A 144179-nucleotide genomic window follows, 5' to 3' on the forward strand; every position below is an offset into this window, starting at 1 on the left:
CCTCACATAAGGATATATTTATATCCTTTATTATAACCAATTTTGGTTACACAAACTAAACATCATATAGAAAGCAATTTTAAAATCTTAATCTTTTTGATCGGAGCTGACCTTTTCCAAAGGAGCGTTGTCATGTCAAAGGCCTATAACCGAATGTCCCGTCCGTTTGAACCCATATTCAAAACCATAACAGCGTAACCCTTATTCGTTACGTCACAGCGACTTTCGATTAGAATAAATAGTTGGGACCTTTGATTCAATCTACAAACATATAAGAGTTTCAATTTTATTTAAAGGCGGTTCTGTAGTTATTTCTATTATATACTAGTATATTATATTAAAATTGTAATAACAGTTAGATTATAATCTATCTCGTGAGATTGTGAACTATTGAAAGATGGTTTCATATATCTCATCTAGTCTATTTAAAATTAAAGCAAAATTGTTGAAATAAGCAAGGAAAAATTGTCGTTATATTTTATTTTACTTGTATATTTTAGTACAAATTAATTTGAAGTTTTATGTTTGTTAATAAATGGGGACTCGTTTGTAATGCTTTATAGAAATAATTAATTAAGCAATTTGTAGTTTTTTTTTTCAAAGTATATTATTAAAGAAAGCCAGACAGACAAATGGTAGTTGATCACAAATAGGCAACTAGGCTTTCCAACTAATATGTCATGCGTTATGCATGCATCTAAACTGTTCATACTTCTAACCGACCCACAATCACGCCGCTCATTGTTATCTAACGGTAGAACATATGACAATTAGATGGTACCTTCTCTATACTACAAAATCTTATTTGAAAATCTGTCACAAATATGTTTTTAAATTTACCTTGGTATATTGTGGCAATATCAATATTATACAGCCTGATAAACATTACTACCAAAACACAGCACTAGTTTCAAGCTAATGTACTTAAATATTATCTTATTCTGTTATATATATATATATATATATATATATATATATATATATATATATTATATATATATATATATAACTGCGATCTATATATATATATATATATATATATATATAGATCGCAGTTTTATGAACACGCATCGCGATAGGCGCGGCTGCGTGCCCTGATCTGATGCTATAATTATATAAGTAGTTTCTCTTCGCGGTTTCAGCTGAATCAATAAACTTAAATCGATAACCCCTATTGATGACTATTAATTCGAATTGAATCACGATACTCAATATGTATTAGACAACCGTCTAATCGAATATACGGTTGTCTAATACATATTGAGTATCAGAGAATTAGAAAACGTCAAAATAAGTAAGATTGCATCAATACTAACTCTCCCTTAATACCACTTCTTTATTGTTATATGGTAACGCCCAGACATACATTAAAACTATTCTTAATTAAGTTTAATTATTCTTAGTTTAGTTTTTTTTTTCCTAACATTTGAAGCCACATTTCAGCCTGTTATTTTTATTAAAATTTGACAAAGTATATAATTTTATGATATGTTTACATTAGCCGTATTTCATTTGATTGATTCGATGTCAATATTTTTACCATTTTTATGGCATAATTAATGAATGTGCAAATAGCTATCTGAAGGTAAGTGGTTACCACTGCCTACAGACATTAGTGACGAGATGGAAAATAATCATTCTTGGTGGCGATGCGCCAATATAATGATACCAGTGTCTTACCAACGAATAAATCGACAGTGTATTTATGCTGTAGTAAAAGTAAACAGATACACTTATTCTTATTACGATTACAATTATCCTGAATTTCCTTGAACTAATAAACTTTGATACAATAATGAAATATAATAAGATTTATGCCGCTAATAAAATCGACGACTGAACTCCAAAAACAATGATTCAGTCGATAGAGAACGCTTACAAATTTCTGATCAGGGCGCTATAAAAGGTAAGTTTTATGAATCACATTTGGGAAAACGACCTCCATAAAGGATAATAAAGAAAGGAAACACTTCACAAAAGCTTTGTATGTTATGAAAGAAATAGAAAATAGGTTATTATTTAATAGGAAAATTGTAACATTTCGAAGAAAAAAATATATTACAAGCGCATGTCCGTTAAAATGTAATATGTGGAATTCCTCGAAAAGATCAAAGGGCTGAAGTGCTTGCCCTTCAAATCTCCATAACTATGTAGGCCTGGCTTTTACGTCGCACCCTATAGTAAGGCGTGGGGTACAAGTTTCTGATTCTTTGATAAAGAATGAGTTCATTAGTGGGTACAGCTAGAATGACGTGTGCAATACTTTTGTTTCCTCTATCAGAACAAATAGTTCAGAACTACTAAAAAATGCTTGTAAAAGCCTCGTGGTCAAGTAAATTTTGATTTCGTATGATTTATGTTACTTCAACTTTTTTAGGATTTTGAATTCAAACACAGTTTCATTGCAAAATCGCAATGGAGTTTCAATGCAATTTCAATTTTCATTTTCAGACCATACTAGGCTAACGACAGATCTAATCTAGATGAGATAACGAGAGTGAAAGAATGGGGAGTAGAGTCAATGAGTTTACTCACACGGTAATAATTTCTCCTTACAGAGTTTTAGAGAAACGTCTTCACCGGAGAATTTTATCAGCTTTTTTCTTTAGAATTTGGGATTGTCAGCTTAGTTTATCTAGTGGCTAGAGAGATTCTGAGTACAAAATCCAGATAGTGCCGATAAAGTGTAATTCAGTTTTTCAGTCAAAATATTCTCAGTAGTAGGCTCAAAAATCTTTCCTGTAATACTGGATATGCCGTAACATTGGATTATGACAATAAAAAAACAGAGTTCTCCTGTGCTTGGGTACATTCTTGTCCATTTTAATATGACTTTCATAATTTACTGGTCTAATTTGAGATTGGCTGCTGATGAAATTAGTATTATTAATGATAGGCAGATGAGCTATTGAGCCAGCTGATTGTACTTAGTCATCCCCGCCCACAGACGATTGAAACTGTTATAAATTTCCAATACGCATTTAGTCTTGGAATCAATGATGTTTTGTCCCTGGTGCCTGTGCTCAAGGTCATCCATATAAGGCGGAACACAACAAAATAGTTTGGTAGAATATCTGATAATTGGTTGGCTTGTAGAAATTCACCCAGCAAGTAAATCCCTCCTATATTTTAACCCATTAATTAATTAAGCAGTAAAGGCATAAAGTCTGTTCAGAATGCACCGCAGCGCCGCCATTGAACGTTAATTGTAAAGTTTCATTAGCCGTAGCTTAATTATTACAACCGACTAATTAGCATAATACGAAGTCATCCATGTGACTTCCAACCGTTAACAATGAAACGGTTACAACTCGGCCAAATATTTTCAATTCGGCAGAATGTAGCAATTCATTACCGGGCCAATTTGTTTCGAGTATCTTTGTTTTATCCAACACAAATATTTAAATTAAGATATATGAATATTATGAAACGAATATGGTGGTTGTGGATGAGAGCCGAAATGGCCCAGTGGTTAGCATGCGTGAATATTAACGAGGAGTGGGGGTTCAAAACCAGGCAAGCACTGAATATTCATCTGCTTAATTTTTGTTTGTAATTTATCTTGTGCTAGGAAAACATCGTGAGGAAAGCTGTATGTGTCTAATTTCATAGAAATTCTGAACATGTGTATTCCACCGAACCGCATTGGAACAGAGTGGTCGAATATGTATGAGGCCTTAGCCCAGGAGGGGATTAATAGGCTGTTGTTGTTGAATATACATATATTTGTAACACTGTCCGCTGAAGTGTAGCACGTGTAAAAATTGAATTTATTATTAATGTTGCTGTTACTAAATAAACGATTTCATCATTTAAGGCGATTTTGAAGAAGAGAACTTCTCTGTGGACAAATCCAGAAGCGTAATTTTCTGACGAACGAGTATTTAGGCGAATAGTTTATGAACAATCGACAGTGAAACTTCTCTAATTTGGTGACTCACCCTCTCAAATTCTAATGCACTTCTAGAAGACACACAAACTTCAAACTTCGATTGCAGCTAATTCATTCATTTAAGCGTAATAGTAATGAACAATTTGAACAGTTTCGAAAAAGATTAAAAGATTAAAAAAATAAATACGTTTTCTTGCCTTTTGAAAATTCGCTAATAACAAAAGCCTCTTACAAAACACATATAATGCAGGTACAAAAGACACGCAATAAAAATAATAATAAGAAAAACCTACCGTGTACAAAATAAACAACTAAAACGGGAGAAAACGCATAAAATATTATACAAACAAAAGATAAAAAACACTGCGGTAAATTTTTATACTGTAACCAAACAAACAGAAAAATCAAAATATACTTTATTCGATTGGGCTTTTACAAACACTTTTGAAACGTCATTTTTCAGAATTATATTGCGTAAAGCTACCACCGTTTTGGGCTGTACTGAGAAGAATTGGCACGAAACTCAGTAATTACTCTTATCCAACATGGAGATATATTAGAATAGGTAAATACAATTACATATATCATATCCTACCTGACACTCATATAAACATATAATTAAATTGGAGTGTCTGTTTTTTATTAAATGTATATACGGTGAGAGTCGAGATGGCCCAGTGGTTAGAACGCGTGCATCTTAACCGATGATTGCGGGTTCAAACCCAGGCAAGCACCGCTGATTCATGTGCTTAATTTGTCTTTATAATTCATCTCGTGCTCAGCAGTGAAGGAAAACATCGTGAGGAAACCTGCATGTGACAAATTTCATAGAAATTCTGCCACATGTACATTCCACCAACCCGCATTGGAACAGCGTTGTGGAATATGTTCCAAACCTTCTCCTCAAAGGGAGAGGAGGCCTTTAGCCCAGCAGTGGGAATTTACAGGCTGCTGTTGTTATTGTTGTTTGTTGTATATACGGTACATATGCCAAAATAACCTAATAATAAAGTATTTTTTTTTGTAATTGATTACCTACTGACATACGAGAAGTTAATAAAACATACGAGAATTAAATAAAAAGAGAAAAAAACCAACTACTTATAAAAAGACACGACATTCAAAATAAATATATAAAAATTCAAGTCCTTCTAATGAGTAAACTTGTGAGTTCTCATGTAAAACCAAGTCTTATTTATTTAGTATCTATATAAAAGCAGTTTCAACGACTTTGATATTAATTAATTATCATAATTAGTTACCAAGATATTTTATATTGAGCTTATTTATTATAGAAATATTTATATCTTTAATATTAATGACTTGATAATCGCATATCCAGTTATTATTATTATTTTTAATTTGGTAGTGTACGTAATGATGACGTTCCTGATGGCAGTGGTCACCATCATCAATAGAATCCTTATTTCATCAATGCGCTGTCAACCTAAACCCCAAATTAAAAACAAAAGTTTTAAGTATATCTATTTGCAGGTTATAAATATGACAGGGCGTCACGGTAGCATGCGTAGGCTATCCCGTGGCGTCCGCCGAAAGACGGAGAGGGTACCGCTGGTTTTTTAGTGTATTTTTAATTTTATATTAAAATTTAATTTTATATTATTAATTTTTTTTTAGTTTTTTAGCTCGGCGTCCAGGGTTCCGGGAGTCCCACACACCCCCCACTTTTCCATCACGTGGGGGAAGCGCGTAATGCGTTTTTCCGGCGAGAAAAAAAACGGTTATAAATATGACGCTTAGGAGGGACAGGTTTGCAGATTTAATAATGTGATATAATTAATTCTGACATCGTATGACGTAACATAGTAATAGAGGCTACGATTACTCACTAAAACTATATAAAATCTTAATTTATTTAGATTGCTTTCATTGAAACAAGTTAGTAGTACAGTAATAGTTTTAGTTGGGAGTTATCAGTTATCATAATGTATTATATAATAAGATTATCAGCGTAATTTGTATGTTATGCACATGATCTGTCTTTGTATTCGTGTTTCAATCAATCAATATCTAATAATCCTATTACTGAATATCACATAATTTAAACGTGTGCAATTCGATATGTCCTATTCGCTGTGAAGGATTACGATGATCACCATGATTTTCCATTTCCAAGGATATAAATAGATATTATATTTCCTATGTATAGCAGGATGTCTTGCGAATATAAACATCATCATATTTATTATATAAACTATAAAACGAAGACGTTTTTCTTAATTAATAGATGCACATGATCATGATTCACAATGTTTAACTTAGTTTAGATAATAACAAAATGAATAAACTTCTGTGGTTGGTTTTATAAAGTAAATCTGACACTTCCTTATTTATGTAAAGAATTCTCGTTTTTTTTTCCAAACAATAAAACAATTTTACAATTTATAATTATTCCTCCAACTTATGGTAATGAAACAAATTAATACTTGTTTACATCGTCAATGATAACGACCATTTTTTATCACCAATACGGTCTACGAAAACTAGAGATGAACACTCTAGTCTAGTCTAATTCTTAACAAGAACTTTTAAATTTCCATATATTCAATTTTTGTTTTTATTTAATTATTATTCAGTGGTAAATAATAAAAGACAATCAAGAACTGTGTTTTGTGTTGTGCTTTGTTTCACATCTGTTTTGATTCACCTCATTGTAGTGCTAGTTCTCAAGTAATACTGCATGTTTTGGATGAAAACCTACTACTACATGTGTCAACTTCAGCTTCAAACATATTCTCAAAAGGAGAGAAAGTTTTAACGTATCAGTTACTTTATAATACTCATACATTACGCCGTTTATTTACTTTTAAAATAGGATTATCCGCGATGTTACAAAATCATAGCTACTCCATTCGTTCATCCCTTTGCTGAGCACAGTTATGAACATACGGATGATTATAGAATGGCTTAAATACTTCGTTATTCGACATCGAAGTGCTTAGTTATTTATATCAATATCATGTTTATTTACCCTCTCATATTAATATTGGGAGATAATTCAGATTCCTAATTATACCCAAAATAAATACTTGAGAATTTACTATTAAGTATTTTATCTTTTCATTTTGTAATCGAGTTAAAATAAATCGTCCGTTCGATTAAGTTCTTAACACTAATTGGCTTCGCTTATTGGCTTATTTTAAAAGGAGACCTGAAATTATGTGCCAATATAAAAACTGTTGCCAATTTAAGTTTAATATTATCTTTATTCTCTTTATCTTTACTTGGTGGTAGGGCTTTGTGCAAGCCCGTCTGGGTAGGTACCATCCACTCATGAGTTATTCTACAACCAAACAACAGTACTTAGTATTGTTGTGTTCCAGTTTGAAGGGTGTGTGAACCAGTGTAACTACAGGCAACCGGGAGAAAACATCCTCGTTCCCAAGGTTGGTGATATTTCTCATAGCGTCATTTTCTATGTGTGACGGTGACCACTTACCATCAGATGGCCCGTATACTCGTCAGCCAATCTATACCATAAAAAAAATCTTTAATTAATAGCTCTGTACTTTTGGTCTTTACTAGCAGAATTAATGGGATATTTACCAAATTTAAGGGTGGTAAACCCGAGGCGCAATTAGCGAAGCGCGTGATGAACTTCTGTTCAAAGAGGTTTGAACTTTTGTAAGGGCTCTCGGTAACTTTTGTATCCATCGATATTCCAGCCACGAGCTGTAAAGGAATTCTGTTTGCGTGTGAGACATCTTGGCTAACCTTTTACTTCACTGTACAACTTTGAGTGGGAAGTTGGAAATCCTCAAGATACTTAGAAAATTCTACATTAATTATTATGGCACAATTAAAAATTTATTGTTTTTCAAAATCAAAATATACGTTATTTATATATGCTTTTGAATCTTCATTTAACAACTGTATTTAGAGAAGTTTTCTTTCTTTTCCGATTCGGAAAGAAGCTTCTACCAAGTAGCAGCCAAGCCAAGAAAACCAGTAGGTACTCTTTTTTACATTTGAAAATACAATCATGTTAGTTTAATACAATTCTATGCATATGTATGTAATATAACCTGCCTGGATGTCAACAAGTATTACTTCCATGGTCTTTTTTTTGTCTGTATAATCTATTACTGAATAATATTTGTTTATTTATATTTTATTCGAAAAGTGAACATTATATTATCAGAGTATGTTTAGAAGTACTCATTATATAGGTTTGCTCATCCGGGTCACAGGTTTAATTTTACCGAACAATTTCTCCAAACATAAATAATAATTTGTCCCGTAGAATTCCGCTTTGAAAACCGAGCTAGCCAGTAGCTAGCAAATACAGGCACACCTAACATTTATTTATGTTTAGTCCAAATTAATGCATATGTTTCAAACTGATGAATCTTCAAGAGTAGATATATCACCCGGTAGATTATTAGGTACTTTGTCTTAAAAGAACCACAGTAAGTCTTTTTAATATATTGCTGTTCTTTGTCGAGCAAAGTTTAAATTTGGAATGGCAATGATAATAGGGATCAAGAATGAACTAATGACCTTGATCTTGAATTTCTTTTATTAATCTTGATTATCACATTGGGACTATTGCACAGCCTATCTCTCGAATTCTGCTGTTCTGAGTTCAAACTGGACGAATAAAGAGATCGAATTAAATCACCAACGATATATAGACTTTGTATGTTTGAGTGCCTGTCGTGAGAAAATTTGAACAAAATTTATTTGCGCAAACTATTACATGCAAAGAAAAAATAATTTGCAATAATCCGCGAAAGGAAATGGTGATCACGTGGCAGATTATTGGAAGTATTTTTATAGGACAAGTGTACACCACGGCTTTTGTAACGATAAATCTTTTGAGTACACTTTATTTGTATTCCACTCACATTAGAGGAGAATATTTTTTGTTACGAAAACATCAGATTATTTGTTTTGATCTTACTTTGTAATAACACATTATGTATATTTATCCGTTATACATTACACAATTTACCGTAAATACAATGCTGGATACAACGTTTCTTTATGACGTTGTTTTATGATGGTAAGTGGCTACCACTGGCATTGACACCGTTTGAAATTTTAACCACTAACATTAACCGTGAGAGTTAAGATGATACTATGTATGTTTCCCGTGTTTGGTATACATAGATAAATATAGTAGTTACAGTAACACTTCCTGTAATACAAAATATATAGATTCAGTTATAACAACGATCTGCGTGGTCGAGTAGTATGTTCGTCTGTTTTCATGGGTACGCCACACCGAGGTCCCGGGTTCGATTCTTGGTAGAAAAAGTGCATTAGTTGTCTTTGTTGGCTTGAGTCTGAGTGTTTGTGGTACCGTTGTTACTACAGATTTCCATAACACAAGTGCTTTAACTACTTACATTGGAATCAGAGTGATGTATGTAATGTTGTGCAAAATTAAAAATAATTATAATAATAACGATGTAAGTAAGCAAAAGATATATTTTAACATTATCATATATAAATAATTTGTACATTGTTAAGCGTTAAATGTAGTAAAAATATAAATCATTGACATTTAAGGTTTGAATATAATATCTCATATAACTTTATCTGTCGTTAGCATCGCATGACAAGCTCGTTGTTGGTAACGAGGTCTGAAGCTTAGCGCATTCACTATCACACTAATTGCGGAGCTTTTAATGACTTTCAAATGTTATATTTTTAATGTTTTTCGTTTGCAAATTATGACCATGCGAATTTAACAAATAATTTTTGTGGAAGCTTAAGTTACTTCTAATTACATCAGCCAGTGAAAGTCCTACTTAAATACCAATTTGTTGTGGACCGCCGCAACACAGGTGCACTCAATATGTGTGATGATTTTAATTGTGTTATTCTGATTTAGAGATGGTAACACTGTTGCGTCATGGCTGGCTGGTAAAGAAAGCCGACTTTGATCGGCTGACCAATTGGATGACTGGACAGATTGACAGGAAAAATAAAAGAAGAAAAACAGAAGAGAGCGGTCGGTGGTCAGAATCGGGGTTTTTGAACGGGGTGATCATGAAAATTAAGGGTGATTGATTGTACAACTTGGAATTATGTCGATTGAACCGATTATGTTAAATAAATATATCTAATCGAGCTGAGTTTGGATTTATAAAATATGTATCACGGTAGCATGCGTAAGCGATCCCGTGGCGTCCGCCGAAAGACGGAAAGGCTACCGCTGGTTTTTTAGTGGGTAAACCCGGCGTACCTGGGCGCACTCGTCGTCCAGGGCTCCAGGGAGTCGCACAACCAAAGATTGCTTTAAGATTTAATACAAATTAAAAGAGAGTTAACAGGTTACACTCGTTGGAGCGGAGGATTCGCTATATTATGTCTTCAAATAATAGACAGTAAAAAGACAGAAAATTAGGAATAGGAACATATATGGAACTTACAATCTTTCCTAAGTTAAAGTGTACCAAACATTAATTAAACATGATCATCTCAATACGAATTTGTTTTCGGGAAAATCGTGGACAATCGTAAATAAATATACACATAAAATACAGTACATGTACTTGGAAGTCTAAGAAGGATGTCGTACCAAAAAAAAAAGGAGTATAAAGTGCACAAAGTACTTTATACTCCTATATTCTTTAACGAGGAACATGATTGATATATATATTCAGTTTTTATTTTGCAGTATAAAAAACATTATGAAAAGGTCCACGCGATTCTATTATATTAATATGATAAACCGTAATTGGATAATATGTGAGTATCTTTGCCAAAATTACGCTTTCAGAAAAATTGTGGTCTTAACCGATCTATACTTATTATTAAGCGCATGTAGTTCACTGTCGAAAGCCTCTTTGAATAATTTCCGACGTCCATTAGCGATCTCGTTATATCCATTTAATTTTAATTTAACTTAGCGAGTTTGATCAATTATTTGTCAATTCTGGCTTCACGTCTATTTAATTTTAAACTTTAATTACTGGCTTTATCATTTCCTTGTAATTATCGCATTAAGTTGGTTGCTATATAATGTAACGCAGTTTTTATTGCGCCAACGTGAATTCCCTTCGTTTATGCTATTTTCTGTTGGGATTCCATAACCAGACGGGTGATTTATGCCAGGTAATGATAAAATTAGTGCCTTACACAGAAGAGTCCCTATGTCGGCTATCTTATGCTAATATCCACGGCTTGAGATACGATAATAATCTCTCTATTTTATGCCCCAATTACCATACGACCTACCTAATTATGTACTAAGAATTTTGTATTAAAATTAATATTCATTTATAAAATCTTACGTAATTGATTTTTTTTTATAACACTACATATTCTCTCGTACGTGATGTTTTACTAAATTTAATGTTATAACATTTATCAATAACAATATTATTCTTTTTTATTTATCCATCCGAGAATTTCGTAATAGGATCATTTAAAAAACTGTAAGAAAAAGTAAAAAAGTAACAGCCTGTAAATTTCCCACTGCTCTGATAAGGCCTCCTCTTCCATTAAGGAGAGGGTTTGGAACATATTCCACCACGCTGTTCCAATGCGGGTTGGTGGAATGCACATGTGGCAGAATTTCGATGAAATTAGACACATGCAGGTTTCCTCACTATGTTTTCCTTCACCGCCGAGCCCGAGATGAATTATAAACACAATTAAGCACATATATATATATATATATATATATAGTGGTGCTTGCCTGAGTTTGAACCCGCAATCATCGGTTAAGATGCGCGCGTTCTAACCACGGGGCCATCTCGGCTCTCTACTTAAAACTGTACTTTAGCTCTAGTATTATTTATTATTAAAACCTTTACTGACTTACCTTGCGATATATAAAACGCAGCTGATTGATCAAGACCGGAAAATGCAAAGAGAAGAACAGTAAATAAAAAAGAAAGAACGAAAGGCATGTGACATTAGGCTGATAACACATTCAAGGAACTGTCAAATCTTCTAAGGTATATCTATTTTTAAATTATATGTATCCAATTGATATCAAGCGAGCTGTTAAGGGAATATATTATATTGGTTAAAGAGTTTCTTCTTAAAAAATATTAAAGTCTTGTGTTTGTGAATGATCCGAGAAAAATTAAAATTTGACATACATCAGAAGATAAGCAGGTCCTTGCGTGTGTGCGACAATTGAAAGCTGATTTCAGAACTGAAATGATTTCGACAGTATTGGCCAAGCATGTCAAATTTGCTGAGATGGCCTTGTATTTAGAACGCGTGCATCTTAACCGATGATTGCGGGTTCAAACCCAGGCAACCACCACTATGTATATATCTACTTAATTTGTGATTATAATTAATCTCGTGCTCGGCGGTGAAGGAAAACATCGTGAGGAAACCTACATGTGTCTAATTTCATCAAAATTGTGCTACATGTGCATTCCACCAACCAGCATTGGAACAGCGTGGTGGAATGTTCCAAATCCTCTCCATAATGGAAGAGGAGGCCTTATCTCAGCAGTGGGAAATTTACAGGCTTGTTACTTTACTTTTACTTATGTCAAAATTCTTAATAATTATTATTGAAACATTAATGCTACTTTACTAATAAAAATATTGTAACGCAAAAAATGTAATTGTTTTAATATATTCTAAGCGCTCTGGTGATAATATGGCGTATTATTGACAGATTGGGACTACCAATCTTATTAAGTGTTTTCCAAGAAAAACTGTAGTCGATTAGAATTTTAGACAAAATTACTTTCAAAAACTTTAAAGAAATTACATTTCATCCTCACCCCTGATAGGATGGAATTGTTGACGGGATTGTGAAGAGTTTCGGTGCAAAACACACTTCCAACTTCTAGACTCCGTGCTTCAGTGAGAAATTCTTTAAAAGAAAACAAAATTACTTTTTATCGACCAGTCCTGGAATTTGAACTCAGAACCTTAGCTGGCTTAAATTAACCACTATAACAACGAAGTGGTGCATCGTATGTATAATATAGGTATACTAAATCATTGAAAAAATATTCGCCATTTTTCAAAGCATATGAAGTCAAATTTGTTATATAATACAACAAGTATTAAGAGAAGCATGAAATGGTGATGAATGAAAGTTGTCTCAAAATCGTAAATCTCATAATATCATTATTGTTATTTAACTAATCGTAAGCATACATTTTGTCAAGAGCGCGTTGGGCTATTGAAGAAGGGGTCACCTGGCGATGCAGAAAGACGTAAGATCGATCCAACCCCTTGAGTCACTTTCGCTCTCATTTCTAAACCAACCTTTCATGTTAAAAAAAATAACTTCACAATTTATGTAATTTTGTAAAAGTTGAAAGATGAAACACATCGATATAAATCGTATTAATTTTTCGACCAATGTTATGTTATGATGTCGGAGAACGGGTGACAAAATAAATAGTAGAACCAATTTATAAGTAAACAATGTATATTTAAAACAATAACAATAAATTATACTTATTCTTAAACACTAATTACAATTAATTCGATGTACAGAATATTTAAGGATTAATTATTACAGAATAAATACAAAAATGCGCTCACCTGGGTTAATCACCAAATAAACAGTTCAGAGCACTGATTGTGCCGTGTTCAACACTGAACCACTTCTGATCTGTTGACATCTGTCGAGCCTTTTTTATAGCAACTTGTCATTTTGAGTCAATAGCACAACCGTATTATAAAATCGGAATTTGATTAAAAATTATTATCTCCCACACGGCCATTCTGACGAGCAGCCAGTATGGCTCGCGAACTAAAAGAACACATACCTCGCAAAATGCTATACAGAAATATTTGTTACAATATCATTTACATCATATAAACATAATAACATGTGCCAAATCACATGGCCCAAGACATCTACATAACAACTCTCAATGTAAATTGCCAAATCACATGGCCTTAAACACATACCAACTCACATGGTAAATTGTCAAATCACATGACAAACACACTGGCCAAATCACATGGCCTTAAACGCATACCAACTCACATGGTAAATTGTCAAATCACATGACAAACACACTAGCCAAATCACAGTGGCAAAGTGTAGCCAAATCACATGGCTTTCAACACCCGATATCTGCCAACTCACATGGTATAATTGTCAAATCACATGACAATCAGATATCTGCCAAGTCACATGGCAAGCTGCCAAATCACAGTGGCAACCGGGTTCACAATACAAACACATTAAAACAAAATTACATATATTCTAAATTGTCAAATCACATGACAAACACACACTTGCCAAATCACAGTGGCAAAGTGTAGCCAAATCACATGGCTTTCAACACCCGATATCTGCCAACTCACATGGTAAAATTGTCAAATCACATGACAATCAGATATCTGCCAAGTCACATGGCAAGCTGCCAAATCACAGTGGCAACCGGGTTCACAATACAAACACATTAAAACAAAATTACATATATTCTAAATCAATAAAAACATTTGTGAAAGCAGTGGTCGTTGGCCAGGCGACCACTCCCCGCACAAAATGTTTACAATTACTACGTACTACAACTTATAATCACATCATACATATTGTCATATATTTCATATAAATCAGTCATTCAAAGTATTTGATAACTCGCGTCCCATATCTGGGCTTAAAAATACGTAAATCATCATGTGACACGTACAATTCATTACCAGTCTCATAGACTTTTACTGTATATCTGTTATTATCATTAACTTATGTAATAACGCATGGACCCTAATATTTGTCGATTTGTTAATATTACGAGAATTTTGCTTTACGAGCACAACGTCACCTAAAGGGCACAATTTTAGCTTTTGTATTATCAAAGTCAATTTTCTGAATATTAGCCCGCTCGTCCATCCTTTGTTTCGATTCTTGACGCCAAATATCGAGGTCAAAACGTTCAATATTATCTGTCAAGGCTGGTAAAGCGGGAGGAGACTGATTACAGCCCATGAGAAGCTGGAATGATGCGTGACCAGTGCTTTTGCTGAAAGTACTGTTAATTGCTAACTGTACTTCACCTACGACATCCTTCCAACCTCTCCTGGCAGATGTATTTTCAGAAATGGTAAAACAGTTTGTCAATACTTTCATCATTCGCTCGACTTGCCCATTAGCACGACTAACGCCACTAGCGATAAAATGTATTTCTATTGACCAACTGTCTCAAAAACTTCTAAATTCTTTGCCTGTATATGAAGTAGCCTGATCACAAACTATTCTTTTAGGGGTCCCAAAGGTATAAATTAATTCTTTAAGACAATTAACGGTGGTTAAGGCAGTAAGGTTATTGACGGGTTTCATAAAACATTATTTTGTAAAAGCGTCTATGAATACAATGATGTACCTTTTTTATAGGTGTTTCATTGCCACTTAATTTGCCAGTCGTATCCATATGAACTGTGTGAAAAGGAACAGGAGGCTCATCAATAGGGTGAAGGGAAATTTGTCGAGAACCAGATTGACTGTTATTGACTTTGCAAGTAAGACAATTATCAATAAACTTGCGAGTACATATAGACATATTCGGGAACCAAAACTTTTCTCTGAAAACGTGATTTTAGACATGAAATAGATATGAAAACGTGATTTTAAGTTTGCTAAAAAGATTTTGACCTTGCAATATTTGTATAAAACTATCTGAAACTAAAATAAAATCTAACTCGATACTAAGACCATCAACAAAAAGCAAACACTTCTTTTTTTTTGTTTTGAACTAAATGAATTGTCTTTAATAGAATCGGGAAACACTCAGCCCTACTCTATATTAAACATAAGTAGTTACTGTTACCTATTTGAATAATTATTGAATTTTATTATTTACTGTAAGAGAATTTTATAGTAGCGGATTTATCAACATTAGGTTTTTTTTTATTTATAAGTTGAAAACAGTTTTCAATGTTATGGCCTTTTTTATTACAATGAGCACAAATTGGAACGACAGAGTTTTGGAATATTTTTTTTTAGATTCATAAGATAATAGGGGCATATTTTGAGCATTTATATTATTATTAATGACGCTGCAATTTTTTTACGTGGCCTAGCTTGTGACATTTGTGGCAACGTTCTGATTTAAAATCTGGCATTAAGTTAGGCTCAAATCGTTTTGGTAAAATAGTGTGATCAGGCTCTTTACCAAGTCGTTTGCGTTTATACGAGTTTAAGCTTTGGATTAACTGTGGCAAATTTTTTGGCGTCAGTCGTAACAAATCAGAACGAATACGAACATCCATCATACCTGAAATAACTGCCTCTACCAAGCGCTTCAGTCACCTCCACAGCAATCACCCTTTTTGCCAGCTCCCATTTTCGTGTAGCATATTCAGAAAGACTTCCAGCTTGCTCACTAGTGTACTCAATGAAGAGCGTTAAGTCATCATAGTATCGCGTTTCATCTGCAAACGTTTCAATAAGACCAGTTTTGAGCTCACTCCAGGTTAAAAGATTTGTATAATTACGACGTGCCCACTCGGCTGCACGCCCACGTAAATTTTTTCTGGATAAATTAAGAACTTCCCTATTACTAAGATCATATTCTTTTATGAGATCATCGATATTTCTACACCAAACTTGTACGGTATCAGTTCTATCATCGGGGTCAAAAGTAGGTACGTAAATGTGTTCAAGATTTCGCATTCTTGGGGTAGGTTTCTCAATGGGTGGGTTAAAAGCTTTGGCAGTTGTTTGAATTAATTGTGTCATCATTTCCTGCATCATGCCTTGCATCAAATTAAAAGGAACAAAATCTACTGTCCTGCTTTCACGGCTGTCGCTTGCTGCTGTTGAATTTGCTGGGACCGCGTGACTGCTACTCGCCGGAGTAGCCCTTGGTGATGGTGTCTGGACTTTTCGTGCGGAGTCGTTATTGCCACTGCCAGAGGCCACGCAACCTGTCATGTTTAGTCCCAGGATCGGAGATGAAGGACCAGCATCCTGCGGTGCTTCGTGATTCGAACCATCGGATTCACCAATGTCCATTTTGCTGCACCTGGAATCATAACAATTTCTCGCCGTAGTTGGGGTAACGTAATCCCGCTTCTGATGTCGGAGAACGGGTGACAAAATAAATAGTAGAACCAATTTATAAGTAAACAATGTATATTTAAAACAATAACAATAAATTATACTTATTCTTAAACACTAATTACAATTAATTCGATGTACAGAATATTTAAGGATTAATTATTACAGAATAAATACAAAAATGCGCTCACCTGGGTTAATCACCAAATAAACAGTTCAGAGCACTGATTGTGCCGTGTTCAACACTGAACCACTTCTGATCTGTTGACATCTGTCGAGCCTTTTTTATAGCAACTTGTCATTTTGAGTCAATAGCACAACCGTATTATAAAATCGGAATTTGATTAAAAATTATTATCTCCCACAATGATACGTTTCTATATGATAGACGAATGTTTTAATAAAATTAAAATACGAATTTACTTGGTGGTAGGGCTATGTGCAAGCCCGCCTGACTAGGTACCACCCACTCATCAGATATTCTACCGCTAAACAACAGTACGCAGTATTGTTGTGTTCCGGTTTGAAGGGTGAGTGAGCCAGTATAACTACAGGCATAAGGGACATAGCATCTTAGTTCTCAAGTTTATTGGCGCATTGACGATGTAAGGAATAGTTAATATTTCTTACAGCGTCATTGTCTATGGGTGATGGTGTATACTTACCAGGTGGCCCATATGCAAGTCCGCCAACCTATTCCATAAAAAAAACGAATCTTTCTGTTTGCGTTTTATAATTCTCAAATTCGGTAACATTAATATTTTATTTTATTTAACACTCAGTTCAGTTGGAAACCACATACAGTAGCAGTTTCAAACAAACTCAAATCGGACGGGATTTCAGAAGTTTCGGAGCGCGCTCCGAATAAATTTTGTTTCCAATAAGCCTGTCTCGTTTAACGCACTAACGATTTATGGTAAACGTGATCATGTCTGTGTTTTGTATACTTATGTGTGTGATAATAGTTCAGTAGGAGGGTGTGCTGTGCCGTTTGGGTTGGTACAATCCATTCATACTAGAGTATGACGACCTCCGTGGTCGAGTGGTTTGTAAACCGGTTTTCATGGGTACGCCACTCTGAGGTCCCGGGTTCCATATCCGGCCGAGTCGATGTAGATTAGTTTACTATGTTGTCTTGGGTCTGGGTGTTTGTGGTACCGTCGTTACTTCTGATTTCCATAACACAAGAGCTTCACCTACTTACATTGTGATCAGAGTAATGTATGTGATGTTGTCTCATATTTATACTATAATGGTAATTTTATAATTAATTAATTAACAAGGGATATATCAGATCAGAAGATAATTTGCTTAACAACTTTTCTAATATGAAAAAAGCTTAATATACAAGCAATCAAAAGTTTTACATGATGGATGATATCAACTTATCGTATCCAACACGAAAAAAATACACAGTTGTTTAGAAATGGTGAAACAAGGGTTGATTAATAATATCAAGAAATACCTTAAAATTGACCAAAGATTTACAGTAGCATTATTCAGGCTTATCAGATGTAAGAAAAGAAAAATATAGTAAATTTTCTTAAAAAATCTGAGCTATGTCTCGTTCACGGACTATCTCTACTTTTTATAGAAGATTTCGAGCTAATTCGCTCTACTATTTCAATTTTGGATAGATAGGTACATGACTTAATTTCATCCAATCAAAAATTTATGCTAACTTAACCGACTAGTTTTTGAACACCGCGAGTTGAATTGTAAAGACAAATGAATCCCTAAAACACTCAGAAGTTATCTGATCATGAACCCGTTATAGTCTTTGTCTACATTTTTTATATGATACTAGTTTAGCCCACGACTTTGGGTGAATTTAATAAACATTAAAACCTTTTGAGCCTAAGTTATTCCTTATTTCATTAGCTATCTGTCCGTGTGAGTTCCGTCAAAATCGATCCAATCGTGATAAAGATATAGCTGATACAAACACAAAGACGTATTATTTATGTATTCGTATATGAACCGTTTTTAACAACAAAAGCATTAAGTATAGCGCTTATTTTAATATTACAAACAGAAACTCCATCTTTAGTATATCTATAGATATGTATAGGAGGACTGGCATGACATTGAGGCTATTAGGAATATGAATTAACCTTTTTTTAAGTTGCCATTTTCCACAAACCTTGGGAACTAAGATGGTAGGTACCTTGTACCTGTACATAAGCTCACTCATCCTTCATAGTGGAACACAATAATACTAAGTATTGGTGATGGAATTTCTGAGTGGATACCTAACTATAAGGGCTTTCGAAATACAATGTACATGTTTTTTATCCTTTATCATACATATACTATAATTAGATAACACTAACTCGGCTGAGTACGGGCGGAAAATTCGCCTCGTCGGGTACGATTTGTATGTATATGGAATTTTATGCCGAGATTATTGTCTGACCTTTATAACCTTTTTCAGATGAACGTGATATGAGATTACTGTATCACCCTACTTAGTCTTAACGATTATTATAATGTTTGTGGTAACAACTCGGTTCAACGCCTCGATGTGCTATACAATTAACAGCCATAACATTTATATTTACGATCGCTTTCAGTAACCCTCATCAAACGGGCGATCATTCGATACTGCTGTCAAAAGCTTTTAACTATCAAGTTTGATCGGGTTGTTGAAATATCATATTTTTTGTTTCTTATAAATATGTATGTGGTTGTATACGGTCATCGCAAGTCATAGACATTCGAATCAAATAAAATAAACTTATTCAAGCAGGCTTTCAAGCACTTATTGAGTGGTATCGCGTAAAGCTACTATCGTTTCGGAATTCAGTAGAATTTTTACTGAGAAATACCAGGCAAGAAACTCAGTAGTTACTCTTTTCCAATATTTATTTTAAATGGTTATGTTTAAATACAATTATATATAATACGAGTATAACCTGAATGAAAGTCAACTACTTTTTTGTCTTTTAAATAATCTTTTGTTGAATAATATGCTTTATTTATTAATATTTTTTTAACAAATAATTTGAATTTAGGAATCGGTAAAGTTAAAAATGTCAACAGAATTTTACTATAAAAATGTTTGCCCCAGGAAAGATTTATTGTCTTCACGGAGTCGGAAACTTGGCGTTAGAAGATTATCCTTACGTCTAGTGCACATACAATGATTATTACTGATTTTATCTCAGTGATCGATGTTACTGTGAATATACAAAACATTATCGTAAATATATTATAACTTCAATATCGGTAGCGTTACCCTAAAGTAATATGTCTTATGACATGATATTACGAAAATGAAAAAACTATACTAAAACTAATATCAATATTAGTTAGTTGTCTAACTTTTCTAACCACGTATGCTATGGAGCTGAGGATTCCTTTTTTTATGGAATAAATAGGCGGACGAGCATATGGGCCACATGATGGTAAGTGATCACCATCACCCATAGACAATGACGCTGAAAGAAATATTAACTATTCCTTACATCGTCAATGTGCTACCAACCTTGGGAACTAAGTTGCTATATATGCCTGTACACTAGCTCACTTACCCTTCAAACCGAAACACAACAATATTGCGTACTGTTGTTAAGCGGTAGAATATCTGATGAGTGGGTGGTACCTACCCAGGCGGGCTTGCACAAAGCGTAAGGCTTTGTGCCCTACGCTTTATATAGGCTACTTTTTCTCTACACATGACAACCAACACGCTAAAACGCGACCGAAGCGGGCGACTACTAGTAAAATATATATCTTGAATTCTTCGTCAGTGTATGACAAATTGTTAGGGTAAATAATATATGTATATCGAATGTTTCAAACTGTATCGTCAAGGCTTTATAACTGCAAGAACAAGGTGATTATTAATTTATGGAGTTACAATTACTTACAGCACCAATATCGAGGAGAATTAGCCACTTAGTGAATAATATTAAGTCTTCAATTCAAAAAGATATAACCATCAAGTCAAATCGACGATTTAAAACTTGGTGTAATCATCGATTTACTTTTCGATAGTCTGCCTTCACCACGTAACATTTCCGGTGTAATAAGCCACCCATTTATCCCTTTCGCCTTAAATTACACTCGGTCACTTATCCCCATTGGACTATTTGGTTTTAGTAAGTCCACTGACACGGACTATAACTTAACCCTGCGATCTGTAAAGATTTCCGAGCTCACCTTGAAATCGGAGATTTTTTCTTTTAACTTGCGACCTGTACCGGATTTGCACAGAATTAGGTATATACAAATAGTATCATGGAATTTTCCAACGGACTGTTTGTGTGGGACAAGGACAACATGTGTATTACTCTCTTTAATTAATTTTATTGATTTACGTTGCGCTGCTATATTAAAGGCGAGATGGCTCAGTGGTTAGAACGCGTGCATCTTAACCGATGATTACGAGTTCAAACCCAGGCAAACAATAAAATAATTCATCTCTTGCTCGGCGGTGAAGAAAAACGTCAGGAAACCTGCATGTGTCTTATTTCATAGAAATTCTGCCACATGTGTATTCTACCAACCCGCATCGGAACAGCATGATGGAATATGTTCCGAACCTTCTCCTCAAAGGGAGAGGAGGCCTAGCCCAGTACTGGAAAATTTACAGGCTGTTGTTGATGTTGCTATATTAACCCTTGCGAACTATGACTTATTCGTAAAGATTAAAATTGATAGCGGTGCTACTCAATTTTACCTTACACCGCGTAATTCCTTATGAGGCCGTCTGTATCACAAAATGCTTGGTAAAATTGGAATACATAATGAATTAAGTTACAATATTGTAAAGTAGAATGTCTATTAATTATAACTTATAAAGACGGGCCTCGTGCAAGCCCGTCCAGCTACCGCTCATTATATATCAAATATTCTAAACTCAAAATGAGTTGCTTAGTTTTTTTAGTATTGCACATCACATACATTAGTCTGATCCCAATGAGAGTAGCTAAAGCAACTGTGTTATGGAAAATCAGAAGTAACGGTACCACAAATACCCCGGGCCCAAGACAACATAGAAAACTAATGAACATTTTCCACACCGACTGGGCCGGGAATCGAATCTTGGACCCCGAAGTGGCGTACCTATGAAAACCGGTGTACACACTACTCGACCAATGACCATTCTGAGCCGAGGTGTGACCTCATAGGAGACATCCTCAGAAAAACGTCAACTCCGAGCCCAAAAGGGCTTAAACTTCAGGGCTGAGTCTAGTACTCGCCCGAAGGCCAACAGCACTATTTCACACAGAAAAAAAATTTCGACCATGGAGGTCGTCAAATTGTGTGTGTATGTGTATAATACAATTTTGGAATTTATATGAAAGGATAAAACAGCTTATTTCATATAACTTTGTTTATAATCTAACTTTAAGCGTTAAAATAAAGTTAAGTAAAGCAATTGAGCAACGTGAGGAAAATGTCATACATGGCACATACTTGACGCCCAAGGGGGAGCAACTGTTCTAAGTTGCGAAATTGAGACAGACGATTCGGCAACGCTTTCCAACTTAATAAGGCGTACGCTCCACTGGTACCAAAGCGCTACTAAGCTTATTCATAGATTTTATTTTTATTTTGTCAAAGTTTAATAAATAAAAATTTTAACAAAAAAAACCGACTTCAAGCAAAACACTGTTTTAAGACAAATAAATATGCACTAAAAAGTAATAAAAATAATTGCGTATTCAACCATATTTTTCAGAGTCCTCCTAAGTACAATGAAGTGAATAACATTAGACTACTTAAAAGTCGATTTACGATTATATAACGTAGTTATAGTTATTATTATATTTGGAGCCGGTGTCACAACCTTTCAAAAAACAAAAGAAATCAAAATCGGTCCACCCAGTGAAAAGTTATGAGGAAACAAATATAAAAGAAAAAAAATACAGACGAATTGATAACCTTTTTGAAGTCGGTTGAAAAGTGTAGGTCGTTATGCAGGTGTTTAACCTACCCAGCTTAGGCTACTACTCATCATATACGATACTGCCAAACAGTAATTTTGTTTGTAAGACTTTTTGTTGTTGTGTTCCAGGCCTTTAGCCCAGCAGGGGGAATTTACAGGCTGGTGTTGTTGTGTTCCAGCTTACAGGGTCAGTGAGTCAGTGTTTAGTCACAAGAGACATCACACCTTTTCCCCGAGGCAACTGTGCCATTGACGAGGTAAGGGATGATTTATATTTTTTTGAACTATTTTTATACACTGTGACAACGAGTTTGCAATCCTTATCGAACTTTAAGTTTAGGTCTAAATTTTGCTGCAGTTCAATACTAGCTTTTTATAGTCAGAATAAAATATTTAAAATCGTAAATAAATTGTCCATGTCGAATAAATAAATTAAAGTTATGTGAGTGCTCAAGTGATTAAAATATTTTTTTCAGTTTTTTTGAGAAATAATTATTTGTAGACAATTTATATGGGCAGTATACTACTTATAGTTTCCTTCCATACATGTTTTTGTTTGATGTTGAATATACAGGAGGTACGTAAAAACAATTGTGATACTTATTGGAGTTTATCGTTATCTTCAAGGTTACCGTTCATGCTTTATCGCTCTATAAAGTCACAATTACAAAACACAGAACAGCTCTACATCGCAAAACATTTACTGGACGCTATACTTAATTCGTGAGACGTGTCATCTGAACCATAAAAACACGCGTTCGCGTTGTTTTTTTTTTTAATAATTTCGTGTACAATTTATAAAGAGGACACGTAACACAGCCTAGAATAATGATGAAACTTTTACGATGAAACGTTACAGCGTCAAACTCGTCATAAGTTTGACGATGTGTCGTTTAACGAGATTTATTTTATATTTTTTAATTTGTTTTACGATTTTGTCATTCCCATTCTATTACTTTCCTATTCCTAGCTGTGCCCGCGACCTTGTACGCGTTTGTATTTAACAAAAAAATATTGAAGGCCTAAGTTACTCCTTATTATATCAGTTATCTGCCAGTGAAAGTCCCGTTATATCGGTCTAGCCATTCCAGAGACTAGCTGGGACAAAAAGACACACAGACAGACAGACAAAAATGGCAAAAAATGTTATTTTGGTATATGTACCATATGCATATGCACTGACAAAAAAGGCCTATTTTAATACTGCAGGTGCGTTGCTGGACTTTTAATAAAAAATTAAATCCTTGTTATTGTCTTAAATGGATCATGAAGATTATATTGACCGATTTCTATCACGTCAGATGTTCAACGGAAACCAGCCAGAGCGTAAAAGATAATTAAAACTAGAACAACATCGTTATGTTTCTGCTGCTGCTTCAAAACAGATTGTTAGATACACAGAATTTCATTGAAATTAGACACATTGAGATTTCCTTGAGATGTTTTTCTTTACGACCGAATAGAAGATGACTCATATATATAAATTTAGTGGTGCTTGTCTCGGTTGGATTACAGTATCGTGGATTGAGATACAGGCATTTTAACTACTGTACCATCTCAGCGGAAATAATTTGTCTCTTTGGTGTCCGTAATAAAATGGGCACATAAGAAAAACATATTTTACTGTTTATTATATAATATAGATTTCAGCTTCTAAAAGATATCGCTATCCAATTGATTTCCCGACCGCTTTTTGATTGATCTCTGTCTTGGGTATTCATTTACAGGAAATTCGTTAATAATAGATATATCGCGTAATAAATATGTGATTTTCACGCGTGTCAGGTTTAATTTATCGTACAAGACCCTATTTAATGTCTTTTGTCTTCTAGAACTAAATAGAACGGAAATTTGATGGTCGATTGTATAAAGTCCAGGGTAAGGTTGGTATTGCTTTTCAACCAACAAAAGAAGGAGGTTATCAAATTGTCTGTATTTTCTTAAATGTTTTTTGGCTCCAAACATAACACTAACTGCAGCTTTAATTTATATAATCGTAAATCGACTTTTAAGTAGTTTGATATTTTTCATTTCATTTTACTTAGGTGAACTTAAAAAAACATTTTGAATATTAATTTGTTTTGAAATAGTGTTTTGTTTGAAGTCGGTTTTTCTATTTATTAACTCAATTTTTTTCTTACATCTACAAACAAACAGTAATTAAGTATATAGTTTATTATAAGTAATGATATTGGAAATTCTACGAACTCCATATTAATAACATATAGGTGTTTAAATTTTGAGTTCTATATTATTATTAATAGAGTTGGTTTTCGCAAAATCGTCATCATCAAATCAGTCAATTCGAGACATCGAGCGAAAAATTCCCTCCCTGGCAATAATGTAAACAAAACATTTACGAAAAAGAATAATAGAAATTTCTCGAAGCCATGAACCAAATCACGTTCCGATAGCCGAATAAATGATTCTATATACATTGAAGACACGCAGCTGCCCTCTTCAGGTGGTCGTTTGCAGCTAAATTGACCTATTTAAGTCCGTTACGTCCACGCGATCACACAATTTCATTGGTATTATCTATACCGTTAGAATTTGTGTATAAGGTAAAATACAAACTAAAGTATATAAATACAATTCTTACTATATTCTGTCTCAGTTAGTATACAGTCAGCATGATTTCAAGTTTACGGCTTAGAATATTCTGTCCAAATATGTCTTGGTCTAAAAGAAAAATACAATTGACAAAATATAATTGAAAATAAATAAATATGAGACAACATCACATCCATTAATCTGATCCCATTGTAAGTAGCTAAAGCACTTGTGTTATGGAAAATCAGAAGTAACAACGGTACTACAAACGCCCAGACCCAAGACAACTAACTAAATGAAAACTAAAGATAATCTACATCGACTCAGCCGAGAATCGAACCCAGGATCTCGGACTGGCGTACCCATGAAAACCGGTGCAAAGAACACTCGACCACGGAGGTCATCATAAATGATTCTGCCGATATTGCCAAATATATTTATATCTTATTTATAGCTTATTAAAGATAGCTTCACTTAATACAGGTTTATGAAATGACGATTCAAAAGCCCTTGTAAAGGTCTACTTGAATAAACTAAATTTAGATTTAATACTAATATTAGAAATGAGAAGTGACTCGTCTGTTCTGATTTCACGGCATTTGAAGATAAATCTTAAGCCCCAAGAGAGGTTTTATTTTTATAACATAAACCTACGACCGACCCAAACACGTGGGCGTATACGCAGCTGAAGATTATAAATGTAAAAAATACTTTGTTTTACACCTACCTGTTGTAACACCTGAACTGGTAAATAGGATTTGGCATACACATTGTCAGGGGTAGAAAAAATGACTTAATATGATATGTACACCCCCCCCCAGTCACGTAGGTCGTATTAAAAATAGGTTATAAGTCCGGTCCATTACTTTACAAGCTTTTAATATTTCGTTTTTCAGAATTTATTTGGTGATTGTCATAAATGGTTACTTTTAAACTTAAATATGGTTGGAATATCTTCTAACGAAATGTAATTTTAAACATTTTCTACCATTCTTGCCATTAATCCATAATTAGCAATGATAAAACTATACTAAAACTGGATAACAGTTATATCAAATACTGCAAAATAACCTTCTGCCTGATAGTAACAACAAGTACATTTCCTTATAGGAAGGTTATTATTTAACCTCTTTCTTGGTATCATTCAGTAAATACAGGCCATGTATACTATGTTTAATAGTATATAGCTTCGCTTAGCACTGAGCTATCGCCTTATATATTATTTAACATAAAAATATTAAATCAAAACAAAATGATATTTGAACGTTACACAGAAATTTGTAGAAAGTTTAGTCTAGACTTAGTTAATAAATAATGTCACGACTTGTGACCTTCAGCTTCATAGCGAACTTTTTTGAGTATCCCCTGAGAGAACTTTGATTTATCTCCGTATAATATTCCATCTGTTAAGTAAAACATCAACGCTTGTTACTAAGTCTTATTAATTGGTGTGATTTTGACTTGAAGAGTTTGAAGAAGTTTTATTCGCATTTAATTTTTAATACATAAAAAAATGAGGATTTAATTAAATTGTGACGACCTCCATGGTCGAGTTGTGTGTGTAAGATTCCCGACCGAGTCGACGTAGAAAAAGTTACTTTTCTGTGTTGTCTTTGGTCTTGGTGTTTGTGGTACCGTCGCTACTTCTGATTTTCCATAACACAATTGCTTTAATGTTGTCTTAAATTTTCGCGATTATTACACATTTAAATAAAACTAATTATAACGGATGAATCGCGTATATTAATTATTTTTAAAACATCCCGACGTTTCGAGCACTTTGCAGTGTTCGTGGTCACGGGTAGACTCCGATTCATCCGTTATAATTAGTTTTATTTACAATTGCTTTAGCAACTAACATTGGTATCAGAGTTATGTATGTGATGTTGTCCAATATTTATTTATTATTTACTTGTTATTTATGTTTTTGAGAAGCATATAATTCCGTACACCGATTTGGTAAATTTATTTTTTTATTTGAAAGAATTTAATTTTAGATTGGTCACGTCACGATTAAACATCAATTCCGATAATAATTGGATTCTTGAGAAATTAGGTGAACCTAAAGTTTTATAGGCATGATAATTGCTAGGCATCTATATAATACGTATAGAGATTTTGGTATTATCGTCGATATGGATGTAAATTCCAGAAAATATCCTTAATCCTAGATGATCTTTTTTACTTTACAATGCCTTTTTAAAGTATTATTTGAAGCTACTTTCCTGGTCACAATTTTTCTATTACAATATTAGGCATTCATTTCTATACAATAATTCCTCGGATATTTTCAACTTTAAATATTTTGTTAAATAAACAACGTATAAAGATTAATGACCACAATATTATACTGACGAAAAAAACCGTAGAGCTTGATACTTGCATAGAGCTTATTATTGTATTTAACTAATATAAAGTATCTCAAATGTTGGAAGTTAGTTACTACTGAGTCAATTGATTTAAAATAAAATACAACCTATTATTTTATTTTTGTGTGATAGACTTATTTCGGTGACTGCATATCAATATATTTGTTTGAATGTTGAATTATTTCTTTGTTTACAGAATGTTTGTCAGCATTGAACGAGGTCAATTGTGTACAGCACATATTTTAAATACCTATTTGTTTGATTAAAAAAACGCGTGAAAAACAACGGTACATTCTCGATTCATTTTAAAACTACATCACATAAAAAGGTAGAAAGTTGGTACTTTCCACCTTTATATAGGCTGATAGCTGTATCAAGAATTCGGTACAAATGCAAAAAAACATTTGAACTCATATAATATTTATAGGATGAGTTTTAACCCTTCTGCATATTTTAAAAACCTTGACGGAAACGCCTTCAGTAATCGGTACTCCGGTAAATGGATCTAGAGGCCTGTTGTGGGATAAGACACACGAAAAGGTCAAAAGGAGAATGATCGGATCGATAAGCTTTACTTGGTGGTAGAGCTGGGTAGGTACTACCCACATATCAGTTATTCTACAGCCAAACAACTGTACTTAGTATTGTTGTGTTCCGGTTTGAGTGAGCCAGTGTTACTACAGGCACAAGGGACATAACATCTTAGTTCCCAAGTTTGATGGCGCATTGACGATGTAAGGAATAATTTATTTTTTTTACTGCGCCATTGTCTATAGGTGATGGAGACCACTTACCATCAGGTGGCTTACCATATGCTCGTCCGCCAACCTATTCCATAAAAAAGCTCTTCGTTGACGATTTATTAAGTGACCTAAAAACTATGGACTTGAAATTCAATTTGAAAGTATTTGTGTCCACACTTAACGACCTCCGTGTAGAATCGAGTGTATATAGCTTTTCATTGGTAATCCACTCCGAGGATTCGATTCCCGATCGAGTCCATGTATGTAAAGTTCATTAGTTTTCTATATTGTCTTGCGTAGTGTGTTATGGAAGATCAGAAGTAATACCGCGTCACTACTTCTGATCTTCCAACACACGAGTGCTTTAGCTACTTACATTGGGAACAGGGTATGTATATGACGTTGTCCAATATTTATTTATTTATATATTCAAACTAACTAAAAAACTAACTAATGATTTTGTATTCCTGGACAAACCTACAATGGTGGATTCGTCGTAAAGAGAAATTCCAGATAATTGTGAATACTGAGAGAAGAATGAATCAATAATCAATATATAGAAAATATATAAACTTACAGATAAATAGAATTGAGTGGTATCAAATATAAATAATAATAATTATCACTACATATTATAAAACAAGACCCGGTCGCGTCTGTCTGTGTATTCGCGATAAACTCTAAAACTACTGAATGGATTTTCATGCGGTTTTCAGTGAAACACAGAGGGATTTATAAGGATGGTTTAGGTATATAGTTTATTAAGGTATTTGTGTAAATATGGAAATAGAATAAAAACTGTTAAACATGTCGGAAAAAAGCTTGAGCGGTTTGAAACATATTCCACCATGCTGTTCCAATGCGGGTTGGTGGAATGCACATGTGACAGAATTTCTATGAAATTTGTCAATTGCAGGTTTCCTCACGATGTTTTCCTTCACTGCTGAGCACGAGATGAATTATAAAGACAAATTAAGCACATGAAACAGCGGTGCCTGCCTGGGTTTCAACCCGTAATCATCGGTTAAGATGCAAGCGTTCTAACCACTGGGCCATCTCGACTCAATTATTGAAATTGATGATTTTAATATAATTTAATTTTAAAACGCTCGCTCATATTTCTCTGCAGCCTTAGCGTTGTTGATGTTTTCAGATTGATGCAAAACTTTGTTATGAAACTTTTACACGATGATAGCTTATGCGTTATAATTGTTAGCATGCAACATATTCCAAATTAAAACTTTGCGCTGTTTGCTGTACCGTGAAGCGTCGAGAGACTGACGATGGGATAAGTGCAAGTATATGTGAACATTTCAAATTTATTATCGTATAAAAATATGTCACTTGTGTATACAAATCTTCTTTAAGCCAAGAGACCAAAGGCAGTATGGGTAGATCAACCTATCTTTATCTGAGGTAAAACAGTAAATACCTGGAATTGTTGTGTTCCGGTTTGAAGAGTGCGCGAGCCAGTGTATCTATAGGCACATGGGACATAACATCTTATCTAACAAGCTTGCGAAAATTGTCCGTTAAAAAAATATTATATATGACAGACCAGACTAAGTAGACTAAATTTAATCCAAAATAAAATTGTTCACGGTAAATAAGTTTCATTTTTTTTTTCGTTTATTGGGTAACGGCTTTAAGTTAAAAATATTATTTCCAATGCGCGTATATCATCTGAAAAATCGGTAGTTTTATTTCAAAAAAAGTATTTTGAGATCCTTTTATGAAAGCATACAGATTTTTTAAACAAACGAAATACGATATGTAGTCGGATATCAAAGAGACTACATGTACGTTTTTATTCAATGACATCGGAAGTCTGCCATTGTGTCACCTGATGACACGTTAGCTTGTTCTATAAAATCAAAATCAAAATATATATTATTCAAGTAGGCTTTTACAGGCACTTTTGAATCGTCATTTAACAACAATATTGAGCGAAGCCATCACCGGTTCGGAAAGTTTTTTACCGAGGAGAACCGGCAAGAAACTCATTAGTTATTCTTTTTCAATATTTAAAAATATAGTCATGTTTGTTAATTACAATTATATGTGGATGTAATATATCCTGCCGAAATCAACGTGTATTAATTTCACGTTTTTTTGTCGTCCTGTATTGAATAATATGCTTTCTTTATCGATTTTTTTTATTTTAATTTATGAGACGGCAAAGTTAAAAATATCAGTGGAATTTCATTACAGTATGTAAATTTAGATAATAAAAGAAATATAAACGAATCCTAACTCCATCATTGCGAAACCAACCATGATATCTGATGTAATCCCTCGTGTCATTAATCACACCGCCTCACTCATCCATCAAACAAAAAAAAATACAATAGACAATTGTGGTTCACCGGTCGAATAATTTATGTGTGAGTGGTTCCCGGTCAACATCAGACTGTAAATTTCCCACAGCTGCGCTGAGGCCTTCTTTCCCGTTTGGGAGAAGTTTTGGAACACATTCCACCAATTCTGTTTCCACAGATTCGCTGTTCTAATGCGGGTTTATGGAATACACGTGTAGCAGAATTTCTATGAAATTAGACAAATGTTTCCTGACGATGTTTTTACCGCCAAGCTAGAGAAGAATTATAAACACAAATTAATTCAATATTCAGTGGTGCTTGGGTGACTGGGTTTGAATCCGCAATCATCGGTTAAGATGCACGCGTTCTAACCACTGGGTCAACATACCCGGTCAAGTTAATAACATCACTGGGTAGAAAGCAACAATTTCTAGAAAAAATATTGTTTGTGTTTTTCTATGAAAGTAATCAAATAAATTTTGGTAAAGGCAGTCTCGGTGTTAAGATAAAGCGAGTGAATTGTGTTCTGTATATACTTCTTTCCACTTCATTAGTTCGGGGACACAAAAATATTATTCGATGATAAAAGTAAACAGAACTAAGGCATGATGTTTGCTTTTATACACAAATCTGTTATCTTTCACGGTTGATTGACTTTGAAGGTTTTTGTACGAGCTCTTCAAAGTGTATCAATTTCACTTCTAACACGTGCCAATAATAAAGTTTCATAAATGGCATTGTGGTACAGTCAGCAAAAATGGCTGTAAACAATTTTCATTTCTTTTATAACACTAGTTGAGTGAACAAACTAATTTTATTATTTCTTTTTAGAATTACCAATTATATTCGTTGAAAATTATGTAACTTCAGGTTCGTATTTATACAGTTTAACATAAGCTGTTTTGTATTTAGTAATTCGATATTTCAATTTGATAGGCAGATATAGTTATGCTTGCCTGGGTTTGATCCCGCAATCATCGGTTAAGATGCACGCGTTCTAACCATTGGGCCATCTTAGCTCTAAAAATAACAAATTCGTACAATTCACTTATCTTAACTTTACTAACAGACAAACCACGTGGAAATCACTGTCAATAAATCGAATCCCTTTCAATCGGAAACGCTTTTAATTTCAACGTGATTGTATGTTTCATTGATCATTAGTCTGCAGATAGATAACGTACGTACTAAAGCGACACAGTCGAGATTTAACAGTAAGTCGAACGAATTAGGTCAACTGGATAAGAGAGCGTGCCTACTTTAATATCTGCGGGATCAACCATTATCTGAAGACGGCTGAGACGTGGTATATATCTACTAAGACAATAGGCACGATGACACTTAAGTTAATAAGAATATACTATTAATACAAGCTATAAGAACAAACTTAAAACCCTTACTTTACAGTTGCGTAGAGTACATAGAACGTTTTTGAGCAATGGTATACGCTTACGAATATATAATAAGATGATTATTTTGACGACCTCCGTGGTAGAGTAGTTTGTACAACGGTTTTTATGGGTACGCCATTCCGAGATACCGGGTTCGATTGCCGGCCGATTGGATGTAGAAAAAGTTCATTAGTTTTCTATGTTGTCTTGGATCAGGGTGTTTGTGGTGCCGTCATTACTTCTGATTTGTGACACAAGTGCTTTAGCTACTTCATTGGGATCAGATGATGTATGTGATGATGTCCGATGTTTATTTGTTTATTGTTATTTTATCCATGTAATTGATTGACGTTTAATTAAAAACTTATTGAATTTGTAAATAATAGTTTGAATTTACGCCATCTTATCATGAACAATTCTGATATCGGCAATTAAATTTAATATCTATAAATTAAAAAAAATATTTTCATTTGACAATAACATTTATAAATAGAACAACGCTATTTTTATTCTGTATAATAATTAACGATTAAAAAGTTTTTATTTGGTATTTTTCAAATAAATTTATATACAAATATTTATTATACATTCATCTCTCTTCAGGGTACATTTCGCTGTACGCCTATTACCCAATGCTAATACATTTTGCGCTCCCACTTTTCCCTGCTTTCTTATCTATACTAATATTATGAAGGCGGAGCGGCTGAACGCGGTAAAATGAGAACTATTTCGATGTCGTTACCGTATTTCGAAAAGCCATTTATTGACGAAGATTAAGAAAAGAGGAAGAGGAGTCGAGATGGTCTAGTGATGATTGCGGGTTCAAACCTAGGGCACTGAATATTCACGCTTAATTTGTGTTTGTAATTCATCTTGTGCTCGGCGGTGAATCGCGAAGACAAATGCATGTGTCTAATATCATAGAAATTCTGCCACATGTGTATTTAACCAACCCACAATGGAACAGTGTGATGAAATATGTATGTTCCAAACATAAAAGGGATAGGGTGGCCTTAGTCCAGCAGTGGGAAATTTACAGGTGGTTGTTGTTGTTGAGGAAGATTATAAAACCATAACATAACTTGGTGGTAGGGCTTTGTGCAAGCCCGTCTGGGTAGGTACCACCCACTCATTATTTATTCTACCGCGAAACAACAATACCTACTCAGTATTGTTGTGTTCCGGTTTGAAGAGTGAGTGAGCCAGTGTAACTACAGGCACAAAGGACATAATATCTTAGTTCCCAAGGTTGGTGGCACATTGACGGTGTAAGGAATAGTTAATATTTCTTACAGCTTCATTGTCTATGGGTGACAGAGACCACTTACCATCAGGTGGCCTATATGCTCGCCCGCCAACCTATACCATAAAAAATCTTGGTATATACGTGCGGTACAATGAGTATTCAATATATTGATGGGTAATCTGGCTGGGGTATGTATTGCACATGGACATCTACAATACAGGAAGGATTGTTCGTTGATTTCGAGTGCGTTGCCGATATATTGAAGATTGTTGAATACGTTGCCGATATATGAAAGATTTTCAAGTTATATCAGTTCGAAAAAACACACAAAAGACCGTCAAGAGAAGATGCTATCTCTAATATACTAAGACCTTTACACAAACCTTTTGAAATTTTATAGTTTAAAATGTTACTTTTAATTTTTAGTTAGCCTATCCAAAAAACTATTCATCTCATTTATTAATATAGATAATGTATCTTAAATTAATAGTATATTTATTTGAAAAAGAAATAATAAAATTTAGATATCTTTCACGATTCTTCTGAGGCCAGAATTATTTTGACACACCTTTATAATATTATTGATACACGAAATTAATAAATATTTATGTATATTTAATGTGACAAATCTTGTAATAGAATATTCGTGTTTTTTTTAAATTAAAAAATAAATACAAAACACTGATATAATTACGAGAAAAACCATCCAGGAATCAAATCGAAGGAGACACTAAAACATCTTTAACATTTAGGCGTTATTAATAAAACTCGTAACATGTTTTGAGTTACAAATAGTACTTTGCGATTACATTTCGTATAGCGTCTCCGCGACGAGCGATGTTTGGCACTTCGTTACATTAAGGCTTTGACAGGTCTTTGTTGAAATGACAATGCGATGTGATGTGTTTGTTCGTCGATGTATGGCTTGAGACACATTTACTAATATTATATAAATACAAACATAACATGTCAGTTACTATTATGTTATTGGTATAAGGTTATATTAATGGATTTCATTTCGATACTTTAATAAGAGTAAATATATAAATATTGGACAACATCATAACAACTCTGATTCTCATTTTAGTAGGTATAGAACTTGTATTATGGAAATTCAGAAGTAACGACTGTACCAACAAACAGCCAGACCGAGACGAGACGGCAAGACGACAAAGTAAACTAATAAACTTTTACTACATTGACTCGGCTGGAAATCGAACCTGGGACCTCGGAGTGGTCATGAAAACCGACGATTACGTGGTCTGCTCGACCACGGAGGTCATCGAGTATTTTTAGTTAGATAGATGAGAAAATAGTAAGTAAGTAGTTGATGCTGGTAAACAAACTTGTAAATATCCTAATACTGGGTCTACCTGTTTGAGATGAAGCTGTGAAGATACATGCTTGTTAACCACTAGGTTATTCCATCTTCTAAAAAGTAAATTAACGCTTTTTCATTACATTGACTTAAAAAAGAAATGTTTATGTGTGAAATGAAGATGTATGTGTGAAAAGTAATTTCAATCGATTTCCATCAAGTGTGATTGAAAAGAGGCTGCTTCGGTCTATATAATATATGAATCATGAATCAAAACAAAAGCATTTATAAACTAAAGCATATATAAAAGAAAGAGACAGAAAAAAGAGAAAAAGAGGAACGGTTGACTAGTGTTGTGTTCCCTATAAAGTTCTTACATTACTCGAGGATTTACATCAGTTCTTTCTACTGTAAGGAAAGTCTAATAACAATCAGTACAGTACCGTGTAAGTGCAGCTGTGCTTATTAAAAGACATTACCTGAAACAAAAAAATATTGATTATTATAAATAAATAGGATAAACTGTCTGAAAAGTTGCTACTAAGCTTCCATTGGAGATTATTACACTGTTAGATAACAGTGTAACAATGCAGGTTTTTTTTAAGATGTTTTCATTTCTAACATTTATAACTTTGCCGTTTAGTAAATTCAAATCGTTTGTAAAAAATACATTGGTAGAAAAAGCAAATATGCTTTTTTATTATTCAATACAAGATTTTATACATGATAAAACAGCGTGGAGCTAATACCTGTTGACTTCCACGCAGGATATATTAATTTAAATAATTGTATTTAACTAACATGACTTTGTATTTTTAAATGTTAAAAATAGTAACTACTGAGCTTCTTGCCGGTTCTTCTCGGTAGAATCTAGTTTCCGAACCGGTGGTAGCTTCACTTAATTGTAAAATGACGATTCAAAAGTGCTTGTAAAAGCCTACTTGAATAAAGTTTATTTTGATTTTGATTTTTGATTTGCACGATATCATACTGGGGAAGATAGCAACCACTTATCATACACTACGTAGCAATATTAACTACTAGTTGTCTTCCGTGGCTTCGCTCGTGATTTAAGAGTTGGTTGTCATGTGTTGGGCAAAAAGTAGCCTATGTCATACATATATTTGAGTTCAAGTTTGCTTCACACTAAATTTCATTAAATTTGGTTTGTTAGTTTGGTCGTGAAAGAACGACAGACAGACAGAGTTACTTTCACATTTATATTATAAATATATTATATTTCATAATACTTTTTAGGATACACTGTCTGGTATTTCGCTGACCCCATCACCCAAAACTCTCACCTTGATACAAATGCAAGAGGATCAAGTGAAGATCCGTCTCCGTGCATGTGTGATCCAGTATCAGGAGGCTCTGAAAGCGGCACAGCAACTCCAGCAAGGCTTTTCGGAACCGACTTTTGGACAATTCGCAGTCTCTCTCGTTATTATATGCGTGATTGCTTTTCAGCTTTCATGTACATATGCATAAAGCTACAGTAAGTGGAGCATTGAATGTATTCGCTTAAGTTTTGGACATTCCTTCGTTCGTTCACCTCTAGGCCATCTCAGCTATATTAATGAAATAATTAAGAAACATATTTTTAAGTCATTATCATTAATCTTCGTTTAAAACAAAGTATTAACTTCTAATTACTCCTTAAAACTTGTCAAGAGATTTTATCAAGAAATTCGTGTCAATTGAATAACATTATGAAATATTAAGGATAGGTCTTTTCTTAATCAGCGTCATATAGCAAGTAAAAGATACAATTTTGTTGTTTTTGATTATGTAACGTCTGAATAAGGAGCACGATTATCACATAAGTAATGAAATTGTCATTAAAGCTCCAGTACACAAAATAAACCTCATTATGATACAGTTAAAGGATATTATACGCAAACATATATATACACACCCACACCCACACAAACATACAACTAACACACACACATTTACATACACACACACACACACACACACGCACAAACACGCACACACGCACACACTCACACACATTCACACTCCTTATCCTATTTTTATTTCTTTATGTTAAATTTGGTAAGAGCACACTGATTCGTTGTGCCAGAGGCTTTTGCTTATCACAAGAACCAGGGAACTCATTTTTATATGTAAATCATTTTTTATGAATAAAGCTTATTATTATTATTATTAAAAATTGAGATTTTATACTTTAGATGTTTTATGTCCATGGAAATCCTGAAAATTACCTAAAATACGATATTGACTGTACAATCATAAGCTCTTTTAGCACCAAATAAAAATACTTAGTGTATTCATCTATTCCGGCTTAAATAGTAAGTTAATTGTTAAATCTCAATATATTATCGTCACGGTAGCATGCGAAAGCGATCCAGTAGCACCCACTGAATAGTTTTAGTGCGTATTCCAGGCCTCAATAGTGCCATCTTTGGCGCCAGTGAGGCCCACTTCACGTGGAGGAAATCTGCTTTTAACAAATCTGGAAAGGTTTAAATTTTCTTAAAGCAGTAATTTTATAGGCAGGGGCGACCACTTGCAATCAAATATTCCATTTGTCAGTCCGTCTAAATATAAAAATAATAAAAAAATGTAAATTTCCAGTCTCTGGGCTACTACTGAATATTTCTTGTCTGAAAATCAGAGTAACTTTTATTGACCTGATATGTGACCCTGGACGTCTGGATATAACCTTAAAGCCTTAGTAGTACCAACAAAGTTTTTGGATGCCATTGGCTTTTTAAATATGAAAACTATTATCAAAACGTTTCATTTTTATTTTTATCCGTATATTGGTTAGTTGTTGCCAAAAAGTTGCAATATTAAAAATATATTAAACACTTTTACGACATTGTTCTAGCTGAAATTTAGTCTTAAGCCAAAAACTCATTTTCTACACTTTCATCATATTCTGTCTAAAAATTTTAAAACGAAATTGCCTTCACATTTTATCTCACATAAAAGTCGCAAAAAACACGACAGCCTCGTCTGAGTATGAAAGGATGTCAAGCCTTTATCACGCTGGCTTTAAAACCGGACCATTCCGCCCCAACGCTCTAATACTTATGTTCCTTAAGAACGGGTACTTAAGAGGATATATTTTCTATGTTTATAATATATGGCAAGGTGTAAGCGTGATGAGCATTTGGGAATTGCGTTTATGAGGATTGATATTGGAGAGAATGGTATGAAGGACCAGAATGGTAACATAGGAGGATAGAAGGAAAATACAACTCGACCCCCAATAGTTGGGATAAGGAGAGGAAAAATAATAATAAGGTTAGGCAGGCTGGTATATGGTCCACAAAAATTAGCAACTAGGAACCTTCAACTGGCTCACTTACCCTTCTTACTGTAAGACAACACGAAGTTCTGTGTAGTGGAAGAATAAGTGATGATGATAAAAGGTACTCAAATGACCTTCCACACTCTAATCATGTAGTCAAAAGTATTTTTTGATGGAACTTGTGTGATCTTGAGTGATCAAACAACAATTGTGGATCTAATACAATATCGTACCGAAATTTCTTGTCGTACGTTACACTCCAGACACGCGGCGAAAGTGTGACCCATAAGTGAATCCGAAAATTGAGACACATTTGTTATATATCTATAATAGTTAAGTCACCTGCGGCATTATTGGAGTTTTAGGGGTTGAGTCGAGGTTAAAACCTTCGGCCAATTCTTAAGGTACTTTATAATAAATTTCATATATTTCGGTTTAATGTTTTACACGACACAACAGATTCACATTTTTTAAATTTTAAAATTGTAACGGCTGGACCGATTTTGTCAGGACTTTCACTGACAGATGGCAGATGTAATAAGGAGTAACTAAAGCTACTTATATTTTAGTATCATTACAATCATAATCATATCATCATCATAATATTAAAAAAGGCCACGGTGTCCAAATACTGTCTAGTATCGCGAGCCTGCCATTATACTTTGCTGTCACGTTGGGTGTCTCCTACCAACGACTTCATATAACAAAAACTCCTCAATTCACAATTAATAAGTTGTAGTACAATCAGCGAAGTAAACAGTAACGTTTTTTGTTTGATTCAAGCGCAAACGTTCTATCGATTGCTTACACGCTTAAAAAATAAACTTTACGTGTAATTTGTATGTGTGCGTAATTTGTTTTATTTTCTGTTTTCACTCGTAGTTATCTCACGCACACTAAAACATCTTGTAAGCACGAGTGCGACTCACTCATGCTAATAAGTGAGGCGCGCCTCTATACGTGAATAGATCTATACAAACGGGTCTATGTATATGTATGTTATTCACCTATTCGTGTTTTACAACAATTAATTATAATAAACATTTTATAATGAGTTTTATAAGTTTAACAAAAATATACATTAATTAAAATTCTACTAACATCGCTTCATTTTAATTCTTTTAAAGGTTTTTTGTTTATTTCAATGTTCCCGTTGTTTAAAACGTTATATATAAAGAAAGGGACTTCATTCCAACCCGATATCCCAGGAGAGTTTCTGGTTAGTATTAGTTATGATATTATCAGTTAATTACATTGTATTTTAACAATACATATCAGTATTTATTTTATTGTCACACTGTTAAACAAAATAATTTGTTATGTGTATTACCACCTTCAGGTACAAACGATTCAAAATAAGGTACAATCTGGCACATACCTAATACAGTCGGTTGGAAGCCATTATTATCACAATTAAAAACAAAGGATACCGATGTTATATCGTCGTTCGTGATGATTGGAACCTTAGCCTTCTCAAATATTATCGAGAATTCCTCTATATACTACAACCAACAACAACAGCCTGTAAATTTCCCACTGCTAGGCTAAGACCTCCTCTTCCTTTGAGGAGAAGGTTTGGAACATACTTTTCCGCGCTGTTGCAATGCGGATTGATGAGATACACATGTGGCAGAATTTCTATAAAATTAGACACATGCAGGTTACCTCACGATGTTTTCCACAAACACAAATTAAGCACTTCAATATTGCCTGGTTTGAACCAGACTAAACAAGAATCTACACAAATAAATAAAAATTTAAAAAATCTGAATATGATTTAAACGTAACTGAATTTATATAAAAAATATATCTTTTTTTAACAAATAAAAAACAAAAAGATAAAAATATCGTAACGATTAAGTGTCACGACTAATTAAAGTGTAAGTTGATACGAATTGTTTTACAAAGCTTTTCGTTTATAGTGAAATTAAACTATTTTTAATTCGATATAAATTAAATCGAAATGAAATAAGTGTGTATGAAACAAAATAAGGCAAGCACCGCTGTTTCATGTGCTTAATTTGTCTTTATAATTCATCTCGTGCTCAGCGGTGAAGGAAAACATCGTGAGGAAACCTGCATGTGACAAATTTCATAGAAATTCTGCCACATGTGCATTCTACCAACCCGCATTGGAACAGCGTGGTGGAATATGTTCCAAGCCTTCTCCTCAAAGGGAGAGGAGGCCTTTAGCCCAGCAGTGGGTATATACAGGCTGCTGTTGTTGTCTGTTGTTGAAATAAGTGTTAAGAAATACTCAGTGGTTCTATATACTATTTCGTATCTTACGACCTTGTTTAAAAAAGTAAGTCAGTCAATCAGAAGTAAATACTACGAGACAATCGCGAGTGATGTTACGTCGTTTTGATACTTGTTTCATTAATGTAATTATAGTATTTTAAAGAGTAATAACAATGTCCCAAATTAATTGGTTATCCTATCTATTAAGCTCAAGGAATCAGTGTCCTGACAGAGACTGTCTGAGAGATCCTGCGACTTTTTACAGGGTTAGGCGACCCGTTAACCATTGCGCTATTTTTAAAGCAATTATTATTGTCAATATTCCATATCATATTCAGATATCAAACTCGTTCTGCGGTGAATTTCAAGTTTCTTTGTACAGAATATATCTACTGAACTTGATAAATAATGGTTCATAACTCAACGGCTTATCAGAACTCCGAAAGCGAACGTTCCATTGCTGAGGTTGATTTCGCTAAGATTTATTGGTGTCAAGATTCAGACAAAAATGTTTTTGTCTAAACATCTATTTGATTTGGGGTTAAGATCGATTCATAATCCGCGACACTCGCTCAAGTCATATTCGTATAGAACGACACAACTTAGATGTAGCATCGGCAAACTCAATGAAATCAATTACTGACGATTTATACAACCAATAGAAACAGTTCCTATTTAACTCGAGAAATCAAGTGAATGTAAGTCAACGTGTCAAATTGACGAATATATTAGGTCATATGATATAGCAAGTTGTTACGTTTGTGTAAAAATCATATTCACATAAGAGATAAATATTGATTATTTGGGAAAGTGTACTTAATTCGATAGAGATTAGGAAAAGCGTCCTCTTGTTTAATTTCTATATGTTTATCTTGATATGATCTCTATTAGTCCAGCTAATCTCCTCGTCTTTCCATCTCTAATACAGAACACTTTTAAGCTTATTGCCAGTGATTTATCTAGATTAATAATTGAGAACAAATTGAAAAAACTACTTAAATGATATTTGACGACCTCCATGGTCGAGTGATGTGTGCACTACACTACACAGAGTGGTGTATAGATCGGTTTTCATGGGTACGCCACTCTGAGGTCCCGGGTTCGATTCCCGGCCAAGTCGATGTAGATTACCAATAGTTTTCTATGTTGACTTGGGTCTGGGTGTTTGTGGTATCGTCGTTACTTATGATTTCCATAACACAAGTGCTTCAGCTACTTACATTGGGATCAGAGTAATGCATGTGATGTTGTCTCATATTTATTTATTAAAAATTAGGCAACATTATAAATACCAACGATTGCAGTGCAGTGCAGTTGTAAGAAGGTTTAAGTATATAATTTAATTGTACAACTATTTATAATTCATTTTATGCTTGGCGCATGTGCATTCCACCAATCCGCATTGGAACAGCGTGGTGGAATATGTTCCAAGCCCTCTCCTTAATAGAAGAGGAGGCCTTAGCAGTAAGAATTTTCAGGTTGTTACTTTACTAATAGTACAACTGCGGTTCAAAGTTTCAATCACTTTAGATTTATTATTGTCGTAACATATATTTTTCATGATCTTGAAATATTTTATCTGCTAATAGAAAATATAAACAATCATCCTCCTGCCCTTATCCCAATTTTATTTGGGGTCGGCGCAGCATGTATTCTTTCATTCTTCTCTGTCGTACGTCATCTCACAAGTAACATTCTTTCTAACCATAGCATCTTCCACAAAATCCATCCATCGTTTATTTGGCCGTCCCCTACCTCTTTATCCATCTACATCCATGCTCAAGACCTTCCTTACAATATGGTCCTCATTCCTCCTCCAGGAAATACATACACATTAATATTAAATACGTGATGGTCCATTATTGCGCTGTCGGAAAAGAATGACGAAAATTTTTTGAAAACAATTAATCCTCTACCTAAATACAAAAAGCAATTCCTTGACATAACGTTCCTCAACGTATGGTGTTTGTCATGCAAATAACATAGAAAACTGAACTCTTTATGAAAAACCGTTTCGCATTTCAACTGAAGAAATATTTGTTTTGGCTCCGTAAGAATATTTGGCAATATATTAAATTTCGTTTCTGTATTTACATCTAACGCTTAAAGAATGTAATTTATTTGAGGATACGTATCTACGAAATTATTTAGGAGAAATTTTTAAAAAGGTATTTAATGTTTATCCTGTTCTGTTTAGTAATATTTTTCATTTGAAGGAAAGAGCTACGCTTTCTTAGCGGTTTCAAAATCTACATTCTCAAGCGGTTCTAGCTTAGAATTCAATTTAGTCGTGTAACACGATATTCAAATGTACGAGGGCCTACTTGAATAAAGAATATTTTCATTTTGAGTGATATAGAGAGTAGGTGAGGTGTGCTCGTCTGATTACTTGGTGGTAGGGCTTTGTGCAAGCCCATCTGGGTAGGTACCACCCACTCATCAGTTATTCTACCGCCAAATAACAGTACTCAGTATTGTTGTGTTCCGGTTTGAAGGGTGAGTGAGCCAGTGTAACTACAGGCACAAGGGATATAACATCTTAGTTCCCAAGGTTGGTGGCACATTGACGATGTAAGGAATAGTTAATATTTCTTACAGCTTCATTGTGTATGGGTGATGGTGACCACTTACCATCTCGTGGCTCATATGCTCGTCCGCCAACCTATACCATAAAAAAAATTCAACACCAACAATTTTGCAATTTTGCTGCTATATGTCAATACATAGTTTGTTGCGGTGAGACTTGTGACTAGAAACAAATATAGTGACATGCATTGTTGGTGTATTGACATATGGTGAACTATAGTTTTTGGAGAGTTTTAATGGGCAAAGTTTGTGCTCGTTTGCCTGTAAAAAATATATCTGAAAGTACTTCGAAAATTTTGTATGAACCACTAGCTTATTACCCGCGGCTTTGCTCGTGCTGAATATGAAAACACTCCTTAACCACGATTTGATATTTTATAAATGTAGATCATCATCCTAAAATATAAGTTTTATGCTTCAAATTGCTAAAATGGCAATACATTCATACAACCTTTCATCGCTCTTTTCAACCCTTTACAACACTTCTTTTCCAGTTAAAAAGTAGCATGTGTCCTTTGTCAGGCTCTAGACTATTTCATTAGCAATTTTCATTTCGGTTGTTTGGGCATGGAAGTGAGACAGATAGACAGGGTTTCGCATTTATAATATTAGTATGGATTGCATGGCTAACAATATTGTATTATTTTTTAATAAGCATCGTTGTGTTGTTCGATAAATCACAAACATTTCTGAATTCCATTATTACACAATAAATTTTGAGGTTTATAGCGCAATAAATCCTCACTCCAGGAGATAATATTTGAGACATCAAAGTTCTACGCACGGTTTTAAAGGGTCGTAAACACATGTTACTTTAGGACGCCGTCCGCAATATGGTCTCATATGAACACGCTTTCTTTATTCATACAAATTTATATTAATATAAGTTGTGTCAAGCTGTGTATTTTTTGTATATCTTCCTTGAACATTGACAAATATATTGTACACTTTTTTATACGAACTAAATTGTTCCGTCATAATGATTTGATTCAGTTGTATTATTGACACATTTTTTAATTTGTCCAGAGATGCTTAAGCCTCTTTTACATTAGCCAATTTTAGTTGAATGCAAATAATTGAAATCTGAATATATCTTGAAATTAAAACAACATTAATACGGAACAAAAAATCAGCGTTTTTAATTTTTTAACAACTTCTTCAAATTAGTGAAATAAAATCGAAAAGTATGAACCAGCTATTGACCGTCTTTTTTAAATTCATCTCGGACTCATAATTATGGAACGTCACTTGGGAAATACATTCTATCGAGAACAAAAAGATTGGTTTCAGAACTTAAGTTCAATTGTCTTTCGTCTTTCGTCACTAATTAACCCAAGCACACGAGAGACTTAATCTTATAATGATTGAATAAAAATACTGTTTCTACAGAAAACGTAACTCTCAAGCCTGAAATACTGAACGCTCATTGGTCGCCTAATTGCTTCGACTTCCATCGACCAATCACAATTTAGATTAAACTTAAATTACTTAATTCGATATTGATTAGAGTTGCAGTATCCGGAGGTGATTTCAAAAGTATTGAAAATTCTGGACTTAAATTTTATATTTCTTTGATTTGTCTTTTCCGTTTTCCGATTTTCAATCAAACAGCATATTTTGATGCACAAAGAAGATAAATACCTTTATCAGACTGATTAAGTACATCAAAAAAGAATAACCGTGAAACAGCAAGTCCTAAAACTTTGATCTTGGCAGATAAAATTATCTAAATCTGAGTACATATATAAGATATGGACACATTTTTATGTATGGGTTGGAACTAAAATATTAATTTTCTTATAAGTAATAAAATAAATAATCATTACAAAATAAACATAATATGTCTCTCCTAAATACTTTCTCACGTCTTATTTTCTGTATTAATACGTGTATTATATATAGAATAGGAATACGTGTTATTTCCAGCTAAATATTAAAATCACGTAAACCCTTTACGAATATGAAATCTAACGCAAATTGCGAAGTTTGCGTTTCAGCACTTTGTTCAATTTATCAAAAGACAAATGATATTTGGGCGCAGAGAGACAACGAAACATGCTACGTGTCTTGGATGCCTTTCAATCTTTGATAAAAAGTTTTTGTAACAAGAATACAGAATACGTAGACACGTTACGCGTTTACTTAGAACTTATATTTCGTATGAATAAAGTTTGTCCTTGTTTATGTTTTTGTTGAATGAAAAGATGTTCTTTCGCGGCTTAGAGTCGAGTGAACTGGCAGACATTGTCACAAAAGACTCACTTAAACTTATATCTTGTTTTTATTCACACGTGACTTTTAGTAAAACAAAATATGTTTGTCATTTAATTGATTTCAAATATAGTTAATTTATTTCATTGTATCTTTTGTTTAATAAATAATAATTTAAAAGTTTGCTCCGACCGGGTTTTCCACGACATCTTTCTTTTTTAAAGCCCGACGCAAAAAAGGTGTGTTGTATGTTTAACGTGTCAGTCTGCCTGTCTGTCTGTGGAATCATAGCTCTCGAACTAATGAACCGATTTGAATTAAGTTTTTTTATGTATTTGTATGGACACTGTTATATCACTAAACGATTTTTTAAATAAACAGAATTTGATCCTTTTCAGCAGGACCCTGCTGAAAAGGGTGCAAATAATACTGCAAAAAAAATTGTGCCGTTTTGTTACATAGTTAAAAAGGTGTGAGATTTTATTGTTTTTATATTAAAGCAGCATCAGCTATAAACAATCATGAGGAACAAACCATAAAATTAAGAGGCATATGCACTATGTAAACTAAGAGCATTCAGAAATTATTCAAAACTACAGTTATATTAAATTTATTTATCCAGTTACAAAGGCATCTGATACCATTAAAAACGGTACAATGCCTTTCGAAATCCTTGTCGAATATATTAAAGATACGATCGTTTAAAAAATTGCTGTACAATCTCAGCGTCTGGATAAATTTGCTATTGTGGATGCTCTTAAAAATCCTTTTATAGGCATCCAGAGAATATATAGTCTTCTCACAATTCTGAGAGTAGAAAGTTTGCCGAGAAACGTTTCTCTCTTGGATATACAATTTTGGATTAATATATTAGAGCAATACTGTTTGAAATTGACCATTCTATTTGAAAACATTATTAATTGGTATATCTTATTCCTGGCAGGAACTGGATGCGAGTAGCCGAAGACCGTTCACAGTGGCGTCCTATTGGAGAGGTGTATGTCCAGCAGTGGACGAAAAGAGGCTGTCAATGATGATGATGATATCTTATTGTGATATACATTTTATTGCTTTCGTAGATATAGTTATTTATTCTCATGTAATTGAATTCTGAAAGAACGATTCATCAATATTATCATAAACTATTGGTCTTAAAAGACGTTTATCCGTGAGTTTATCATCGGTATGTCAGCGAAAACCACCTCTGAACAGTTGTACCGCTTGAAGATTCAACAATACTTGTAAAAGTCTATAGTCCAGGATTCATGGTCTATATTTGCACTTGATTACAATTAAAATAATTTTTCGTGAGCAACTTCATTATTCAACTTAACGTAACTTCATTAAAGCCTTCTTGGGGAAAGATATCCGTTTCTATACTAAAATTCCTCTGACATTTTTAACTTTGCCGTTTCGTAAATTCGAATTGTTTGTAAAAAATACATTGGTAGAAAGAGCATATTATTCGATAAAAGATTTTATACACGATTAAAAATCGTGGTGTTAATACCTGATGACTTTTAAGCAGGATATATTAATGTTTTTGTATTTTGTATGTAATTAATTAATGACTTTGTATTTTTTTAAATATTGAAAAAGAGTAACTACTGAGTTTCTTGCCAGTTCTTCTCGGTGGAATATACTTTCCGAACCGGTGGTAGCTTCACTTAATTGTAAAATAACGATTAGAAAAGTGCTTGTAAAAGCCTACTTGAATAAAGTTTATTTTGATTTTGATTTTTAAAATGACCCAACAATTTCCTGTACGAAAACTCTCAATTGTTGTAGCTAACAGAGGTAAGGATACAAAACCATGGATGGACTATGGATCTTGCACTGCTATTGGAATTAGCTATATATATTATTTTATTGGAATTATAATAGTAATAACAGGGTATACCATGATCGTATAGATGTGTTCCGTGTTTAATCTTACACAACTTCTGTATTAAGAGTAATTGTAACCCCACCAACTTTGATAATTGTGTTCAATTTTCGTGACACAGTTATTCAAATCCTAAAGGCATAGATGTTCGTGTACTATTATTTGTACTTCTGATAAGATTACGTAAAGCCTTTACTTTGAATGTAGCAATCTTACCCAAATACCCGCATAATTCGATCGTGATTGTTCTGAATAAGAAACGACTATCGTTTATTTTTGATGTATAAACATAGAACACAGTTTTATAAGTATTAGCCTGTATATTTATTCTAGTTAGAGAAAGCCCTCCCATTTCTTGAGAAGAATATGAATATGGCGATATGTTGAACAATTGTATCAGGCAGGTTCTTTTAAAATATTTCTTAAAGAGCACAATTTCAATGAATAAACAAATGGTAAATCAATGGTTCTAGTCTAGATTTGTTTCAATTTTCAGTGACACTGAAAATTGAAACAAATAATTTTTAATTTTAACCTCATAATTTAGTTCATAACATCGTAACTCTATTGTGTCGATAAATTGCGAAGCAGGGGCGTAGCTACCGCCGTATCTGCCGTATCAATTATACGGGGCCCCCGGGCCACGGGGCCCCCAACTAGCGTAAGCAAAAATTAATAAAATCTTTCCAACTTTTTTTTTATTTCACAAATGACAAAAGTAAAAAAAAAAAACAATTTCTCTTATTCCTGTGTAATGGCCTCTGCACACTGTGCGCGAGCGACGGGCGACGAGCGATATCTAATGAGAGCTCTGCTTTTAAGAACTGTTCTGGGGGAAGTAAAGTTCTCATTGGACTCATTTTCCATAGAAGCAGAAACTTTAGAAAAACCTAAGTCATCATCAGCTATAAATAAATGGGAACATACACTGCTATGCAGACGAACTGTCGTCATGGGTGTACTGACACCCATGGCCGTCGGCAGAGGTTTTTGGTGGTTCAAGACCCCCCCCACGAATTTTTTTCGCTAAGTCAAGAAAAGTCGCGGTTATCTTATATATAACTCGCCTTTCAGGGACTTTTTCGTGAGGATAATAGTAAGGATAGAATCCAGTATTATTCACTGTAGAACATGCTGTGTGTGCTGTGCTTTGTTATTTAGGCTATTTTACAAAATGTCTTACTTATAACTTAGCTATTGAACTGTTTATGTTTCTAAATTTTATTTTAATATTTAATTTCTATAAATCAATAAGTTAGTATTTTATTTTCATTGGATGTTTTTTTTTAGTTTTTTGTTTTTAAGGTATTTTATGAGTCTTCGTTAAACGAAGTCTCGAACTGGGGCCAGCTAGTCCTTTTCAACCTCATCTCCACGATTTGAGAATACACCGATTGCCGCTATAGAAGGCAAAGCCAAATTGGCTTCAAAAAATCTCGGTGTGCTCAGCAAGGCGAGACAGTATTTTTCATCGGCCCATCGTCTTAAACTTTACAAGGCGCAAATTTGGCCTCACATGGAGTACTGCTCTCACCTCTAGGCGGGTGCTCTCCAGTATCAGTTCCTTCCATTTAACCGTATCCAACGCAGAGCGGCTCGAGTTTTCGACGATCATGCCCTTTCTGATCTCCTTGATTCTTTTGGCTTTGAGCAGAGATGTTGGATCACTCTGTATCTTCTACCGAATTTTTCACTGGGAATGTTCCGAGGAATTGTTCGAATTAATGCTGCTGACTTTTACCTTCGGACACCTCGTCAAAGTTTCATCAAATTTTTATTTGCCAAAAAAAGCAAGGAGAGTGTGTATGTATTTAATTTCAATTGTTTATAAAAATTTTGGAAAAAGTTACAGACAGATAATTATATACAGATGGATAAATATTTCTATTAATTTTATGCATTTTTTTTGTGAGAAATCTTTACCCTTCCTAAGGGCCCCAAACAAAATTTTATACGGGGCCCCGCTAAGGCACGCTACGCCTTTGTTGCGAAGACAATTGTAAACGATTTTTGCTCAAACCTGTTTGGTTTCACTGTTGAAATTTAAAGAAAAATGATCAGATATATTAATAAGAGTGAAAAATAATTAATTAATTGTTTTTTTTTATGAAATAAGTGGCAAACGAGCAGCAGGCTCACCTGGTGGAAAGTGACTACCACCGCCCATGGACATCTGCAACACCAGGGGGCTTGCAGGTGCGTTGCCGGCCTTTAAAATTGATTTGTGACTTTTCCTCTTTTTAATAAAATTATATATAATTAGCTATTTTTAGTTTTATATTTTCCTTATAAATCTACACAAATATAATTTATATGGGTGTAATTCGATGAAATTTGTTATGTAACAAGCTTGAAATCTAGAATGCTTTACTAGTTTCATATAATATGTAAATCGTAATTAAGGTAAGTAGTTTAAGTGTCCAAGAGATTTTAAATCAGATTTAATAATGTTTGTTAAGTTTTGACAGTGTTACATTTAAGAAATATTTATGTTTCTAATAAAGGCGTTGTTCGAACCATTTGGCTACGCTCCCACGCTTGACGCCTGGGGGAAATTTGAACAAACATTTGACTGAGATATATACTGTGTACTTGGCCAAACATTTGGCACTTGTTCTTCAATAGTTCTTAAGGATTATGAACTTTGATACGGAAACATTCAAAGCGTTTTTTTAAAGAATTAAAGTCAAATAAATAAGTAATAAATTTTGTTAATTAAACTAATAGATTTTATATCATATACTTGACATGACAGAAGAGATAGAGAGCGCAAAAGAGCGCCCTGCTGTTTTTGGTTTTACCCCCTGAAGGCGTACTTTTTATTTGTTTATGTAATAGCTGACTAACGAGCAAGACTCTCTTCTGATGGCAAGTGACTACTACCGCCCGTGGGCACCAGCACCAGGGGGCTTGCAGGTGCATTACTGGCCTACAACCGCCGGCGAAAGGTTCCACAAAGTGGTTGTCCGAGACAGAACATGTCTTAAAAATCGCACTGTTATGGAATTTCGGACGTCAAGGTTGTATTGGCGTTGTATTAAAAGTAAAAATTCAAATTGAACGTGAATCGTTTCAGCGTTATCATTAATCGTCAAATCCAAACTAAGTCGTGTGTAAAAGTTATATATATAACACTGATAACTTAGCGTTGAAAATGTTACGACGTCCCATTAAAGCTAATGATATCAAATGTGTGCTCCCAACAAATTATAAATGACATTCATTAATCAACGTTGTGGGCGAATGGATGTTTGGGTGAGGCTTCTACGGTGTTATGGAAATTTTTAAGTATCTAATATAGTTTTATATGATAATGGGGTTGTGAAAGAGGTATTTTTTATATACTAACTTGCTCTATCAACAACAATATCCTGTAAATTTCCCACTGCTGGACTAAGCCTCCTCTCTCTTTGGGAAGAAGGTTCAGAATATATTCTACCACGCTATTCTAAAGCGGGTTGGTGGAATACACATGTGGCAGAATTTCTATGAAATAAGACATTTGCAGGTTTTTTCACGATGTTTTCCTTCACCGCCGAGCACGGTACAAAGAAATTAAGTACATGAGTATTATGAGTGGTGCTTTCCTGGGTTTGAACTCGCATTCAAAATCAAAATCAAAGTATACTTTATTCAAGTGGACTTTTACAAGCACTTTTGAATCGTCATTTAACAATTAAGTGAAGCTACCACCGGTTCGGAAAGTAGATTTTACCAACAAGAACCGGCAAGAAACTCAGTAGTTACTCTTTTTCAACATTTAAAAAATACAGTCATGTTAGTTAAAACAATTATTTAAATTATAATAAATAAATCATCGGTTAAGGTGCACGCGTTCTAACCATCTAGCTCTATAACCTGCGTAAAACTGTTATATTTTTGGAACGGTTTTTGGAACCCAATTTGGAAGCTGAATGTTACCTATTTAAGACACGACTACTATCAAATCTCCGTGCAATCTCCGTGAATGCGAAGAAAAAAAGGTCTTTAAATCTGACATCGTTACGCCCTTTTGAAGTTATAGCCCTAATACCTCGGGACTGAGCTTAAGTTGTTCGTTTATAATTTACTCTTTCGCTTATGTCTTGCCGGATTCAGAAGACGTGTTCTGGTACTCAGAAAATCTATAGCCATTTGTTATCTTGAACTATAAAATGTATGTATTATAAAATGACAACCTCGTCAGTTTTGTAGTTACATAGAGGTAGTTGGGCTGATGGGCTATCTGATGCTAAGTGGTCAACTCCCATAGATATTTTTACTGTAAGAAACACAATAGTGCTATGTTTGTTGGTAGCATATTTGATGATTCAGATAGATTTTTTTTATTAAGTATTTTATTTTTCACTTATTACTTCTGCTATCACATATTTTTATCATCCATTCCTTTCCTAAGGTTTGCTTATAGATAATTCTTAAATATATATATTGTGTTTTGCAGTCAAGTGTTGATTAAAAAAATCATTACGTAATTTTATAGTATGAAGAATCGTACAGTCTTTATAAGGATTTTTTCGTTTTATTTTGACTACCAGCAAAAATATGTAATGTTCTTTTACATATTGGCAAACAAATAAACGAGAGGCAAGTCACCTATATCTTATTACTGTTATTTTTCATTATAAGACTAGAAATCTAATCAACAAATGAAAACACAAACATTGATAACAGTAACATTTAATACATGATATCAACTTAAATTTAATGATAAAGAACGCCGCATAACAAAATAAAAAAACGGAATGAAAAAAGAACGATTTATAAAAGTGGAAACACTTAGAATCTAATTTAAAACTTCGAGAATGTAATAAAAACTGCTCGCAGAGGGCTGCGGTTCATCTGGTGTAAATAAAAATTTATTTTTATTTACTTCATTGCACTTTCAGAATATCTTGTATACACATAAATGAGTCTTATACACTAACAACGCATTGTTCAGTTATAACCGATGATTGCGGGTTCAAAACTAAGCAAGCAGCACTGAATATTCATGTGCTTAATTTGTGTTAATAATTCATCTCTTGATCGGTGAAGGAAAATATCGTGAGAAAACCTGCATGTGTCTAATTTCATGGAAATTCTGTCACATGTGTATTCCACTAACCCATATTAGAACAAGTGGAATATGTTCCAAGCCTTCTCAAAGGGAGAGAAGGCTTTAGCCCAGCATTGGAAAATTTACAGGCTTTTACAGACAGTTGTTGTTGTTGAATATAAAGTAAGCATATAACCTAATTAAACAGAAAGTATATTTACAAATTGGCTCTTACAATGTACAAAAATGCAACTTCTTTTGTTAGTATAGCATTGCAAATAGTTTCAACGGAACATTTGGTTTCTGAATAAAATTTAATTACTCAGCAGTTTAACGCTTACTAATTGGCGCCTCTGGCATCGTTCACACGAAATTAGTGCTAAAATTAATTACGAAAGTTACACGGATTTTATAAATTCTTTAAAATATTTTGTTATTCAAATATATTTTTTATAAAACATTTACTACATTTTACCATAAAACTTTTTCTGACAAGCAATCGACTCATTTAACCTGGTAATAATCGTGAGTACTGATGCGGTCTTCAGAACTAATATTTATGCTAGCTCTATCGTTTTCCACGTACCTACCTAGTAGCTGATATATAATGTAGATCCAGAAACCTTGAGTTCAAAGCAATGTTTAAATCAAATAAAATCGGTAGAAGTTATATCAGTGGTCAGGAAATCAGGGAAGATATTGAGTTCAGAAAGCGTTTGCTGAAAACATACTTTTTTGTAAATGTGTAAAAAAAAGTACCTAAACATATATACCAAACAAACCCTTTGCACAATATTCAAGCGGTGAACACTTATATAGCTAAAATATTTTAAAACTATTACTTAAATAAATCCATACTCTGAAACTCTTGTATATTTAACTAGTTTCCGCCTGCAAGTTCGCCCGCATATGAAAAAATGGCAGCTGTTAGAGCAGCATTTGTTTTTTCACCCCTGATAACAGTTAAACAAATCACCGCTATTCTTATTATTAAATTGTAGCTAGCTATTAAATTTAACAATAAATGTATTGTTCAGTTTGTTGATTTTATTATAGCTTATTAATTCCGTAATAGGCATCTTTCGTGGGTTAAGTCGTTGGTGTGTGGAGGCCCTTACCGTCAAAGCGGAGTGGCGGCATGCACGAGAGCTGACCGTGACACTGGACAGTATTTGGTCTTAGGATTATTTCATCTATAATCCTCAAATATAAGCAGCCTAAGTTATACCTAATTACACTAGTTATCTACTAGTGAATGACCTGTTAAAATCTGTCCGTCGTTTTAGAGATTACTTGGATGAAAAAACAGAGAAAGACAAACAAAAATAAAAAAATAAATGTTATTTTGGTATATGTATTGTGAATTCGCACATATGCATTTAGTCAATGGTTATTTCAATATTATAAACAGACTCTCTGATTTTATACATGGATAGATATCATAACCTCAATGAATTCGATATATAACATCCCTAAAACTTGGTAGAATAAGTCGTTGTAAAAATTTCAATTTAACTTCTGTTCATGAGGGAAAGTTAACTCAAAATCCGCTCTAACTGTAGTTGAAAATCAACGACACTTTAAAGGGGAAGGAATCCAACAATCAGCAAATAAGCATACAGTATCTCCAGTAATTGAATTGAAACTTGTTCCGTATTTCCAAATTATACTCCAGGAACTCGAGATTAAACAGTAATTAGTTTCATGAATTTCAATAGACGAATGCCCTAAATGGGTTATATGTGTTTTCACTTAGGTTTTTATCGTATTTTTGTTGCTTATTTGTAAATAGATTTTGTAGCAGGTGAGGCAAATTTACTACTATAATTTAGGCACCTGACAGTAAGTGGTTACTATTGCCAATACATAATGTGACTGCTAGAGATATTAACTATTTTTGTCATACCTATTACGCCAGTAAACTTAGGGATTAAGATGGCCTGCGTATCTTTCATACCGGATAACGTAACGTTACTAATTATTGCTGCTTGTCGGTAGAAAATCGGACGAGTGATATTTTTTGTACTTACCAAACAAAAATATCCACTTATTAATTCAATTATCAATTTTTATCTTACCGAATGTCTTACTATATCCAATTCATCATTCATCTTCATTCTACTTATAACTTTATACAATAAATCAATAAAGTACCCCACTGTAAACACATAATACGATAATTAATAGGACGAAACATTATTTTATCTATATATAACGAATCAATCAAAATAGTTAATAATCTTTTTGTGCATCTGAAGGAGAAACGAATTAACAAAGAATGACGTCCGTATAATCAGTATTACGATTTTACAAAAAATTCCAAATACAGTTTGATCATCTTCATGATCTTTATCGAAATCTAAGTCAATTACATAAAGAGAGATGACTCTAACATATACATACTTGGTAAATATTATCTAGGGGATCTTAAGAATCCAGAATTCCACTAATCTTATATAAAAATTCCCAAGCACAAAACACATCGCCATAACAAATAAAAAGAGTACTTCAAATACAGAATTATGTCTGAAAAGATTTTGATAGATTGAATAAAATATAAAGAAAGGAACTGTCTATTTTAATTTTGGAAGACTAACCTCATATCATTGTATCCGTCCAAAAATTTCATAAGAGCTAAATCCAGAGCGTGTTCCAGCATATCCAGGGATAGGCTGAATGCAAATTACATTGTATTAAACGTCTAATCACGCTGATAGAGAGCCAGTCACGTTCACAAGTACCAGGATAACAGAACCGGGTTAGAATAGTACCGTAAAATTTTATGTTCAGCTCTAGTCATTAGCTTGACACTATTAGTTTTAATTTTGATTACTATTAACAACTATAAACAGTTTGAATTAGTACGTGTAATGAATACATAGTTGATTTAGATAATGTTATATTTCTAACTAGCGATCAGCTTCACACGGTTGCAATACTGATACTATATATTCTACAGAATTTGTTTATTAACATCACATTAGAAACATCTCAAGTGATCGGTGTTTCTTTACGATATTGCCTTTGTATTATATACAATAACCATCCCCTCGAATCACTCAATATATTAAAAAAATCGCATCAAAATCAGTTGCGTAATTTTAAAGATATAGGCATACATACGGCCAGACAGCGGTTAGTAACTTTGTTTTGAACTATGTAATGATTGGTATTACTTTTGATAAACTTTTATTAATTTCCCACTCCTGTTCTTGCCTCCTCTTAGGGAAAAGACTTTGAGCTTATACCATCACCACAATAAATGTTAAAATTGGAAGTTATTCGCGGTAGTTTCATTGTCGTGTATAAAAATAATAATCATAAACTTGATAAATTAGGAGCTCATCCGGTATTTGAACCACCAACTATATTATTATTTACCTGTTCTATCGTCGTCGTCCTGATCGATATCAGCTACGGTGACCAATCTCAAGGGAGACAAACTACTCAATATACTATACGCAAACAAAGGTGTGCTGTCTAACACGTAACTCTCATAATCGAATCGGATGGAAAATATGATCGACCGGGAAAAAATCAGATGCAGAATCAGCTTTAGGTGCTTTCCTTTGCACTTAGATATATATATCACCGTAATATTACAAACATCGTTAGATAACAATCTATCTCGTCAGATTGCAATCTAACAATGTTTGTCGATAAATTGTGAACCTGTGAAATATGATTGCAATTTAACCCATTATTATACACTATATTGTGACAGTTTACAATCTGACCAGATAGATTGTAATCTAACGATGCTTGTAATGTGACGGTAACATATACACTGCTAGATCTTAAGAATTTTTCGACAGAAACCTTTTATCAGCCTAAGCTGGAGTTTGAACTTACACACTCACCGCGAACTACTACAGTGTATCTCGCCTTATATTCAACCCCTAAATAACCGAGAAAGTCGACTCTAAATAATATAATATTAATAGAAATTAATATTACAAGATATTTATTCTGTGTTACATAACCTAACGTTATAAATATGCATTAATAATAATCAAACATAATCAGTCAATCTAATCACGTAATATCAACATTCATCAACTTAAATTAATAATTGAAACATAGACCTTCGTAATAATTATCGTCTGATCGGTCGCTGGTATATTATGGTAATGAAAAATTCAAAGCAATTTAGTGCTTATTAGAATTATTTAAATTGAGGACTTGAAAAAGTTAAGGTGCCATTTCCCAGTGGTGGTAATATTTGAATCTTAATCGAAGGTTGTGGATTCGAACCACGTAAGTACGTCTGTTTTTTATGTTTGTGTCTGGCGATACAGACATTAAAATTACATGTAACCACCATTATTTTTTATAAACATTGGACAACTTCACATATGTACATTACTCTGACACCAATTAGCTAAAGTACACGTGTTAAGGAAAATCACAAGTAAAGACGGTACCACTAACACCCATACCCAAGACAACATAGAAAACTATTTAACTTTTTCTACATCAACTCGGCTGGGAATCAAACCATGTAACCCAGCATTGAAAGAGGATGTTGGACAAGGCTCATTTTCCTCAGACAAAGACAGATATGAATCAAAAATAAAAAAAATACTCTGTAGGATGGAACTGGGGCAAGAATGCAATGCATGATCCAGCCCTACTTTTACGAGGTGTTTTATATTTCCCAGGAATGTTTACACCATTAGTCAAGAGTCCAATTTAATGGTGAAGTAAAATGTTTGTATTTAAGCCGGGACATTGTAACATCAAGACCCGAAAGCTAAAGAATTAGCCTCATTTCAGTAAAAGTTTTGTTAATTATGAAGTACGCGTTACTAATTTAATCTCTTTGCAAACTTTTGTTACAATTTTATATTTTATATTATACATAGAACGTGTTTCGATATGACCCAGGGGTTAGAATGCGTGCATCGTAGCCGATGATTGCGGGTTCATACTCAGGCAAGCACCGCTGAATATTCATGAGCTAAATTTGTGTTTATAATTCATCTCGTGCTCGGTGAAGGAAAATATCGTGAGGTAACCCGCATGTGCCTAATTTCTCCTCAAAGGGAAAGGAAGCCTAAGCCCATCAGTGGGAAGTTTACAGGCTGTTGTTGTCGTTGTGTCGAGAACCGTGATGACCTATTGGATTAAAATTCTAGTAAATTTGACATTTTAAATGCAATTTATGCTTATAATTCAATTCATTCCCTACGATAAAACTGGCATGTGTGGGTTGATAACCTTCCCCGTATATTTGCAAATGTTCAATTCCCCGCTACAAAATGGTAAAATAAGTTAGAACATTTGCCTTTTTTCTCTTTGCATTGATTTAATTAAAAGTTTCGTATATTTTAGTGAACAGGAGTTTTTATACTATTGAGTCACATTTATAGAATAATATAAAAATAAAATAAACACATTTTGATGAGAATTTTTTACAAATAAATCGTTGCGTCATTCAATACAAACGTACGAAATAAAACATCTTCTAACGTTTTTATGTGATGAATACATTAATTCGTTATATTTAAAAAACTTTTTATTGTTACATTAAAAATATGGCGTAGCAAAAGCATATAAAAATATAATTGCCACAATGATTCTCTGAGGTGTACTTTTTAGAAATGATGTTGCGAAAAATTTGGTACAGATTTAATGGACTTTTTTTTACTTTGTATTAATGACTTGTTTATTAGGCTTCAAATCTTGATGTCCAAGTTGAGATTATTGGTTGAAAAAAAGTTTTTAAACTTTCATCACTTATCAGCAGTTAAGTGTTGGTGTTTAATACACCCAGCTTCGAATAGCCCTGTACCTGAATAGGCTCTGGTCGGTGGAAATAAAATGATGAATAGTTTTGGGTTTTCTTCAAATTATAAAATTATTTGGTAGAATCATCATCACCATTATCAACAACAACAGCCCATGTTTGTCCACTGATGGACATAGGCCTCTCTAATTTCACGCCACTGTGATCGTTCTTCGGCTACTCGCATCCATCTCCTGCCAGAGGACGTCCTACACTACGTTTGCCGAGATGCATCTCTACCCTAGAACATGTTTTCCCCGACGGTTATCGGTTCTGCGACAAATATGGCCAGCCTACTGCCATTTCAGCTTACTAATCCGGTGGACTATGTCGATAACTTTGGGTCTCTAAAATTTGGTAGAATGAAATTCTCTAAATCCTGATTTGAACCTGTTATTTCTATTCTATACTCTACACTATCCATTATGATTTTTACTTTAGATCCAGTGCACAATTTCACTGATAGATTGATGTTAGGTGTAAAGCATCCGGCCGTTTCAATTTCCTCTAGTAAATTAGTTACTCCCAGGACCTAACCCAATTATGATTCAATGGACAGATGACGAACATTTCAACCGAATCCGTCCATATCAGCGTCAAAATCTAATGTTCATTTCACGCTATCGGCAAATATTTGAAATTAAATTAAGTTTAGAAGGAAAAAATAAGAAAAATATCTCTTATCAGTTAATGAAATAATTTCAAACTTGCACAAGCCTTTTTTCTATTTTAGATCTGTTTTTAGTATTGAAAAATTGGCATTAAAACTACCTGATGCAATGTAAGAAATTCCCACACTAACCTCTAAAGGCAAAATCTATATTAATATTATAAATTTGAAAGTAAATTTGTCTGTCTGTCTGTCCACTCTCTCACGACCAAACTGCGGACCCGAATTTGATGACATTTGGTATGAAGCAAACTTAAACTCCAAGAAAGGACATAGTTTTTGGCCTAACACATGAAAACCAATCGCCCTAAAAGGCGAGCGAAGCCGACTAGTATGGCAATAAAATACTGCTGTTTATCGATAAATTAAAACATGAGTGATTAGTGCCAAACGAACTTGCAATAAGTGTCGAGAGTATTCAAGCGCAAGGAACATCAGACCCGTTTGAGCGAACTGAAATTTCAGTATAACGTAGTTATGATATAACCTCAATTCATTTCTCCAAAAACTTCAAATTTTATTTTTAGCTATATTGATTTAAGTCTCAAGAGAAATAAGATGGAATTATATTATTTAACTTTATGTCATTCTGTCACAGAACAAAATGAGAGGTTCGAGTAAAATTAATTTAAAAAGTACTGCTATGAGTTTTTCTTTTATTTATTTGGTTCAACAACAGCATAACATTTGTATATAATATAGATGTAATAAAATACAGTTCCAATACTATAAACTACTAAAAGAAAAGATAATTTGATAAGGCTTTGTAAGACAAGTAATAATGAAAATTATACCTACGCTAACCCTAATTATAAGAAAAGTACAGATGAAAAACAAAAAACTAAAAACCAAATAGATATACTTTTACTCTAAACTCTAGTTCAAGCAACATTTATTAATTTTCGGAATTGAGCAAGAGAGTTCAAATTCCTTCAAATATAATAATGTTTTGATTATTATTGTAAAATATGTAGCAGTAGTGTATATTCTTTTTTTGGTATTGTGTGGAATTTTAGCAAAGCATTACGGACATGATGTCTTACGGCCAATATTGGTCGTTATTAAAGTTATTCATTTCGGGATATTTACCATGTTTTTTATACTTTTATTATATTTTATACGAAGACATTCGTAGATAATGTCGAAATATCGAGCTCCACCCGACAAAAATTAAAAACTTTAATAATAAAAATAACCATGTTACTTTAAAATCTTATATAATATTGGTCATGTTGGTTAATATCTTGGTAGACCAACCAAGTACGTAGGACATATTGTGGTGTACAAATGTTTGCCCAAACACAGGTGCACTCTGTATTCCGTGACTCTCTTAATCCTATGAGGCGGCAAATCCGACATGATGGAAATGAGTTCAAACACAGGGCCAAAGGATTTACTCGTTTTATGGGCACGGAAGTATATTCTTCAAACTTCCAGACTTCAGGCTGTTATTGAGGATTTTTCTCTTAATATGAGATAAAAAACCCAATAAGTCATGAACCTTGGCCTTATATCAAATCACTACATCAAAGAATAAACTGCTCTCCAAATCTTAAAATCGTTCAGATTTTTATATTTTGATTATTTTACAATAAGAATAACTCTAAAGTCTAAACTCATGTGACATGCAGAACTTCACCTTATACATGACTATACCCTTATCTTCATTCGATCACAATAAGATTCGTTAGACTTTTAATGAATCGTTTTGTATGAGGTGTGATATCATGAGCAGAATGGCTTTCAATGATGAAATGAACTGTAGCTTCTTAACGCGCGGACTTATGTTAAGCTGTTTTTATGAGACAACATCACATACATTACTCTGATCCCAATGTAAGTAGCTGAAGCACTTGTGTTATGGAAATCAGAAGTAACGACGGTACCACAAACACCCAGACCCAAGACAACATAGAAAACTAAGGGTAATCTACATTGACTCGACCGGGAATCGAACCCGGGACCTCAGAGTAGCGTACCCATGAAAACCGGTGTATACACAACTCGACCAAGGAGGTCGTTATGAAAAAATAACAACCATATTACAGTATAAATTAATGCTATCCATAACTACTACTGTTTATCTATTAAAATCAACTACTGATAGTGAAATCCCAATTTAGACCCTAATGTGTTTGTATTACCATAATAAAAGCATTAAATGTCGGTTGTCCATTGGGTTTGTGTTATGTCGAATTAACAAAGTTCATATACAAAATATTCTACCTTCTACATACAGTATATATAATGCTATTTCATTTATATTCCTGCTACCACTCGACAGTTACCAAGTTTATAACAGAACCATTGTAAATACGAGTCACGTATTACAGTAAGAATGTATCATTTGATTGTCAAATTACATGAATATGAAATATATTTCGTGAAAACGATACGTGCTTTTGATAAATACAGTCAGTGATTTGATCAGACGAGCTATTGTTAAAGAGCAGACTTGAAATTCACCGATGAATACGAACGTGTATGTCAGAAAGTTATGCAACGTTGAATATAATAATTATGCCATACACACGCGTTATAATAGCACTAGACAGTATTGATAACTCGATATGTACCTTTCGTAATATATGAGTGAAACTACAGGCACGAGGGACATAACATCTTAGTTCCCAAAGTTGGTGGATGGGTGTGGGTGGGTAGGTTGTGGGGGTGATGGTGACCACTTACCATCAGGTGGCCCACATGCTCGTCCGCCACCTATACCAAAAAAAAAATCCAACACCTTACTTGAAAATTCTAGTGATTCAGCACAAAGACCACCAAAGCGATCGCTGTGAATTTAATAATTCTTCGTATAAATGATGTGGGATTGGGAATCGTACGAATCGCTACCAACCATCAGTATCGAGTACGAAGGAAACTTCACTTCTGGCTCACACTTCGAGCGATTGGCGCTAGGCTAATTAGTTGGTAGGATAAATGTATTTTATTTACTTCTGGTTGTTTAATAAATAGTTTAAGAAATAGAACGCTTTATTTGCGCCTCTCGGGCTCACTCATTATAACTCGAGCATCTTCGTCGAGTAAGCATTTTACGGAGTCCTTACAGAGTACAAGATCTGTTATAAAAATATATTTTATATGATACTGAAAAAACATTGTTTGTTTAAATTGTTGTGTGCATATTTGATAGCGTGATTTCGGTTCGTTAAATATGGTAATTTTTTTTCGACTATTTACCTGAGAACCTATCGTTTTCCCGGATAAAAATGCTTGAGTTTTTTTACTTTATTAAAATTCTTCAGTGTTCCACGTATAAATATTTTGGCACGGATACCAAAATTAAATTGAATGAATTTTTGGCATGGCATACGAGCACGTGAATACCACATGATGACGCTTTAAGAAATAATTAAAACCGTTAACGCCTTTAATGCATTGAAAACAATATTTGAGATATTATACCTGCTATTTAATACTTATGGACTTTATTAACATGAGAATTAATAACATTAAACGCTTAAATAATAAAACAAAATGTGAATTAAAAACAGTTACTGTATAAAATCTTGACCGTGTGGAATGGTGGTAAGAATGCTAACACCATTTCCCCGTTGAATCGCAATTTGGATCCTCTAGGCAAAAAACGTACCAGCCCTCCTGTCACCAGTGGAGGCATTGAGGCGAGGTGTTATACTTTTGATGAAGCTTTTTGTACCACTACTCTAAGAGCCAAGCTTTTCGACAGCAAATGGAACAAAAAAGTAATTTGAAACAGACAAGAATATTTAGATCTTTTTTTGCTTCAGTTTTTTCCGCAGCGGCATCAGCTCTTAACATTGCTATTAAATTGAACTGATAAGTAGACGGTAGACAGACCTGTACAAGGTCTGCAAAGTTTATCCTCGGGAAATATTTTGAAGGTCTTCTATGATACGATGCTTCTAGCTTAAGTTACACTGCCGAGTATAGACTACCGAGAATAAGATTTGCCGAGCATCTTTTGTGTAACAAATAAATATGAGACAACATCACACACATTACTCTGATTGCAATGTAAGTAGCTAAACTTGGGTTATGGAAAATCTAAATTCACGACGCTACCACAAACACCCAGACCCAAGACAACATAGAAAACCAATGACAATTTACATCGACTTGGCTGGGAATCAAATCCGGGACCGTACCGATGAAAACCGATGTACACACCGCTCGACCACGGAGGTCGTCGCATCCTTTAAATAAAGCTTCATTTATTAAAATTCAACATTATCAACTTATCAAAATGACATGGAATTCACCAGGGACACAGAAATGATCGGAAAATGTTCACATTACACGTTCTAGTCGAAAGGCTTCAAAACCGTTGGAACGATTTAGATTCTAATCAGCATGTAACCGGATAAGCAAGTACTTGACTGCGTTTGAATTGCGTCGTAAAATTTTATACTCATACCTTTTTCAATATCAGCTTAGTAAATTACTGTATATGATACGATATTTAAATTATAATAAAATTACGTAAATTTTCCACTTAGCGAAGATGAAACTAATTCGAGAATATGTCGGTTTTTTATTTAATTCACAAAGTCACAGCATTAAAACCTTGTCTGCACCAAATAGTGAACCATAAGAACCCATAGAAATAAATACTGATAGTTATTTTAACAATTTCCATATTACTAACACTTGCAAAGTAAATAATAAAGTTTTCAAAAAAAGACCTAAGGAGTTGCTTTCAGCTCTTCTCAAATCAGGGTATTTTCTTTTATAAGCCGATGGTAGTGCTTAATTTGACTATTGTTAAGTATGTGTAATGCTTGTATGGAATCAAAGAATTTCAGTTGTGAATTTGAGTTGGCTTATGTATTATAATTTATTTTTTTGAAGAATATTCAATTTGAAAATAAAGTAGTCGCTGCGTTGAAACCGGTTCACATCCTGTGTAAATAATTGAGATTCGATTCACGATTCATCTCATGATCAGCGGTGAAGTGTTCGTGAATCTCTTCTTTATCGGTTGGAATTCTGCCAAATGTATGAACGTCTACAAATGTCGCACTAAAGCACTGTAATTGAACCAGATCTAGTAAGAAAAGTCACAAGAAGTAAATTAAAATGTATTCCAACTTTCTTTTAAGTAACGTTACAAATCTTTTTCTTCTTATTCAATTTTGGGAATTTTGTCCTACACAGGTACATCAGTCACATTATATATTATTAATGGCCATTAACTAGAACTCCAGGTGCATCCTATCAGATTCTGACAAAGGATCTGCTGGAATACTCTGAACATATCCAACATCGAACAAACGTGCTTTTAAACTAGATTTGAGTAACTTTCTTTGATTTTGAGACTTGCCACACTCCATTAACAATTGAAATAGTTTCTTAAAACCTCCACACTTATCACAATAAGGAGAATCAGTTTTTTTAATAAGAAATCTAAAACTTTTTGATGGGACATGTCCGGTAAGACGATGAGCTGTAGTAATAAAGAAGCTGTTTATTTTGAATCTGGCAAACCGAGGTATGTGAGGACGCTTACTTTGCATGGTACGATACCATATTAACGTTTTTATACAAATCTTGTGCGATGAATATCTCTTAGAACAACATAAATGTATGAAAATATGACGATAATTAAAAAACTGATGTGGAGTTGAAATAGCTCAGTGGTTAGAACGCGTGCATCTTAACCGATGATTGCGGGTTAAAATCCAGACAAGCACCAATACTTATATATGTGCTTAATTTGCGATTATAATTCATCTCGTGCTCGGCGGTGAAGGAAAAACATCGTGAGGAAACCTAGTTGTGACTAATTTCATCGAAATTCGGCCACATGTGCTATTCAACAACCCGCATTGGAACAGCGTGGTGGAATATGTTTCATACACTCTCCTTGATGGAAGAGTGGGCCTTATCCCAGCAGTGGGAAATTTACAGGCTGTTACTTTACTTAATTAAAAAACAACTTTATTAATATAATCATTTAAGTTATTTATTCTAAAAACAAAGTCGATACTCAACACAGAATACAATCAAGAGGCGTTATACCAATCAAATTAATTTGACGACCACGAAACGACTTTCAAAAATAACGCGTTGTCGAAGTATTTTTCCACTGACGTCATTTAATATAATTAATTACTATCTGGCTTTTCATTACGTTGCATTTACTGTGCGATGTAATCTTATTTATAAATGCATACAAAATTATTCTTTACAAATATGTGTGTTTAATTAGTGTAATTAACTCATTCATAAAACTATTTACTCAACGAATGTTTAATATACGAGTATTATTTCAACAGATTTATGAGCTTTATATAACAGATACATACACATTCTTATGTAAATTTATTTATTTTAAAAGTCTATGTATTTCTATGGAATATTTTCAGATTTAGTGATTGAGTCAAAGAATTATTTCAATAATTTTATGACATATAAGGGTTATTTTTGTCGTAGATGGACACCAAGATAAAAAAGGGTATTTCTGTGCATCCGCATATAATCAACTTTCTTTAATAGATATGGTTGCGGGTTTATGGATGCGCATTGATAAAGTTTTTTGCAAAATTATTGACGTATGTCTTGCATCAATCTTCAAATCACGTACATTACTCTGATCCCAATGTAAGTAGCTAAAGCACTTGTGTTATGGAAAATCAGAAGTTATGATAGTACCACAAGCACCCATACTCAAGACGACATAGAAAAGTAATGGTAATCTACATCAAATTGGCTGGGAATCGAACCCGGAACCTCGGATTGGCGTACCCATGAAAACTGGTGTACACACCTCTCGACCACAGAGGTCATCAAATCGTATCGATGGTCGTATTTGGTAAGTTAGGGTTTAAAAAGTTCTAAGAAATTAAAAATCCAAACTTTTATGAATACCTAACAGTATTTTTAACCGACTTCAAAAAAAGGAGGAGGTTCTCAATTCGTCGGGGCCTTTTTTTTTTTTTTTTTTTTTATTTTTTATGTATGTTACCGAATTACTCGAAGATGGCTGGGCCGATTTTGACAATTCTTTTTTTGTTTGAAAGGGCATGTTTTACAGGTGGTCCCATTGTCAGGAGATCAGGATCTGATGATGGGATCCTGGAGAAATCGAGGGAACTCCTCAAATTTTATAGGCAAACCTATAGTGATTTCGGTTTTATTCGAAGTGCCTTAATCATATGCTCACGAAAAGTGACATTTGATGAAGGGGAACTGATGATGAAGACCACAACTAGTAATCAGAACCTATTAGTAAGTAACTATTTTACGGGTTAAGTTCTATTTCTTTAAGATAGTCGTCAAGCAATTGATGTTAGTAAACATGCCTATGATGAAGTCTAGCTGATGGTGGACTACCAGGAGAACTCCTCAATGATTAACAGCATTGCATCGGGAAAAATGGTATTGTCTAATTGGCGATAAGCAGTTAACATTAGGCTATTGTAACTTAGGTAACGCTTAATTTGAGTTGCAGTCCACATCGTATTGAAACGGCGTTCAGTTATGTTTAGAGTCGAAAGCCGAAATGTACTGAGTATAATAAAGTGAATGACAAACACTACCAATTGTAATTATAAATAGCAAAACAACACTGAAAAGCAGTAAATAAATTTTTATAAATAAAAAAAAACCGCCTTCAAAAATGAACTAAAAAGAAAAAAATAATCAGTTACATCCATAACCAATTTACGATTTTTTAATCACCTTTTGAAGTCGGTGCCAACAAAGTAAATAAATTCCTATATTGAAATCATTTAATTTGTATCGATAGTAAGGTTTGTCTAATGGTGTCATCTATACAATAAATAGATTTAGTTTTTGTATGTATGTATTGTGTATTATGTAGGTACCTATATTAGCAATGTTGGCACCGACTTTGAGAGGTGATTAAAAAATCGTAAATTGGTTATGGATGTAACTGATTATTTTTTTCTTTTTAGTTCATTTTTGAAGGCGGTTTTTTTTTATTTATAAAAATTTTGTAAAGGTTTAAGTAACAGTATGTTGAGGTTTCACTGCTGGTTTCCTCGCCCTTTATCCCGTTTTGAATAAAAAATGTATCTATATAGATATGTTGATAGATTTCTATCTATATATATATATATATATAGATAGATTTCTATCTATATATCAATATAAATAGATTTCTCGTTCAAAACATTTCTCATATTGTATTTAGTAATTGTAATATGCGCTACGACCTTTAACTTATTTCTATTGCTTCAGTCTATCTATTGATTTTTTAAACACGAGAGAAATAAATATGGTTTTTTAAACGTGTACCGTAAAATGCAACTAACATATAGGTAACATTTTTCAATCAGCTACGCAATTGAATAATAATTATGATTTAATTATGAATCTATTAGTACAAAAGTTGTGCATCAAGTACTAAATGAGCGTCACAATAGCTTTTTGTATTAAATTAATTACAAATACAATAATTTATGATATTTATAAAATCGCTTCTATTTAGTTCACAATAAATTTGTGATTGAAGTACTTTTTAATGGTGTATTAGCGTTATTGTAACGGATGGGGGCCGATGAAAACGGAAATGAATAAACCAGCTTGTATAATTAATGTATGTGATAAATGGCACGACCGTAGCACGTATTTAATTTCCATCGAATTAGATTTTTTGGCATGCGATGTTGTGCAGAGGGTGTAAGGAGTGCGTGAGTTAGCACCGTGGTAAAACTCATTTGAGAGCACACGTCAGCTTTGAGCACGCTAGAAGCATGCTAGTAGTTTCCGTATAGTGGAAGGACTGTTTTGCAAGATGCCTTTCACTCATAGATCAACAATATATCGTATTATTTTAATAATAATAATATAATAATATGAGACAACATCACATACATTACTCTGATCCCAATTTAAGTAACTAAAGCACTTGTGTTATGGAAAATCAGAAGTAACGAAGGTACCACAAACACCCAGACCCAAGACAACATAGAAAACTAATGATAATCTATATCGACTCGGCCGGGAATCGAACCCGGGATCTCGGAGTTGCGTACCCTTGAAAACCGGTGTACACACCACTCGACCACGGAGGTCGTCAATTAAGGTATTATTGTGTTCTAATATAGACTTAACATCAAAGAAGAAAGACATAAATATTTATATAGGACACGGCAGAAATTATGAAAAAGTAAAAGTATAATAAATGAAAAAAGAAAAAACAAATATTAAGAACATATTAATGAGTCTAGAGAAACAAAACAATGTTAGTTAACGTGTCATAAATAGGTGTACCATTCAGCTTCCAAGATCTCTTCCAAGACCCAACACTGATTTTCTATGGTACCCTATGGTACCCAGATGGCTCGTTTGCCAGTCCAGCTATATAATAGAATAAAAACATCGGGTACGTTCTCGAATTCATTTGTTTTGTTCCTTTTGTAATATTTTATTTTCGTAGCACGTGTGTACGTTTTTTAAGTGACGAGTTACCTTTGAATAGGATGTAGTTATTCGGAGCTCCAAGTTATTCGTAACATATGTTCGCTGAAGGTCACAATCTGAGTTCCTCATTGTATTTATTTCCCTAATTCCATCCTAGTTATTGCTATTTTATCGTCTACGTGGCGTGAGTTCTTGCAGGAACATCTGGGTGGGTACTATTCGATAACCAATTATTCCAGCACTGAATATGAAAGCTTTCTAAAAGGAAATAATTGGTTCAGTAGTTTCAGAATTTGATGACCTCCGTGGTCGAGTGGTGTGTACACCGGCTTTCATGGGTACGCCACTCCGAGGTCCCGGGTTCGATTCCCGGCAGAGTCAATGTAGATTATCATTAGTTTTCTATGTTGTCTTGGGTCTGGGTGTTTGTGGTACCATCGTTTTTTCTGATATTCCATGACACAAGTGCTTTAGCTACTTATATTGGGATCAGAGTAATGTATGTGATATTATGTATGTATAGTATAGTTATATATGTAGTAACGTGATGTATGTATGATGTATATGTGACCATATAATTAAGAATTTGTCTTAATTTTTTTACTTATATTTACTATACTCAGAATATGAAGAGAAACAGTTACATTAATGGTCTTCGCTGAAATAGTCAGTTCTTATTTACAACATTTACATCTAACAATAGCGACGTATCCAGTTCAATCCGGTTTTGATAGTACAGATACACATCTCACGAGAACAAGTCAATACTACTAACGAACTGGGGATACATTGATAATCAATTCACTTAAACAAAGGCTGAAATTTAACTGAATCTCAATTGAACTAAATTAACATGTAGCCAAATACTATAATACAACAACAGCCTGTAAATTCCCACTGCTGGGCTAAAGGCCTCCTCTCCCTTTGAGGAGAAGGTTTGGAACGTATTCCACCACCCTGTTCCAATGCGGGTTGGTGGAATGCACATGTGGCAGAATTTCTATGAAATTTGTCAAATGCAGGTTTCCTCACGAGGTTTTCCTTCACCGCTGAGCACGAGATGAATTATAAAGACAAATTAAGCACATGAAACAGCGGGGCCTGCCTGGGTTTTAACCCGCAATCATCGGTTAAGATGCACGCGTTCTAACCACTGGGCCATCTCGACTCTAATAAATACTATAATAAAATAATAAGAACATGACTTTGTTGTTTTAAATGAAAAAGACTAACTGATTTTCGTGTCGGTTGTTCTCGGTCAAATCTACATTCTGAACCGGTGGTTGTTTCACTAAGTATAGTTGTCAAATGACGAATCAAAAGTGCTTTTAAAAGTCTACACGAATAAAACATATTTTGATTTTTCAAATATTTTGCTCTATATAGTACGAAAAAATAAATGTCAGTACATTTATTTTTTCATACTCATATTACAGGTAGGTATACCTATTATATAAAATGTTTATTGAAAAAATAAATAACGATTGGACATTATTTAAAAAATACGATCAAAATTTTTCAAAAAGAATTAATTGAGGAATATCGTGTGACAACCGGGTGAAACAAATGTGTTATATAAAATTATGTATTCAATAACAGTTTCATTAATTAAAACGCTTTTATTAAAACAATTAAAACAATAACAAAACTTAAGCTATTATTTTTTACTATATAAACACATATCACAAAATCGGAGTGTTTGTTATTAATATTAAAATAACCGCTTTTTATTAATTGCTTATGTACGTATACACGGTACATATACTAAAAAAATATATTTTTTACAATTTTTGTGTCTTTATCTTTTTGCTCCGGCCAATCTCTGGTATAGCAAGACCGATTTTGACGTGACTTTCACTGGCTGCTAATGTAATAAAGGGCAACTTAGACTAAAGATAACTTTTTTGTTAAATTCGAACGCGCACATAGTCGCACATCACAATACAGCTAGATTTTATGAAACCGATATAATAAAAAGATAAGGATAGATTTTCTGGACCTTTTTACCTTCCGTGACGATATCCACCAGTTCTATAAAAGTTGTATAAAATAACATTGTTCCAAAAACTATCAAAGGATGATATTATGTCTGTAATTTTAAAATCACGAGTTCTATCACGTTAGAAGCGTATATTTAGCAATCAGCATTGTGTTAATGGGGAAAAAAAGTGTAATGCTTTAAAGTTGAATAAAGTTTTTGAATTTGAAGACACACATTACAAATAGATGATAAGATGGCGTAAGTATCATCACGTACGCACGACTTCGAAACTTATGCCGTTTATCATTAGAACGATTTTGAATTACACCTTGTAGGAAATTCCACTATCACGTTGGATGATAAATGGTTGAACGGTTTACAAGCAGACGTAATTGTAAGAGGATTCTTACTCAGTATTACTTCGATTCCCCTATTTTGATACGTTCATACAAAACTGTGAAAAGATTGTTCGTTTTAAGGGAGAATTTGAAAGGGAACTTAATAATAGTATAGACGAAACTATTCGTCATAAACCATTGCACGTGTGACCCATATTTCGTACATTTTGTATAAAGAAGTCTGCGCTAATCATTCACTAGCCATGCCCTGTGGCAACTTGTATTTGACGCCTTAAATATGACTTTCTATTATTTTTTGTTGTCGAAAAAAGTATTGTGGTTTTGTTGATTTAAATATTTATCACTAAGTTCAAGGTAAACTCTACTTGGTGGTAGGGCTTTGTGCAAGCCCGTCTAGGTAGGTACCACCCACTCATAAGTTATTCTACCGCCAAATAACAGTACTCAGTATTGTTGTGTTCCGGTTTGAAGGATGAGTGAACCAGTGTAACTACAGGCACAAGGGACATAACATCTTAGTTCTCAAGGTTTGTGGCACATTGACGATGTAAGGAATAGTTATTATTTCTTACAGCGTCATTGTCTATGGGTAATGGTGACCACTTACCATCAGGTGGCCCAAATGCTCGTACGCCAACCTATACCATTAAAAAAAAAACATCACTTCGAAGGTCTTTTTTTTTTAATATATTTCGTTGTAGGACTATGAAAATATTAATACTCTGTAATAATGTTGTTATAGTGTTCCAAATGGATGGGATCATTAGCATTATCCAAATATGCAAACAAACAATCAAAATTTGATACTAATTGTAATATCTCCACCATTTTAATCTATACTAAAGTTATAAATGTGAAAGTAGCTCTGTTTGTCTGACACTCTTTCACTCAAACAGCTGAACCGAATTTGATGAAATTTGGTTTGAAACAAATATGAACTACATAGTACATATGCTACTTTTTTGCATGACACATGTCAACCAAACCCATAAAACTCGATCGAAGCCGCGTGTAACAACTAGTTATTTATAAAATCATGTACAGACTAAAATGCTTTACATATTAATGTATTTTCAGCATAAGCTTTTAATGAATTAATTGATAATAATAATAATAATAATAACTCTTTATTGTACGCACACATTAAAATAAATTTTACATTCAATAACACAATATATGAAAAAATTGATTGTTGTAAAATGATATTTAAGCACTGAAGCTCTTTGGATTTTGAGGTCATAATGTTTTAACAATTCATACGTATAAATTATGAGAAATTTGTCGTAAATAGATTCATTGTGAAAAATTTCACAAACTAGTAACTTGCCAATATGTAAAGGAAAGGAGTTTGCTAATTGTTAAAAGTCAGACAGATTTAAAAACGGTCATCAGAAATAAAACAAAAACTACATGTAACAATTAAAGTGAAAAGACTTAAGAGGAAGTGGATTGGCTACTTGGCAGCGGTGGTACCCCTGAGAAGGTTAAAAGAAGAGAGTAGACCGCAGAAAAGGTGGGATGATGACGTCAGTCGATGACACAAGTTTGAGACAAGTTGATGGAAAGTGGTACCACCTATACATAGTTGAAACACCGGAAGGCTTGCCGGTGCGGTGCCTTTAAGAAATGTATTCTTTCTTTTTTACAGTCCTTGGTATATATTCCCGTGCTTTGGACGCACATTAATTTTAAGAACAAAGAACAATTTAATTTTAAAGATTATATTATCCAATCCAGGCAAGTGCCCCTAAATTTTAAAGAGTTTAATTGTGTTTATATTTCATCGTGCTCGGCTATGAAGGAAAATATCGTATGAAAACCTGCACGTAAAATTTACTAATCCGCTTAGGAGTAGGCTGCAATTCTCATTCATATAAGTTATGAAAATCGATTAATTAAAGTTGCAGGTGTTAATACAAAATATTTAAAAACATATTAATTTTTTTTAGCATCGAATCTGAAAACGAAAATAATTAAAGCTGAGTGAATCGAGATTTTTATTTAATGCGATAATAGAGCACTACCGCGTTTCGCGTTCGAGGTGTTGAATTATTATTTAAGTATTTAAATGATCTATTTTTATTTTTATATCTATATTTAATAATATATTTTTAGTACCTACCAAACATCGATGATGCATTGGTAATGTAAATAATGCATAATATTTCTTACAGTGCCAATGTGGCGATTGTGACCACTTATCATCAGGTCCATTTAACAGTCCCCTTTAATTTATCAAAATAAGAACTACCACACAAAAGGACCGGTGCAAGAAACTCTGCGAAAAACAACGTGACATTTACTGATAGTTATATGCGAGGAACAGGCCATTTACAAGAATACATCCTTAATGAGTTGTAAATATTGTTTAAGTATTATACAGTGAATGAACAACTTAATGAAAAGAGCATGATTCCGAGGAAATTTCTAGAGACTTTAAATTCTATTCATCGCGACGTAATTAAGATTACCATCTTAATTTAAAAGCAAAGCGAACTACGTATTACATTTATATATTTATATTTAATAATTCATTTGGAACTTTATTACAAGTTTTCATGTAATTCTGTAAAGAGTAATTATTGAGTTTCTTACTGTCTGTATATCTGGATTCGGAATCGGTGGTAGCTCACTTAATTTAGTTTGTTAAATGACGATTCAAAAGTGCTTGTAAAAGCCTACTTGAATAAAGTACGAGTATATTTTGTTTTCGATTGTTAGACATAGAAGGTTTAATTGGAAACATGTAATGTTGTGTGTTTCGACATTTAAATGTTTTCAGGTTATTGATTATGAACATTTAAACTATAATAATAAAAGCAAAGTATGTTTTTTATATCTTTTTGGGTTGAATTAATTTAATATACATTATTGTATTTGCTGGTTGTACCTTCGATCATGACTGTTTAAGTAGTTTTTTTTTTTTACTTTTAATTAACTGTTATTCTTTTTTTTCCTATTCCATAAAACCTTCATGTTTGAAGTAAAAAACTCATCCCGAGACCTTCGAAATTCATGCCCAATTTAGCAAAGTTAGCCGTCACGCGACGTAGACACTCACTGTTTCTCAGTGAGTTTTTGGGAAATTTTGATCTTATAACATTAAATTGTAACTTAATCCTTTTTTACTAGGTCTTCTTCCGTAACGATACTGAACGTACGATATCGTTATGAAATATGTGTTATATACAATAAAACTATTCGTAAATAAATTATTTATTATACCTATAAATTATAAGGCATAATCATTATTTTTTAAAAGTACGGTAACTACAAATTTTTTTATAAATTATTGATAGAATCTAAATTACGAAACGGTGATGGTATATGATGATTCAACAGTTTTTTAGGATCTTCCTTGAATTGGAAATATTTGTTTTCGATTTTGATGAAGTATGCGTGGCCATTATCGTTTAAATGTATGTATGTACATGGATACCTAAAATTGTATACGATTGTCTTTTTACGCCTGCAGTGATTTCACACAAACGTTTTGAATATTTTAAAGATGAAAATGTTGTAATAACAGACATGAAATTATTGAATTAATTTGAATACAAACGAGAGCTTAATCGTGCGAACTATTTTGGTATCTAAAGTATAAGATGCTATTTTGTTTAATCCAGACTATTTCCTACAAAAGTAAGATATTATTGACATACTTTACAACAAAACATGCAGATATATTTAATACTGTTTTTTTTTAATTACTCTTTAAAAAATTTTTTAATAATCATTCACATCGTGAATGCTCTACTAATATTGGAAACTAAGATGATTTGTCCCTTATATTTGTTACTACACTGATCCTGACTTCAATCAAAAACACAAAAACTCTAAGTATTGCTGTTGAGTCTTATAGTGATATGTAGATACCTACCTTAACGGGCTTGTAGAAAGCATTACCCAACTCACCAAGCAAATTAATTCAAATTAATCACATATTCTTCATAAATCACTCCAAACAACATCAGTAATTAAGTAGGTTTGTCTGAGACCAATGCTATAAAGGAAATGGTCATAGTGTTATGTTTGTTCCGTGGTTCGAAATCTGAATCTTTAAGAAGTAAGAAATTTTTATACTTTTATGTCGCCAGTGCTCTACTCAGGTAACTAAGACGTTATGTCCTGTGGTTTTACTGGCTCACTCATACTTAAAATCTGAACTATTGCTTGGCGGTAAAACATGTAAAGATTGGGGAACCTTACCATACGATTGTACAACCCTTCCACTGAGTAAAATACAATGTATATAATAACACATTTAAATACTGTTATATAGTTTGGATAAAAGCATAAATAAGTAAATAATTACTTCGTGGTACCGTCGTTACTTATGATTTCCATAACACAAGTGCTTTAGCTACTTACATTGGGATCAAAGTAATGTAATGTTGTCTCATATTTATTATTTATTTATTTACTCCTTGGCCACAGTATACGCATGGAGGAGCATTATTTTATTACCAAAATATAACGAATTCTTCTTTACTATCTAAATATAAATAAGAGATTATATCTAAAATATTCTTTGATGGAACTATTTTCCACCCTCTAATTTATATTGCTAACTATACAGACCTTTATAAATGAAGAGCTTATTAAATTTATCACAAACTCAAAGCGACTTAGCTTTCAATAATAAAAATATCTAAATTAATTTTAAATTCAGAAGTTACCTATATATAATTAAAATATTTTTTCTTACCTTTTCATCGATGACATTACAAATAATCCAACAAAAAAATAACCACAAAAAAATTGATCACAACTGTATTCGAAAACGGTACGAAAGTTTACGAGAAGGACGCGCGAAAACCTTCCCTAGTTGACATCCACACCGCCCGACAGCCGGTGGAATACTGAAGCTTAAGGCTGTAGTTTCAGTTGTAATGGCGCTTTCAGAGTTCCTTCCACACTGGTACATGGTAAGGCTATAAGGTGAGTATACACGATCGCTCTTGAAAGTACCGAGCGAGAAAATATACCACTCAATGCCAACTATCTTTGTAATGTTGGAAACTTCTCGGCGTGAATCATTGTTGTTTTAAAACAATACATTTGTAACGTTTAGTTCTAATTAAAAAACGTAAAATTCCAATTTTGAATAAAGAAGGATTTAAGCATTATGAATTTGAACCTTTGCTGTTTTGTTTTTTTTTTTTGTGATTACTACATAGTATAAAACAAAGTCGCTTTCTCTATCCCTATATCCCTATGTACGCTTTAATCTTTGATTCTTGGCCACTTTTGAATTGGTTCTTTTTAATAGATAGAGTGTTTCGAGAGGAAGGTTTTTGTATATAACACATGGACAATAAAGAAATAGTAAAGAAACGCTGACAATTTTAGAAGTTTTTAATGTGATGTTGTAAATAAACAAATTCTGTAGTATCAGTATTGCCTGTGCAGAGCCGGGATAGGTCGCTAGTGTTCACTAAGAGGAAATATTGTGGTTTAGAAACAAGTAAAAAAATTGAAGTTGTTTCAATGCTTTGAGTTTTATGGTTCGCGTATGATGTAATGTTAAAATGTATGTGTATTTTTAAGATATACTAAAACGTGAGCCTTAATGGAACAACATTTTTTATGTCTTACCTTCGCTTCTTATTTTTGTAATGTCAATTGTGCGAGATTAAAAAAATCTTTATCAAAGTTAGAAGCATTACATTAACTTACTGATAGAAAGAAAGAACTTCTGTGAAGTACCGTCGAAAGTATCAGTGCGACTTTAAGGATATAAGTCAAATTAAGCGAATGAAAACTTAGTAGGAACTTAGTGGATCTTTAACGAGTCTACTTCAATATGTGCGAGGAACTACATATTTTAGTGGTAGCCATTTTAAATTGGTTTTCTTATTATAATTAAAATTAATATTGATCTTGGTGGTAGGCCTTTGTGCAAGCCCGTTTCGGTTGGTACCCACTCATCAGATATTCTACCGCCAAATAACAGTACTTAGTATTGTTGTGTTCCAGTTTGAAGGGTGAGTGATCCAGTGTAACTACAGACACAAGGGACATGACATCTTAGTTCACAATAATGGTGGCGCATTGGCGATGTAAGAAATAGTTTAGTTTTCTTACAGCTTCATTGTCTATGGGTGATGGTGACAACTTACAATCAGGTGGCCCATATGCTCTTCCACCAACATATTCCATAAAAAAGTATAATAAATAATATGATGATATCTAATTTAATATTATTTACACAGTAATATTTAAGTTCTTAATTATTTTATTGAGAAAATTTTTAAGGCTACCTTTTTGTAAAGTCGTTCTATTTTCTATGTAAAAGTACACTATTATTTTCATTAAAGTAACGAGGATCTTTTGTATTTTACTCCTAGGCATGTTTAATTACTTTCACAATATTTTTAAATAAAAAAAAAACAAATTGTAATAATCTAAAAGTTCAGAAATTAGAAGGCATATTTTACTCTCTCCTCCCTTCGGCTTATCTCCTTTCATTTCCACGCGGCTGTAATCTGACGGAGACCGATCTGAAATTTGATTGATGTGACCTAGGTCTTCTATAAATGGACAGATCAAAATTGAAAAATTGTACGTCGGGATATTTAATCAATTTTCTTTATATAATACTAGCGACCCGCCCCGGCTTCTCATGGATACTGATACTAAATATACTACACAATTTGTTCATTTACGACATCACATTAGCGTTTCTAAAATTATCAGCGTTTCTTTACTATATTGACCATGTATTATATACCAAAAACTTCCTCGCGAATCACTCTATCTATTAAAACCGCATCAAGATCCGTTACGTAATTTTTAAGACATAAGCATACATAGGGCCGGACAGCAGAAAGCGACTTTGTTTTATCATATGAAATGATAATACTATGTACAATTTATGAATGATGACACCATTCTGACCAATTTTGCCCTCGATGGCTAAACTGAAGGGGAACCAGCCAATTATGCCTTACACAAGAGACAGATGCACCCTCTATTGACTATTTTTATCTACCTCTATCTTTATAGTCTCATATTGACTATATCTATTTTCCTGACTATCATAATCCTATAGCTCGGTAAGTTAAACACGAACGGATAGAATTTAGTAACAAATTTACGTCTTACGATCTAGACTCCAGGGTGTTACTGTGACTTTTGCGATACAAAAATTAAAAATCATGAGACCAACGTGGTGTTTTAACCCAGGATCCCGAGATCTTCGCTCTTGTCTAGCCACTAAGCTGACGAGGCAATCAATAATAATATAAAAATAGACGACGAAAAAACCGTGGAGATGTTATATATTATGTTTGTCGTCGTTGATAACCATGCAGGATAAATCTAATTATGTGTAGCTGGTAATGTTATTTCGTTTGTGGGTATGTGTTTCTTTTGCTTCTTTTCGGTTTTTATCGGTAGAATCAACATTTTGATCAAGGGGGTTTTATATTTAATATAACGTTACATGACGAATCAAAAAAAAAAAAAACTTGTAAGAGTTAATTCAAATAAAGTTTGTTTTGATTTTATCTGAGTCAAATTTGTTGGGTCTGTTTTGATTTTAGTTTTTGTTGGTATAATATAACTATAGCTTTATATAATGAGTGTATGGAATTTATGTTTCATTTTTATTTAGTTGATATTTTTTTTAGATAGGTTAGTATTACTCACAAGATGCATAACATCTTAGATTCTAATGTTGGCGGCGCTTGGCGATGTAAGGAATGGTTAAATGTGCTTACCGCGCTAATAATTGAAGTCATCTATATGCCCATTGTCCAACAATCTACTTATAATATTTTTTTTTATTACTAGGATCAGGGTTTAATTTATTATTTTATTTATTAATTATTACTTTTAATAATTACCAGAGATATATTATTAAAATCAACAATATAAGGCACGATGAAGATTCACAAAATTAGTTTCAAATCTTCGGGACCTTTATATTTTATTTTGAATTTTTGAGGACTATCGAATGACATAATAGTCGTCATAAGTAAAGCAGCGTAAGTAACGAACACCTTAGGAGAAGTTAGTAAGAAATTTGTAGTTGATCTCTCAAAATGCTTAGCTATTTCAAGGACATTACAGTTTTTCCGATTGTCTACTTCAGTTAAAGGAATACTTGTGCTTTAAGTCAGTGCGAGTTTTAGTAGTAAACCTGTTGCATTGCTGGTGGACTTGTGGGCCGGTACTATTCAGGCTTTACCGATTAGTATTGTTTAGGTTGAATAATTTTAAGCTGCTTTTGTTCCATCGAATGACAAATCCGGTGACATCAAAAACACTTTTTTTATGGAATAGGTTGGCGGACGTGCATATGGCATACTTGATGCTAAGTGGTCACCATCACCCATAGATAATGACGCTGTAAAAAATAAAAACTATTCATTACATCGTCAATACGCCACAAACCTTGGGAACTAAGATGCTATGTCCCTGGTGCATGTAGTTACACTGGCTCACTCACCCTTTAAATCGGAACTCAACAATACTGCGTACTGTTGTTTAGCGGTAGAATATCTATCTATTTATAAATAAACAAAGTTTAAAATGTAACTTGCCACGTATTACACTATTAAGTTTAGTGATTGCAGATTTGCATTATAAAATACCGTTAACTACACAACTAATAACTGAAGAACAAATATGCCTTAACAATTATTGAGACCGCATCGGGTTAATAATGTTTGCGAATGTTTGTTGTGTAGCATTTGTTTTTCTATGACGTCATCGCACTAGAGCATGCGGGAAGCTAATTAGCGTTGTAGAAAGTTATAAATGAGTGTAGTGTAAACTACTTAAGTGATGACGTTCTTTCTGGTTCAAAACTAAAAGTGGGATACTAAAAGTATTGTTGAAATTAAAATAAAGAAAATAAATGAAGCATTTCTTTTTTCATGAAGATTCTCAGTATGGCGGATGGTAATTTTTCACCGCCATAGACAATTCTCACTGTTAGAAATATTCAATGCTCCTCTCATCAGCACTGCACCACCAACCTTAAGAACTAAGATTTTATGTCCCTGGCGTCTTTCATTCCTTCACTGTTTAAATAAGAACAGAAAAATAATAAATTAATAAGTATTGCTGTTTGATGGTAGGATGTCAGATAAGCATGTACCCAGGTGGGCTCACGGAAAGCCTTACCACCTAGTAAATGAACTATCATTAAATATTACAAAACAAAGTCATTTACCGCTGTCTGTCTCTATGTATGCTTCGATCTTTAAAATTGTGCAATGGGTTTTGATGCGTTTTTTTTAATAGATAGAGTGATTCAAGAAAAAAGTTTTTGTGTATTATACATGGACAACATAGTAAAGAAACACTGATAATTTTAGAAATTTCAAACAAATTCTGTAGTATATTTGGTATCAGCTTTGCATAAGTACAAAGCCCTATCATCAAGGAAGATAATAAATAGTTCAATTAGTCATCTTACTGTCAATTAATGTTTTAACAGTAGGTTATATTCTACTTTTATATTTAATTAAGAACTTGAAGATATAGTGCACTGTTGTTCAAAGTTCGCGTAGCTAGCATCGTGGATGTAGTTTGTGAGATGAGCTTAGAAAATTTCACAAATCTAATAATACTAGTAGAAACATAGTTTTGAAGTCCAATTTAAAGGGAACTTTTACTCTATGAAATTCAAACATAGTTGCAGAGTATACTTTGTAAATTGAAACACTTCGCGAATTGCATCGTAAGTGCTATTATAATTGGGCTTTCAAACGTGTTCCTGCATTGGGCGGATTAATTTTTAGAGCCAATTATCATTTTGTTTAAAACAGAAATATTTTTAACAATTGTAAACTTTGGTCACTTACCGAATATTGTTACCTTCACCACCACCTAATATTACATACGTACCTGAAGTTGCAAAGTATTACATACCAGTATTCCAACTTCAGGTAAGATACAAACTTCTCATCTAATAAACTGACGTCAATCAGAAAAAAACAGTTTTTTTTTGTGTTCTGATTTGAAGGTTGAGTGAACTGGTATAGCTACCTGTAGTTATATGTTACATGTGATATAATATCTGATTTTATACTATAGGCGGTGGGGCCCACTGATTATTTACGACATTAAATTAGAAAATTGTAAAATTATCAGCGTTCCTTTACTCAATTGTCCATATATTATATACCTTATATACAAAAACCTTCCTCTCGAATCACTCCGCCTATTAAAAAAGTAAAAGAAAATAAAGTAACAGCCTGTAAATTTCCCGCTGCTGGGGTAAGGCCTCCTCTTCCATTAAGGAGAAGGTTTGGAACATATTCCACCACGCTGTTCCAATGCGGGTTGGCGGAATGCACATGTGGCAGAATTTCTATGAAATTTGTCACATTCAGGTTTCCTAACGATGTTTTCCTTCACCGCTGAGCACGAGATGAATTATAAAGACAAATTAAGCACATGAAACAGCGGGTTTGAAGCCGCGATCATCGGTTAAGATGCACGCGTTCTAACCACTGAACCATTTCGGCTTACTGGGGCCATCTCGGTTTAAAAAAACCGCATTAAAATCCGTTGCGTAATTTCAAAGATCTTAGCATACATAGGCACAGACAACAGAAAACGACTTTGTTTTATACTATGTAAAGATATAGCCTAATAGATTTAGACTATCTCCGATATATAAAAGAAGAAAAGGAATCATTAATCACAATATGATTGTGTGATCTGTGATAACGAGAAATCCGCGAATTTAATCATTCTTGTCTGAGTGATTGAGGTCATAATAGTGCGTATAATGTAATAACGTTATTTGTCACAGACGTGTGATATCCGAAAGAAGTGACGTATATTACACGTCAGTGCTATCGGGATGTTTTACGTTTAATGATATATCATTTCCGACAATATGTCACGACTTTATCTTTGAGACAATTTGTAAGTTCTTATGTGAAATATGTGATGTGAAGTTATTATGGGGTATTTTTGCTGGATGGGTTTTTGTTGTATGGGTTCCATGGTTGGTGGCAATGTATGGAATGTTGAATATCACTTATTGTGATATTATCTAGGGCTGTTGGTAACTACTTAGCAGTAGATGACCTCTTACATATACTGCTAGCAACCCGCCCGCCGTGATACTAAATATACCACAGAATGTCTTTATAAACAATTGTCACAATTTTTATGTCATATCTTCGAAAATTTTGATTTAAATTACTTGATATTTAATGCTATATTGATCTACATATATTAAATTTACAATTTATTTAAGTTACTTAATGGGATAAGGATTGATGCTGTATTGCTTGAAATCGATTACCTTCTCATTAAACGTAAACATTAAAATTAAGTATTGTAAGTTATCTCTAAGAGATAGAATAAGAGATACAACCTACCATACTGGTCATTCTAGACCTTTTTATAGTTACTGTAGTAAATTATTGCAATCTATCTCTTAGAGTTTAATCATATTTCTAATAGTTGACTAAAATAGAATTAAAAATGTCACTACCTCCAACCACTTATTGTGAATCAAATATATCATAAAAAATACATAAAATAACTTGTATCCCATAGTTTCTTCCGCAACGACAGTGTAAGAAGTGCGATTATTTAAATAAAACTAATTATAACGGATGAATCGCGTATAATTAGTTTTATTTAAATGTGTAATAATCGCGAAAATTTAAGACAACATTAGTGCGATTATTTCTACCCTCCAGTGTCTATGTACGAAGATGACCTTTTGACATAAAGATTCAATTTCCCGTTTTCCTCAAATGAAACTAAAAGCGATTCCATAGCTGGGCTCATACCGTGATCTATCTCAATCATATGATCTTTTATTTTATCTCCGAAGCCATAAATATGGTTATTAAACGCAAACACGGGAACTGCAAAGCTATGCTCATTCATTGTTACACGAATATTGATCACAATAAATGTAAATACAGTTAGAATATAATATAAATGCAAAATTGTACACATAAATTGTATTCACTGAGATTATCCGCGATATTGGAATCTGAATGCACTGTTCATGATTCTTGATATTCACATATAAAATTGGATATTGTAGACATACTAACTAATTACAGTTTGAGAAAGATTGTTTTTGACAATTTGAATTATTACGACGAAATTGCGTAATCTTGCTCTCGAAAGTGTTCGGGGCAAGACACCTGCAACATAAGGAGGTTGAACTCTTTACTTCACTATACTACTATAATACTTTACTTTCATCTCGAGTCTACCCTCAGTACAAATAGATCTGATAGTATTAAGGCCAATACCTGGCCAAAGGCTGGTTCAGGATTGATCGGCATGTCCAATTCAGTGCAATTAACTCATTCCCTACTTCCCACATTTAATGTTTTTAACTCAATTCTACATTTTGATATTTCCTTATAATTTAAATAATAAAATGAATTACATTTGTTTTCCCTTTAAGTTAAATTATATTTGGAATTAGATTTGATTAATAAATTCGTTTACTATATTAGCATAACTGTCATTTGCATCGTTTCGGATCAATTTATTACCTGTCATCCACAAGAACAATTTTCATATAAATACTAACCTAATATTTGAATGAAAATTGTTGGAATATTTATTACGCTATCATCAGTTCATTTCATTGTCATTGAAAGGTATTTGTTTGTATTTTTAATAGGCCTTTGTATGCAGCCATTACACGATAAATTATATAAAAAAGGGAATTTATGTAATTACTTATTTATTCCATATTTATTTCTTCTAATTTAGGGTATGTTTTGTTGTTCTGGCCATACTCCCTAAACTTTTTCAATATTTCGAAAAGATTATCTTTTGTTATTTTGGCGTTTTATTATCATCGGTTTAAAACCGAATTCAAACTTAATTAAAATATACCGTACGAATATATTGGTAAGTTATTCTAATTGTTGAAATTCTTAATTGTCGTATATCTCTTCAGGATATAACAATTATGGAGTTTGATAAGAATTATCAAAAAAAAAAGATATTCTAGAACTTCCATTTTAAAACTTGTTTTCTTGTATGATTTTCATTTTTTAGATAACAATAAAAGACTTTTTTTTGACATTTGGTCATAGACAACGCAGAGCTCGAAATATCGACGATCAAGTCCTTTCTGTCCTGCTTGATCCTTTGGCTTTGCGTAAAGATTTTCACTTTTTCCACCGTCAATACCAAGGTATTGCTTAAATTAATCAATTGTGAATCAACCAATCACTTACTAGCAGATGGTCAGTATGCTCGGCTGACTTATAAATTAAAATAATTATAAGTTATCGGGTCAATTACAGATTAACGATGCCAATAATTATCCAATAACGTAATACATAATAATTGATGTATCGATGGCACTTACCCGCATCTGTCCTGAGAGCTGTCATCATTAGTATAATTATACACATAGTATTCTATGACTTATGCTTTGACAATATTGATGTAATCCTGACTAATTCAAACTCAAACTCAAATTCCATTATTCAATATGGAAGCATTTCTTTTTTTTTATGGTATAGGTTGACGGACGAGCATATGGGCCACCTGATGGTAAGTGGTCACCATTATACATAGACAATGACGCTGTAAGAAATATTAAGTCTTCCTTAAATCGTCAATGCGCCACCAACCTTGGGAACTAAGATATTATGTCCCTTGTGCCTGTAGTTACACTGGCTCACTCACCCTTAAAACGGAACACAACAATACCGAGTACTGTGGTTTGGCGGTAGAATAACTGATGAGTGGGTGGTACCTACCCAGACGGGCTTGCACAAAGCCCTACCACCAAGCCACCACCATTTCACTTACATATTGATAGTCAGATTAATCATTACCACCGTTTCGGAAAAGAACACCTTTACTTAAAAGGAATCGGTGAAAGAAACTTAGTGGGTCTTTTATCAATCTCGGAATCCACGGCCTTCGGACTAAACGATCAAAGCAATGACATGAAGATCTAGTATAATTCTTTATTGATTATAAGATGTGACGTGATAAGCGTGAATCCTGTATGTAAAATAATTTCAAATATAAATAGGATACTTGGTTTTGATATTGAAGAAACTCACTTGGTTACAAATTGGACCGGAATTAGAAAATATCTCATTGGACGTCGAATAAGAAATTCGACTTTTGGTAAATGCTGAGGTAATAAATTCCTTTTGCTGTTTATTTATTATGAAACGTTAAACCTTTCATTTCACGAAATAAATTGCCTGCAGTAAAATTTATAATAGCTTCATATACTTTTGTTGTACATATTATGGACGATACGACACAACCGGTATAAACACTGATAGACCTCCATCGTCGAGTAGTGTGTGCACCAGTTTTCATGGATACGCCACTCCGAGATCCCGGGTTCGATTTCCGACCGAGAACTGATCTAGAAACAAAGCTCATTAGTTTACTATGCTGTCTCGGATCTGGGTGTTTTTAGTACCGTCGCTACTTCTACTTTTCCATAAGTGTTTTAGCTCCTTACATTGGGATCAGAGTAATACATGTGATGTTGTCCAATATGCATATTTATTTATTATTTAAATGTTTCTCCACTTTTTTACATTAATGGTAATTCTGTAAAGAACTGTTAAATCAAATCAAATCCAATCCAATCCAATCCATCAGCCCATTTCCGTCCACTGCTAAACATAGGCCTCTTCAATTGCACGCCACTGAGATCGTTCTTGGGCTACTCGCATCCAGCTCCTGCCAGCCGTCTTGCGTAAGTCGTCACACCACCGTGCCCGAGGACGTCCTACACTACGTTTGCCGAGACGCGGTCTCCACTCTAGAACACGTTTCCCCCAACGGTTATCGGATCTGCGACAAATATGGCCAGCCCACTGCCACTTCAGCTTACTAATCCGGTGGACTATGTCGATGACTTTGGTTCTCTGGCGGATCGCCTCATTTCTGATGCGATGCCGCAAAGAAACGCCGAGCATAGCTCTTTCCATAGCACGCTGAGCGACTTTATCTGGTGGATCAGCCTTGCCGTGAGTGTCCACGTTTCGGCTCCGTATGTCATGACGCCAGAGCCTCGTTTGCCGAGGTTGGCTTGGGGCGCTAAGATGTAGTTTGCGCCCTCTTACATCCCTGTGCCTTTTTTTTAAAGGAACATCTAATATATTTTTATATATAATTAACAAAGCTGAATAAAATCATTAAACATTGCGGCAAATCATTTAACTGAATAAACTTTAATGAAAAAGATTTGTAAAGAAAGAACCAAAGAACGTTTCACGCGTTAACTATAAGCTCCAAGAAGAAATAAATTTCATAAGTATGTAATCAGATTAGCTGATTTTATATCCAATACCGAAAGTCAGCATTTATATTTTCTGTCTCATTACGTCTGTTTGTCTGTCGCTTTTACACGACAAAATCGCTGAACCAAATTTGATGAAATTTGGTATGAAGCAAACTTGAACTACAAGAAAGAACATATGCTACTTTTTTGCCTAACACATGACAACCAACAACCAACGCAAGCGAAGCCACGGAGGACTACGAGTATCTTATAAGACTACAAATCTGGTACTGGGTGTACTGTGGAAGGTACTGGGTTTCAACACTTTCCATGATTTAGAATATTCAATGAAGAAAGCCCGAAAAATAGGCTTTAAATTTTCACAGTATAGTTATTGTGATTAACGGTATAATTTTAGGCAACTACCTTGAACGTTAATACGGGGTGAAAATTTAAACAACAAAACATTGAAAATCTATTTAACCTTTCAAGTGGAAAATAGTTTTGTTTTCCGTATAACAAGGGTCACGGTGATTTAACAGAGGTGAAAATAAAAACATTTTTCGGTTTCGAGACCTCAGGTGAGAGATTGTATATGAATATATTCATGTATTTTTAATGTCAGAAATGAAACGATCAAATGAAAACAGTAAAATTTAAATTAAACCACGTTCATTTAAATAACATTATAATTAATGTTATTTAAATGTCATTTAAATTTTTAATTTAGTCCTGTAATAAGATACGATCCCTTTAACTCCTCGAGTATTTGAAAAACGGCTCTCTCATTTTTAGTTATAAAATGGTAAAAATTGTCACCAATAAGTTTTTACAATGTGTTGATATTTGTCAAAGATTTTTGTATCTTTCCTCGGCATTGTGTTTTTACGAATTGACTGTGTTCTATTTACATGATATCTTAACTTCGTATATTTTATGAGAAGATGACCACTAATCAATATTGCATTGCCTTGATTACCTTTTTATATTAAATGAAATAAATAATTTAGGAAAATTTAAATAAGGAATTTAGCTGTATTTAGCTTCTATCTGATGCATAACATTTCAAAACTTGAAAGCTACTTTAAATCTCGTTAAAGATATGAACAAAAAATCTTAGCTGTGGTCCAAAGAAAGAACCCACGTTAGAAAAAGAGTTCTAAAAAATACACATACACCGTTTACATATCAAAAGAATTCTTTTAAAATCTTTCTCTACTTTCGAAACGTAAATGAATGCTAGTTAACCAACACGAAGATTTGAGAGAATTTCTTTAAGGGATTTAGTAATTACTTTATGAAGTGAAAAATTTTCTAGAAGCCAAAAACTGATGCAGGTTTTTTAAGAATTTTAGAATTAAACATAGTACTAATTTCTGGGCAAAATGATCCTCTCGTAAAAGTAGGAAATGAACAATATTAAATCATGCCATGGCATAAAAATCTTTAGCATGGCATAGTAGTATATCGAACGGCGTATAATGACAGAAGTGGAACATGAAATTTCAGCTATGCTTACCTCTAACTTCGGTTAATCTACTGACAACAACAACAAATGTCTGTAAGTCCAAATAGTAACGATGTTTATAATTAAAACCACGATTTCCATATAATAAGTCTTTAGAACACAAATGTTCATTTATCTTTGATATTTTCAAGTCTTAAATTTCACGTCGAAAAAGATTAAAGTTCAGAATTTGGAAATCAATTTCGTTCAGAAAATTAAGGTTCTACCTCTCTGCGTCAAATTGCAAAAAACAAGGTATTGGCTGATGGATGGAATCCATTTGGTAGACGTTTGCATAGTCACGGGTTGTAGTTGTAAAAGTGGTAAAAATGCTTGAGTATTTTTTTAGTATTCATTATTATTGTGCACATACAACATGAGCACAAAAAAATTACATTACATTAAAATTATGATAATATTCTAACTAATAAAGCTACAATAATGATTAGTATACATGATTATTTTTCTTTTTTCGTCATTGCTTATTGTCATGTAACACATACACGCCCACATATAAACATACACAATTTTTTTTTTGATAATTTTTTTATTGTGTAATAAGAAAAGGTGTAAAAAAGTTGTCCGTCAATTAGCGGTTGAACAGCGCCATTGTGGAGTTTTCGTGTCACCTAGTGCTCGCACCATAAAAAATCACCTTCATTATTTTTTTATAACAAGCCAAAATAAGTATAACAACAGAAACGAACTCATATGTAATGCGTATTTTACACCAAGACATCATCCAGTAGTAGTAGTTTTAAATGTTAAAAAAGAATAACTACTGAGTTTCTTGCCGGTTCTTCTCGGTAGAATCTATTTTCCGAACCGGTGGTAGCTACACTTAATTGTAAAATGACAATTCAAAACTGCTCGTAAAAGCCCACTTGAATAAAGTTTATTTTGATTTGATTTGAGTATCATTGTATTATATATAAGCGAGAATTAAACAAGGTTTGTATTCGGAAATTCCTCAAAGTCCAAAGAGTCTGTGAACAAAGCAAGGGCGGAGAAAATATATTTTTCTTCGGGAACGTAACCCGCACGTACCGTTGCACTAAACTTTTTCCCATTTTAAAGTTCAACTGCTTTTTTCGAACCTTCTCGAATAAAAAGTATTGTATTTGAAAAGTTTACAAGACGCTAAGATTTTTTAAGTTCACAGCATAGAATTAATAGCGTTTTTCTTTATTACAATGAGCTGTCAAGCTACGTGGCTAAAACACAATATTTAACGCTGAATTTTGTGAGTGAGGAAGTCTAAAAAATGTGTGTGATTTGTTTCTGCTCCTATGTTCAACCATTTGTTTTCGAAAATTTGGATTAAGCTAAAAATAATTTGATGTTGGAGTTATAATCAAATGACGCCAGTAGAAGCAGCATTAATAGTATAGTTTGTTTTATTACTATAATCTGTTATCAAATACCTCGTGTTGATTCTTCCTAAGAAGCTTTTATTTAACTTACAATCTTTCTGTGTTAGTTTTTTTTATTGAAACCTCTTCTGCTCAAAGTGGTCTGACATTATACGTCATGTTAATATTTCTTAGCAGCTTACTGTGATCGATCGTTATCATTTGTAGGTCATTTTTCTGTATAATATTAATTTAAGAAAAATACTATTATTTTATCTACCTCAAATTTTTAGGAAATTTTCAACATTCCGTCAAAGCAAAATAATTTAAAAGAACAACGTTCCCCGAAAATATATTCCAAACTTTAACGCTTTCTAGCAAAATTATTCTAATTCACTGGGTCACTGACTCGCTAAGATTCTCAGCTGACCTCTACAAATGTAAAAACTAGGAACAAGTTACTCTTACCGTATTACCATTGGCCCGATTTTAAGTCGAAGATGAATTGTCAAACGGCCAAAATAACTGATGTCTCAAAATATTAATTACTGAGTCATCTCTATTCATTCATACTGGTTCAATTTCCTTTTTAAGATGGTGGGGTATATTAATAATATAGGTACATGAAAGGTAATTGAGTGAACCGATAATAAGCTAATTGGTCACCACCGTCCATAGAAATTTTTGTATAGTTTTAAGTCTATAATCGTTAACAAAGAATGCCGATGTACGGATAAATCCAATAGGGTTTTTGTTAAATGAATCTTAATACAGTAGATCATAAAATAAAATTCATATTTAAATAAATAAATAATGTGGATTATTTGAAGTTAGTAAATTTGTTAATTTTGTACGTTTTTCATCCAAAAATTGTAAATAAAATCTATAGCAAATTGTAGGGCCCAATTTACATATTAATTAACTAAGTTTATAATTGGAAGCTAATTGCTTTGCTAACTACCAGTTATTAGAAACTAATATTTCATTCGATGTAGCCGTGATTCAAAAATAATTTATACTGGAAATACTTAGATTAACCCTTTTATAATATTGATTGATGGGCAAGTAAAACGGGTAAACAATGGTAAGTATTAACCACTGCCTATAAATTTTAAGGCCGTGTAAAATTTTAACAATTCCTTACATCACCAGTGCGCCAGCAACCTTGGGAACTAAGATTCCCTGTGCTTGGAGTAAGAATTTCCGATGTAGGTGAGCAAATCAATGTAATTTCATCTTCTATCATTTTCAGGCTAGATAACAGATTGATAATATTAGGACTGATTAATATTACTTACAGTAATAATGTCATTTCATCATAATATCATTTCATTCACCGCTCATTCACCGAGAAGAAGAAAGTAAGTAAAAGTAGAATATCTGATATGTTGGTGGTACCTATCCAGACGTACTTGCACACATCCCTATCACCAAGTAAATATATACAGATTAGCCTGCTACATCAATTGGGAGGCACAAAATATTTTTAACTGAATTAGGCTCATTAAAACTGTGTCGAATTGTCATGTTAATGTGTTGATTTAAATGTAAAGCTACCTTAAGTGAGTGGCATAAAAACGAGATGTGTCATATGACACCCATTCGGAATATAATAGACAGTGACATAAATTAACAACATTTCAAAAGACATTCACAAAAGTTGACATAAGTTTAAATAAATGTATATAAAACCGTATACAATAGAAAAAGAGAAAGATACACAGGGAGATAGGTTGCCTGGAGCATAAACTACTATAAAAGAAGAACTATATATAATATTCATCTACAAAAAGAAAGTGAGATAAATGAATATAATCTAAGCTATATTTAATAAAATTGAATGACCAGGAAATTAAAATAAGAAATCAGTCATACATTTCAATGCGATAGCAATTGTAGAAATGAACGAATAAAGAAATATTAAGCGAGCTGCTGGAAATCAATTCAGCGAGTTATTAAAAAATTCTAGAAATTGTAACTAAGTTAAAATCTTTTTAATATTTAAATTCTATGTTTGATAAAACTGTGATCAGACGAACGGTACACATGAGATATGTTTAATGGATTAATCTCGAGATAATGTTTTAGATGATACTTGTATTGTCTTCGTATGGTAGTCTAATTTTTTTTTATTTTGAAGGATTGTCGCACAAGCAATATTTTTTTTAGCGGTTATACACTGTTTTATAATTATAATCGTTTCTTCTTTTTTTTAAATTCCAATTTCGTGTATGCATCACGTTTATTCTAAATACACTTTTCTTTTGCTAGACTTTCAGCATTGTTTATGCTTAACGTTTTTTGGACAATCTAGTTCAAACTGGTAAAATATTACGAGAGATTAAGGAAAAAGAAATATCTTTTATATCTGATGAGTGGGTAGTACCTACCCAGGTGGGCTTGCACAAAGCTCTACCACCGAGTGAGGGAATGAACTGACCGGAATTAAAACAGACTGGTAGAATAATTTCCAAGCCTTCTTCCAAAATAGAAGAACCTGGGGCCAGATGTGGACAACACACGTAATGTAATGTAAGGAATTAAATTAAATTATAAGAAAAATAAACTGAGAAAATAAATTAAAAACCTAATTCAAATAAATAATTTTTCGAATCGTTTCACAATGTACGCCAGACGTAATTAAATAATATGGCATATTAAGATTTTACGGTATCATTTAATTAAATGTAACTAATAGAGTCAATATTAGTTAATTATAACATATCTTGAGCATATTTACGACACAACAAACCGGGTCATAAAGTTAATGAATCATTAAATTTAGAGATCAATTTACTATAAGGAGTATAAGAAAGCAAGATAAGGACTAGAGTTTTGTTCTATTCAGGGAAGGTAATATCAATATATCAGATACTAGCGACCGCACCGGCATCTCACAGTTGCAGTCGCTAGCCGCTTACCGCTGTCTGACCCTATGTAAGCTCAGATCTTTACAATTAATCAACTGATTTTGGTGCGGTTTTATTTAATAGATAGAAAAATTTGAGATGCAGGATTTTGTATATAATACATAGACAATATAGTAAAGAAACACTGATAATTTTAGATGTTTCTAATGTGATGTCGTAAATAAACAAATCTGTAGTATATTTAGTATCAGTATTGCACCCGTGCGAAGCCGGGGCGGGTCACTAGTTTAAAATAAATGATATATCTGCAACACTATTCAAATGCACGAGACGTCCCACTGGAAATTACACGTCGGTTTTAACATCGTTTAAAATTCCAGTTAGCTCCAGAGGGTTTCCACGTGCTTAATTCGTGTTTACAATAATTTATATCATATTCAGAAGGAAGGAAAACGTCGTGAGGAAACCTGACATATCCGTCGCCTAAATATAGCTCCGTTTGATATTTCCGTGCTGAGTAAGGAATAAATAAAGAAATAAAAATATATATCCATATTCTTGTACAAGCCATCGTGTACTCTGTCGAAAATGTACCTAACACTGGATACATCGGTTTTATTTAAACATATACTGTTAATCAATAAATTCAATCCAATCCATCTGCCCATTTCCGTCCACTGCTGGACATAGGCCTCTCCAATTGCACGCCACTGAGATCGTTCTTGGATCGTTCTTCGTAAAGATTGCACAAATTACACGCTACGTTATCTATACTTCTATACTAGTATTATATATGTGAAAGTATCTCTGTCTTAATGTCTGTCTGTCGTTCTTTCACGACCAAACCAAGAAACCGATTTTGATGAAATTTCGTATTAAGAAAACTTGAACTCCAAGACAGGACATTGGACTACTTTTTTGCCCGACAAATGACAACCAATCTTCTTAAACGCAAGCGAAGCCGTGGGTGACAAATAATATACGATATGTCAAACTTATTATTACTTAAAAAATATTTTATTTCATGCCAATTCTTAGTTGAACGTGTTTCCTGTAAATAATATGTTACAATTTAAAAAATAATAATAGTAAACACAGTTTTGATAAAACAAATTACACAATGGCAGCCTCTAATCATTCATTCATTTCAAGTTGCACAACTCAGTGCAAATATAACGATTTTTATTTTGTAATCCGCTTTATATACACAGTCTGTAATCGCAACCATTTATAATATAATACGTACATCAAAGAGGTATTATACATATATTAAGCATGGAGGTTGATAATAATGTTCATAATAAAAAAACGTTTTAATACGGGGCTGATACACATTTATTTTAATGATTCAAATTTGTTTGAATTTATTTTAATCGCCAAAAAATATAATGTTTGAAAGGATATTCACAACAGCGCGATTTTTAAGTCATTTTTTGCCTCACACGACCATTCTGTAAAATCAGCTTTCGTAGGCGGTTTTTCCAAACCGATACGACTTGAGAATCTTCAAGAACGTACTCCTTTCTTAAAGGCCGGCAACGCACCTGCAAGCCCCCCGGTGTTGCAAATGTCCATGGGCGGTGGTAATCACTTTCCATCAAATAAGCCTCCTGCTTGTTTGTGTATATACTCTATAACATAAAAAATATGTGTTATAGCTAAATTACTAACAAGTTTGCAAAATGTATATTTCATTGCATTACAATATACATATAATAAATAATGTTGAATGTTTAAGAAATATCAAATATATTAATATATATTAATAGGATACGACTAAAATATATTAATCAAAGCGTGGAATTAATACTTGTTGATTTCCAGGCAGAATACGTGACTAACATGACTGTATTTTCAAATGCTGAAAAGAGTAACTACTGAGTTTCTTGCCGGGTATTCACGGTAGAATCTACTTTCCGAACCCGTGGTAGCTTCACTTAATGTATTTGTTAAATGACGATTCAAAAGCATACTCGAATAAACTTTATTTTGATTTTGTTTTTTTTTTAATGGATTGAATATTTTATGTGAGATCGATTATCATTATGAACCGTTACTAAAACATATTAAAGTAAAAGTCATTTCAAATCCTGAACACGTTTGTGATCCTCGAATCGGTCGCACAAAAGGTTAATATATCATCGTTTTCATAAGAACAAGTATTTCCGCTTAGTTGAAGACAAATGGGTTACATTTGATACAGTGAAAGATTTCCTTAAAAAGAGAAAGTTACTTTGTGGTACGGATTCATTTTTATTAGGGTGAATATATTTATCACTTGTCCTACCAGACTGCGGTAAATATGGGCGGGTTCAAACAAGTAAAATGTGAGTAAGCAGGCTGTTTCAAATAACAAAAATATGTTATTATAATTGTATATGAAACATTAAATAAAAAGATACCGCTGAGTTTCTTTAGCAGGTTCTTCTCAGATTGAGAGAGGTGAGGTGACAACTTCCGAACGGTATATTTATTATAAATGGTATATTTTTGACAATCAACAAGCAAGAGTGTGCAATGCCTTCTTTATTGAAATAAGACTGGTGTTCTTGGTGTTACTACTACCCACTCATCAGATATCCTACCGCTAAACAACAGTACGCAGAATTGTTTTGTGTTCCGGTTTGAAGGTCGAGTGAGCCAGTGTAACTACAAGCACAAGGGACATAGCATTTTAGTTCCCTAGGTTGGTAGCGCATTAACGATATAAGGAATAGTTACTATTTCTTAAACCACTTACCATCAGGTGGCCCATATGCTCGTCCGCCAACCTATTCCATAAAAAAAAGACTTTGACTTTGCTAGTGTAACTAAGACATGACATTTGTGACCTTAGTAATAATTCGTAAATTAGTAATGTTTTATTTAACCTTATGGCCCAGAACGTCATTTGTGCCAATATCTTATCTATTATTAATACAAAATTAAATGAACGAGTTCGTACAAGCAGATGTCGAGATCGTATCAGAATCCATTATTATTGTGTTCCGGCTTATGAGGTGAGTGAGCCAGTGTAACTACAGGCACAAGAGACTAACATCTTAGTTCCCGAGGTTGTATTATTGCCAATGTCTAAGAGTGGTGGTGTCATAAAAAAACCCTTCAAATTAAGTATTGTTGTTTGGTGGCAAAATAGCTGATGATTAGGTAGTGCCTCAGAGGCTTAGTCCAAGTCCTACTGTGTAGGTAATACAGACAATAAATACAGACGGGCTTGCACCAAGCCATACCCAAGTAAACTAAAAAGTAACAAAGGAGTGTAAACAAACACAAATAACACGCTTCCTTGTACTAATATATAAAAATGAAATTAACTCTATTTTTCAGTGTCATAACCTCACCTTCCTGCTCTTTTTCCAATTTTATTTGCGGTCAGCGCAGCATACCTTCTACCATACATCTTTTCACATCATTCACACAATCAATCCATTGTTTCTTTGATCGTCCACTTCCTCTATATTATATACAAGTCCATGATCAAGATGCGACTAAATCTATTCTGAAATTTTGGTAAGATAGGGACTAGTACTTCAAAGCAGAACACGGGTTCCTTCTTTTTAGTAATCCCTCGAGGGGGTAAAATCTTCTAAGTAATATGATTTATTTAAATGAACGTACCAAATAACGGTATTGTAGTTCCAGTATATTTATTAATAAACCGTCCAGGTCACGTAGATGAAATTTCAGCTCAGACATCAGATTACGGCTGAAACGAAATGAGAGACTCTTGAAAATGTTTTCATTCTCAATCAAGATTATAAAGAATAGTGAATTTTATTTATTTACTAATATTTTAAAATAATTTAAGATGTCCAGTTGTGAAAGTTTGAAATCATTATAGGATTACAATGAATACAATAAAAGTGAAATTCTCGAAAACTAGGACGTTCTTGTGACAAGTCAGCCTTAAAATTTAAATTACCTTCATAGACAAGCAAGTTTATTTTTAATCGTAGGATTTTTATATCGTAGGATAATTTAGGATCAGGATATATTTATTACATGATTCCATTTTCTAGAACACCTTTATCTTAGCCAAAGAGTTCCATTTCGAAATTAAATTCTTTATAGATTTTTGACCGTCAACAAGCAGATGATTTTGACTTTATAATTCAAATGTTTAAAACAAACGATAATATTTTCTTTTTTCAAAATCGTTAAATTATACCGGTGCCTTGAACAATTATTAAGAGATACATTCGATGATGAAATTTTGAGATTACTAATTAAAGTTAGCTTTTTAATTGTTTTAAATCAGATAAAAAAACAGCGAGTAGTGAAACCGCAAAAATGACGTTTAATTATAAAACCAATAATGGTGATAATGTAAAGTTAATAAGAATGTTACTAAAATAAATATATTTTTTATGGTATATAAAATATTATATAATATATTAAAGTACACACAAGAGATAATTTAGGGCTACATAAATATAAAGAATACTTGCTTTGAATACCTAGTATCAGCGATAGTAATAATGCCAAACACTTGGTTGAGCACCAACCTTTATTCTTATTTATTTTCCATACCTTATATTTTTCTTGCCAGCACTGCGGCAAAATTTACTCATAACTCATTCAGTTTGAGGCTAAAGATTAAAGAGGTTATTCTGTACATTATAATGCTATAATCGATTAAATATTATGATACCAAACAATTTTATGCTTTTTCCATGTGTTAAATTATCATCATATGTTTGAACACATATAAAGAATACTTCAAAGGAAGGTTGCACTAAAAAGGTTTGGGTCTTTTCGAAAAAAAAATTCTCAGCAGTAGCTCCAAATCGAAGCTGGAATGCACCAAAGAAAGCAAGGTACTGCGGCTAAACTTCCGCTCGTGAAGGGTATTTATTAAACATATAGCATAATCTGATCTTCGTTAGAAATTTTTACGAGTACTTATGTTGCAAATTTTCGTGTTGTTTCCTGACTATATTTAGATTTCCACGGAATCTCAAACACTCGCCAAAATAAAACAAGAAGATGGAAGTTTCCATAGTCCGAAAGGCGAGCCTCAAACAGACGGAAATCAAACGTAGAAATAATAGCTTCCTGTGTTTTCTGAGGCGCGGTGTAACACAGCGAACTTCCTAAATCCGGGCCTGATGCTAAGTTGTTTTTAGAAATCAAATTTAATTGTCACTTTTAGTTTTTTTTTTTTTATTTCAGAATTATATTTAAATAAAGTATAAATGACTACAAAGTATAAGTTTAAACATTTATAAGTAACTGAAGAAACAAAACGAGTATATGGGCCACCTGATCATAAGTGGTTACCATCACCCATAGACATTGACACTGTAAGAAATATTAACAAATTCTTACATCGTCAATGCGCCAACAACTTTGAGAACTAAGTTGTTATGTCCCTTGTTCCTGTAGTTATACTGGCTTACTCACCCTTCAAACCGAAACACAACAATTACTGAGCACTGTTGTTTGGCGATAGAATAACTGATAAGTGGTACCTACCCAGACGGACTTGCACTAAGCCCTACCACCAAGAGTTCGTCCTATCGTTTCCGTGGGACTGATTAAAAAACATATAAACTTACACATTTATAATATTCGTAAGATTTAGGAGAATTAAGAATTACTTGGATAATATTTATTATCTTGGAGACTCGAAGCTCCCAGTTTGAAACGTATTAACTTAAAAATATATTTGAAACTTAAATTTTTAACCTCGTAATTTTTTTTAAAGACTTTTGTTATTTAGTTAGTTAGTCTTTTTTAAATGCACGATATTAATTTGAAAGAAACATTTTATTTTTTGGGAAAACTCCAATATCCCAAGATCCTGTGTATTTTCGGGGCGGAAAATGACAAAAAATGCTTGGAGCTAGTTTCCGTTACTTCTACACAGTAGGTACATCTAAAAATATACAATTGACCTACGTATTTCATGTGAAAAAAAGCAATTTTTTTATTGCAAAAGTTTACTAATTTCGAGTGAATTTAATTGGAATTAGTCAGAGTTTAATGTGCTTTTGGTGTAAAAAGTATACGCCATGCCTTGTGTTAAATTACGTGGAATCGTTGTAGCTTGTAATCTAGATAATGGCCCGCGGTGTGAATTTGCTATCGTACATGTACATGTACATGTTTAAGCGCTTCAATAAAACAGTCACAATCGCAGACAAAAATGTCTTAGAATAAAATATTAATTTAGTTCTACTGATATAAAATAATTTAGTCACTAGTTAATCTCTTAGTATATCCATACCTGAGGCACGAAACAACACGAAAAGCAATTCCTATTTGAAAATATTTACCTTCATTACATTGTACTGTACCAGAAACTTAATTAATTTCTATGTACCTTATCTTAACTTTTTTCTCTTGAAAAGTCAATTGGTAATTTTTTGACACTCCGTTTATCATACTACACTAAAATGGTACGGCAATATGTATTGAGCCAATGAAAAAACAAGGGTGTGCCCAGACTCAATGAACATATAAAAATGTAATGTCGACTGTCTTGTCTTTATTCTAGTCTGTCCTTTAAGTGAACTCGGTAAAGCCACGCAGCCTCAGCGCTCCAGTGATTTGACGAGCCATTTCACTCAGTTAAAATACGTCGTGAAATCCACATATTATATGTTTTCTTAAAATGTTTTTATAAGATAGTACAGTTGTTAGAACGCTTACACTTTAACTTATGATTGTGGGTTCAAACCTAGGATATCACTCGAGTTTAATGTTTTAAAGTGATATTAAAATATTGTGAAGGAACCAATATCAATGAAATTCTGTTAAATATTGTTTTGTTTAGTTTGAAGGGTGAGTGAACCAGTGTAACTACAGACAGAAAGGACATAACATCTTATAATTTATTATTGAACGTCATTTGCCTGCCTATACCATTAAAATATATATTTGTTTCGAATCGATAACTAACTTTATCATATTATATTTACAACCGATTAGTCACATAATAATAAATAAGTATAACATATTATTCTACCTCAACAGTATAAAAAAGTTGTTTTGAACGATCTGCATTGCGAAACATTTTCGCGATCTTGGCTAAATCCACGCACGCAAAGATCGTTTACGCCACTGCTAAGCTTTTTTTTTCTAACCGAGAAAATACGAATTTCTAAAACATCTTTGTTACAAACATTTAGACGAATTTATTCCTGACATTTATTCTTTTAAGATGGATGGCGTTTTCCAGTGCGGCCCTACAGATTTATGCTAAGTCTACATAATGTGTTTGGAGTTCCGTGCTTTAATATTTAGATAGTAATTTTATATTTTAATTTATTATAAGACCGCAGCGTTTAAAAACATTCTTTGCTTAATAAAACTACTGTAAAATTGACTATTACTACATTGACTATTTCCCTCTAAACAGAAATCTGGGAAATATTTCAAATATTATAAGTACATATTTAATGATCAAATTTTGTTTTTCATGTTTTGCATATTCCAAGATTAAATAAGCCAAAACAACCTAAAAATTTACAAGTATAAATTAATTTATACCAAGAAATTTAAATGCAAGCGAAAGTATTTCCTCGAAACTTCATTCAATTTGTAACTGTTTATGCTGTTTTTCATTCCTTTCAGAGCTAATTCGTATTTATGTGTAACTGTACGGCATTCCATAGCCTAAGCTAATACACACTTGACTGAGCCCGGTCCAAAGAAAACTCCCAAAGTGGCTTATGGTGAGTTTAATGAGTCTAATCCGATTTTATTACATAAAAGTTACGAGAAAATTTACGCTTGGGAAAAAATTCTGCTAAAGTAGGCATGATATTACGGAGTCATTTTTAAATAATATTTTTAAGACATTTATTACTTTGCCTGCACCTGTAATGTCAATTAAAAATTCACGAAACATAGCATCTAAACATATAATGATATTTGAGTGTCTGTTTGTAAAATTAAAATGGCCCTTTTTTAATCAATGCATATTATATATGTAAACACGATACATATACAAAAATAACATTTCTTACCATTTTTGTCTGTCTGTCTGTTCCGACTAATCCCTGGAACGGCTGGACCGATTTTGAAGGGACTTTCAATGGCAGGTAACTGATATGAGAGTAACTCAGGCTAAAATATTTTTTTTGTTCAATCTCGTTGACAATACATTCGTAGATACAGTCGAAATAATTATAAAGCTTCATAAACTACAAATAACAAACATGGGAAATATCCCGTATTAAAAACCGTAATTATTTAATAAAAATAACTTAAAAATAAAAACTACACTTTTAATAAAAAAACAGCTATCACATCTAGTTTGTTGACTCCAAATTTTGAAAAAAAAAATTCTAAGTAGTCTATGAGTCTTTAAAAATAAATGGAAAGCCATCAGCCACACAGAGGTTGTCACCATAAATATCGGAAGATACTCGTTAACTTCTGATGGGGACATTACTTTCGCCTAAAACACTTGGATAAGTGTCAATTAGTAAAGCTAAGGGATAGCCTCTAAAGGTCCCTTTCTGGTTAAAGTCTTTTCTTTTTAAGAAGACGATTCAAAAGTTCATCATGCTGTCATTGAGAGTTTGCGGATGTCCATATTTTTGGAAACGTTAAATTTTTTACCCTACGATATAAATGTAAGCAATTTCTTTCTTTATCCAATAGTGAGATGGACGATTAACCAGACCTCCTGATAGTACCATCAGTTTTAGACATTGGGGCTGCAAGGAATATCAATCAGTCAACATCAATCCCCCGAGATACGTAGCAATAATAAATAGCAAGAAGTTAACATGTCATATTCAGTAAGCCTGAATTTACACTGGCTTACTCTCTTATAAAACCTCAACAAAACAATACTAAGTACTGAAGCTCTACCACCAATAGGCCTCATGAGTCAATACCTGCGTTGTTGCCTCCAAATGGAACTCGCAATATTTGGTTTAGAGAAGAGCTGTCAAAAATCAATGTAAACAAAAGTGAATTTGTTAAACTGGATTAATCCAGATCCATCTTGAAATAAAAAAAAAACTCCTTGAACCAAGAAATCCGGCAAATTGTTATATTTTTAAATTTTCTTTGAACCTTATTTTTACATTTTTTTCATGTTTGTATTAAAATATTGTTTATTGTACGAAAATTGTCACCTCACGTCGATTTAATGGGAACTGGTCCAAGATTTACCAAGTTCGTGTGAAATTATATTCCAAGTGGAATAATTCTGAACAAAGCTCCTGATTTAATAACTTAATAAAGTCTTTATTCTACGAATTTCTTTCATTTCATGTTACAATTTTCCGAGACCATTATGTATTTCGATCAGGTTTTTATTAAATATGGTTGACTTCGAACGTCGAACTGAATATTAATGGGAGAGAAACTTATTAGTTCATTTTTTTGGGTTGCTATGCCAATGTTAATTCGGTAATATGCTGAGCCAAATGCGCCAACGCCAGATACCATAATATATGAAATATTTTTCTCATACCTTTGTACCACATTACATAATATGTGATTCCATTATATAACAGTACTGTACGCAATAAGTGGATGGTACTCTTTATTCAAAAGAGATGGCTCATTGATGCCAATACGAATGATTCTTTAACGATGATTCTGAGTTCAAAACAGGGTAAGTACTGCTGAATTAATGTGTCTTACTTGTATCTGTAAGTCATCTCGTGCTTGGCGGTGAAGCAAAATATCGTTAATCAACCTTCGACTGGAGGTCATCAGTGGTGCGTTAACAGAATGCTACTTTTAAACTTTTTTTAAAGAATCCTATTTTGAAAAATCTTCAAAAGAGACTTAACCACAAAATTCTCGTGATAGCCGTTCTCGACTCGAATCGAGTAGCCTGCGAAAAGTTTTAGTGCTTATAGAATGTACTTACTACACGGAAAACATTGTTCGTTTGCTAAGACATTAAAATCTTAAAAGTTCAACATTTATTGGATGAGATTTATTTTAGTGCACTCTATTTAGTTAAGAGTATTCCTCGTCCGTTTTGATTTTGCTAACCCTACTTTCTTAAATTATGAATCAACTAGCGACCCCGGCTTCACATGGGTGTAATTCTGATATTAAATCCACAACAGCGCGATTTCTAAGACATTATATGACTCGCACAACTACTTTGTGGAATCAGCTTTCGCCGGCGGTTTTTCTGAACCGATACGACATGGGAACTTTCAAGAAAAGAGCGTACTCCTTCCTTAAATGCCGGTAACGCACCTGCAAGCCCCTTGGTGTTGCAGATGTGGTGTGGTGGTCACTTTCCATCGGGTGAGCCTCCTGCTCGTTTGCCACTATGTCATAAAAATATTTATATATACCACAAAATATCTTACAATGTACAAATAATTTGTTTACTTACGACGTCACTTTAGAATCCTGTTAAATAATCATTGCATTATACATATAAACCTGCCTCTTAAATCAACGTATCTATTAAAAAAGGGCGCATCAAAATCCGTTGTTTATTTTTAAAGTTCTAAGCATACATAGGAACAGACTGCGGTATGAGACTTTGTTTTATACTATGTAATGATAACGATAATATTGTGAGCTCGTAAATATTTTAACTGGTACGCAGCTTCAAACTCCAGAAACTGGAGTAGGTTACATTCGAGTAACTTCAGAGATATAACTCATTAATGAGGCATATTCACTTGTAAATTTATCAGTGAAATTAATATAGATGATGCTACGAACTACTGCAACGCAACGCTTGTATCATATACTTGTATATGCGGAGTATAATTAAATGCGGCATATTTTAAGTTTTGAGTGAAAACTAAACTAATAATTAATTTATAAAATATAATTATATTACAAATAAATTATTTGTGGTAATTAATAAAAGAATTAGTCATATAATTCAAATGTTGATCATGATTCAATTCATTGAATGGTATTCAAAGAAAAAATTTAACACACAAATAAGATATTCAGCTATTTACAGGAAATATAGAATAGAGTACAAAACATTGCTAAACATAAATCGATCAATCAAATATGGTGAGTTTATTTAGTGACATTCAGTGTCATACTTTTAATATAAATTTGTGTAAATAATCCATCCAGTATATGATTAAGTAGAACTTCTTATAGAAACAAAATTCTGAGAAAGAAAATTCTTTCACATTGGATTTACACGATTAATAAAAGCTTGTAAAATAAAGCAAGACTCTTTAAAGAAGAGGTGGTTTTTATTATATTGGATTTAAACGTTTATATTTAATACAGAAAAATGGCTGCGTCCAGTTGCTATTAATATGATTATATACCTTATATTTGTATAATAGCCTCATTTTATGATGCTTGGAAGATTTTGGAAATATTTCTAAAACGAGACCTGGGTGGGAGCCGAATACTGTGGCACGTATTCCCATTATCATCGTCATCTAACTGATTTTGAAGAGAGAGAAGGTTCGGTTGATATAGCTGGAAATGCGCAGTGATTTGCAATTGTCGCAGCCAAGCTCAGCACAGTGGAAAATATATTTGTCCTGTTCTTCAACACAATAATATTATAGATTTATTCTTTGAGTTAAAAACTTTTTTTTAGATTTTTTTTCACATATAATCTTAAGTACCTTCTCTGATATAATCTTAAAGTGATGAATACTTTAGTATTATTTATATTTACAACAAACCTATGTATATTCATAGTAACATTGATCACTTTGACAAAATCTGTGATATCATTCTATAGGATCTATATGATAAACTCATAACGCCAAGTTTCGATTTCGCAAAGTCAATAAATCCTTCTCAGGGCAAGGTATTCATTTCCATAATAAAATTACAGAGACATTTTTAACTTTTCCATTTCATAAATTTAAATCATTTGTAAAGAAATATATTGGTAAAGAAGGTATCATATTACTCAGTACAAGATTATGCAGATAAAAAAGCATGGAATTAATTACTTGTGGACTTCCAGGTTGGATTAATTACATATATATTTAAATGTTAAAAAAGGATAACTACTAAGTTTCTGGCCTGCCTAGGTAGAACCTACTTTCGGAACCGGTGGAAGCTTCACCTAAAATAGTTGTTAAATGACGATTCAAATTGCGTTTACTTGAATAAAGTATATTTTGATTTTGATGAAAGATAAAAGAGATAATTACTTTGGTATTCATATGATAATGTGTGCATGTTATTGTATTATGTATTATATTTAGTGTAGCAAGATTTACTGCTGAGGACAGAGACAAATGGCTTAATTCAAGGCGCTGTTTCACTGCAAATTGGGGTGTACATGTCTCAGAATTTCTTCCGACACTTACACGCTCGTAAATTCATCGCGAACAGACTACATTTGACTACTTGTCCAAACCATTCTATTCTATACGTTATTGTAAAATCTAATCGAGATATTATATTTTATTCAAGCTGGTTTAACAAGTATTTGGAATTAATATTTAGATTCTTCTGAGAAGAATTAACAACAAACTCAACAACAACAACAACAACGAAGTCCTTTGGAAAAACGCAATTTATATATTGTTCATTCTTTTCATCTACACATTTATACAAATATACATTACATATATACATTACTGTATTGCGTTCCTTTTTTATTTTTTTAACGAAATATTTTTAACAGTCTAAATAATATAGTACTGTTATGTTGATATTTACAAAATTTTGTCGCAATTTGCACCTACTTTACATCTGTGAAATTTATTAATCAAAAAAAATTATATATAGCTTTCTAAAAGTGACAAAGAAAACAAGAATAGTATCGATTCATTGGTTCCGAAGATTATACAAACAAGTTCTTTATAGTATTGGTATAAATTAAGAAACTGATATGGTAACGCAAACGAAGGAGGTCATATATCAACTAAATCGAACTCAGTACTACAAACGATATTAATTTAATTTTAAGGCAGTGCCTCGAATATTCTCGTGAATGTTATTGTCTAGTGTGTTCGTAGCATTATAAAAGCTTTCTAGTTTTATAAGCGTGCCATCTGAGGCAGAACTGACAGGACCGAGTCGCACTTCTAATGGAATACAATAAATATATTATCTGCATCGCTTACAGAAATAAACCTAACTTAACAAATGATTGTCAAAAACATGTTTAAGCGATGAATATTTGTATTATCGAATGTTATCATTTCTAACTTATTCCAAGCGTTTTTATAAGATTTATTTTAGTTGTCAGATGATAATATCATGTTTATATATTACCAGTGAAAACTTAGCTGATTTATGTAATTTTACATATTCATATCCCATTTGTTTATCTTATTGTTTGTTTGTTTCCCTATATAACATATTCCCTATATATTTACACAATCTCACGACACGCTAACCGCTTACAATTTGGACGTAAGGTTACCTACAAAAACCTTACAAAGCATATAAGTCTTCCCCAGTCGTATCGAATTTTCCAACTAATCAAAGGAAATATAGAATACCCTTATATTTATACCTTAACTTTTGTTTGATGTTACTTCCAGTACTTGAATGGTAAAGGTTTTAGTATTGTTGTGTTCCAGTTTGAAGGGTAAGTAAGCCAGTGTAACTACAGTCACAAGGGACATAACCTCTTAGTTCCCAAGGTTGATGGCACCTTGACGATGTAAGGAATAGTTAATATTTCTTACAGCGTCATTGTCTGCGGGTGATGGTGACCACTTACCATCAGGTGGCCCATATGCTCGTCAGCCAACCTATACCATAAAAAAGGGTACCGAATATTAATCAGAATTACATCAATATATTATTACAATTAATGTGCATACTTTAACTATGTGTGTATTTTATTTCATTTAAAGATTTCGAAATATCAGCATATTCACAAATTATAAGTAATACTAGGAAGTAAATTCCTGTACGGTGTTACACCACTACCTGTGTTTACATTATACATTAAAATAAAAACAAACACTACAATCTTTAACATATCAATAATAAAAAGTTATATAAACAACAACAAAATAATAATAACCTACACCAAATTAAAAAGAAATAAACCTGAAAATAAAAACGAAAAATTTATCGGTACACTAATTTAACAAAGAGTCTTTTTTTTAAACTTACTGTTATTGCTTCATATTTATCAATGTCATGGGAAGCGTGTATACTTACGACTGTCAAGTCTTTTTGAATAAAGGAAATAATCAAAATACATAATAATAGCCAAGAAGAAAAACATTCAGAGTCAATGAATATTTCGTCTGGAATATACGACTTGTAATGGACTCATACATATTTATGGCATAAAAACACATACATCGAAAGAAATGGGATATTCAGTTCCGTCTGTATTCAATACTTTGCCATTAAATACCATTCTCATTTGGTTTTTGTCACGATTCGAAAAAAAAGGAAAAGTAACAATAACATCCTGTAAATTTCCTACTGCTGGGCTAAGGCCTCCTCTTCCATTAAGGAGTGGGTTTATAACATATTTCACCACGCTGTTTCAATGCGGGTTGGTGGAACGCACATGTGGCATAATTTTAATGAAATTAGACATATGCAGGTGTGTCACGATATTCTCATTCACCATCGAGCACGAGATGAATTTTACACACAAATTAAGCACATATATATAGTGCTTGCCTACGTTTGAACCCGAAATCATCGGTTAAGATGCACGCGTTCTAACCACTGGGCCATCTCAGATCTTGTCAAGATTTAAAGCAAATGAAAATTATCAGCGATCTGATCAATGCCCATTTTGTGTACTAATTATTCATTAAAATGTGACAATACTAAGATTATTTAAAAAAAAAAGTTTTTAAGAAGAAATAAGTTGAAATAAAATTTCATAAATACGTAAACAATAGATAGAATGGGACAGATAGTAAGAAAGAGAGAAAAGATCGTCTAGAGCCAAAGTAACGCTTTTTCCTCACGTGAATATTTCTACCAGTTCATTGTACTGTACGCCGGGTTAAAGAACTTCTATCCCAATACGAGTTAAATATAAACATCAAAAGCACAGACATGTCTGTGAGCTTCAGAAATAACAATAGAGAGGAAATCTGAGGTTAAAATAATGTCTATTGAACATTTTATCTTTTGATCATTAGGTCTTTAAAAAATTCGATCACCGGAATTAACGGCGCATAAAATAAAAGGATTTTTTCAACCATTGTGCCTTTAATTGCCCATTACGCACAGAACTTTTTCGATTTAAAATATTTATCACTTGTCATCAAAACTCACTAGGGACATGTTTGTAATAAAACGCGCGGTATTTGTTAATAAAATCGAATACACAACGCAACAGCCATCAATATAGAGTTCGTGCCTAATGTGAAATACCTTAAGCTAAATTAAATGCCACGCAAATTTATCGTAGCATGAGATTGGCTTAATCTCGTTGCAATTTTTGCAAACAATTTATTCTTTTATGTAGGTACGCATACTTCAAATCATTACAAAGTATGCGTGAATACTCTATATAAACAAAAGAAAAGTAGGATATGGTACTACTAAAATTAAATAAGAATATTGTCAATTAGTAAATATTAGTTAGTGTGTGTCACGTAATTTGAGAAGAATGGAGAGCGACAATTCCAGGAAAGATCTGCTGATATTTAAGTCCATAAGAAAATTATAAACCGTGCACAAAAATAAAAATATTAAGTAAAAAAGGCACGGCAACCGTGAATCTACATCCCGATTTTTTATTCATCTAGTAATATGCACGTGTTATTAAATAAATAAAAAAAATCTGCCAAAATTTTAGTCAAATCCCTTCAGCCAATCTGGCTTGATTGAGTCACATTTATGTAACCATCCAATGTTTTGCTCTTATCAAAATGATATTATGTAAACGCCTTACTTACCTTCGTTAAGTAGTACAAAAGTGTCCTTGTGTATGTTTATTCAAGGCGAAGGTTTATCTGTATAATACAAGCACAATATCATCGGGAAATACTGATAATTTTAAAGGAATGTCGTCAGACGTAGCGGTTTGTATTGTCTAATGACAGAAAAACTTTTACTTTGTAAGATATTTTGAAGTATTATTATAGTATAAATATGCACCCCTGAGAAGCCGGGTCGCTAGTAGATTACAAAAGGTAAGAGTATCTTTTCACGGCGAACCGTTTAATATAAAAGTAAGTATAAAAGCTTAATCACGAAAAGAATAAATCGTCAGTAAAAAAGAAGAAAAGCTGAAGTGTCACAATGGTAATGGGCTTAGAGGTGTGATAGGAAACCTCATTTGAAATAAAGGTCATTTCGGTGCTGTAATGTCTCTTTATTTCCATTGATCACATAATATAAATGTAACTATCATTATGATGGGGCAATAGGTGTATTTTTTATGTTATAGGTAGATGGGGAACTCCCAGGGCATCGGCGTGGGAGGCCGTAGTCTCCTTCTGTGAGACCGTCCTGCCCGGGGCGGAATAAGAGAGAGAGCGGATGCCTGCGATGGGGGTCTCACGCATCCGTTTCATACGGCCGAGAGGAGGGCGGTGCAGCCCGCTTATGGCCCCGGACTGCCGGTGTACGCACCAGTGAGGGGTGCGGGGAGGGCGAGACCATTCTTCGCCCTTCTAAGTCGGGCTACTTGGATTACTTGATGGTAAGGCTTTGGGCAAGCCCGTCTGGGTAGGTAACACCTACTCATCAGTTATTCTACCGCCTAACAGTACTCAGTATTGTTGTGTTCCGATTTGAAGGGTTAGTGGGCCAGTATAACTACAGGCACAAGGGACATAACATCTTAGTTCCCAAGATTAGTGACGCATTGACGATTTAAGGAATAGTATTATTTCTTACAGCGTCATTGTCTATGGGTGATGGTGACCAAATACCATCAGGGGGCCCATATGCTCGTCCGCCAACGATAAAAAAGACATGGAGCAACGGGCTGCGAAATTGATCCCACAGACTCTCCGTTTCCCTGCTGATGCCGACCATCGCTGGGTAGTACAATGTCACATAATACGACAGCCCCCCCCCAAGAATCGGGTATCTATGAAGATATTCCCTGCGTAAAAAAAAGGTAGACGGGAAAATCGGTCACCTGTCAGTGATCAACACTGCCTATAGATATTGATGCTGTATGAAATAATAACTTTACAACACACTAATGCGCTACCAATGCACACAGCTCTACCACTCATTAAAGATGTATAACTTATGTAGTAATATAATTAGTGAAAATGTATTTTGGCGTCGGCCTCCGCGGTCGAGTATTACACGGGTTTTCATAGGTTACTCCGTGGTCCCGGGTTCGATTCCTAGCCGACTCGATGTAGGAAAATGTGATACCGTTATAACAAAATTCTATATTATACATAATGTTTAAATACACAAGAAATGTCTAGAAACTAAAAATTAAAAAAACTCTAACTTCATGACTTGTACGGCGTTGAATAATGAGATGAAATATAAACTCAACTAGTTTCACTATACAGGTAGTTGTCAGAGTGCACCTGCATCCGTCTGCAGCATCTCGCGTGGATATTTTAATATCATAAGATAATATTTTATCTTATCTTTGTTTGAAAGTAAGCCGAGAAAACCAGACGAAGGGGACTGAAAATCATCTTAATTGTCAATCAATTACAAATTAATATACAAGTACATTCAAATACTAGTTGTCTTTAATGGAATGAAGTATGATATAGCTGCAAATAATTATTCGACAACATCACATACATTACTCTGATCCAAATGTAAGTAGCAAAGCACTTGTGTTATGGAAAATCAGAAGTAACGACGACGGTACCACAAACACCCAAAAACTGGTGTACACTTTACTCAACCGCGATAATTATTTTTTTTGTTATAAAATGTACAATTATTTACCACCATATTTTTTAATATAACCCAAATCAGTAGTTTCCAATGTAAAATAATACATTATAAAGGCGAAAGATGCAGTCCATACATGGCATAACAAGATATATGAACAAGAAAATTAAAACGATACAAGAAATAAAAATATTATAAGATAAACATAACAACAGCCTGTAAATTTCCCACTGCTGGGCTAATGCCTCCTCCTACTTTGAGAAGAAACTTTAGAACATATTCCACCACGCTGTTCCAATGCGGGTTGGTGGAATGCACATGTGGCAGGAGTTCAATGAAATTAGATACATGCGAGTTTCCTCATGATGTCTTCCTTTGCCGCCGAGCACGAGATTAATTATAAACACAAATTAATCACATGAAATATTCAGTGATGCACACCTTCTAACCACTGAGCCATCTCGGCTAGAGTATAAGACAAATTAAATGTATAATAGTTTGAAAAAGTCGCCAACATCAGATCAACCTATTCAACAAGAAGATTAATTACATACGACCTTAATTACTGACGTTGTACAACTTTTTTTAATTAGGTACATGCAGATTTTCCACGATGTCTTTTATTCATCACAATGTTGTCTCTCAATTTTTTTTTAATATATTTTTTTTATTGTATAGGTTGGCGGACGAGCATATGGGCCAGCTGATGGTAAGTGGTCACCATCACCCACAGACAATAACGCTGTAAGATATATTACCTTACATCGTCAATGTGCCACCAACCTTGGGAACTAAGATGTTATGTCCCTTGTGCCTGTTGTTACACTGGCTCACTCACCCTTCAAACCGGAACACAACAATACTGAATACTGTTATTTGGCGGTAGAATAACTAATGAGTGGGTGGTACCTACCCAGACGGGCTTGCACAAAGCCCTACCACCAAGAAAAATATATTGAACAAGAGGGAAAATAAATATTAAGAAAATATTTGTTATTGTAATATTTTATGATCTCGGGCGTGAAGGAATTTTGGGCATGTTTAGTCATAAGATAAGGAGGATCTACAAGATTTCTGAGCAATTTGAATAAAATTTTAATGTTATTTTTTATAAATAAGGTATATTATTTAATAGTAGGTTATAAGCATTATAAATAAACGTGTCGATAATATTCATTCATTAATTTACCAATCGATGTTATATTGGTTCAAATTATTAATTGCTGTGTAGCCTTGTAGAATCTACATTCCGAACCAGTAGTAGTTTTTACATAGTAGTTTGATTCTGGAACAGGATGTATTTATTGTACGTGATATATGTATTTATTTTTTTATGTAAAACAAATGACAATAGACAAATTAATACGATCATCATCCAACACAACACTAGGCGCTTAAAACATAATATATCGGATTTAATATAAATAAACATTTTAACAAAAAGAAAAATACTATTTTAAAACAAATGAATATGCACTAAAAAGTAATAAAAATAATTAGTACTCAACATATTTTTAGAGTCCTCCTAAGTAAAATGAAATGAAAATATAAGACTACTTAAAAGTCGATTTATGATTACATAGTGTAGTTATAGTTATTGTTATATTTGGAGCCGGTGTCACACGCCTCTATAATAAAAAAAAGAAGCGATACGAGCTTGACTCTTGTTTGACCCAGTATATTCTCATATCGTTTTTTGATAGATATACTATAGGGTTTTCTTGGTTTAAAGTTGTGAGATAACAAACATAAAAAAAATATAGACGATTTGATAACCTCCTTCTTTTTGAAGTTGGTTGAAAATACGGAGCGAGACGGGCTAATGATCCAATGGCCTAATGGTAAGTGCCAAGTGGTCACAATTGCCAATGCGCATTGGCAATGTTAGAAATATTAACCATTCCATTTTGAAACTAAGATGACTCGGTAGAATACGTATTATGACTTCGGTACTTACATAGTTAAGCTTGAATAGAGCCATACGATTATGTAAAACTAGTATTTGTCATTATTATCTATGATTGTGTGGCAATAGAGTAGAAATGAATTTATGTAACAACTCTATGTACATGACGTCTTGCCTAACGTAGCACTGTCGTAGCGCAATTGACTACGTGACTACGCATAGTACTACGAAGCTGCTACATAAATCAACATTCATGTGTGTTTTATAAAAATCCTTTAGTACTAATATACGCAAATGGAGTCGAGTCTTATTTAAATAATAAGAAAATAAAGGTACGCTTGGCACTCAAACAAAGTTTATTACTATTGCTTATTTTCAAAATTAAAAAACGATGTTCCTTGTAGGATATTTTACGTAAACTAATTTTTAACTGTACATCTCGAAATTTTTTATTTGTACTGATAATTAAAAAACATTAAAATAAATTAAGTACAAGAAAATTTAGTAATATATTCTCAGTTGAAATGGCCCAGTGGTTAGAACGCGTGCATCTTAATCGATGATATCGGGTTCAAACCCTGGCAAGCACCAATATATGTATACATGTGTTTTATTTGTGTTTATAATTCATCTCGTGCTCGGCGGTGAAGGAAAACATCGTGAGGAAACCTGCATGTGTCTAATATCATCGAAATTCTACCACATTTCCATTCCACCAACCCGCATTAGAACAGTGTGGTGGAATATATTGCAAACCCTTTTAATGGAAGAGGAGGCCTTAACCCAGCAGTAGATTATTTACAGGCTGTTACTTTATTCCCAGTTCATAAGACGACCTTTGTTCAAGATCAAGTGTCATTGCTCAGCTCCTTAACTTAACATAAGAATTAAGAAGTCCTTAAAAACCTGTTGTAATTGTATCACTACCAAAATACCCTTAATGAAAAAGGAATTATATCCATAATTAAATCAGGGAAATAATTTTGGAATAATTGTTAAAATTAAGAAAAGTCAAAAATGAGGCAAAGTAAATTTACCGTAACTAGACTCCGACACCTACATCGAAGAACTAACTACCACAACTAAACAACCACAAATTAAGAAACTCAATTATTAAGACAACTCACCGATATATTCAGTATATCGAATTAGAATTTGGATTCGGTGTGAAGCCGATAGTTCCAAAATTCAAAAAGAACGAAATCGAAAGTTCACGAACCTTTGAAAGGTTAGCGAGTGTGACCAGTATCACTACCAAAATACCCTTAATGAAAAAGGAATTATATCCATAATTAAATCAGGGAAATAATTTTGGAATAATTGTTAAAATTAAGAAAAGTCAAAAATGAGGCAAAGTAAATTTACCGTAACTAGACTCCGACACCTACATCGAAGAACTAACCTTTAAACTGGAAGACAGCATTACATTAAATTAATCTGAAACGATGTGAAATGACCTCTAATCAAATTCAGCAAACGAATTAGATGATTAAAATCTTATTTTAATAATTGTTTTAATGTACCTTTAAAATAAATATAATTTATTTTATTAATTAAAATTTTAGAAAATGCCAAGTTGAAGCGTTATACTAGCAACACCGACATAAATTAAGTCTGAAATGGGTCAATGGCACGGAATTTAGCGAATTGACACTTTTTTGACGTTTTATATAATTATAGAAAAAAGTTAAAATTATGAAAATAATTTTTAATGTAACAAAATATTTATTACATATAGTTACTGTATAAATAATGACCGTGTGGAATGGTAGCAATTCCCCGTTGAAGCGTAATTCCGATCCTCTAGGCTAAAAACTAACCAGTGCTACTGTCACCAGTGGAGTAAATAATGGAGGCGTTATACTTTTATTGAAGCTTTTTCGTTCTGAAAAGTATTTTTTGAAGAATTTATTCGATCTAATATTATATAATAATTAATATCCGAGTAATATACAAAGGTACGATTTCTTTCAATTTGATTTAAAAGTAAGGAGGTATCAAATTCTGAATAACATTTCATGTATAAAATAAACCTTAATATACAAAATTCCGAACATATCATGTGTAGTAGAATTTTCTGTCAACTTCAAAATTTGTTTACAATTTATTTCGTGTGTAGTGAGCTAGAGTTGCAGGGAAGCTTGTTATTTTGAAAGAAATTCCAGGAAAATGTCTCTCCTCGAATTCAGTCGGTGTCAAACTAATTTGAAATTCAATAATAAATTTGACAAAAACATTCTGATGACGTGCGACTTCGAATAAATTGACCATAAAAAAGCGAGCAGGTATCCAATACTGGAAATTTAATTTTAGATACAAATCACATCGTGACGATTATAAATCATTACGTCATAAATAATTACCATTAAAATAAATCGCTTAATAAATTCATATGACAAAAGATCTTTGACCTCAGGCTGAGCTGAATGTCAAATTTTGAAATAATTTATTATGGGTTTTGATAAAGAATACTTGGATTTATTACGTCATAAATCAGATTTGGAATATTGTTTTAAAACGGGGATGCAAATTTTAATCGGGTTATATAGCGTTTAGGGTTCTGTTTTGAAACTAAACTTTTATAAGTGTTATAAACTTTGCCTTAGTTTATTGTTTTATAAACCACGAAAAAAGATTATATACATCATGAAAAGTATGGATTAAGAACAATAAGTTGATTTTTAATTAGGTTAAATAAATTTAATGTACCGGTTGTTTTCTTGACAACTTTTTTGGGTAGGATGTACAGTGTACCGAATCGACAGCTAAATATAAATTATTTTTTGCTGTCTCGAATTGACTCAAACTAAGTACAAAATAACAGCCTGTAAATCACCCACTGCTGGGCTAAGTCCTCCTCTCCCATTAAGGAGAGGGTTTGGAACATATTCCACAACGCATACCTGTTGACTTCCAGGCAGGATATATTAATTTAAATAATTGTATTGACTAACATGACTGTAATTTTTTAACTAATGAGTAAGTACTGAGTTTCTTGCCGGTTCTTCTCGGTAGAATCTACTTTCCGAACCGGTGGTAGCTTCACTTAATTTTTATATGACGATTCAAAAGTGCTTGAAAAAGCCCACTTGAATAAAGTATGTTTTGATTTTGATTTTTTGCTGTTCCAATGCGGGTTGGTAGAATGCACATGCGGCTGAATTTCGATGAAATTAGACACATGCAGGTTTCCTCACGATGTTTTGCTCAATGAAGTACATTTTGGTTGAATTTCGATAACCAAGCTCGTTTACATGAAGACTGGGTTTCTGTCAATAAATTTGCTTAACCAAACTGAAGTTAGAAATAAACAGTCTTATATGTATATCCACACACGCACCCACTTGTGCAGTCTACACACACTCTAGTATTTCCAACACAGTTACGAATATGATCATCATCATGTCCTCGAAACATAAATTTCATACGCAATGTAATATCACCAAAAAAGTTCTAACTAACTTACAAATATTTTCTATAAAGAATGTACTCAACCGGCTGCCCCAAAAATTTTATTAGCAATAAGTTACATTTCAACGAAACATTAATGAGTACGATCATCAAGTCGTAAAGTTTTCCATCTCTTTGCTGCTATTTCAGATTTTCTTTTGCCGCCTTTTGACTTATTTTATAATAAAGGATGTCCGTCAAAGGGACCAGCTGATGATAATTACTCACAAGCAAAGTACAACACCAATGTGACACCAGTCTTGGAAAATAACTAACTAACTAATGGATCCTGAAGTTCTGGTTTCAAATCTCTGCTTGCTCAATAAAAAACATCATCAAGTAAAAGTGCCTCGCCGTCAGCGTTCCGGTTTCCTAATCCCCACCCACCATGCACTCTCTCATATCCATCACTCTCTCTCTTCCTACATGGCCATTACAGTCACCGCCCACGTAGACTTCCTCGCTATCCTGTAAACTCATCAGCAGACAATCAAATTCCTCCCAGAACTTTTCTTTCACGTTCTCCTCACAGCCTGACTGTGGCGCGTACACACTTACTAAATTCAGTGTCACGCCGTCCACGATCAATTTATTCACTATCAATCTATCATTCACTCTTTTTACAACCACCACACATTCTTTTAACCTACTATCTAAAACTATACCCACACCATTTCTCTTACCATCATTTCCACAATAGAATAACTTATATCCTTCTCCTATTTCCCTAGCCCTTGAACCCTTCCATTTTGTTTCTTGCAGACACGCTGCATTTATCCTTCGCCTGCTCTTCCTCTTCCAGTCTTCGTTCCTACACTCCAACTCGCACACCTCAGTATTATCTTTCTCACACTTCAAGCTCGCTTCTTACATCGCACCCGCCCATTTTGGTGCGACAACCCTGTGGGGTACGCCCTAGTCCTATCACACGAATTGTTTTCGCTTTCCATGCTGCTAAAAGTTGTGGCTTGATTTTTAAAGCCGGCCGCCTGCCTGACACTAACCCTCCTTGAAAATATTCGTGGTGGTTTACCCGCCACTGCGCGAGTAGCCCAAAGTGCAGGTGATAAACACTGGGCCCTAATATGTAGAAGGACATTCAGCTGCATCAGGGAGTAAACACCCTATGTAACGCTCCCATCAAAAGTCTGGTTGAACATTCGAGAGGTTGAATTGTTGGTCGAGCTCGTTATCTTTGAAGGTGACAGTCTTAAAGAGTGACAATTTTTGCACACATATGTTATATAGCTAATCAATGTATTTATTATCATATAGAATTTCAGAATTTGATTCATCATAAATTAAAGTTTGTTTAACTAGTGCCTTGACTACATAATGTCATAACAAGAGAGAATATGTTCGTGTATATATTTTAGAGTACAAATTAGAAAAAAAAGGGAAAATTTATGATTGAACAATAAAAATGAAATATTTTTAATAAAAACTGTGATAGTAGAAGCGAGCCAGTATATAAATTACTTAACACTTGCATTCCACTTGTTTTATGCAGGAATGGTTTCCTTTTACAGTTGCCAAGGATTTATGTGGCTTCTTGTAGTGCTCCCTGACCTATGTGCTAGTTCAAATAGTGTTTTATTCATGGAGTCTCCGCCATCCGAAACCGGTTCCGAATGTTAATTTTCTTCTCCTTTAATATGATTACAATGAATACTTTGCAAAAAGTATTATCAACATAATGTAAATGGAACGTTATATTATGAGGTAGATGTAACGATTTATTTTTAGTATGAAAGAAAGAGATAACAAACTGCCCATGCTATCGACGAAAGATTGTTTTTTGATGATGAAATTAAAAGCGGAGGATTACGCACTTACAAGTTGTATGCTAGTAATTTAATTGAATATAAAAATTACAATGTTTTATCTGTTCCCACTTCTGCCACTTAGATTTAATAAGTAAAATGTACTAATTCATTACATGACAAAAAAGTGATACCTGACGAGGGTTGTTATAGATAGATGATGGTCAACCGCGTATTATGTGGTGCTCAAGTGTGTCAACAAACAAAAGGGCATCTTTTATTATTTCACTTTCCGTATACAATGATTTTGGAAGTGCAATATGACATAAGATAGTTCAGGTGTGTTTAGGTGTGGGTGTTCAGATATCAGCTTTCTAGCCACTGGGTTAGAACGTATGCATCTTAACCGATGATTGATGATGATTCATCTGATGCACGGCGATGAAGGAAAACATCGTGAGGAAACCTGGATGTGTCTAATTTAACAGAAATTCTATTTTGTATTCCACCAACCCGCATTGGAACAGCATGGTGGAATATGTTCAAAATTTTCTTCTCAAAGGGAGAGGAGGTCTTAGTCAAGCAATGGGAAATTTACAAGCTGTTGTTGTTGTCAGATAATTAGATGTTATATCCATGATAATAGCATACTATATAAGTGTGCCCATTCCTTGGGGTTGGCACGTTCATTTTTCTCGTGCTTCTCATGGTGGTCTTTAATAACTATACTATCTTCGACACTTGATATATGTTCTGCATTACAATTTAAATTAATTGCGACAGTTTAGATATTGAACAAATGAGATTTACTTTATGGTAGGGCTTTGTGCAAGCCCGTCTGAGTAGGTACCACCCACTCATCAGTTATTCTACCGCCAAATAACAGTACTCAATATTGTTGTGTTCCGGTCTGAAGGGTGAGTGAGCCAGTGTAACTACAGACAAAAGGGACATAACATCTTAGTTTCCAAGGTTGGTGGCACATTGACGGTTTAAGGAATAGGTATTATTTTTTACAGCGTCATTTTCTATGGGCGATGGTGACCACTTACCATCAGGTGGCCCATATTCTCGTCCGCCAAACGATACCATAAAAAAATCATTTTATATTTCATTTATTTAAACTACTAAAAGTTAACACCGCTTATTAAAAATTGATCGAATAATTCTCACACTCGTGTACAACTTCGCGTAATGATACAAATTTAATTTTATCACCAATGTGAGCACGAGTAAGTAAATAAAGTAGCAATTTGGCTTACTTCCACGATTCTCATTTCAAGCATTTTATATTTTATTTTACAATGAGAACACTATCTTTAGTATTAGCCAGTGCTGGTTCTATTATTATAAGTTATTGCATGTAATTAACCGCTAGAGGGCGGTGTTCTATAAATTTATATTAAAAACGCTTTCCTACGGTGCACGCTTAAAAATAATGATCATATTTTTATTGCCTCTGCACGTGGATTATTCTAGATAATTAAGTTATGATTTTATTGTTCAAGGAACCGAGGAGTCAGTGGATACAAATTAACCTTGGGATGGTTTTGAACAAATAGTCTACTATTATCTTCTAGATTTCTTTATTAATCTTATTTTCTATTATAAAAAAAGAGCGTATTATTCGATACAAGATTTTGTAGATGATAAAAAAGTGTGGAAGTAATACCTGTTGACTTTCAGGCAGGATATATTAATTTAATTGTATTAATTAACATGACTTTTTTTTTAAATGTTGAAAAGAGTAACTACTGAGTTTCTTGCCGGTTCTTCTCATTAGAATCTACTTTCCGAACCGGTGGTAGCTTCGCCTAATTGTTAATTGAGGATTCAGAGTGATTGTAAAAGCCCACTTATAAAGTTTTTTTGATTTGATTTGATTTGATTTAAAAGAATAATCTCGATTCGAATTCGATTCGAATCATCTCAAAATGAATCAACTCAATTCATATGGATAATCCATATGAATTGAATTTTTCAAATCACCTATTCCATTCAATAGATATTACAAATTTAAAGTTATAGATATAGCAAAAAAATAATCTCTCTTATTTAAATAAAACAACGAAGAACAATTTCGAATAACAAGTGTAAGATATAGTGGTACTGCATTAAGAGAATAAAAAAAAACATAAAAATATTTAAAAAAAATTACGAGTCTTGCGAAGTGGGGACGGGCCGTTAGTGTTACATAAACCGAAAAAGTGTGTTGATTCCTTTCGTTCCATTTCGTGGAAGAAATAGCAACATCATGTAAACTAACGATTAATTTATTTGTAATAACATTGTATGATATATATGGAAGTAATTTTACTTCATACGATAGTATAAATTTCAATTTAATTCTGTAAAATGCAATAGAAGTGACATTACATGAAAATTTATGTTTTTAATAAAATTACTGCATAAGGGAACCGCGCGTATCGTGAAATTGTGTATGAAAGATTAAAAAACGCCATTTTTATTATATAATTCACAAATTAAGTTTAAAAGTAGTTAATGTTATATCTGAATAGACCATTTTAAAAAGCAACCCATGGATATAGAAACATCCGGTTTTGGGATATAGATACAGGGTTATTGGTAATTCGACGTATATCTGTTAGGGGGTGATAGGGGTGACTATTTGCAATAATTTTAACCTCCATGAATTTTTGACAAATTTTGAAAAAAGTTAAAAAACGTGATAACTCAAAAATGGTTCACTTTTGGATTATGCATATGAAGGTTAAAATTATTGCAAATAGTCAGCCCTATCACCCCCTAACGGATGTACGTCGAATTAACAATAACCCTGTATATACCTATATCGAATCATTAAATTTAATTGGATTTTATTATTGTTGTTTATCATACTCAGCTGGTTAAGCTGTAAGGTTGAACGAGGTCGCCACTGTGTCGATATGATGAATACGTCACATCCAGAAACTGTTTTACTTGAGTTGGGAGCACCGAGCGTGTGTGCTGTGCTGTGCACAGTTCATCAGACGCACTCTCTGCTTACTGAATCGTTCGCCATATTGTTAATCTTGGAATATTTTAAAGTTATTGTAATTGAATATTGAAAATACAATACTAATGTAAATGGCTTGACTTTTATTTCGAAGTTCACCATATCTGAATACAAATGAACGCCTAACCTCTGATTATATTAAATAATGTGACTTACTGAATCTACATATCTAATTCGATCTCGTGCTTCGCGATGAGTAAAATCACCGTAAATAGTGCATGGATGAAAAACTGCTAAGTTACACTTGAATAATAATTATTAATTAGTAAGATTTTTTGTAAAAACATAAACACATAAAATACTAATATGATATAAATAACAGAATACAGATGCACGTTTCCTTTTAAAAGTAAGAAAATTTTCACTACTGAGTTTCATATGGGTTCTTATCGGTATAATCTACTTTCAGAACTGACAGTAGCTTTTGTTTTAATGATACTTATTGAATACACAATATTTTGATTTTAATTTTTGACCGCAGAGTTTTATACAGATGGATATTTAAATGATTTTACCATCATTGATAATGTTAAATATCTTAATTGAAAGGGATTCTGAAAAAAATCAACCAGTCATAATATTAAAATGTGATAGTTAGCTATTTGAACCGTAAGATGCAATACGAAACACAATCTAGCTCCGAGTGAATCTCGTTTCCTCAGAAACAAGATTTGTACCACGAACACGCAAATGAGAAATAGTAATTAAGGAAGATGTAAATTAATTTTTAATATATACTATAACGTATAACTTTAACATATAATAAATATTTAAATAAGCAACTGAAAAAAGGATATCAAGTAAAAAACAGATTAAATAAATTAATAATGAAATTTGAGTGTATGAAAAACACTTCATCATGTAACTTTTTTATCTCAGGGGTGATTTTCTAAATTGGACCTCGAGGGATGTGGATTTCCAAACATAAAGCTATCACACACTTAAAAAAAACCAAACGAATCGTGAGATTTCTTATTTATTTCAAATCGATTGATAAATAAAAATTTTAACAAAAAGAAAAACCGACTTCTAACAAAACACTATTTTAAAACAAATAAATATGCACTAGAAAGTAATAAAATAATTGCGTATTCAACATATTTTTTAGAGTCCTCCTAAGTGATGAAATGAAATGAAAAATATTAGACTTCTTAAAAGTCGATTTACGATTATATAACGTAGTTATAGTTATTGATATATTTGGAGCCGCGAATATCGAGTTACTTGAAATGATCTTTCAAAATTTTATACGATCTACAGTTAAAATAAACCTGTTGTTTCTACTGACCTAACTTATCTCCAACACAATGTTTAAAATTATTATTAAGTAATTCATAACTTTCAAATTTCTGAGTAGTTTCACTGAGTAAGGGTAATCCGCCCTTGATTAATTTTACGGGAAGTTTTTAAAGAAGTAAAAGAACTGAATCTCATTTATGTTTGAAAACTTTTAAGATACTTTGAAGATATTTAATGTTAGCTTAATAATTTAAAAGTTATGAACTTTACGTTTACCGTTAAAAAATCTTACAAATTGCACGCTAGTTTACAGTTTTTTTTATATAATACTAGTTGTCACCCTCGGTTTCGCTTGCGTTTTAGAGGGTTTGTCATTTGTTGGTTACCATGTGTTGGGCAAAAAAGTAGCACATGTCCTTCCTTGGAATTTAAGTTTGCTTCACACGAAATTTCATCAAAAGAGGTTCAGCAGTTTGGTGGTGGAAGAGCAACAGACAGACAGACAGAATTATTTGCACATTTTTAATATAAAAAAAATTATAATATTAGTACAGACACATAGTTCAAACTGGTTTCCATATGCTTAATTTGTTTATATAATTCATCTTGTATACAACATTTGAGGATTATTCTGTGAAATAATAATACGTATTATCCAACGCAAATCAAAATTAACTTTATTCAATAGGCTTTCACAAGCACTTTTGAATCGTCATTTCACAATTAAGTGAAGCTACCACCGGTTCGGAAAGTTGATTCTACCGATAAGAACCGGCAAGATACAGTACTTACTCTTTCTTAACTTTTAAAAAATACAAAGTCATGATAGTTAAATACAATTATTTAAATTAATATATCCTGCTTGGAAGTCAACGTTGGTGTTTGCGAAATAAGGTCCAAACTTCGTAAAACAGTTGACCCTAACGCCTGAGCTAATTCCGGTCATATCGGACTGATCGGATTATTCAAGTGAGCGGGTAGAGAATGCACTTCTGATTTAGCATCTGTGATTTGTATTTGGACAGTCTCCATTGGCAGTGAAAGATCTACTTGATACGATTTTTGATTGATCAGTATGCAGGGGACAGTGTAAACAATTACGAGATGATTTCTTTTAACATAAATCTATACTAATATTATAAGCGTGAAAGTTACTCTTTAAACTACCAAATACAACAACTTTTTAACTTCCAAATCGTTGAACCGAATTTGAAGAAATTTGGTGAGAACCAAATTTTTTTTTTCTTTATTTTAAGAGCTTTGTCGCTAAAGCGACTATATCGTTCTGTTAGACAAAGGGTGTATATACATTTCTTAGTAATAAGTTTATGGTCGTTCTATCAAAGCTTGTGTTAGCGATTTAATTTTAAATCGATTTTTATTGTGTATAATTGCAACACTTATAAATAATAATATTTAACTTTGTGGGTAGATTATAAATTAAAAAAAAAGAATAAGATGGAGGGTAATAGAGAGAGGGACATGATTAATTTTTAAGAACGAAAGTGGCTCGATTGTAAAAGGTTTAGATATTTAAGTAAGATTGTAACCAGTTTAATAACGAATAATATAAAGTGATGTGTATATCTGTGTGAGTATTATTTGAAAATCATTGAGCATTCAACATATCAGAAGTGGTAAGACCGTGCGAGAAAACAAAGAAGGTATGAAATTTTTATTACCATTTTAAATCTTCGAATTCACAAAATTTTAATAATGAATGTAAATAGATAATTACATTAAATATAATACTACTTGATAATATCTCAGTATTCAAAGTTTGTCGGAATGTTTGAACAGAAATAAAGATTTAATAACATTAATCTTTTAATATAATAAAATACATAAAATATTTTACTACATAAAAACTGTAACTAGTATATAGTGACAATATATATATTAGGTATAAAGATAATATTATTAAAAAAAAAAACGCTATTAAGGGTATATCTATTAGATATAAATAAAATATGATATAATATTTAAAATAGAAAATACAGATGTCAACAAAATATTTTATCAATGTTTCTAATCCGTTTATATATATATATATATATATATATATATATATATATATATATATTTTTGTCTTTGTCATTTCAATTTGTTATTTAAAATATAGCTTCTGTAAATTTAATGTGTTGTGTGTGTTTTATTAATGAAATTCATTTTTTTTTTTTTTTTTGAATCTCTTCCTATATTAGCATTCTTTAATTTAACACGTTTTACGTATAATAAATATATATCTATGAATATGATAGTCTCCCTAATTTATTATACATATATAATCATTTATATATATATACATAATATAGTATATAATACATATACATAAATATGTCATCTGCGTCGGCGTATACACCTCCGCTACGAGATAGTATGGAAAAAAGAAAGTCTAGGAGCTCAACTCGTAATCAAAATTATAAACGACGGAGATACGATTTGAGTCACAGCAGACCATCGAAACGTCGATTGAGCAAACGAGACAGTTATCGTCAACGATCGCGTAACCGATCATCAACGAATACGAGTTCTACTTCTAGTGAGGAATATAATTGCAAAACCAAACGTCGTAAATATCAATCGCGGGGTTCCCGTAAAGGTTATCGAGTATCGTCAGATACAACGAGTCCGTCTAGCAGTATAGATTCTAACAGTTCTGATTGCTCCAATTATATTGAGGTTCATAATCGTCAACATAATCGTCATAGCACAACTGACAGTGTATCATCTCGTAGTACAGTCACACGCAGAGGAAGATCTCGGTATCGTAAAACTTATAAAGACAAAAGGATTAATAAAACAACTAGGAATCGGCATCGATCAAGGTCTAGGTCTTTTGAAAATAAGGATTTCTTTAGAAAATTTGCGAAGTTTATTGATAATAAACGCAATACTTTTGAGGGAGCCCATAATGTTTTACCAGAATTTGATCCAGATGCAAATGCACAAACGGCTACTGATTGGATTCGCAAAGTTAATGAAACGGCAGCTATTTACAATTGGAGTGAAAAACAAATAATTTACTACGCGATTCCCAAACTTTGTGGTTATGCTCGAAAGTGGTACCAAGGGCAGAGTACATTGAATCTAAGTTGGCGGCAATGGCAACGCAAAATTCTCAGGACATTTCCGGACGATAGAAACTATGCGGATCGATTATATGAAATGCTCGAAAGACGGAGTAGGAGAGAGGAATCATTAGAAGAGTATTTCCACGACAAAGCAAGGCTAGTCAAAATGTGCGGTATTAAAGGTAGAAATGCCGTTGACTGCATAATCAATGGTATATTTGATAATAATATAAGACTAAATGCCCAAGGATCCAGTTTTAAAAGACCTTCACAATTACTAAAATACTTACGGCGCATATCGAAGAAACTTTCTGGAAATATAAGAAAATTAGTTTCAGAAAATAAAAATTTTGGAAATAAAGAAAGTAACTCTAATAAAATAGTTATGTCTAACAAACCAATGGGTACTGGCTCTCGAAGTAGATTTAAAACGGTACGCTGTTTTAATTGCTCTGAGATTGGTCATACAGCTCCAAATTGTTCAAAACCAATCAAGAGATGCGATAGATGTCATCGTTTGGGTCACGAAAGCTATGAATGTCAGCAGGATAATGGCAACAAAGCAAACAATACTAAGGAGTCGACAGAGGTTAAAGCAGAAATGAAAAAGGTATTACAAATCTCAAAGGAAGACAAATTAAATGGCAAGTATTACAAATCTATAAAGTTAAATGGTATTATAAGGTCGGCTTATATTGATTTTGGAAGTCAGTGTACATTAATAAAAGAAAAAATAGCTTCTGAAAGTAAGTTGACACTCGATAAAATTGGTCTTCCAGTAATTAGAGGATTTGCGCTTGGTTGTGTTTCACCTCTAGGAAGAGTTCAAGTAAACATTGAAATAGATGCAGTAACAGCTATCGTAGATGCATTTGTTGTTACTGATGATTTATTAAGTACAGACGTATTAATTGGCCAATCGCTCACAGAACTACCAACAGTGACAGCAATAAAAACTAATACTCAATTGACTTTATATTGTGATGATTCCATGATGGACTGTATTAATGTTTATAATTCCTTCGACGTGAATGTAGAAGGATTAAAGAATCTAACTGTACACACTGATAAAGAATATACCGGTAATCTGTTTATTCCCGGGAATGTGTGTTTAAAACCCGGACATGAATATATTACGCTACAAGGTGTTTTTTATTTTAAAGAAGGCATTGGACAAGTAATTCTCATCAATGTATCTGGAAACCCTTTGAAATTCGACAAAGATAAGGTTATTGCACGTGCTGTAAAGTCACCTGAGATGGAATGCAACAGGGCTATCGTAAAAAATGTAAATACTATTAATTTATCCGATTATAAGACTACAGATGATTTTACAACGTATAAAGAACCTATTACTATGGATATGCTAAATATTGGTCCTAAAGTATCAGACGAACAAAAACATCGACTTTTGGAATTGCTAAATAAGTATCGTAATTGTTTTGCGTTCAACATGCAGGAACTGGGTTTGACAAAAATTAGCGAAATGACGATACGGCTTAATGACGATAACCCAGTAACTTATAAACCATATCGTCTTCCATACAGTGAGAGGGCTGTTGTTAGAAAAATGGTGGGTGAATTACTGGCAAATAATATAATTAAAGAATCGCATTCTGCATATGCTAGCCCAATAGTTTTAGTCCGGAAGAAGAATAATGATTATCGACTTTGCGTCGACTATCGGGCATTAAATAAGAAAACAATAAAAGACAGTTACCCGATGCCAGTCATCGATGACCAACTTGACCGCTTAAGTGGAAAGGCATACTTCACAAGTTTAGATTTGGCATCGGGATACTACCAAATACCAGTTAATCAATCATCGCAACACATCACAGCATTTGTAACACCCGATGGGCATTATGAATATACAAGAATGCCCTTCGGCTTAGTGAATGCACCTGCTGTATTCCAAAATATGATTAACAAGGCTTTGGGTAATAGAAGGTTCGAACTCGCTATTCCATACTTAGATGATTTATTATCAGCAGGCAAAAACTTCGATGAATCATTCAATATGTTAACCGAAATACTAGAATTGCTGGAAAATGCTGGACTGACATTAAATCTTAAAAAGTGCTACTTTTTCCAATCAGAGATAGACTATATTGGTTATGAAATTTCTGAATTAGGCTTAAGACCTGGTACTAAAAAAATACAAGCTGTGGCAGAATTCCCAACACCAACGAATGTACACCAGATAAGGCAATTCGTAGGCTTAGCAAGTTTCTTCAGAAGATTTGTCTATAATTTTGCTACTGTGATAAAACCTTTAACTACTTTAACAAAGGCAGACATACCCTGGGAATGGGGAACTGAACAAGAAAAATCTTTTGAACTTATTAAAGCAAAACTTACAAGCAGACCAATTTTAGCACTATACGATCCTAACTTTGAAACGGAAGTACACTGTGATGCTAGCAAAGTAGGTATTGGTGGGGTTTTGTTACAAAGAGCGGAAAGTAGCATGCCTCTGAGGGCAGTAGCTTATTACAGCCGACAAACAACACGAGAGGAATCATTTTGGCATTCCTACGAATTGGAAACTATGGCTGTTGTTTTATCCTTAAAAAGATTTCGTATCTATTTAATAGGGTTAGAATTTAAAGTAATGACTGATTGCAATGCTTTACGTGCGACGTTAACAAAAAGAGACTTAATACCAAAAGTAGCTAGATGGTGGCTTATGTTACAGGAATTTAACTTTTCGATAGAGTATAGACCAGGACATAATATGCAGCATGTAGATGCATTAAGTCGCAACCCAGTGTTACCGGCGGTCGAACAAGAGGAACTTGAGATTTTAAATATTACTACTCATGATTGGCTACATAGCGTGCAGATGACAGATCCTCGCCTGAAACATATTAAAAGCGTTCTACATACAACTGATGACGACCTCAAAGAAATTAAAAATAATTATGTCCTCCGTGATGATAAATTATACAGGCGCGTTGGAGGCAAATTAAAATGGGTGGTGCCACATGGTGCACGTTGGCGCATTTGTCAACTGAATCACGATGAAGCTGGGCATTTTTCATTCGAGAAGACTATAGAGAAAATAAATGCTGATTATTGGTTTCCCAAAATGAAACGTTTTGTAAAGAAGTATGTCGATGCTTGTATAAACTGTGCATACAACAAAGAACTTACAGGGAAAAAATCTGGGTACCTTAACCCAATTCCTAAATGTAATTCTATATTTCATACCATTCACATGGATCATTTGGGACCGTTTATAAGAAGTAAACGTGGAAACACTTACATTCTGGGAGTGATCGACGGTTTTAGTAAATTCATATTTATTAGAGCAGTTAAAAATACAAAATCGCGGACAACCATTAAAGTTTTGGAAGAAATATTTGCAACGTTTGGATACCCTAAAATAATTATATCTGATCAGGGTACTACCTTTACTTCTAATGAATTTAGAAACTTTGTGAAAACATTGGGTATTAAACATACTTACAATGCTGTTGCTACACCACGCGCTAATGGTCAGATCGAGCGTTATAACAGGACTATTTTAAATGCACTTTCATCAATAAATCACGGCCTTGACGAAAAAGATTGGGATGTAAATATAAATAAACTACAATGGAGTTTAAATAATACTATAAATAAGGGGACCAATAAATCTCCTGCAGAAATTGTCTTTGGACACAGAACCACCGGTGAATCCGAAAATATTTTAAAAGGTGCTATATCGGATGTGATGAACCCAATAACAGACAAGGAAAGAGAAGAAATAAGAGAAACAGTTCAAGATACCATTAAGGAAAAACAAAGAAAAATGAAAGAAGTTTTTGATAACAAAAGGGCCCCAACTAAAATATTTAAGGAAGGGGATTTAGTAATGATACCAAACCATAATCCAGAGAAAGGAAAGAGTAAGAAATTGGCGCCAAAATTTCGGGGACCATTTAAAATAACTTCAGTTCTGGATAAAGATAGATACGAAGTGTCAAGTATAGAAGGTCACAGTAAAAGAAAATATAAAAACATATTTGCTGCAGACCAATTAAAACCTTGGATAAATTTCGAGCTATCTCCACTTGAGAGCGAACAAAGTAGTAGTGATGACGACTCCCAGGAAGTCGAATAATTATTTATTTATTTATATTATTGATAACAATTTTTATCCTTACCTAAGTGTCCATATCCTTGCCTGTTTCAGTATAGATTCGTAAAAAGGACAGATCGGTGCTAGCGGAAAGTATCCGGCTGTCAAAGCAAATCAGGTCATACTATGAAGTGAAATAGCAGACGATGATTTTAAGTGGCAACGGCAGCACATTAAATAGAAGTTGAAGAGCAGGCCGCACCCCTCTGGTGGCAAGCGGTAGCTTATTATATGACATTATTGGGCAGGCCGTATCCCCCTTGGTGGTAAGCGGTAGCTTTGTATATAAAGTTTTTGGGCAGACCGTACCCATTGAGAGGCAAGCGGTAGCTCATTAAACATTTAATGAGCAGGCCGTACCCTCCGAATGGCAAACGGTAGCAAATTACACAAAGGTTAACCAGGCCGTAGCCCTCGGGTGGCAAACGGTAGCTGATGATTGGCAACAAGTGTTTCTAAGTTTGTGAAGTTCGTGAGTGACGTGATGATTAATAAGTTAATAGTGTTAATTAAATACAGAGAAACTGAGTCTAATTTCGTATGGAAAGTGATAATTCAAAAATGACCAAAAGCTTTGCGTTTAATGTCTACTGTGTTTAAATTCGTTATTTTAATATTTTTGTTATAAAAGTCTAGTATTTTCATAATTTTTAATATAACAGATAATCATGTAGAGTTTAAATTTGTAACATAATAATGTGATAATAAATAAATTGTGCTGATTGTTTGTAATCTGTAGGTGAATTTATTTATTTTTTTTCTTTTCTTTCTTTTTCTTTTTTTTGGGTCTAATTGGTTTAATTTTTAAATGTTAATATAAGCGAAAGAAAGAAAAGTATGGGGTCATACTTGCTTTAGGAAGGCCGAGCCGTGTTAGGAATGAGGCCATTCCTATTGCAGGACAGCCGTCTGTTAGCGATTTAATTTTAAATCGATTTTTATTGTGTATAATTGCAACACTTATAAATAATAATATTTAACTTTGTGGGTAGATTATAAATTAAAAAAAAAGAATAAGATGGAGGGTAATAGAGAGAGGGACATGATTAATTTTTAAGAACGAAAGTGGCTCGATTGTAAAAGGTTTAGATATTTAAGTAAGATTGTAACCAGTTTAATAACGAATAATATAAAGTGATGTGTATATCTGTGTGAGTATTATTTGAAAATCATTGAGCATTCAACACTTGGTGTGAACCGAATTTGAAAACCAAGAAAGGACATAGCCTACTTTTTTAGCCTAACACATGACAGCCATCCCCAAAACGCGAGCAAAGTCTTGGGCAACAACTAGTTCCTTATAAAACTTAGCTGCTTACAAGAAACGTTTCAGAATTGATCGATAATGTGGTCATTTCTGATGTTCGTAATATGGAAATCAATAGTGCTTATTTAAATATAGTAGTCGTATATAAGACATATATAAATACATATATCACCTAGTATGATGAAACTATGAAAGAACTTCCTTACAAACTTGCTTACTTAGTATTTCGAAGGTCAACAATATGAGGAACGGTTTTTATGGTTTCATTGATATTACTATATTGATGTATACATATTTATCACCCCAAATTGTAAGATTGCGGTAAAGACTTTCTATAAAATTTAATGAGTATTTAGGTAGGAAACAAGAAAAGCAAAATGATAAGTAAAAGTTAAGTGCTGCTGGGATGAGGCCTCCTCTTCCATTAAGGAAAGAGTTTGGAACATATTCTACCACGCTGTTCCAATGCGGGTTGGTGGAATGCACATGTGACAGAATTTCGATGAAATTAGACACATGCAGGTCTCTTCACGATATTTTCCTTCACCGCCGAGCACGAGTTGAATTATAAACACAAATTAAGCACATATATGTATATAGTGGTGCTTGCCTGGATTTGAACCCGCAACTATCGTTTAAGATGCACGCGTTCTAACCACTCGGCCATCTCAGCTTCAATTGATAAGGTTTTTGTTTTTTAGTAAAGCACTGACGTTACATTATTCTCGGATGAAAAAATCTTAGGTAAACGACTAGTCAGAAAATAAATAATTTCGAAAGAAATATTTTAGCAAACTGTATTTTCATCTAGTCTTTCAAAAGTATGCGTTTAAGTAATGCTGTAATCGTAAATAATTTATCTATATTTTAATAAAAAGATATTACAAAACAAAGAATTCATATAGACCTATTTTTATTACAAGAGAGCGATGAAGGTAAAAGCTGAAATAAACAAGAAGAAAGCTCTTTAGCGTCTAAACCTTATTCCTGAAGTAAGGTGTAATAAACATAAATATTTAGCGGCGTGCAGTGAAAATGGCGCGTAGTCATATTTAATTAAATGAAGTAGAACTTGTGGCCAAAACGACATTTATATGACACGTTTTATTTTTTTTTATGGAACTGGTAGGCGGACGAGTATATGGGCCACCTGATGTTAAATGGTCACCATCACCCATAGACAATGACGCTGTAAGAAATATTAACTATTCCTTACATCATCAATGCGCCACCAACCTTGAGAACTAAGATACTATGTCCTTTGTGCCTGTAGTTACACTAGCTCACTCACCCTTCAAACCGGAACACAACAATACTGCGTTCTGTTGTTTAGCGGTAGAATATCTGATAAGTGGGTGGTACCTACCCAGGCGAGCATACACAAAGCCCTACTACCGTTGTCAAATAATATCTATTAAGGTTAATAATTAAAATACAGAAAGAATATCTCGAAACGAATTAATTAAAACGGTTTACAGAGCATCAATACCCGTCAACAATGTCATTTCTTTTACAATTGTAAGCAATGTACCTTTTAATATTTTAATAAATTCACTAATTAAAATATGAGAAGACAAACGACGCTCGCTGCTAAATTTTAATTAGCAACACAAAGGTCGCCTAACACAAAACAGGATCAACTTATAATAGACAAAGAAGATATTCAAGTATTTCATATTTTATCTTGTCTTATATTTATTTATTCTTTATTGTAAACCAAAACATAAAATGTAATTTGACATTGGCATCCCTAAAGCCTTACTTTTGCTGCACGAACACACACATAGCTATAAATAAATAAACTTATACATAAATAGGCTAGTGTATGTAACCTAACTTAAATATAAAACACACGTACATACGAAAATTCTAATAAAATGTCCCTTAATTTTAAAAGCCTCAATGATGATAATGATGTGAAATTGGGTGTCTTTATTTGTTGTGCTTGCTCATTTAAACTACTGAACTCATTATTATCATTAAATGTTACTCGATTCAGGGCATCATTCATCATATAAGCTACGATGAGTAGACTAAGGTCATAAGGTACCTGAAATCTCGGCATAACCGCTGGTAAAACAAGTATCATATTTTATAATAAGCCAAATCATGCGTCAATATGATATGTTTTAAATAGCAAAAAGTGTATGTTTGTAAAAAGTCGAGATGGCCCAGTGGTTAGAGCGCGTGCATCTTAAACGATGATTGCGGGTTCAAACCCAGGCAAGCACCGCTGATTCATGTGCTTAATTTGTCTTTATAATTCATCTCGTACTCAGCGGTGAAGGAAAACATCGTGAGGAAACCTGCATGTGACAAATTTCATAGAAATTCTGCCACATGTGTATTCCACCAACCCGCATTGGAACAGCGTGGTGGAATATGTTCCAAACCTTCTCCTCAAAGGGAGATAAGCCTTTATCCCAGCAGTGGGAATTTACAGGCTGTTGTTGTTGTTGTTGTTGTATGTTTGTATTTGATTTTTTTTTTTTACTTTTTTTTTATTTTAGTTAGCGCCTTTTGCTTCGTCTGCGTTTTAGGATAAGTTTTGGGTTGAACAAATCCAATGTACTTCGTGGATCTATCTAACACATAGTTCCTCACACACAGCCTAGACATATGGCGAGAACTATTTTATTATCTGACCTATTAAAAGTAATTTTTTTAATCAGAATCAGACTGGACCTTATACTAGTATGGATCTACTAGTCTTAATATTACTATTATACAAGCATTATATATGTATTACTAGTATAGAACCTTTTTTAAATAATCTTTTTACAGAACTCTATTAAAAGTAAAATTACCACCGATATTACGGGAGTTAAAAGATAAATAAAATTTGATATCGTACAAACATAGCATCGACATAAAAACCTTCACGAAATCGTGTCGTTCACGAGTCGTCATATATAAGTATATTACAAAACGCAAATTAGGCTAAGTAATTAGAGTGGCCAGTAGTCCGGCTAAAATTCTTTCAGAGTCAGAGTATTTCAAAAGTGTTATGTATCCTTAGTGCAATGCCTTTGTTTTAATTTAAATGAAAATATAGAAACAAAATAATACACAAAGGTAATATTAATATTAAAATATGTTATATATGGTGAGAAAGTACACGGTAGAAATTTTAATGTAACTAAAATATATTACCTAAAATTTGATATTTAAGGCTCCACGCTTTTTATTAAAATATAACGTTAATTATACTTTGTCTTACTGGTTAATTCAATCATAGGAAGGCAGAGTATTGAAAGGAGCCAAGAAGTTATAAGACCTTATTAAGATTATAAACGTAATTTTTTTGGGAATAATACACGATGGGAATAAAATGCCCTGTTAATTAATTAAACATTATTTAAGAATTACGTCTATTGACGCGCCTGGGGGTAAGACCTCATATGACGCGACGTACTCTTATTTAACTCCATATTTATTAATTGGTTACCTATTTTTTTTTAACTTCGGTGTTACGAATGCCGGACGTCCTGTGACGGGCACGTTTTTTAATCGAATTCTAACAAAGACGGTTATCAATTCGCTGTGTATGTATGTAACATAGTTTGAATTGAATTATATTTGAGTATCATTTAGGCTTCCAAGCACGCGTTTTTAATTTCGTAGTATTTTTTTTTCACGTATTTATCGATAACTAAAAGTCGTATTGAGATGATCATTTTTTATCTGTGACGTTCACTTCAACTTAGGTAAGGTTGTAAGTTTTATTGCAATCGGAAAGTAGCTTCATAGTACTAGTTGTTCTAATTTTGAGGTCAGTTTATTTTTTTATAAATTACCATTTATTTTTAAAATTAATTTATTCTTGCTAATTTTTTTTTTATTTCTGAAAAATCAAATCAGTCCTAATAAGGTTTAAAGAATTGACTGCAATTTTTTTTTTTAATTTTAAAAAGCGCGACCAACCTCTTTGCTCTTCAAGCGTGTCTTTCTATTTCGCTGTTCCTTTCATGGAAATTCTTGCTAATTTGTTCACGTCAACCTTAATACCTAATTCTCGAGTATTTAGCTGAAATTTTATACGTAACAGTCTTAGCTATTTAAATAGTTGAAGTTTTAAGATGCAGAGTACGCGAGGAAAGGAAAAAATATTATTTGGATGCAAGCCAAGTGCTATTTTGCGGTTACTTTGAAATTTTTGCACATTATGCTACTATTTCAGCTGATCCATACAAAACTTTAATATGTTGCTTAAGTTTTCTGTACATGAAATATCATTGAGAGTTACCGTGTCAGAAAACGCATAACTGTGAAAATCGGTCTTTTTCGTACAGCAAACAAACAAACAACAGAATTTTTCACTGCTGAGCTAAGGCCAAGAGTCGAGATGGCCCAGTAGTTAGAATGCGTGCATCTTAACCGATGATAGCGGGTTCAAACCCAGGCAAGCACCGCTGGTTTATGTGCTTAATTTGTCTTTATAATTCATCTCGTTCTTAGCGGTGAAGGAAAACATCGTGAGGAAACCTGCATGTGACAAATTTCATAGAAATTCTGCCACATGTATATTCCAGCAACCCGCATTGGAACGGTGTGGTGGAATATGTTCCAAACCTTCTCCTTAAAAGGAGTGGAGGCCTTTAGCCCAGCAGTGCGAATTTACTTTATTTACTTATTAGTGATGAGCTAAGGCCTCCTCTCTCTTTAAGAAGATTTAAAATATATTCCACCACACTGTTTCAATGCTGGTATGTGAAATATACATGTGCCAGAATGTCTATGAAATTAGACACATGCAGATTTCCTCGGGATGTCCACCGACGAGCACGAGATGAATTCTAAACACAAATTAAGCACACATGCTTGAACCCGCAATCATCAGTTAAGATGGGTTTCGGCTTTTTTTTCGTACATCGCGTAGAAATATACTGACAGGAAAAGTTTGGAATTTTCACTAAATTACTTCAATGCTTATAGCTGATCTGGATAAAACCTTACCAAGATTTAAGGTACGGTGCGTCCACTTCATGAGGCCATCATATTTCCTTTACGAAATTACATCTATGTTAAACAGTAATTGTCTTTTAAGTTCCTTGTTCATTTATACCTTCAAGGGAACTGAGTGCAATATCCGCCTTTATTAATGTAATCGTCTTGAGAGCACTTGCTTGAGTGCTCTCGTAAATAATAGACTAAGCGATAGTGTTTAAATAAACTCTTCTCTAACCGCTACATTTTTATGACGACCACTTTATGTGCAAATTCGTTTATATGGAACCTTTTATTTTAAATTAGCTCCATGCAAAAACGCCAGCGCGGAATTATCTGTACTCACGATAGTATTATTACTAGAATTTTTCAGAATTTCAACAATACAGTGAAACTCATGAACGAGTCAATAGTAGTGAAGATAATTTAAGGGGTAAATGGCATGTGCGCAAATACATACCCTATATTTTATCACCCAGTTTTAACCAATTCGGGTAGTCCTATATCCAAAGCAATCAAAGAGAGATCAGTTTCAGCACGAATAACATTATAGGATATCACTATATATTATAAAACAGAGTCCCCAAAAGTACTGAACAATCAGTTCGGTACTTTTCGGAGTTTTTTTTATTCATGCGGCTTTTACTAAAAGACAGACGGTCTCATAAGGAAGACAATTGTTAAGGATGTCGGAAAAAAGCAACAAAATATATAAATAAATGGTAAAACTATAAAAAAAAACTTATGCCCACTCGTGTGAAGCCAGGACGGGTCGCTTAAAAAAGTATCAAACTGGTCATTTCCGGCAAGGGCTGCTATTATCAATATTTACTGAGAATTGGCAGTTTATAAAACAAATCAAGAGACCATCGAGGTTACACGTCTAAAAAACATACTGTGCCAATTTTTTAAAGGATAATTAGAAAGACATCCTTCAAAATCGTATTTCATTTTTAATCTAACAGTTTTCAACAAATAAACTACGACGTTATGTGATACAGCGAATACCTTAGTATTTCCAGTCTGTCAGTTTAAGTTGATTGATTTGAAAGTGATCGTGTATCAATTAATGTTATGGCAATCCATCATTGACTGAACAACGTGAACGTATATTTTCGCATGAACACACTACCGATGACTGGCAGGGCACGTACTACGCCTCGGGGAGGAAGGGGATGATACCAGTTTCCTATTAAATATACAAAACATTATGCCTGGTTAACTAACGCTTACAATAATATGTACATCAATGCAAAAACATAAATGTTTTGCTTCGCTGTACAAGGTCGGTCACTTTTAAAATAACAAAATATAATAGCATATCATCCAGTAAATTGGCCACTGCTGGCCTCTTCTCCCTTTGAGGAGAAGGTTTGGAACATATTCCACCACGGTGATCCAATGCAGGTTGATGTACTACACATGTGGTAGAATATCTATGAAATTAGACACATGCAGGTTTCCTTACGATGCTTTTCTTCACCGCCGAGCACGAGATGAAGTACAAACATAAATTAAGCACATGAAAATTCAATGGTACATGCCTGGGCGAACCCGCAATCATTGGTTAAGATGGACGCGTCCTAACTACTGGGCCATCTCATTCGCTATATAAGGCAAACGAAATCCAGTAGCACGCACTATACTAAGCATAAGCTTAGTTTTATTCACCATTACCAAATAGCAAAAGCAATTACAAAAACCTCTCTTGCATTTAATTAAACTAGCTGAATTCCTTCAAGAATCAGTATCTGAGAGACAAAATTTACATTAGAAATTCATGTACCATTTATCCGACAAGAACATCATCTAGATTCTAGTTGTCGCAGTGGTTATCAACCTTTTCTTTTCTTAAAGCGTTTAAAATTGGAACGAGAAAGGGAAGAAAGAAAATCTGACATATCACTTATAGAAGTTTGCTTCTTCTATTTTAAAATTGTTCTATATCCTGAGAAAATATATTTGTTAAAACTTATTTCTCTTAAATACCAACGATTATCGATAAAATGATTATCCTCGTATTAATTTCTTGTTTTAATCTTGTTCAAGGTATGGATAGAATTACAAAGCATTTCTTTGAGTTAAGTACATAAGCGTTTAGTTTAAATCGTACATTGAAGACTCTCCTTTATTATCTTAATGGTAAGAATCATTTTTGAGTAGTCAACATTGTTTAATTTTATCAAGTTATTTTAAAAGCGTCCAATATTATTGTACTCTATAAACTTTTCGAGTTTGTTTTAATCTTTTACCAGAAATAATGGTTAGGTAGTATGTTATGAAATAAATATTTTGTTACAACACATAATCCAAGTGGGGTTGATCGTTCAACTCAAACTTTTCCTCATCGTATTCAGTTGGGTACAGAAGTACTTCGAACATCCTCAGAGTGCGGTGAATTTCCAAAGAATATTGAGGTCAGGCTGGTAGCTGAAAATTTCTACCACATTTTTTTTCCAGTCCTGGAACCAGATTTAGCAAGCGGTTCCAAACTGCAAGAAAATGAAAAAGTAAGTTACTCATTACTTAAAGTTTGGCATGATTGCTAGCATTGCAAATCTCCATTGGTTGAGATTGTCATTATTTATCAGGTAAGCCGTGTAAGTTACGGTTTGGCACCTAATCCAAAAAAAAGATCATCTGCTATGCATAGAGCACTCTAAAGGGCACACTAATTTCAACCAAGTTTTTACCTTAGTTGGTTCTCATATAATTTAAAAGATTTAAATATAGAAAAAAAAAGAAAGAAAGAACACTTTTATTTAGGACAAGATGACAATTGGTACAAAATAAAAAGTAAAAATAATAATAAAAAAAATTAATTAAGTACTTATAAGAATCAGAAGTAGTAATTCATTAAAAAAAAAAAACAATCTACCTTACAAATCACTCCAAATTTATTAATTATTTATTCAAATAGAAAATAACGCAATAATCTTATTTACACTAATAAAATGACAATAAAAACAATGTGATATATTTAATTAGCTCACGTGCCGACAGCGAGACGACAGCCTAACACGAGCGCGAGATTGAAAAAGTGATCCTAGTCATAGAATCGTACGCGTTTTATAGTTTGTAACAGGTGGACTGATTATGGTAGGGATGTCACTCCTTATACGGCCTCTCCTGACTCTGAGTCATCCTCGACGCAGTGATCTCGGGAGGTTCTGCTGGTACTAGTTTCATTTGTAGCTGATGGTCCTGCTTCATTGTCATCTAGCAGGGGCATGGACAAGGATGCCTGAGGAACGGTTTCATTTGAAATGTCCTCAGCTTCATCTGAAAACAACACTAGTTGAGAAATCTGAACAATAAAAAAGTTTTTAATGCATTCATCCTTGCAAATCGTTCTTCCTGTCATCTTTCAATTAATTCACACATCTGTCATAACAACTCTCTAATAAAAAATAAACCAGGCATACATCATTTTAAAGTAACCAGAGACGTCTCTTATGAAAACCCAACCTCGCCTCGGGTTTTCCTTTATGGATGGACGCCCCTCTGTAGAAAGGGATGCCTTTGTTGTACCGGGGCGCTCCTGATGCATCGCAGCCAGTAGCTGCTGATTGGAGCAGCGCAGCCCCTATTGGCTGACAGGTTCACTTGACGCAGACCGTATTCATACGTCAAGTGACCAATGAGACCTTATGCACCGACCGTTATCAAATGCATAAAGCCAGCGCATCACACACGCAGACCGTATTCGTACGTGTGTGGCGCCATCCTACACGCAGACCGTATTCATACGTGTAGGATGCATAGCCAACACGCAGACCGTATTCGTACGTGTTAGGCACACTCACGCAGACCGTATTCATACGTGAGTGCTCACTGAGCATGAAGACCGTAATCAAACATGCACAACAAACCATAACAGACACACATATTGTGGTCATCAAACTGCTTTAAAAGCCTGCGGCGACAAATGCCTGACGACCAGTATTAGGTCTCACTACGAAGCCCATCAACATTGGTGACCAACTACAACATGCAAGTAGTGTAGGGTTAAACCAAAATAGGCAGAGAACTTACTTTCAAAAAATGCTGCACATGTCTCGGGGCACCATTCGCCCGGCCACGGTACCATGTGTTGAGCGGCTGCCTGCGTGGTTTTCCCATAACTTCCACTGAGCAGGCGCAGTGAGTAGCGTCCTCCAGGCAGGATCCCTGTAACTTTATATGGACCGCGCATACCGGAATCGAGCTTTCCTGTCGACTGAGAGAATTTGATGACAAAAACACAATCGTCGAGATTAAATTGGCGAGGCGGACGCCGTTGCTGGTTAGCTCGTTCATCCTGACTGATTTGGTTGCTCCTGAGTAATCGACGAGTTCTATCCCGGGTGATCTCACGTAGTGCTTCCCTGTTTGGAGCTGTACCTTCAACAGCGAGATCTCGTACCAGTGCTCGCACTATGGGGGTTGTGGCCTCTGTACCAATAAGAAGATTCAGTGGAGATGTTCGAGTGACTTTCTGTTTAGTTATGTTCAACACCAGCTGTAGCTTCCACACAGTGTCCGACCAAGATGCCTTCTTATAGTTGGCTTCTATACGTAGCATGTTCAGCACGGTGCGTATGTACCGTTCTGCTTGGCCGTTGGCTTGGTGCATCTCTGGCGTGATGTAATGCAGATCGCAGCCGAGGTCGTTTATCCACTTTACGAACTCGTGTGACTCAAACATGCGTCCTTTGTCAGTGACCATAAGTTTTGGTACGCCAAACAATGAGACTGCTTGCGTGATGACTCTCTTCAACTCGAGTGCGTCCTGTCTGTATATAGGATACAGCATCGTGTATTTGGTGAAAGAGTCAACTATTAGGAGGATGAATTTATAACCTTCTGACGCAGGTAAAGGGCCTAGAGCATCCACGTGCACCGTGTGAAACGGTGTGTCGGGCTTTTCCCAGGAGGTTATGTTCTGCAGCGGAGCACGAGGAACTCTCTTGCTCGAAATACATACGATGCAATGAGCTACGTACTTGCTGACGAACTGCCTGAGGCCTGGAAACCAGAAATACTTGACTATGAGGTCAAGGGTCTTTTCTGCCCCAATGTGCTCATGCTCGTCGAGGAAGACTCTAAGGAGGCTAAGTCGATGTCCCTTGGGAATATAGTACAGCTGTCGCGGCTCTTCACCCGCAGGAGTGTACTTATAGTACAACACTTCATTCTGCACGGTATAACGATTGGCATCGAGATGACCATCGCGAAGCTTTTGGACAAGGTGTGTCACTGTCTGCAGACTGCGCAACCTGAGCCCAGTTTCGAGGTCTACTAATTTGATTTACTCTAACCACCGGATTGCGGCTCAGGTAGTCCGCGTGGGGCATCATGATTCCTTTGCGATATTCGATTGAGAAATCAAAATCTTGAAGGTAGTTCCACCAGCGGGCCACTCGAGGCACAAGGTCTTTTTTCTTCGCGGTGGACTTAAGAGCATTACAGTCGGTGACGACAACGAATTTCGACCCGATTAAGTAATGTCGAAAATTTTGTAGTGCTTTTACCACAGCGAGGGTTTCAAGTTCATAGGAGTGGTATTTTGACTCAGCTCCTTGGGTGGATCGACTAAAGTAAGCGACCACGCGCTTTTTGGAGTCGGGATGAACCTGGAGGAGAACGGCTCCATAACCCACGCTGCATCAGTGTGGACTTCTGATGGGAGTTTTGGATCGAATATGGATAGGACAGGCTCATTAGTCAAATGTCTAATGAGGTCTTGACGAATGGTCTCACACTCTGGTGTCCAATTGAATTTGACATTTTGACGAGTCAAACGAGCGATGGGTGCGGTCTTGGTAGCATAGTCTTTTATATATTTCCGAAAATACCCAGCAAGACCAAGGAATTGGCGTACCTGTCTGATATTTTCAGGTGGTGAGCTGTTGACTAAAGCTTCCACCTTGCGAGGGCTCGGTCTGACCTGACCCTGACTCACTACTTTACCCAAGTACTCAACTTCACTCACGAGGAACGAGCATTTACGGAGATTAATAGAGAACCCTGCGGTGGTAAGGGTTTTTAGGACGTTTCGTAGAAGTTCAATCCCTTCATCTACGGTATTACTCAACAGAAGGACATCGTCAACGTAAACTAAGGTGTTGCCGTTTTTTATGTGTTCGCGCAAGGTATCGTTGATTATACGTTGATACACTATGGGAGAGTTTGCTAGGCCGTAGGGCATTTTGATATATTCAAAATGATCTTCGGGTGTGACGAAAGCTGTGAGGTGGATACACTCCTCCTTGACAGGAATTTGGTGAAATCCCGTGGCCATATCGAGGCTCGAAAACAGCTTAAACCCGTTCAGCCTATCGATGTGGTCGTCGATGAGAGGAAGAGGGTATCGGTCTTTGTGACTCGATTAAGAGCTCTAAAATCGACGCAAAGTCTATCAGACCCGTCTCGTTTTTTCACGAGAATGATGGGACTAGCAAACTCAGAGTTAGAACGTCTTATAATGCCCTTATTCAGGAGATCATCGGTAATCTCCCTAACTTTCAGTTTCTCTTGGTAGGAAAGCTTATACGGACGATGAACAATTGGGGTAGATGTCGTGAGCCTAATCTCCATTTCACCTGTTTTCACCGTGGTGGAGGCAGTACCCGATATTAAGAAAGTTGAGTATTCGTTTATAACAGTCATGAGTTTCTCGAGTTCCCCACCTTGTAAAGGTGTATTAACTTTAATTTGACCATCTGGCTGAACGGTATTGACTACATTGGAAGAAGTATGGGTAAGGTACTGCCTATCTTTGGTGCGAATGTATGTAATGCCATCGCGATTTAAAATGTCTGTCCCGATTATAAGAGGTACTGACATCAGTGACGAGGGAACTACTAATAGATCTGCCTCAATAGAAATATCACTAAATTCTACTGTGAGAGTGACGTAGGAATCGGTTACTACCTCTTTATCACTAAGACCCCTTAACACACAGCGCTTGGGTTTCGGTTGGCAAGTGATGTGTTTAAGAGCGTCTGAGGAAATGAGGGAGACGTCTAAAGCACCACTATCTATTAGTACGTCAACCGGTACTCCACCAACTACCGCGGACGTTATATCGCTGTTTCGAGAAATATTAGGTCGGTAAGAACAAAGATTAACATTACGTTGATTTCGTGATTCAGATCGTAACCTTGTGAAACAGACTTCTTCGGTATGACCCGGTTTTTTACAAAACGTACAGGATTTACTAAGACTCGGCTGTGTATCTGAAGCAGGGGGGTTATTAGTCGCCACGTTACGTGAAGCTAATTGGGACTTTGACTGCCTGCAGTCTCGACTGACATGTCCACGACGGTTACAAGTGAAACATTTTATATCTGAACGATTCGTCGGTTTTCTTATAATTTGTTTCCTAGAATCGCCAGAGGGTAGCCTATCTTTTTTTGTGTAGGTAGGTTTTGTATAAATTGATAAAAACGAGACAATCGAGTCCGGGGTTAAGCTCGCATTGGCAGCGGCTGCGCGTACCTGAGGATTGTTTATGCCACGGATAACAATGAGCGTTCTCAGGTCATCACTGAGACCCTGTACTATTTTTAACCGTAACAAAGTACGACGTGCATATTCGGCATATGTCGCGAATTTATCAGAAGTCATGTTTATTGCCTCAAATAGGATATTAGCGTAATCTAACTGACGTGGGCAAAGTGGTTTGAATTCGTTTTTAAAATTAGACCATGTCCTATCATTCGATACCCACTCACTAAGCCAGACCTTCGCGTCGGCCTTTAAACAAGAAGCTACGCGAGACAGACACTCATGATCGTTCCAGCCGTTAACTTCCCTAGCACGGTCTACCTCCTCACACCAGGTTTCTATATTGTTGACCGATGGGTCAAAATTAGACACATAATAGTGTTGCGATTTCGTGGGTTGTATTGTTTTAATAGCCTGCATCAAAGCCTGCGCTAAGGTAGATGCCTCAGAATAAGTAGGACCCGATTCTATAGAAGTTTGAGGATTTATGCTACCACCGGTCGGTAACGAGCTCGTTGCAGTAATTACTACGTCATGACTCGGTGAATTTCGACGCAAACGCGATCGCGATCTATTAGAATCGTCTCGCGAATAATTTCGACGACGCCGTGATTTTTGATTCGAGCGAAGTCTGTCCCTATTGCGCGAGCGGCGCTCTTCGGAATCGCGAGAATCCCTACGGTCTCGAGCACGTGAGCTAGTACTTGATTCGCGACTTTGAATATTTGAATTACGAGAGTCACTACTTTGCGATCTACCACGGGTATTACGTGGTTTTCGGCCACGCGACTCAACTCGCTTTTTGCGTGAACGAGACGTTCGGCCCATAATTACTGATTTGAGGTTAAAAAATTCAACAAACAAACACTTTAACAACAATTAGAAACTTAATAAAAACTTACCGAATAGTAGTCGTTTTATGTGGGCGAATTAGTCACTTATCCCACTTCTGATATAAGAATCAGAAGTAGTAATTCATTAAAAAAAAACAATCTACCTTACAAATCACTCCAAATTTATTAATTATTTATTCAAATAGAAAATAACGCAATAATCTTGTTTACACTAATAAAATGACAATAAAAACAATGTGATATATTTAATTAGCTCACGTGCCGACAGCGAGACGACAGCCTAACACGAGCGCGAGATTGAAAAAGTGATCCTAGTCATAGAATCGTACGCGTTTTATAGTTTGTAACAGGTGGACTGATTATGGTAGGGATGTCACTCCTTATATACTAATAAATTATCATTTACGCAAAAAAAGAGAAAATGAACAATAAAAAAGTAACGATACAAAAAAAAATATTATTTGTTATTTAATAATCCGAATAAATTAGTTTTGTTTATATTGAGTGGTTGTTGTTTCAATTAATATTATATTAGATATAATTTGTTAAGATTAACTTAACAAGTGTTAAAAGTAATAATTTCATTTTTCCTATCACCTTGAATTAAGCAACCCTCTGACAAAGCGAGAAATGATTCCGACACTTAAGGGATGAAGCGAGAACATGCGAACTAGAAATCAGTTCCTGTATTTCACATCCGTTCATTACTTGCAACTTACAGATAATTTTACGAAAATAACTCTCTTTCTTTTATCTCTTTTCGAAATACTTATACTGCTATTTATTCAAAAGAAAATAAAATATTTTTTTTAAAAAATAACACCGACTTCAAATTGATCACTAACAAGTGCCAATATAACTTCAGAAAATATGTAAAACACGGTACATGTGCCTATAAAATATGAGGGTTCCCCTCGATTTCTCCAGGATTACATCATCAGAACCTGTTTTAATTAATATGGGACCAACTCGAAGGTGCCACCTTTCAGACAAAAAAATAATTTTTAAAATCAGTCCACGCGTCTTCGAGAAATCGGGGAAGATACATAAAAAAAAAGATTCCGACGAATTGATAACCTCCTCCTTTTTGAAGTCGGTTAATAAGATGAACTTGTGGGTATTTGTAAAGTAACTCGTCAAAGCGACACAGATTCTTCATAACGAACTTCGATGGATTTTTAAAATATGGCGCACAGCGACATTTTGCATAACCTAAATAATTAAAATATTTTGTTTTTATTTGAGCAAAAAGTTTATTTATACTAGTAGTCGCCCGCGGCTTCGTTTGAGTATTAGGTATTATTAGGTAGTTAGTTGTCATGTGGTAGGCAAATAAATAAAAATTTTATCAAAAAGAAAAACCAACTTCAATCAAAACACTATTTTAAAACAAATGTATATGTACTAAAATTCATTATATTTTTTATAGTATCCTTCGTAAAATGAAATGAAAAATATTATACTCCTTAAAAGTAGATTTACGATTATTTAACGTAGTTATTGATATATTTAGAGCCGGTGTCAGCCACGGGGACACGCCTCAACAATTAAAAGAAAGAAGCGATACGAGCCTCTTGATTGACCCAGTGTGTTATCGTATAAAAGGTAAATTGTAATGCAATTTTTTTTTTGTATTTAAAGATAGCTTTTTAATGATGCCCCACATGATGGGGCAAGTCGACTTTTTTTTTCTAATTAACTTTTCGCTGTATGGGATGGGGGGTAAAATATAATTATTTTTCGATAATTTTAAAAAGCAATTTTTGGATTATCAGTATACATCTCTCCACCAATTTTCGTAGCAATCGGTGCAGAAACAAGCCAGGACAGACAAACGGACAGACATGACGAAACTATAAGGGTTCCTAGTAGACTACGGAACCCTAAAAAAGCTGTCCTTCATAATACGGATTGTCCCAGTTTTATTTATTTATTTATTTATTTATTTATTTATTTGCGGTTTCATGCTCACACATACAATTAAACTTTAGTTTACATGAAATAACCCTGCTAGGGCGTAGCAAATGTTAGAGAGACGGACGTTATATCACAATTTTATCTGTCAGATATTCCTCGAGGGTGTAATAGCATTTTTTTTTAAGAATTTCTTTTAACTTATTTGGGTAGCTTGGTTCATTTATATTTTGCTTAAATACATCCGGCAATTTATTGAAAATTTTTATGCACATAGCATGTGTGCCCGATTGGTGAAGTTTCAGTTTTGATGTTGTAATTTCAAAATTATATTTATATCGTGATTCAAAGCGCC

The 144179-nt window shown here is 33.7% G+C and overlaps 1 pseudogene; it reads right to left on the minus strand.

Moving 5' to 3' along the window:
* Nucleotides 1-136680: 136680 nt before the first annotated feature.
* LOC124534199 lies at nt 136681-139848 on the minus strand (annotated as a pseudogene).
* Nucleotides 139849-144179: the final 4331 nt, after the last annotated feature.

Source organism: Vanessa cardui, chromosome 12 (assembly GCF_905220365.1).
Source record: "Vanessa cardui chromosome 12, ilVanCard2.1, whole genome shotgun sequence".
Lineage (NCBI taxonomy): Eukaryota > Metazoa > Arthropoda > Insecta > Lepidoptera > Nymphalidae > Vanessa > Vanessa cardui.